This window comes from Hordeum vulgare, chromosome 7H (assembly GCF_904849725.1).
Source record: "Hordeum vulgare subsp. vulgare chromosome 7H, MorexV3_pseudomolecules_assembly, whole genome shotgun sequence".
NCBI lineage: Eukaryota > Viridiplantae > Streptophyta > Magnoliopsida > Poales > Poaceae > Hordeum > Hordeum vulgare.
In genome coordinates, this window is record NC_058524.1 from 276,174,073 (window position 1) to 276,318,251 (window position 144,179).

General features: G+C 46.4%; 1 protein-coding gene across 1 annotated transcript; it reads left to right on the top strand.

The window, feature by feature from the left end:
• The first annotated feature begins 55,544 nt into the window (after positions 1-55,544).
• On the top strand, positions 55,545-117,951 carry LOC123408747 (exocyst complex component SEC8). The gene is made up of 27 exons (XM_045101794.1): positions 55,545-55,758; positions 57,235-57,446; positions 57,542-57,754; positions 57,874-58,047; positions 60,112-60,216; positions 60,520-60,629; positions 60,912-61,085; positions 61,755-61,854; positions 61,943-62,049; positions 63,989-64,290; positions 64,372-64,538; positions 64,850-64,965; positions 66,055-66,122; positions 73,613-73,725; positions 73,905-73,954; positions 82,931-83,031; positions 90,303-90,415; positions 90,500-90,607; positions 92,404-92,592; positions 99,804-99,889; positions 100,201-100,396; positions 100,489-100,566; positions 116,899-117,000; positions 117,095-117,169; positions 117,264-117,359; positions 117,440-117,489; positions 117,573-117,951. Exons 1-27 carry the CDS (start codon positions 55,545-55,547, stop codon positions 117,658-117,660), a joined length of 3,507 nt encoding a protein of 1,168 aa, XP_044957729.1. The 3' UTR covers positions 117,661-117,951.
• Positions 117,952-144,179: the final 26,228 nt, after the last annotated feature.

Genomic DNA, 144,179 nt, shown 5'->3' on the forward strand with positions numbered 1-144,179 from the left:
TTTATTTCGCCATTATCTTTTGGCAAGCGTCATGTGTTGGGGAATGATCTAGATAAATATATCCACTCGGATGTGGGTGATCATGAGTTATTATTGTTGACATTACCCTTGAGGTAAATAGTTGGGAAGCAAAACTATAAGCCCCTATCTTTCTCTCTGTCCGATTGAAGCTTTGACCTCATAGGCACCGCGTGAGTGTTAGCAATTATGAAAGACCATAAGATGATTGAGTATGTGGATTTTCTTTACAAGCTCTTATATTGACTCTTTCCTACGTTGCGATAAATTGGAATTGCTACAATGACTGAAATTGAATTGTTACTCTAGCATAAGATATTCTATGTCAATATGTGTTGTTGTTCTAAAGATAACCATGATGCCTTCATGTCCGTATTTTAATTTTATCGACACCTATATCTCTAAACATATGGGCATATTTATCGATATTCGTTTTCGCTTGAGGACAAGCGAGGTCTAAGCTTGGGGGAGTTGATACGTCCATTTTGCATCATGATTTTATATCGATATTTATCGCATTATGGGTTGTTAATACAAATTATGGTACAATACTTATGTCTTTTCTCTTATTTTATAAGGTTTACATGAAGAGGGAGAACACCGGCAGCTGGAATTCTGGATCGGAAAAGGAGCAAATCTGAGAGACCTATTCTGCACAGCTCCAAAAGTCTTGAAAACTTACAGAGATTTATTTTGGAATATATAAAAAATATTGGGAGAAAGAAATATATCAGGGGACCCACCAGGTGGCCACAAGCCAGGGGCGCGACCTACCCCGTCGGCGCGCCCTGCAGGCTTGTGGGCCCCTGGCACGCCTCCGGTTGCCATCTTGTGCTATATGAAGGGTTTTGACCTGGAAAAAATCATATTAGAACTTTCGGGATGAGGGTCGCCTTCTTGAGGAGGAACTTCACCATTATTTGGGCCTAGGGGAAGGCATTGGGAAGTAATAAGTAGATGATGGGTTGCTAGAGTGAAAAAAGCTTAAACCCTAGTTTATGCATTGCTTCGTAAGGGGCTGATTTGGATCCATATGTTTCATGCTATGGTTAGATTTATCTTAATTCTTCTTTCGTAGTTGTGGATGCTTGCGAGAGAGGTTAATCATAAGTGGGAGGTTTGTCCAAGTAATGGCAGAACCCAAGCACCGGTCCACCCACATATCAAATTATCAAAGTAACGAACGTGAATCATATGAGCATGATGAAAACTAGCTTGACAGGAATTCCCATGTGTCATTGGGAGCTCTTTACTTTATATAAGAGTTTGTCCAGGCTTGTCCTTTGCTACAAAAAGGATTGGGACACTTTGCTGCACCTTTGTTACATTTGTTACTTGCTACCTGTTACGAATTACCTTATCACAAATCTATCTATTACCGATAATTTCAGTTCTTGCAGAGAATACCTTACTGAGAACCGCTTGTCATTTCCTTCTGCTCCTCGTTGGGTTTGACACTCTTACTTATCAAAAGGACTACGATAGATCCCCTACACTTGTGGGTCATCACTAATCTAAAGGAATTTTTCCCAAGGGCACAAGGGTGGAAACCATGTCTAGTGCTCTTAGGTTTGGAAGGAGTATAAACATACCAAATTCCATCTCACGGAGATAAGTGTACAAGGCACTTGTAATTCAAAGCCACATTTGCTGCCATAAGCTAGGTTTAGATGGTTTCCTCGCAATTTCCACATGAGCGTGACATCCTTGGTTTTGGTCTGATGCATTATCTGCAAATGAAGTTGTGGGAGAGTTTGGGGACGTATATTTGCAGAGAATATAAGGATAGGGAAAAGAGGGGCACATCATTGTTGTCCAAACATTAAAATGGAGGAGGTTTACCCACCAAGTATTGCTCCTTGGCCAAGAGAGAGCTACTAGAAGTAGAATACAACAATGTGGAGCCGTGGTAAAAATTTGGAGGCAAGGAGAATCTATTAGGGTCAACTTTCCTTGTCCACGAGCTTATGGTTGAAGGTGTTTGATGTTGTCCTAGGGCATATAGGGGTATCGAGTAACCCTGATACTTACGAGTGGTAAATAGTAATAAAAATTGGTCCTCACCACAAATTTTGAGATTATTTGATGAAGTTGACAATACAAACTTTGTAAACCCTAGAAATGGACAAAATTGGATTTTTTTAGGTTTAGTCATGCAAATCTAATGTCCCTAATGCACCACTTGGTGTGGTGGCATCATTTGAGGAATATAGCATGCTCAAAAAGTTTGGGACTAATTGGAGAAACTTGACAATGCAATATTCCCCAAATTCTAGATATCAGCAGAAATGGGTTTGGGAGGATTTGGACAAGTGGATTTGTTCTCCTTGATGCACCACTTGGTGTCGATGCATTATTAGGGAATTGGAACATGTCCACATAGTTTGAGAATAACGAAGACACTTGGCAATGTAAATTTGCTCAAATTTGGATCCGGACACAAAGGGTTTTGAAATATTTTGGTGAAACGAATCAATTTCGATTGAGATGAAACTTGGCAAGATCATCCCATATATCATGTGTGACTTACTAGAAGTTTCCTATAATTATTTGAGAATATTTCTTATATAAATATTTCAAAAGCTTAAAATAGGCACAAAGGGTTTTGGAGGGTTTTGTCCAATATATTGAACATGACCATGTGTTTAAACTCTTATATATGGAAAATATATGTCCACTGAGTTTTCGTAAATTTTCTCAAATATTTTTTAAGCATAAAAATAATTTTTCCCTATAAAATACAATTTCTCGCGTCAGAAAAATGGATATAAATAAAAAAGGAAAATAACTCTTATAATAGTATTTTTGTGGTTTTGGGAAGTCTTTTTATAATACGATGGAAATAAAATATTTTGGGCCGAACATATTCCCTTATTGGAGGACTTGTAGTACAAACCTCAAGTTACGGGGTTTTGCAAGCTTAAATCAAATAAATGATTTTTTGTCAATGTAATATTTTATAAAAATAGTTTTAAGTCCTATACACATGGTATGGTCATTGGGAAAATATTTTTAGCACGAGGATGAGTCTAGAGAGTAGGAGGTTATTTGTGAATCTAAAACACAATCAAACAACAAAGCAAATAGCAATCGGTTCAACCATCACATCACACAGAAAAATTTTAATTGGTCCTAATTTTTGACATATGTTAACTTAGCAATATAAGGCAAAACACACGGTGTGACAATTTTCCACTCACCTTTGCTCGAGTCTTGTGATGTCTAGGCAAAGCACATCCTCTCCGGTATTCAATGACAACAACGATGCGAACAACTACATCAACAAAAGTCACGTCTCTCGAATACAATGAGCGATGCAAGCTCAATTGGGTAAACAAGTTGAGAAACTCGCCATCGACATACGACACTATGAATCTCACGAAAGAGACTACATCGACAACAAGTTGGACTCTCACATGGATCATCTTCGACAAATGTTGGCCAACTAAAAGTCTTCAACCCCTTCGTCATCTTAAATGCAGAGACGCTCAAGTTGCACATCTTCAGAGCGCCCATCTGATGCAAGAACAAGTCGGCCATGTCCTCATCTTCAAGGCGACCACCATGACATCCATCATGTTCATGACCTATATCATCACTAAGGGCAAGCCACCTCCAAGAAACAAGTGTGCGAAATTAAAGAACGCCATCGACTTCAAGCTCTACATCACACTAGGACCAACCTTCAGGAGCACAAGATTAGATTGCCCAATGAGATACAACAAGGACAAGCTTCGATGCCAACATCAAGGCTATCGACTACATGCATGGGTGACCCTTCCATCCATGGAAGCACCCCAAGGAAGACGACCAAGCATGGGAATTTACCTTTGGTCATGGAGGAGCACGACGAGGTGTCACATGAAATGGCCCTCATACAAGGCGACAACGACAAAATGGTCGAGCATGGGATTTTTCCTTCGACCAAGGCAACGAGAGCGACCCGCTTCAACAACATGAAGATGACGCCCATATGGGATTCATACTTGGAGTCAAAATTAGACACCAAGCTTGGGATGTTCCCTTCAGTCTTGGAAAAGACTGATGATTTGGCACATCCTACGACAATCATCTTCGGAGACGTTATGGATAAGGAGGCTAAGCATGGGACTATCCCTTCAACCAATGCAGTGAAAGGAGTTGAGCATGGAGACATTTGCACCTGCATCTCTTTGGCATCCACATATGATTAGATGCCCCGATTTCCATGTGACGAGAGCCACTACCACATGAGTGAGATGAGTGCCTCCACTAATGTGACATTGACTGCATTCCTATGAGAGGATGAGTGTGACCACAACTAACTGCATACATGAAAATATGCCAAACTTCCTATGTGAGGTTGAGAGCCATCACCACCCTTTGAGTGACTCAACCAACCATATGAGTGAGAGCATCATTGAGGGAGCGACTGAGCCACAACACTTAGTGAGTGAGGTAGTTGAGAGGGAATGAGAGGCCACTATAATTTCTAACAACTAAACATCTACTCCTATGGTGTTTTCTTCTTTGGTGCATGGTCTCATACATGTCAATGTGCCTACCCTCGACGAGTCCATCCCTCCAATGGGAATTTCGATGGCCATGGTCGATGATGGTACACCCCCACATGGTTCCATCATGATGTTGACCATGAGTTGGTTCTTCCCACCCCACCTACATCACATGAGTGGATCTCTAAAGGTAACATAGGTGATGGTTCTTTGCTTGTCGGACTAGTGGATTATCTTGACATTGATTGCTTGCATGATGTTTATCACCTTATGGATACTTTGCATACTATGTCTTCTACATGCCTTGTGTTGGGGAACGTTGCATGGGAAACAAAAAAGTTCCTACGCACACGAAGACCTATCATGGTGATGTCTGATACGTCTCCATCGTATCTACTTTTCCAAACTCTTTTGCCCTTGTTTTGGACTCTAATTTGCATGATTTGAATGGAACTAACCTGGACTGACGTTGTTTTCAGCAGAATTGCCTTGGTGTTATTTTTGTGCAGAAATCAAAGTTCTCCAAACGTCCTAAAAATTTACGGGGAGCAGTTTTGGAAAATAAGAAAAATATCTACGCCAAGTTCCACCTGAGGGGGTGGGCTAGTGGGCCACAAGCCCTGGCTCCGCCACCACCCCCCTGGTGGCGGTGGGCAGGCTTGTGGGGCCCACACGGCTCTGCCGCCCCCAATCTTAGGTCTATAAGATCCCTTTCGTCCCAGAAAAATAAAAAGAGAAGTTTTCGTCGCGTTTTCGATACGGAGGCGCCGCCACCACCTGTTCTTCATCTGGAGGGCAGATCTAGAGTCCGTCTTGGGCTCCGGAGAGGGGAAATCGTCGCCATTGTCATCATCAACCTTCTTCCCTCTCCAATTCCATGAAGCTCTTCGTCGTTCGTGAGTAATCTATTCGTAGGCTCGCTGGGCGGTGATGAGTAGGATGAGATCTATCATGTAATCGAGTTAGTTTTGATGGGGATTGATCCCTAGTATCCACTATCTTCTGAGATTGATGGGAATAGTCTGCCGTCAACAGACCGTTTCTGACACCGTTGTTATCATACTACTTTGCTACTGATACTTTGCTTGCAGATACTAATCTTTCAAGTGTGGTTGAATCTGACATATTCAGCTGCTAATACTTGAGAGTATCCTCTCACCTCCTATAGGCGAATCAACAAATTTGGGTCGAATACTCTACCCCCGAAAACTGCTGCGAACCCACGCGCTGGTGGGCCATCAACAACATTCTTCTAGTTTCGTTGCCGGGGAGTGCTAGCAGCATTCTTCTGGTGCCGTTGCAGGGGAAGGTTTGTTGTCATCAGCATTCGTCTAGCCTTCGCCACAGATTGCAATCAATGTCCATCTACGAGAGGAGATTAGATCTACGTACCCTTGTAGATCGCTAAGCGGGAAGCGTTAAGAAACGCGGTTGATGTAGTGGTACAACTTCGTGATTCAAATCACCGTCGTCCCACGATCCGTTTCGATCTAGCATCGAACGGACGGCACCTCCGCATTCAGCACACGTACAGCTCGATGACGATCTCAGCCTTCTTGATCCAGCAAGAGAGATGGATAAGTAGATGAGTTCTCCGGCAGCGTGACGGCGCTCCGGTGGTGGTGATGATCTACTCCTGCAGGGCTCCGCCCGAGCTTCGCAGAAATCCGATCTAGAGGAAAAACTATGTGGTATAGGTTTGAGTTGCACGTGGCAAAGTTGTGCCTTAAAAGCCCTCAAACCACCAGTATATATAGGAGGAGGGGAGGGGCTAGCCTTGGGGATCAAGGGAGCCCCAAGGGCACCGGCCGAAGGAGGATCTGGACTCCCACACCAATTCGGTTCGGGGGAAGGAGTCCACTCCTTCCTTCCCACCTCCCTCTTTCCTATTTTTTCTTTCCTTTGGTATTTTCCCCTTGTGGCGCCATGGCCCTATTGGACTGGCCTCAACAGCCCACTAAGGGCTGGTGCGCCACCCTAGGGTCACTGGGCTCACGCTCGAGTCTGTGGGTCCCTCCCGGTGAATACCGGGAACCCATTCGTCACTCCCGATACACTGTCGGTAATGCCTGAAACTTTTTCGTAACCAAATGAAACCATCCTATATATCAATATTCGTTTTCGGACCATTCCATAAAACCTCCTGACGTCCGTGATATCATCCGGGACTCCTAACAACATTCGGTAACCACACATATAACTCAATTATACTAAAACATCATCGAACCTTAAGTGTGCACACCCTGCGGGTTCGAGAACTATGTAGACATGACCCGAGACACTCCTCGGTCAATATCCAATAGCGGGACCTGGATGTCCATATTGGATCCGACATATTCTACAAAGATCTTATCGGTTGAACCTCTGTGCCAAGGATTCATATAATCCCGTATGTCATTCCCTTTGTCCTTCGGTATGTTACTTGCCCAAGATTCGATCGTTGATATCCATATACCTATTTCAATCTCGTTACCGGCAAGTCTCTTTACTCGTTTCGTAATACAAGATCATGTGACTTACACTTAGTCACATTGCTTGCAAGGCTTGTTTGTGATGTTTTATTACCGAGTGTGCCCCGAGATACCTCTTCGTCACACGGAGTGACAAATCCCAGTCTTGATCCATACTAACTCAACGCACACCTTCGGAGATACCTCTAGAGCACCTTTATAGTCACCCAGTTACGTTGCGATGTTTGATACACACAAGGTATTCCTCCGGTGTCAGTGAGTTATATGATCTCATGGTCATAGGAATAAATACTTGACATGCAGAAAACAATAGCAATAAAATGACATGATCACATGCTACATTCATAGTTTGGGTCTAGTCCATCACATGATTGTCCTAATGATGTGATCCAATTATCAAGTGACAACACTTGTGTATGGTTGGAAAACCTTAACCATCCTTGATCAACTGGCTAGCCAACTAGAGGATTGCTAGGGACATTGTTTTGTCTATGTATCCACACATGTATCTATGTTTTCATTCAATACAATTATAGCATGGATAATAAACGATTATCTTGAAACAGGAAATATAATAATAACTATTTTATTATTGCCTCTAGGGCATATTTCCAACACCTTGATGTGTCACCAATTTTTGATAAATATTATGATGAGCATGTCGAACTACCTAGTTGTGATGCTTTACTCCATAGGATATCATGTGAAAATTCTATTGGTCATGTCATGTTTGACAATCCTCTAAACTTGTCATTTTCTATGAGTGAGATTCCTCATATTGCATCATTTCAATCTCACCATAGTAACTATGCATATCCCATAAAAATTAGTCCAATTTGCGGATATGGAATAGATGGCAAGCCTTTGGTTCTTCGCATTTGTTTTTCTTGCGATGATATTGCCATGCTTCCTTTGCATCATTCACGCGATTATTCACATATGTCATGCCATGACCACAATGCTTGAGACATGCATTGTTTTGTATGTTGTCCATATTCTCTGAATTATGCTTCCACTATTGCACATTAGGATACCCCCATAGTTTCTGCATACATGTTAGGAGATTGTGTTCCATCCCATCCATTGCATGGTCCCAACATTTGTGTGCACCACCCGCATATCATGAATAACAATGCTCTCGATAATTCACATGATGTACTACATATTTCTAGTCCCCATTATGTTATTCATAATAACAAATCTTTCATAATGGATGACATGTTCTTACATCATGCATCCCATTTACTTTAGCGTTGGATATTTTGTGCTAACGAACACGTGCACATTCACATCCTAATTGATCATGTGTACATATACCATGCGCATACAATTTTTCCTTTGTCTTTGTTGTGTGTAGGTACTCATGAATCCTCGTCAAACTCACAATGCCATGAGTTGACGAAAAGAGGTATTGAGAGCAATGCTGATTTGGGATTGATTGGAATGTTTCTCCAACCATTCCCCTCGCGTAAGAACTACGCGCACTGATGTTTACAACGCAACCTTCTCCTTGTAGACGTTGTTGGGCCTCCAAGTGCAGAGGTTTGTAGGACAGTAGCAATTTTCCCTCAAGTGGGTGACCTAAGGTTTATCAATCCGCGGGAGCGTATGATGAAGATGGTCTCTGATACGTCTCCAACGTATCTATAATTTTTTATGGTTTCATCCTATTATCTTGTCAAACTTTGGATGTTTTGCATGCCTTCTATATATATTTTGGGACTAACTTATTAACTCAGTCCCAAGTGCCAGTTCCTGTTTTTTCCATGTTTTTGACCCCTTTCAGAGGAGGATTTTGAACGGAGTCCAAACGGAATGAAACTGCCAAAAATATTTTTTCCGGGACAGAAAAAGATCGGGGAGCCGGAGTGAAAGGACGTGCATGTCGCCTAGAGGGGGGTGAATAGGCGCTTTAAAATAATTACGGTTTAGGCTTCAACAAATGTGGAATAAAACTAACGTTTAATTTGTCAAGCACAAAACCTACAACAACTAGGCTCACCTATGTGCACCAACAACTTATGCTAAGCAAGATAAACAACTAAGTGATAGCAAGATATATGACAATAAACAATATGGCTATCACAAAGTAAAGTGCATAAGTAAAGGGTTCGGGTAAGATATAACCGAGGCACGCGGAGACGATGATGTATCCCGAAGTTCACACCCTTGCGGATGCTAATCTCCGTTGGAGCGGTGTGAAGGCACAATGATCCCCAAGATGCCACTAAGGCCACCGTAATCTCCTCACGCCCTCGCACAATGCAAGATGTCGTGATTCCACTAAGGGACCCTTGAGGGCGGTCACCGAACCCGTACAAATGGCAACCCTTGGGGGCGGTCACCGAACCCGTACAAATGGCAACCCTTGGGGCGGTCACCGAACCCGTACACGTGGCAACCCTTGGGGGCGGTTACCGGTACCCGTTCAAATTGCTCGGGGCAATCTCCACAACCTAATTGGAGACCCCGACGCTTGCCCGGAGCTTTACACCACAATGATTGAGCTCCAAGACACCACCAAGCTTCTAGGACGCCAAAGCATCCACGAAGAACAAACTCTAGGGTACTAAGTACCAAAAGGTAATAAGCTTCTCAAACTTCACTTCCACATATCACCGTGGAGAACTCAAACCGATGCAACTAATGCAATGGAAAGAACACACGAAGTGGTCAAGTCCCTCACACTCAAATCCCTCCACAACAACAAAAGCTATGGAGAAATATGAGAGGAAGAACAAGGAGCTCACAAAGAACTCCAAGATCTAGATCCAAGGGGTTCCCCTCACATAGAGGAGAAAGTGATTGGTGGAGATGTGGATCTAGATCTCCTCTCTCTTTTCCCTCAAGAACAAGCAAGAATCATTGGAGGGATTGAGAGTTAACAAGCTCTAAGAAGGTCAACAATGGAGGAAGAACACGAGCTCAACGGATGGATTAGGCCAAGGGGGAAGAAGACCCCCTTTATATAGTGGGGGAAGGAATCAGACCATTACCCCCACTTACAGCCCGAGCCCAGCGGTACTATCGCTGACCCTCCAGCGGTACTACCGCTGAGCCCATGGTAGCGCAAAGATACTACCGGGCCAACCACCACCAAGAAAGTCTTCGCAAAAAGTCCGACGTAGTACAGCCGCAAAGATGATGGTACTAAAGTCCTGGAGCGGTACTACCGCTGACCAGGGGCGGTACTACCACTCGGCCAGCGGTACTACCGCCAGCTCTAGCGGTACCACCGCTAGTGCCAGCGGTACTACCGCCAGGTCCAGCGGTACTACCGCTCACAACTGAAACAGCCATAACTTTCGCATACGAGCTCCGAATCAAGCAAACCCAAGCTTGTTGGATTCAGGACGACAAGAGCTATCCAAACAGATGATGCAGATAAGAAAATGCCAATGATATAGAGATGTGAGTCCTCTATGAATGAAGAATCGACAAAAACTCCAACATCGAAAACATCATAGTAGATGCATATGGACTCCGTTTTCGATGAACTCGAGCTTGTCATGAAGATGACCATAAGCTCTAAAACTCACAAAGAGAAACACCAAACAAGAACCAAGAAGTATGATGCAAGGATGCAAATGGTTTGAGCTCTCAACGAACGATACGAGCTACTCACTTGAGAGCCCCCTTGACAGTACAGCAATCTATCCTAAACAGAAAACCTATCAAGGGCAAACCTATACCTTGCACCTTGTCCTCTTAAGCTAGATGATGATGATCTTGGCTTCCTCAAGATGGACCACCTTTCTTGATTGCGTTGGCTTGATGAAGACTAGTTGATTGCTCCCCCATACTCACTATGGGTGAGCCACTCTTCAGCATATCTTCACAAGTCCATTGCCACCACAATGGACAACAAGCTTCAAGCATGATATCTTCGTGCTGATCCACTTGAAGTTGCACACTGCAATCTTGATGACGATCACCACTTGACGTCATCCTTCATGGGTTGTATGAGATCTTCCATCCCATGGGATCACTTGATCCCTCTCAGTACATCTTGTATGCTTTGTGTGTTGATCATCTTGATTTACTCTTGGTCTGAGATCTTGATCAACCTTGTGTCTCTATGACCATTCTTTGGATAATACCTTGAATACCATCTTGGTTATCATATAAACTCCTTGAACCCAACAAATGGACTTCAAGAAGTGCCTATGGACAAATCCTATGAATATAACTTAAGGCAACCATTAGTCCATAGGAATTGTCATCAATTACCAAAACCACATATGGACATATATGCTCTAACACGCAGAATCACGGCAGAGGGCCACCAGGGACCCCACAAGCCCTCATGGCGCGGCCAGGGGGGCCACGGCCCCCTGGCTTGTGGGCTCCCTGAGGCTCCGTTGCCCTAGGTTTTGCACCTATATATTCCCTAAAATTCCATAAAAAATCAAGAGATCATCGAAAGTACTTTTCCGCCGCCGCAAGCTTCTGTCTCTGCAAGATCCCATCTGGGGCATGTTCTGGTGCCCTGCCGGAGGGGGATTCGGATACGAAGGCCTTCTTCATCAACACCATGACCTCTCCAATGATGCGTGAGTAGTTCACCATAGACCTACGGGTCCATAGCTAGTAGCTACATGGCTTATTCTCTCTCTTGGATCTTCAATACAAAGTTCTCCATGATCTTCATGGAGATCTATCCGATGTAATCTTCTTTTGCGGTGTGTTTGTCGATATCCGATGAATTGTGGATTTATGATCAGATTATCTATGAATATTATTTGAGTTTCTTCTGATCTCTCTTATGCATGATTTCATATCCTTGTAATTCTCTTCGAGTTGTGGGTTTTGTTTGGCCAACTAGATCTATGATTCTTGCAATGGGAGAAGTGCTTGGTTTGGGGTTCATACCGTGCGGTGACCTCACCCAGTGACAGATGGGGTAGCAAGGCACGCATCATGTTGTTGCCATCAAGGAAAAAAGATGGGGTTTTCATCATTGGTTTGAGATTATCCCTCTACATCATGTCATCTTGCTTAAGGCGTTACTCTGTTCGTCTTGAACTCAATACACTAGATGCATGCTGGATAGCGGTCGATGTGTGGAGTAATAGTAGTAGATGCAGAAAGTATCGATCTACTTGTCTCGGACGTGATGCCTATATGTATGATCATTGCCTTAGATATTGTCATGACTTTGCGCGGTTCTATGAATTGCTCGACAGTAATTTGTTCACCCACCGTGATATTTGCTATTTTGAGAGAAGCCTCTAGTGAACACTATGGCCCCCGGGTCTACTCCACACCATATTTTCAACCTTACACTTTTTACTTCGTTGCACTTTCCGCCTTGAGATCTCACTTTGCAATCAATCTTGAAGGGATTGACAACCCATTTATAGCATTGGGTGCAAGCTCTTTTGTGTTTGCGCAGGTACTCTGGACTTGACGAGATTCTCCTACTGGATTGATACCTTGGTTCTCAAACTGAGGGAAATACTTACTGCTCCTGTGATGCATCACCCTTTCCTCTTCAAGGGAAAATAGACGCAAACAAGAGAAGTAGCAAGAAGAATTCCTGGCATTGCCAGGGAAGGACTTTTGTTGCCGTAGCAGTCTCTCTCAAGAAACTGTGCAACCAAATAACAAAGAGTCTCTTGTGTCCCCAACACACCCTATACAACGGTAAATTGTATAGGTGCACTAGTTCGGCGGAGAGATGGTGATACAAGTGCAATATGGATGGTAGATATAGGTTTTTGTAATCTGAAATTACAAAAACAGCAAGGTAACTAATAGTAAAAGCGAGCACGAACGGTATTGCAATGCTTGGAAACAAGGCCTAGGGTTCATACTTTCACTAGTGAAGTTCTCTCAACAATTATAACATAATTGGATCATATAACTAGCCCTCAACATGCAACAAAGAGTCACACCAAGGTCACTAATAGCGGAGAACAAACGAAGAGATTATTGTCGGGTATGAAACCGCCACAATGTTATTCTTTCTGATCAATCTATTCAAGAGTCCGTAGTAAAATAACACGAAGCTATTCTTTTCGTTCGATCCATCATAGAGTTCGTACAAGAATAACACCTTAAGACACATATCAACCAAGACCCTAATGTCACCTAGATACTCCATTGTCACCTCAAGTATCCGTGGGCATGATTATACGATATGCATCACACAATCTCAGAATCATCTATTCTACCAACACATAGAACTTCAAAGAGTGCCCCAAAGTTTCTACCGGAGAGTCAAAACGTGTGCCAACCCTTATGCATAGGTTCCCGAGGTCACAAACCCACAAGTTGATCACCAAAACATACATCAAGTACTCACATGAATATCCCATTGTCACCACAGATAGACACATGCAAGACATACATCAAGTGTTTTAAAGACTCAATCCGATAAGATAACTTCAAAGGGGAAACTCAATTCATTACAAGAAGGGAGAGGAGGAAGAACATCATAAGAACCAACTATAGTAGCAAAGCCCGCGGTACATCGAGATCAAGACATCTAGAGAACACGAGAGAGAGAGAGAGAGAGAGAGAGAGAGAGATCAAACACATAGCTACTGGTACATACCCTCAGCCCCGAGGGAGAACTACTCCCTCCTCGTCATGGAGATCATCGGGATGATGAAGATGGCCACCGGAGATGGATTCCTCCTTCGGCAGGGTGCCGAAACGAGCTCCAGATTGATTTTTGGTGGCTACAGAGGTTTGCGACGGCGGAACTCCCGATCTAGGTTTCTTTTTGGGGGGTTCTGTATTTATAGGAATTTATGGCGGTGGAATTACGTCGGTTGGGCCCATGAGGAGGTCACAAGCCTGCTAGGCCCGGCCTAGGGGGGCCAGGCCTCCTGGGCTTGTGACTCCCTCGTGGCTCTTCTGGCCTTCTTCCAAAGCTTCGGGAGTCTCTTTTGGTCCAAAAAAATCATCGCGAAAGTTTTATTCCATTTGGACTCCGTTTGATATTCTTCTCTGAAAAAGGTCAAAAACACGGAAAAAACAGAAACTGGCACTTGGCACTAAGTTAATAGGTTAGTCCCAAAAAATATATAAAATAGCATATTCATGCATATAAAACATCCAAAGTTGACAAGATAATAGCATGGAACCATAAAAAATTATAGATACGTTGGAGACGTTTCACGCACCTCTTCTACTTGGTTCTCACACGACTATGGGCTATATACCACTTGTCATCTCATGCTCATTTTCTCATTTCACTTGGCATGTTATGCCTCATTATGTGCTTTTGTCATGAGATTGTGACCCTTGTTTGCATTTAACATTGAGTCACCATTCTACTAATACTATGTGTATTTGCATGCTTGGTGGAGATCCTAAGTGCTATTGCCATGTTTACCTTGACCATTATGCTATTGTTGCTTCTTGTGTTGGGCGTGTGATGATGTTACATTGTTATTTTCATACGACTTCTTGCCAATACAATGATGATACTTTGCTCATGTTTTATTTTCATCATTGTGATATGTCATGTGCATTTTGTATCACCACTATTTGCACACATGACATGATTGCCATGATTACATCTAATATGTTGCATCTTTGCACTACTAGCTTCCATGCCTTAATTAATGTGATCATTTGCCTTGTTGCATCACCCATGATACATACTTGCTCTTCTCATTGGGTTGATGACATACAAGTCCATGCCTCTCACAGGATTCGTGTTGATCATTGTCTATTGTCTCCTTTACTTGCATATTGTAGTAAGTGCACCCGTGTTATGATTATTGATGATCTTGGATACTTGGACATCTTACTTGTGACGCATAGTATTTGGATTGAGCTTCATATCTTTGGTTGCATTTGCATCATATGCTTACATACCATGTGGAATTCTCTTGTTCCTTCTTACGTCAAGAATGATGACGACACTTGTTGGGTACATCACCACCAGAATGATAGGTTTTGCATGCATGCTAACCTCATATGTTTTCCCGAGTGTTTGTCATGTTGTTGTGTTTTGAAGGATTCACAAGGTGATGTCGTCATGCAACACATTGGTCATGTGAAGATGTACACAATGCGCGACAACAAGATCTTCGGGAACCTTCGTATGGTGAGTTTGTTCCCTTTGGGTAATTTTCCCATTCATTATTTGAATGGGCCACATTTACATTATTTTTTCCTCATTGTCGTTCACATGATACACATCATGGATGGAGAAGCAAGATCTCATGTTGATCCATTTGGACTTGCATACATTCTCATGCATTTGGACATCTGTTCCAAAAATTTCAAACTTCCTGTCCAACATGCTAAATGGAAACTGGTGATGACATGACTACCTTTTATATTATCACAATCATTGCATATGCTTATTTATTTGAGGTGATTTCTAATAAAACTCATGCAATAATTAATTTATGTTATCCGGAACAAAAACACTTCACCTGTTTTTATTTTATGCCTAAATGCAGAATGGTCGAACACTTGTATGAATCACGTGTGATGACAAGGGAATAGGAAATGGTTGGATGCTATTCAAGAGGTCCTCTCGTGTCAAAGTAAATAATTAGTTGTTGTTGAAGAAGTTCTCTCATGTCACTTTTAGCCCAAGAGAAGATAGAGTCCAAGTCTTTCACGTTCTGGACTCAGATTCGGATTGCACAGACATACATGTACCAAAACGCCTTCAACTTTTTCATCCAGACTCCAAATTGCGTGATTCATTTTGGGCTGCAAAGTATATTTTATGTGATTTCAGAACCAATTGAAATCGCCTTCAAATTCGTCCGGAGTGTGGAGATATCGACTAAACAATATGACGTTGCACCAGAATCCGAGTCAAACAACAAGTCCAAAGGTGTTGCACCACCTCCACTTGGGCCCATAGGCCTTGTACGACATAGGGTTAGTTTTAGGCTGCCTTGGGATGTCCTCCTACCTCCTTTCCCACCACTGATGAACCACAAGTATAGGGGATCAATCGTAGTCCTTTCGATAAGTAAGAGTGTCGAACCCAATGAGGAGCACAAGGCTCTGATAAACGGTTTTCAGCAAGGTAATAACTGCAAGCACTGAAAGTAGCGGTAACAAGTGATGGTGTAGTGAGGTGAAACGTAGTAGGTGAAAAGTAACAAGTAACAAGTACTAGCAACGGTGCAACAAAGTGGCCCAATCCCTTTTGTAGCAAGGGAAAAGCCTGAACAAAGTCTTATAGGAGGAAAAACGCTCCCGAGGACACACGGGAATTTCTGTCATGCTAGTTTCATCATGTTCACATTATTCGCGTTCGTTACTTTGATAGTTTGATATGTGGGTAGACCGGCGCTTGGGTACTGCCCTTACTTGGACAAGCATCCCACTTATGATTAACCCCTCTCGCAAGCATCCGCAACTATGAAAGAAGAATTAAGACAACGTCTAACCATAGCGTTAAACTAGTGGATCCAAATCAGCCCCTTACGAAGCAACGCATAGACTTGGGTTTAAGCTTCTGTCACTCTAGCAACCCATCATCTACTTACTAGTCCCCAATGCCTTCCTCTAGGCCCAAATATGGTGAAGTGTTATGTAGTCGACGTTCACATAACACCACTACAGGAAAAGACAACATACAGCATATCAAAATACCGAACGAATACCAAATTCACATGACTATTATTAGCATGACTTATCCCATGTCCTCAGGAACAAAAGTAACTACTCACAAAGCATAATCATAATCATGATCAGAGGTGTAATGAGTAGCATCAAGGATCTGAACATAAACTCTTCCACCAAGTAATACAACTAGCATCAACTACAAAGAGTAATCAACACTACTAGCAACCTTACAAGTACCAATCGGAGTCGCGAGACGGAGATTGGTTACAAGAGATGAACTAGGGTTTGGAGATGAGATTGTGCTGGTGAAGATGTTGATGGATATGACTCCCCTCCGACGAGAGGAGTGTTGGTGATGACGATGGCGATGATTTCCCCCCCCCCCCCGGGAGAGAAGTTTCCCCGGCAGGATCGTCCTATCGGAGCTCTAGATTGGTTCTGCTCAAGTTCCGCCTCGTGGCGGCGGAGAATCCACGAAAAAGCTCCACCCTGATTTTTTTTCTCGACGAAACCCTTCATATAGCAAAAGAGGGGGGCCAGCGGGCCAACAGGGTGCCCACAAGCCGTGTAGGCGGCTACTACCAGGCTTGTGGGCCCCTGGTAGCTCCCCTCTGGCACTTCTTTCGCCCAGTATCTTTTTATATATTCTCAAAAAATTCCACGTTGATTTTCAAGGCATTTGGAGTTACGCAGAATAGAGGACTCAGACTTGTTCCTTTTCCAGTCCAGAATTCCAGCTGCCGGTATTCTCCCTCTTCAAATAAACCTTGAAAAATAAGAGAGAAAAGGCATACGTATGGTACCACAAAGTATAATAATAGTCCATAAAGCAATAATTATCAACATGAAAGCATGATGCAAAATGGACGTATCAACCACCCCTTGCTCCTATATAAGTAGATCAACCTAGTAGCTTTTTGCTTGGGATTTGTTTAGTTAAAAGTTAGCCATTGCAACTTCGTGTACTTTGTTTGTGTCCAACGACCAGACTAAGACCACTTTCGGATCCCCACCCTTATAAATACTTCATCTATATTTGCAATATTCAGATTGCAATATCATATTCTTGCTTGTTCTTCGATTGCTTGTAGGAATAGACTTTCGTGGTCAGGTTGATCGTGCTCTGGCTTGGTCAATAACCTCTTGGAGATTGGTTTAGCGATTGCTAAGGCGCAACATCGTGCATATTTGTAGTCAGATCATCAAAGTCGTCTCCACCAAATCGATAGTCACCATCTCACTGAAAGATCGGGACACCCCCCAAGTGCTCTATCAAGTGGTATCAGTTTTCAGGTTGCTCGGTGAGAATTTTGAGTTATCCCTAGATTAGATTTATTTTTCTTACCTATTACCCCAGAAAAAACCAGAAAAAAGAGTTAGATTTAGTCATCCTTTGTCCAAGCCAGTCTGAGCCTTTGCAATTTTCTTTTTAGTGCTTGCATAGTTGAATTATTGGTTGCATTGCCGTGTCAAGTTGCTGGTCTTAGCGTCTAGTCTTTTAGAGTTTCAAGTTCTGTTCACAAGTTGTCACGCCACCGCCGCACCATCCTCATCACTGCTACCATATACCACCACCACGCCGCCATCATCCCTTTCGTTGTCGCCCACCACCATCCATCAATATTCACCACGTGCTTCAATTGTTCATTGTCATTATCATATTTGAGGTCATTCGCATTTGTCCTTGATCCAATCTGCATCTTAATTGGTTGTTAGAGAGAAGAGAAAAAAAAAGAGAGAGCAAAAAAAAGAGAAAAAAAAGTGAGAGAAAAATAGAGAGAGAAAAAAGTAAAAAAGTGAGAGAAAAAATAAGAGAGAAGAGAAAAAAATACAAATTTCAGATCTATCTAGAGTCAATTTCGTATGTGAATTCGCACTGAAAACTCTTTTGTGCATTGTTAAGTAAAACACGTGTATCTTCCTCGTACGACGTCTGTTGGGCTCCGTGAGTACTCAAATTCGAGCTATCGACGAGCCGCATCGTAATAGTTGATCAAGCTAGTTCATTATTATCACCTCCAAATCGGCTTCTAAATAGGACTTTTTGCCATCCGAACGTCAGGAACACAGTTTGTTAATATTTTTCACGTCCGTTTCCAAATTTTTTGAGTCCTCATACGATCTCGGAATTGAGTGATTTTTTGCGTTTGAAAGCTTGAGTCAGTAGCATTCTTGAGAAAAAATATCAGAAATTTGACATCATATTTTCAAGAGCGAAGTTCTAGAGATAGTTTTGGTTTATCCTGCTTGGGGTCATTTATCATCACTATCTTTACTGTCATTGTGATCTTCACTTATATCTTCCTATCCAGAGCTACTTCATATCATCCTTTGCTGCTATTTGTGCTTTGATGTGACTCCGTTAGTGTTCTAGGCTCGCATCTCTAGTACGGTCTAGCCAAGGACCAGCACAGTACCGTCATTGACCGTTTATTCAACATTGCATCTCTGAATTGATTATTCCTAATCTTTTGCTACCATATATTATAAGCCTTCCCAGCTCCACATACATCTACATCGTGTGTTTGACGCCACCCAGCAATCGCTATATCCAAGCTTTGAGAGTTTTGACTACACCGATTGTCGATCACCACCTGCTGTTGGGTAAGAACTTGTAAGAATTTTGAGATTGGCTTGACGGATTTGTGACACACCACCACCACCACCACCACCACTTCCCACTAGTTCATAGGAAAAATATTTTTGGATTTTATTTTTTTCTACTAGTCATGACAGGATCTAGAGTTGTCAATCTATGGGCTTCTTCGATTGTGGGAGACGTGCCACCAAAACAATCGCTACCAGAGGTCCATAGAGATCCAAATGCGCATGATCAGGTTAATGTTTCTATGCCATCATTTAACGGTCGTTTAAGACCTCCTTTATATATTGAATGGGAATTTGAAATAAATGATATATTTGCTTCCCATAATTTTGCTGAACATAAGAAAGTTACGGTCGCTGTTGGTTCTTTCATCGGCTATGCTTCAGTTTGGTGGAGTGGATATTGTCGCTTACACTCTCATTATATACCTACTACTTGGGATGATTTGAAACTTGCCATGAGACATACATTCGTTCCTTCTTATTATACTCGTGACATGATTAAAAAGTTACAACATTTAAAACAAGGTAGTGACACCATAACAAAATATTACGATGATTTACAAACAACCTTGTTGCATTCCTCATTAGTAGAAAGTGAAGAAGATCTTATGGATAGATTTTGGGGAGGATTAAACCATGATATTCAGGAGATACTAATTCATGAAAAGTGTTATCCTATGGATCGTTTGTTTCGTCTTGCTTGCAAAGTTGAACAGGAAATAAAACGATGTGTTGCCCACAAGGAGAAAGAGTGCAAGGTGCTTATTCCAAGATTTGATATGGTTGTTCCTTCAACTACTAGGCGTACGATGACAACCACATCAATTGTTGTGAGGGCTATATCACCTTCACCATGTGACACATTACCATCGAGAGTGGCTACATCATTTGAGTTGATCATAAGAGGTAATAACAAAGGTACTTATCTTCCACCTCCACATGAGTATGATGATTGTCTTGTCAATTGAAATGTAACATGTGATGAGCTACCCATTACTTTGGTCACACAACCTATTTTGGAGGACTATCTTCATGATTTGACTTTGCCATGTTATCAACTAAGTACAATATCAACAATGTTGAGTGAACCGATTGAATTAACTGTTGATGAAAAAGAACCATGTGAATCAGAGAATAAATCAAATTTGCATCAAATATTTTTCAAAATAATTGTGCCAGTGTTTAATCATTTTGATATGACCTCTAATCTTGGTGATTATTCTATGTCAAATGACTTGTTTCATGTTTGTTTATTTAAGCATGTTGTAGCATGTAAATTTGAAACAATGAAAGTGTATTCACCAATGTTAGGATGGTTTAATGATGAACATTGTCAATCTTTTGATATGAATAAGTACTTCACTCATATGTGCAAGCTGAGTTGCAATATTTTCATGCTTTCTACTTCTTGTCATAATATTTTGGCTTTATATTTCATAACATATGAAAGTTACTCATGTATACATGTGTCATATGTGCAAAAACCAAGGGAAGTAAAAAATGGATGACATATACATATACAACATGTACACCTTGTCTCTTTTCTTAGCCAAATTTCAGATTAAGCTGCGCCGAGGACGGCTTTATTTTCAAAAAAAGGAAGGATGATGAGGACATGACTACCTTTGAGGACATGACTACCTTTTATATTATCACAATCATTGCATATGCGTATTTATTTGAGGTGATTTCTGATAAAACTCATGCAATAATTTATTTATGTTATCCGGAACAAAAAATACTTCACCTATTTTTATTCTATGCCTAAATGCAGAATGGCCGAACACTTGTATGAATCAAGTGTGATGACAAGGGAAGAGAAAATGGTTGGATGCTATTCAAGAGGTCCTCTCATGTCAAAGAGAATAATTAGTTGTTGTTCAAGAAGTTCTATCACGTCACTTTTTGCCCAAGAGAAGATAGAGTCCAAGTCTTTCACGTTGTGGACTCAGATTCGGACTGCACAGACATACATGTACCAAAACGCCTTCAAATTTTTCATACGGACTCCGAATTGCGTGATTCTTTTTGGGATGCATAGTAGATTTATGTGCTTTCAGAACCAATTGAAATCACCTTCAAATTTGTCCGGAGCGTGGAGATATCGACCAAACAATATGACGTTGCACCAGAATCCGAATCAAACAACAAGTCCAAAGGTGTTGCACCACATCCACTTGGGCCCATAGGCCTTCTACGACCTAGGGTTAGTTTTAGGCTGCCTTGGGATATCCTCCCACCTCCTTGGCCGCCACCCCTTGCTCCTATATAAGTAGATCAACCTACTAGCTTTTTGCTTGGGATTTGTTTAGTTAAAAGTAAGCCATTGCAATTTCGTGTACTTCGTTTGTGTCCAACGACCAGACTAAGACCGCTTTTGGATCCCCACCCTTATTAATACTTCATATATATTCACCATATTCCGATTGCAATATCATATTCTTGCTTGTTCTTTGATTGCTTGCAGTAATAGACTTTCGTGGTCAGGTTGATCGTGCTCCGGCATGGTCAATAACCTCTTGGAGATTGGTTTAGCGATTGCTAAGTGATACGTCTCCATCGTATCTACTTTTCCAAACTCTTTTGCCCTTGTTTTGGACTCTAATTTGCATGATTTGAATGAAACTAACCCGGACTAACGTTGTTTCAGCAGAATTGCCATGGTGTTGTTTTTGCACAGAAATAAAAGTTCTCGGAATGACCTGGAAATTTACGGGGATTTTTTGTGGAATATATAAAAAATATTGGCGCAAGAATCAACGAAGGAAGTGGAGCGTGGAGCCAACAAGCCCACCAGGCGCGGGGCCCCCTGGCCGCGCCTAGCCGGCTTCTGGGGCCCACGAAGCTCCATCGCCTCCAATCTCAGGTCTATTTAGTCCCTTTCATCCAGAAAAAAAATCAAGGAGAAGAGTTCATCGCGTTTTACGATACGGAGGCGCCGCCACCTCCTGTTCTTCCTCTAGAGGGCACATCTAAAGTCCGTTCTGGGCTCCGGAGAGGGGAGATCGTCGCCATCGTCATCACCAACCTTCCTTCATCGCCAATTCCATGATGCTCTTCACCGTTCGTGAGTAATCTCATCGTAGGCTTGTTGGACGGTGATGGGTTGGATGAGATCTATCATGTAATCGAGTTAGTTTTGACGGGGATTGATCCCTAGTATCCACTATGTTCTGATATTGATGTTGCTACTACTTTGCCATGCTTAATGCTTGTCACTAGGGCCCGAATGCCATGATTTCAGATCTGAACCTATTATGTTTTCGCCAATATATGTGTTTTCTTGATCCTATCTTGCAAGTTGTAGTCACCTACTATGTGTTATGACCCGGCAACCCCGGAGTGACAATAGCCGGAACCACTCCCGGAGATGACCATAGTATGAGGAGTTCATGTATTCACCAAGTGTTAATGCGTTGGTCCAGTTCTTTATTAAAAGGAGAACCTTAATATCCCGTAGTTTCCATTAGGACCCCGCTGCCACGGGAGGGATGGACAATAGATGCCATGCAAGTTCTTTTCCCTAAGCACGTATGACTACATACGGAATACATTCCTACATTACATTGACAAACTGGAGCTAGTTACTTATCTCTCTGTGTTATAACTGTTGCATGATGAATAACATCTGACATAATCATCCATCACCGATCCAATGCCTACGAGGTATTCCTACTGGTCCTTGCTACGTTACTTTGCTTCTACAGCTGTCACTGCTGCTACTGTTACTTTGTTGCTACTACTGTTGTCACTTTGCTGCTACTGGTTACTGTTGCTACTGTTGCTATCATACTACCTTGCTACTGATACTTTGCTGCAGATACTAAATCTTTCAGGTGTGGTTGAATTGACAACTCAACTGCTAATACTTGAGAATATTCTTTGGCTTCCCCTTGAGTCGAATCAATAAATTTGGGTTGAATACTCTACCCTCGAAAACTGTTGTGATCCCCTATACTTGTGGGTTATCACTAAGGCGCAACGATGTGAACGTTTGTAGTCGGATTGTCAAAGTCGTCTCCACCAAATCGATAGTCACCATCTCACCGAAAGATCGGGACATCCCCCTTGCCTCTATCAGAAACATTCTTTCCACAACAAATTTTCTCACTATGAATGGATTGAGTCACATTTTGAATGGCTTCATGCATCTTGCCTTTCCATCTCATACTTGATATATGAACTTGTGCACTTTCTTAGCAAATTTGTTGTGATCTGCCTTGATGGACTATTCATACTTTATGATCATATTGTCCACCATCAGTTGCATGATAACACAATCATTTTGATCCATATTTGCCATATTCATGCTATTGATAAAACTTCTCTATATGACATCATTTTGCACAATGGTCGCATTAATCTCATATACAACACTGTTGTGCATAAGAAATGAATTTGTTCCCATCAATGCTTTACATACCATTCTCTATCATTTTATTAAGCTTCATGATACTTATCATGAACATTCCTGTCAGACGAAATCATGCTTAATTGATGGACACCTTGTGTGGCTTAACCATCATATTTCTAAGTGTACTTTGTGATTGCTCAGTTTGCATGTACACCATCTCAGAGAAATCTTGGAGTACTTTGATCGCACCATGACTAACTAAAATTCCACCCATGATTGCCCTTACCATGGCAATGAAGATCTCAATTCGAGGACGGATCTTTCCCGGGGGGGAGATGATGCGGAGCATCCAATGATCATCCCCATGGATACTACATCAACCCATCAAGCTCCAAGTGAACCTATGACAAGAGCTCGCGCGTGTGCCATCGAAACTAAGGTGAACTCACTCCTCTTCGAGCCACACATGAATATCAAGGGGACTTGGATACTACCTCACAATGAAACCCTATGCATAATTAGGTATGGGGAAGACATCCACCAAGGGTCTAGGAAGCCTCTCCAAGGCTAAGAGGAAGAGCGAGAAGGAAGCATGGAAGAAGGTGTCAAAGTAGAAGGCCAAACAGCCAAGTCCTAGGCGACCCCGTGTGCATGGCCAGGACCCCATGCGCACGAGGTACCCCAGAACTCTCTGAGTACCCGGTGCGCACGGACCCATAAGACCCCATTCACACGGGGCCTCCGTTGAAGCTATTGAGCACCCCGTGCATATGGCCGTGTACCGTGCCCACGGGACCCCGTGCGCACGGGGTTGACTTAGGCCGTGCACACGGGCCTCACGGGAACCTACGACGGGAAATGTACCTTTTGCCCTCACTTCATCTCCCACCTCCAGCTGCCTATATATTTCGACACTAGGCTATTTGTTAGGGTTAGCAAATGCTTAGGTCATACATTAGTTGAGCATTGCTCCTTTCGCCACCTCTCCCACGGAGATGATGCCTCCATGTGAGAAGACCCCCTAGTGGATGTCAAGGACCCTTCTTAGGGAAGATACCGAATGGATTCAGGACCTCATCTCCCTTCGGGATTTGGGATGAACTTTAACATGTATCCTTGTTTCTCTTTGTTTTTCATGTATCTTTGTGGATCTTGTGTGTGGTGAGTCTAGTGGGTGTGTGATTGGACTTGTTCTTGAGTGTTTCCTCTTGTGATTTCACCCTGTTCTTCCGTGTGTTCTTCATGTTCTTGAGGTTTGCCCCTCCAATTCATGAAAGACCGACACCTAGGGGTTCTACCCTGTATCATACACCCTATCACTGACCTCATAACTCACTCCAATCCTCTTAGCGAGAGCGTAACTCTTCTACTCGGAATGCGCTGTGGGGACCCCGACTCATAAGTAGTGATCACCGAATGCACGTGTATAGTGATCCTAGATATCAATGCTCATTGAACACATAGAAAATGAATAACAAGAGTCTTATATCTAGTAGTCTAGTACATACTATATTATTCAGATATGACCTTTATGGCCAAGTCTTCATACACTCGCAGCGGAAATCTTCAATGATAGTGTGGACCCATACCATCTGCCTTAATCCTATAGGAATTTTGACTAGGAAGCATCCTAGCTAGTGTGTACATCACCAAGATAATCTTCATTATATCCTATTCTTTCATGCCTGGCCAATAAAATAACCAGTGGTAAGCCAATGAGTACTTTGAATGTACTCGCAAGCAACCATGTTTGGAACAAGGTAAACAATGCATGGTAAAGCTCTAAGTAGGTACTTTTGCACAAAGCTGGTTTTGAATGCAATATCATGTCCTGTTATTTTCCCAAGCATGCATCAACAGGTTGTAGATATCCATATGAACAGGTTACAAATATCAATATAAACAGAGTCTGCACAACTCGAGTTTAATCATCTCATCAAGTCATTGGACTTAGATCAAGTATCACTATTGTCATACACACCAAGTATGTTAAAACAATGGACGTAGCCCAAGAGCGGTCATCCAGTTGTCCTTGACCGTGGACATGGCTATTCAAATAATTGTACACTCTCCAGAGGTTGCACACTTTACCCACAGACTAGGGGAACTTCCGTGTCAAGCCACGACTCGCGGTATATTGCATACCCAAGGTAAGCACCCGAACAATGCCTTTTCCTTGACGACACTAAACAAATAGTCCGCTCGTAGATACCCACCCTCACGATGTACATCACAAGTACCATCCACTCTGCAGAGGTTGCACACTTTACCCACAAGACTAGGGGAACTTCCGTGTCAAGCCATGACTCATGGTATATTGCATACCCAAGGTAAGCACCCGAACAATGCCTTTCCCTTGACGACACTAAACAAAGAGTTTGCTCGTTGATACCCAGCCCTCATGATGTACATCACAAGTACCATCCCTGAAGGGACCCACGATGTGCCCGGTGTGTGTGAAAACAGCCCATGGTCGTCCTTTCAGGCACGACCTCGTATCGAGAGTGACTCGGCTCTCTCGCCACTAGTAATGCGGGCTCTCTGCTAGCATCGACCAAAGTAATCAACAAAGCTCATTCCCATATAAGGGTAGAGTGGTTGTACATGTAGGTTGGATTAATGGTCGCAACTTAAACCAATCTCTTTTTGAAAACAACACACACTTGCCTCGGTACACCACTTCTTTTTCAAGTGGTTGCCTAGCTCAACACCATCTCCCTCGGGCATTAGTGGCACCTGATGGGTTTTTCAAAAAGGTCTTTGGTAAACATTTGTTTTCCATCTCATGCATATCCCTGTCCCACTTGCGCATCAACTACTTAGCATCCTAACTACTTCCCACCCGCATAACCCTCATAGGAAGGTAGGGTCATGCACAATGCAAGTGTCAACAAGAAATGCATCTAAGACCAGCCCAACAAGGTTTTCACCACATCATCAACTTTCTCTTTCATGCAACAATCAAGGTACTACAATGCCATGCAATAAATAGTTTCATCAACATGGTCAAATGGATGCTTTCCTAGCTCACCAAATACTTCGAGCTCTTCAAAATCTTTTGCTCCAACTCCAAGCACTCTGTGTACTTCATCAACTACCATCGAAAACATCCATAATAAGCACACAACAAGACAAAGAAAATAAAAGTGTTCTAAAATAGGAAGTTTATTTTTATTGGACACCTCTGGCTACAAGAAAAATAACCAAAGAGGTTCTACTAGAACTAGATAAAAAAGGATTTTTGAGAGGTGGAAATGGAAGGATTAAGGATATTATAAGAATTTCATAGAATACATTTTTATACAATTGAGTGAATGCACACATTAAATAGGGCATGCTTTTAGAAGAATTTAGAAAGTGGTTTCACTCGATTTGGAGTTGAGGTGAATTTTCTACGTGTTTCCTAAGATGAATTAAATGGAAAATAGGGCTATTTATTAGGTCCAACAGGGACAATGCATGGTAAAATGGTCACCATATCTAGATAGATATGTCATGATATCCAGAGCACATGGAAATTGGAATCACTCCATTTGGAGTTATAATGAATGCTCTAGCAATTTCCAAGGCAGGGCTTTAGTATAAGGAAAATTGCACAAATACTGGTGGAGCATAAAGTGCTACATGAAAAAATGTGCAATGCACACTATTAGATAGAAATTGATTTTTAGAGTCCCTAGAAATTTGAATCATCAATTTTGGAGCTATTATGAATTTATTATGAATTTCTGAACTTATCTAGAAAGAAGAAAAAGGAAAAGAGAATTTACCAATTAAAAATGGGCTAAACTGCGCCTTGGGCGCTCGATAGCTACTGGGCCGGCCCAGCAGCACAGCTGCGGGCGTAGGAGGCCACATTGATGGTATACTCATGGGAGTACGTCTTCGCTCGCGGAAAATGCCTTTAGCAGAAGTCGCTTCCACTTAACCGAGGGGGCTTTGCCACTTGCACGCGGTCCTTGGTGGTAGGCCCTCCTCCTAGCTCCCGCTCAAAATAGAGGAGGCGCAGGGGAGGTCAGTCGAGCGCATGTCAGCGCCCGTTCCAGCAGTTCGGGTCGCCTCCGGCATGGTCCGGCCATCGGCGTGTTCGGGAGGAAGGCACGCGTCCGCTTGGTGGTCCCATTTCCGCAGGGGTGCCGGAGTGAAACGAAGCACGACGACGAGGCGGCAGGGGCGAGCAATGGTGGAACAAACTTCGGTTGCGGCAGGGGCCAGCGACGGGCAACCATGGGAGCAGTGTGTCGGTCGCTTGGAGGAGGAAACGAAGCACGGGTAGGAGAGCAACAACGCTGGAGAAGCCCTGATGAAGCTCAGTTGAGAGGAGGGAGTCAGGGCACCACAAATTGGACCGAGGCCGAGGCGGCGCCATGGCAGCCATGTAGGATGGGGTCGAGCTTGGGAGCTTAAATGGTCTTTCCAGGGGGGCTTATGGGGGCTAGGGGTGCAGCATAGCGCGCGAGAGGTAGCTCGGGGAAGGTAGAAATAAGGGAACAGCAAAGGGGAGCACGGGTGCGCCACCGATGCTCTCGGACGCGAAGTGCTGATGTCTACCACACAACTTGTTCTTATGGACTCATATCAGGCCTCCAAGCGCATAGTTTTGTAGGACAGTAGCAAATTTTCCTCAAGTGGATGATCTAAGGTTTATCAATCCGTGGGAGGCATAGGATGAATATGGTCTCTCTCAAACAACCCTACAACCAAATAATAAAAAGTCTCTTGTGTCCCTAACACACCAAATACAATGGTAAATTGTATAGGTGCACTAGTTCGGCGAAGAGATGATAATACAAGTGTAGCAATGATAGTAGATATTGATTTTTGTAATAGGAACAATAAAAAATAGCAAGGTAGCAAGTAACAAAAGTGGGCATAAACGATATGCAATGCTTGAAAATGAGGCCTAGTGTAACGACTAAGATGCGGTCCTTTCCGATTTGGGGAACGAGGCCCCGAATTGGAAGGAAGCGCATCTAAGTGTTTCACAAACATGGTAAAATAGCACATCCATAATATCAACAGAATGACAATAAGGGATTCGATTGCCATCTCATAAGTATATCAGAGTTACATCACGCATTCAAACAAGGTAGTTCCTCTACGGACTACAAAACAAGGGAAATGACTATGCTACCCTGCATGCTTGCCCATGATGACGACCACGCCTCAGTCTTCTGGATAGTTCATGTACAGGCGGTCGGCTGCGTGCCGTCGGGATCACCTGTCTCGGGGGTACCTGAACCTGTTGGTGTTGTGAAGGAATCGGTGAGCCACGGGGACTCAGCAATCTATGACCTCGATGCCAGAACTAGTCAAGTTATTACGTTGGAAAGGTGGAGTATTTAGGTTGCAGCATCCTAAGCTTTATATGGTGGCTAACTTACGTAGAACATGTATGAAGGTGCTCTACACTGGCGGTCGATAATAGATGATCACTAAGTGATCCTGAACACCTACCTACGTCAATCATAACCCCATCGTGTTCCCGATCGAAGAGAGGTCTTCGAAGGGGACAGTCACGGTTACGCACACAGTTGGCAATTTTATTAGCTTATGTTTAAGTTATCTATTACCGGATGTTAACAAATATTCCAAGTTGCCACATAATCGCGGGCACGGCTTTCCGAAAGATTAAACCCTGCAGGGGTGCTCCAACTAGTCCATCACAAATGTACACGGGCCGCAAAGTAATCCTCTATCACGAATCTCGTGATCTCGTCGGATTCCTTAGAGGAAAACCTCAACTCTAGGGAGAACCAAAGCTTCACCGGGATTCCTATACGCAAGATATAACGCTAAGGTAAGACAAGACTAGCAGGACCTCCCGTCATGTCGACGACCCTGATAAGAGCTGCGTATCTCAGTCTCAGGACACGACGGATGAGCTAGACGTCGGGATGGCTAAACCTCTGGGTGACCAGTGGGGCCCCGGACATCGCTCTGGTGGGACCAACACTCATGAGGAGCACTGGCCCGGGTTGTTGATTAAATTCCTCGGGGTAGCTATTACCTATGCAGATTATTATTAAGTGATTAGCAGATTAAAACCAATGGTGGGTCCTGCCGGACAAGTCTTAACACTACGCGATTTATCGAGGGGGTCCTCATAACAACCCCGAACGTGTTAGGAGCGATCGTTATGGAATCAAACACCCGTAGCCGGTAACTATGGCGGCAATAACGGAACAAACACCCGACAAAAGGCTAGGCCTTCCGTTATTAACCAAGTATATAGGTTCATTAATTAAATAACAGATTTAGCGTAATGATATCAAACTCATGTTATCACATGAGACAACTGCACCTGCATCTAGCAATGCTAACATAGTAGCTGAGCAAAGCCTACTTAGCCATTCAAGATTTGCTAGGAAGGGATAAGTGTTCGGGTTTCATGGCAATTCAGGAGGCAATTATTTCAGTGGTAGGCAGCGAGCATATGATGGAAGAAACGTAATCTAGCATCACAAGTCTAGAGATGGAATCAAGGTCATATCATCTTGCCTGTGATATCCTCAACTTGGAACTGCTCTTGTTCGTCATGCACGTACTCTCCCGGATCCACGTACTCGTTCTCTAATCCCGATGCTACCCAACATAAGAATAACATCCAATGAAAAACAACACCTCAAGATGCAACAAGCACATGATGCATGAGATGAATATGAACATGCATCTCTATTCTACTCACTAGCACAAGCATGAGAAGTAAATACATGTTCCTGGACAGAAATGTGCTCTAAGCTATCTTGACATGCATGTGTATGACATGATCAGATGCGTCACGTGAAAACGATGCAAAAGCATATAAAGAACATTACAAACGGAGCTACGGATCAACGGGAAACAACGAAACAAGATATGAAGTGCTACGTGTCAAATTCATCACAACACACCCCAATGGCATAACTCTGGTATTTCCAGGTTGCCAAGACCTAAAACAAACCAACATGGATGGGGTGGTGCAAAGAATATCACCACACCATCAACTATGCACTCACAATCATCAAAATTCCAAAACTACACAATCTGTCATAAACAGCATCATAGCACTTTGTGAGCTACTTGCAAAGCACCTACAGCCAGCCAAATATGCCAAATAAGATATGTGGCAGTAGCTATCCAAGATGACTACAAGCACAAGCAAAAATATCACACAAAGGAGTTTCACACATAAAGTTACACACGTGCAAACTTGCCCAAAAATATCAGATTTCACGAACTTTGTGAAAATTCCAGATTCTCACTATATGTTTATGCTTTGAAGCATTTTGACAGCACCCAAAACAATATCTACAGGACTCCAAATGGAATGAAAATTTACAGAGAGCTAGACAAACATAAAATCTACAACTTCCTAGTTGAAAGCTAAGGCTGAATCACCACACATTGACCTGCACAAGCTCATCAACAGGAGAAGAAAATATAAACAGATTCTCAGACTTAGTGAAAATCTCAGATTTTCACTAATCTGGAATTTCAGTCACATGCCTACTTTGAATGGGCAAAACTTGCACATATGTATTCCTAAACATGAAATGAAACCAACATGTGGTAGAGGGGGTCACCCTTAACTACCACAACCAAGAATCAAACCCTTGGGCACACCACATCTCATGGAACCAAGCTCTAAACATAGAACAAATCTGAAATATGTCATTTCCAGAAATTGTTCCAATGGGAAAACTAATTTCACCAATGTATTCCTGGGATGATTTTATCCCAAAAGCATATATAATACCTATGCACTTGCTTGGAACAAATGGGCACAAACTAGAAAAGAAATTCTACATAGAATCATATGTAGTGAATAGTGCATCATCACACGTGCTATTCACTAGAACTATATCTACACAAGCACTTGCACATGACCACAACATCAATGGTGCACATGAGGGGTAGACCTCATGCCCATGTGCCTTGGCACACCACCACACCAACACACACATCAAGCACTTAGCAAGAGAGCACCTCACAAGATAAAAGAACACCCTCTAGCTTATGCTCACAATGCATCCTATACCCACACATGTAAGCATGATCATGAGCTCAACAAGGCTCTCCATGCTTTGGCATGTATGAGGACACACATACACCAACATCTATATAGGGCACACACACATGGTATGTGGGGGAATCCACACACACACATATAGGACCTACACATGAAACATGCCAATCCACCTACACATGCATAGCTTCCAAGGACATTCCTACACACATGCTCACAAACCAAGTGCTACATGAACTTTTGTTCATGTGTGTGGGATGCACACCACACATGCACCACAATGCACCACTTGTATGTGTGCCATCACACACACACACACCACCTACATCAACAAGCATTCAAAACTAACAAAATATCTATGCACCACATGCTGGTTTGAGAGGAGGAAAAAAATACCACATGTAGTTGAAATACCATAGCATCACATCTAGCAAACAAAAGAAGAAAACAGAAACAAAGCAACAAAAAAATGAAAAGGGTGTTGAGGGGGAATCAAACCCTCGATCCCAGGGTACTGCCTACAGAACCAAACCACTCTGCTAGAGGCCTTGTGCTCGACAGAACAGGGTAACACAGTAGGATATGCTGCCCTGCTACGGCACGCCACTGTACTGAAAAATAAATCAAAAGGGGGGGTGCAACCCCTGGGACTCGAACCCACGACCTCGGTCTAACACGCACACACCACAAACCATTACGCTATGCATCGAAGTCTAAAAGAACAGAGGGGCTAATGCAAGGTGAACTAGCACGAGCACATGGTGCTCTGGTCTGCACGCAAAGTCGCCGGCGACAGGGAAGACGCCGGGGCTGGTCTTGTCGCTGCAGCTACACCGCGTGGTCACCTAACAGATCTGAAACGAGGAAAGCCCCTATGCTACTTCAACTACTCGAGCGCCTGCATCTAGCACGAGCACACCACACAGAACACACACACAACATCATGGTCGATCTACTCCCTGAACAGAGGAACTCCAGCGAACCTAGGCCGATCTACTCGAGGAGAAGGAGGGAGGAAGGAAGGATCCTCACCTAGGGAAGGAAGAGGGGATGCCATACGGTGGAGGAGGCCGACTGGAGAGGAAGAAGACGTGAGGAAGCGCTGCTGTAGACAAAGTAGTGGTACATGGGTAGATCGCCGAGAACACGATGAAGACGACGAGCTGGCCGTCGACGTGGACGTTCCCCGGCCTCACCGAGGTTGGGAATGGGGCGCGTACACCTCTCCCGTGCCCCTGGACATGACGGCGGCGCCGGACGCCGACGGGAGCGGGGTAGACGCCGGCGAGGTGCTGCTCTCTCTCTCTCTCTCTCTCTCTCTCTCTCTCTCTCTCTCTCTGCTGCAGCTACAGAGCCTACCTACGGGGGGAGAAATGGAGATGGGGAAGGAGCGATGGCGGCGGATGGAAGAGGGAAACCCTAGGAAGAGGGGAGGCACAGACGACGATGTTATATGGGGACCCTCGACGTCCGAGCCCTCACGGTGGCACGCGCGCTCTCTCTGCAAGTCTGACGGAAAGGAGACAGAGGGGGAAACGGCGTCTGAAGGAGGGAAGGCGGCCGTGGAAGATGGGCTCTAGCGCGAGGGAGAGAGGGATCTGGGCCGCCAGGAGGGAGGGAGCCCACCAGGTGGCGCAACATAGAAGGAAAACATTCCCTGGGCTGCTCTCTGTTTAAAAATAATCCAGAGAAAAGAAATAAAAGCACAAGCTAAAATATAAAGCTTAAAAATAAAACAAAGGTACCCCTGGGCATGAGAAATTATGCCCTATTTAAGAAAAATAGAAAAGGAGTATTTGGGGCATTTAAATATTTTCAAAACAGCATTAATATTGGCTGTTTTGGAAATATTTGCACCTTGCAAATAAGGATTAAAGCAGCAACTTCACCTGTACAATTTCACCACAAAAATATGCTAAACCCTGGACATTTTAAAAACAGAGAAGAGGCAAAGATTATTTGGCTTAGAATAAAAGAGAGAGAGGGTTTTGAAACCCTGGTTGAAATCCACAAGCCTCTACTAGAGTAGCACCACACCACCAATTCACAACACCACATCTCACCCAAAGTATCACACCTCCTCATATGATCACAATGCAACACCAAAGACATGGGCATGAAATGATATGGCATGCATGCATGCAAAGAAAGAAATAACAAGGGGAGCTCCACATGAAATCTTAAGCATAGAACTCTCTCATATCATTGACAAGGTGGACCCACATGGGAAGGTTCCAAATATGGAAGGTTACACACTTGGGGCATTACACCTAGGCTCCCTACTTTCGCTAGTGCAATCCATCTACAATGCTAATATAATTGGATCACATAACAATCCCTCACCGTGCGACGAAGAATCACTCCAAAGTTCCTATCTAGTGGAGAACATAAGAAGAAATTGTTTGTAGGTTACGAAACCACCTCAAAGTTATTCTTTCCAATCAATCTTTCCAAGAGTCCATACTAAGATAACAAGTTATCCTTTCCGATAGATCTATCAAGAGTTCGTACTAAAAGAACACCATAACAAATTCATATTCATAATAGTCAATCCAACACAAAGAACTTCGAGGAGCACACCAAGATTTCTATCGGAAAACATAGTATCAAAACGTGCAATCAACCCCTATGCCTATATTACCCCAATGTCACCTCGGGAATCCGCGAGTTGATGCCACAACATATACCAAGTGAATCACTTGAATACCCCAATGTCACTACGAGTATCAGCATGCAAGACATATATCATGTGCTCTCAAACCTGAATATTCAATCCAACATAACGAGATCTTAAAGTGAAAGACTCAATTCACCACAACAATAGCATGGGACAAACACCATATGATCCAACTATATTAACAAGGCCCGTGATATATCAAGATCATGACATCTCAAGAACACGAGAGAGAGAGAGAGAGGGAGATTAAACACATAGCTACTGGTACAAACCCTCGGTCCTGAGGGTGGACTACTCCCTCCTCGTCATGGCCTCCGCCGAGATGACGAAGATGGCCACCGGAGATATCTCCCCCTTCGGCAGGGTGCCGGAACGGGCTCCCGATTGGTTTTTCATGGCTACAGAGGCTTGTAGTGGTGGAACTTCTCATATAGGGTTATTTCTGGAGGTTTCTATATTTATGGGATTTCGGGTCATTGGAATCATCCAAGATAGGCCATGAGTGGCCCACTAGATACCACAACGATCAAGGGGGTAGCATCGTGCCTAGTGGGCATCACAGCCCCCCTCTGGTGGTTCTTTGCTCCAACATTTCTCTTTTCTTCCAAAAAATCGTCAAAAAGTTTTGACCAATTCCGAGAACTTTTATTTCTGCACAAAAAAAACACCACGGTAGTTCTGCTGAAAACAGCGTCAGTCCGGGTGAGTTCTAAATAAATCATATAAAGTGCAGCAAAACTATATAAAAGTATTCTAAACATAGGCAAACATGGCATGAATACTTCATAAATTATTAGTACGTTGGAGATGTATCAAACGTCACACGCCTGCACCGCGTTGGAAGCTTCCTGGCATCATGGAGGGGCATGGGAGGTAAAGGAGGATTCCCTGGTGCGCACGAACGCGAGCTACATGACAAGCATTGTCGGCACAACGCCATTGCATGTCAATGGCCTGGTCACCGCGCCACAACGTGTCCAAAGCATCCTTTTGGTCGAAAACATATGTCCAGCGTGCAAGGCATGCATGCTAGAGGGCCCTCGTGAGGTTTGAGAAGATATGAGGTTGGGTAGAAGTGGTTTCTACAAAAGGTAAGTTTGCAGCAACAAACTTTGGGGCTATCTCAGGTGATTTTAGTGAAGGTCATATGTGGTAAAAAGTTGTCTAGTGGTCTTAGGCATGGAAGGAGTTTATGTGCACCAAATATTAGTCCTGGGAGACAAGTGTATTGGGTACTTGTAGTTCAAGGCTACATTTGCTGCCAAAATCTTTGTTTAGATGAACTGCTCATATTTTCCACATGAGCCTGCCATATTTGGGTTTGGATTGATGCATTAGCATGCAAATGGAGTTGTGGTAGAGGTTGGGGCATTTGTATATACAGAATAGAAAGAGAGGGGGAGAGTCATGCAAATGTTGCCTAAAGAGAAAAATGGGAGGGTTTTACCCATGAATGATTGTTTTGTGGCAAGATAGAGTTACTGGAGGTAGAAGAGGGCTAGCACATGGTGCGGTAAAAAGTTGAAGGCAAGAGGAATCTTTTTGTGTCAACCTTGCTTGTCCACGAGCTTATGGAACAAGGCGTTTGTCTTGTCCTAGGGCATCTACCGGTATCCAATGGCCCTAGGATTTACCAGGATAAATGGTAAGACCAATTGGTCCTTCTCAAAAAAATTCAGCTCATTTGAAGAAAGATACTAGTGTAACTTTTGAAAACCCTAGAAATCAACAGAATCAGGTTTGCTTAGATCCGGTCAAGCTAATCTATTCTCCCTTATGCACCACTTGGTGTGGTCACATCATTTGAATATTAGCGCATGCCCACAAAGTTTGGAACCAAATGTAGAAACATGACAATGCAAAGTTGTTCAAATTTGGTTATGGACATAGAGGGTTTTGAGGTATTTTGGTGAACCAAAACAATTGATATGGAGATGAAACTTGGCAAGATCATCACATAAGGCATATGTGACATGCTAGAATTTTCCTGGATTTATTTGGCAATACTTTTTATAGAAATATCTCAAATACTTGAAATATACAAAAAGGGTTTTGGAGGGTTTTTTCCAATATTATGAAGATGACCATGTGTTGAAACTCTTATATATCGAAAATATTTGTCCACTGAGTTTACCTAAATTTTCTCAAATATTTTGGAAACATTAAAATAATTTTCCCTTATAGAAGACCATTTCTGACCTCAAAAAAGGGATTTAAACAAAATACAAAATAACTTTTAAAACAATATTTTTGTGGTTCCTGAAAGTCTTATATATAATAGGATCCAAACAAAATATTTGAGGTAAAAGACTTTCCCTAGTTTGAGGACTTGTAGTACAAAACTCAATTCAGGGACTTTTGAAATCCTAAATCAAATAAATGCTTTTTGGGTAAAATAATATTTTGTAAAAGTAGTTTTAGGTCCTATACACATGGCATGGTCATTGGGCAAAGATTTGGGTCAAGAAGATCGGTATAGAGAGTAGGAGGAGTTTTTATTAATTAGAGCACATAGAGGCAAACAAGCAAATATCAATCAAGTCAAGCATCACAAGCACACAAAAAGTTTTCGTTGGTCCAATTTTTTTATCTCTATTATCTTAGTCATATAAGGCAAACTCAGGGTGTGGAATGCACTTTGTTAAGACGGTCCTTAAACAATCATACTTTCTCTTCAATGTCGTGGATGATGCTTCGCCCAAACAAACTTCAATCTCCCACTCCATTTTAGAATCATGGGGTGATCCTACAATCTCTAGCGTTAGCTAGATGAATGCTTATGACAACAAACCTTCTCCTACAACGGCACCAGAAGAATGCTGCTAGCACTCCCCGGCAATGGAACTGGAAGAATGTTGTTGGTGGCCCACCAGCGCGTGGGTTCGCAGCAGTTTTCGAGGGTAGAGTATTCGACCCAAATGTGTTGGTATGTCACGCAGGAGGTGAGAGAATACTCTCGAGTATTAGCAGCTGAATTTTTCAGATTCAACCAAACCTGAAAGATTAGTATCTACAAGCACAATAGTAACAGCAAAGTAATATGATAACAACAGTGTCAGAAATGATCTATTGACGGCAGACTATTCCCAACGATTGTATCAATGGCGCCTCCATTGCCGCATTGACGGAAGTTGTCAGTTCCCGTCAACGGTCAGCGAATCAACAGTGTAGCAGGTAGCAGCAGTGTAACGAGCAATAGCAGTGGCAAGGAACAGCAGTAGTGACAACAGTAGCAAGTAGCAACAGTAGCAAGCAACAGTAGTAGCAACAGTAGCAGCACAGCAAGACAAGTAACAGCAGTAGCAACAGTAGTAGCAGCAGCAGAGCAAGACAAGTAACAACAGTAGCAGGACAAACTCGTAGGCAATGGGTCGGTGATTTGTTTGGATGATATTCATCATGCAACAGCTATAACACGGAGAGATAAGTGGCTAGCTCCCGTTCGTTAATGTGATGTAGGCATGCATTCCGTGTGTCGTCATATATGCTTAGGGAAAATAACTTGCATGACATCTATTGTCCATCCCTCCTGTGGCAGCGGGGTCCAAAAGGAAACTACGGGATATTAAGGTTCTACTTTTAATAAAGAACCGGACCAACGCATTAGCACTTGGTGAACACGTGAACTCCTCAAACTATGGTCATCACCGGGAGTGGTTCCGGTTATTGTCACTCCGAGGTTGCCGGATCATAACACATAGTAGGTAACTACAACTTGCAAGATCGGATCTAAAACACACATATATTGGTGACAACATAATAATTTCAGATCTTAAATCATGGCACTCGGGCCCTAGTGACAAGCATTAAGCATGGCAAAGTAGTAACAACATCAATCTCAGAACATAGAGGATACTAGGGATCAATCCCCATCAAAACTAACTCGATTACATGATAGATCTCATCCTACTCATCACCGCCCAGCGAGCCTACGAATAGATTACTCACGAACGACGAAGAGCTTCATGGAGTTGGAGAGGCGAGAAGGTTGATGATGACGATGGCGATGATTTCCCCTCTCCGGAGCCCAAGACGGACTCCAGATCTGCCCTCCAGATGAAGAATGGGTGGTGGCGGCGCCTCCGTGTCGAAAACACGACAAAAACTTCTCTTTGTTTTCTGGGACGAAAGGCAACTTATAGAGCTGGAGTTGGGGGAGGCAGGTGCCTCTGGGCCCCACAAGCCTGCCCACCGCCACCAGGGGGTGGTGGCGGAGCACGGGCTTGTGGCCCACTGGCCCACCCCCTGAGGTGGAACTTGACGCAGATATTTTTGATATTTTCCAAAACTGCTCCCCGTAAATTTTCAGGACGTTTGGAGAACTTTCATTTCTGCACAAAAATAACACCAAGGCAATTCTGCTGAAAAAAACGTCAGTCCAGGTTAGTTACATTCAAATCATGCAAATTAGAGTCCAAAACAAGGGCAAAAGAGTTTGGAAAAGTATATACGATGGAGACGTATCAACTCCCCCAAGCTTAAAACCTTGCTTGTCCTCAAGCAACTCAGTTGACAAACTGAGAGAGAAAGAAAAACTTTGACAAACTCTGTTTGATCTTGTTGTTGCAACTATGTCTAACTCATAACTAGAATTTCACCAAGATCACAAGTTAACCACATAAGCAAATGACACAAAGGTCTCACGGTAAACTAATATCAATGGCATAATCAGCTAACGAGCAAATAATAATGAGTTTCAAATACCAACACTTCAATCAAAACAAGCATGAAGAAATATGAATAGGTGGTATCTCGCTAGCTCTTTCTGAGAACGCAAAACATAAATGCAAAGCACTTTCAAAGATCAAGGGCTGACTAAACATTGTAATTCATAGCAACGAAGATCCAGTCATAGTCATACTCAATATCAATCAAAAGCAAAGCATAAAAATGACAGAGGCACTCTCTAATTGGTGCTTATATAAGAGAAGGATGACTCGACGGGAAAATAAATAGACAGGCCCTTCGCAGAGGGAAGCATTGATTTGTAGAGGTGCCACAGCTCAAGCTTTGAAAACAGAGATAATAATTTTGGGTGGCATGCTTTCATTGTCAACGCAATGACCAAGAGTTCTCAATACCGTCCATACTAACATCAATCCGGGGGGAGTCTTGTTTTACAGTTATGTTTTCAATTTAAGCGTGGAACTGGGCATCCCAAATACCGGCCCCTTTCTCGTGAATGACAGTGCATAAACACATGTCGAGGATAACACTCCTAGCATGGAAGATACCAATAGCCCTCTGTCACCACATGAGCGGTATTCCCGCTTAGTACAAGTGAAGGCTAGCAAAAGACTGGGAAGCGACCAACTAGAGGGCGACAATAGTCATCAAGATGCAATGAGTTTGACTAACATTGAATGCAAGCATGAACAGGATATAAATCACCATGAACACGAACATCACAGAGGCTATGTTGATTTTGTTTCAACTACATGCATGAACATGCGCCAAGTCAAGCCACTTGAAACATTCAAAGGAGAATACCATCCTATCATACTACATCATAGTCATCTCAAAATCTATGTTGGCATTCAAGACAAACCATTATAAGCTCTCAGCTAAATAAGCATGGCATCAGAAACTATGATCTCTAAGTTGTCATTACAAACATGGTTCTCTCACAACAAAGCTAAATCTGGGTCGACAAGCTAGTCATATTTACAAAAACAAAATAGATAGAGTTCATACCAGCTTTTCAGTCTCAGTCACTTCATCATATATCATCATTGTTGCCTTTCATTTGCACGATCGAATGATGAACACGATAATAAGCGCATTGGACTAAGCTGAATCTGCAGGCAAACACAAAGGAGAAGACAAAATAATATGGCTCTTTGAAAGCTAAACAGGTAAGCATGTAAGAACCACTAAGCATTGTAACCAATATCTTCTACCTTGACACAAAGGAAAAGAAATCTATTTACACGGGAAAGCTCCCAACAAGCAAAAGAAGAAAGAAAAATCTTTTTGGGTTTTCTCAAAAGGACACAAAACAAGAAAACAAAAAGAAACTAGCATGGATAATACAATGGCAAAGTGTAAACACCGGCTAACAAAGTGAAAGCATAAGCATGAATGTAAAGTCGGTGAGAACACGTACTCCCCAAGCTTAGGCTTTTGGCCTAGCTTGGTCTACTCCCATGGATGATCGTGGCGAAACCCAAAGTCATAATGGGTGTTATACGGGAGTGCTGCAGCCACTGCCTGAATAGTTGCCTCACGAAGTCGAGGAGCCTTCGCCTCCCTCTCATACTCCTCAGCCTATCCTATGGTTATGTAGTATCTTCGTTTAACCTGAAAGTCAAAGAAAGCAGGAGCAGGAAGGGTAATATGGAAAACATGCTGTCGGTTAAATATCAAGCGGTATAGGAGGGATCCATGATCTCTCTCAAGGAACTGGTAGCGTGTTAGCGCGACACGATCAAGGTAGGCTGTACGGAGAGGAGGGTCTTCTGGACGGATGGATACCCCAAGAAAATTTGCTAAGCGTGTAGCATAAACTCCACCAAAGAAATCCCCCTCACTAGCATTTTTATTCAGCCTCCTTGCTATAATGGCTCCCATATTGAAGCTCATGTCACCTGTTACTGCGCTCTTAAGGATACTAAGGTCGGAAGTGCATAGGTGACAATGTGCACCCTTGTCGTTAATGCACCTACCTATGAAGAGGGCAAGGTACTGCAAGGCAGGGAAATGGATGCTTCCTATGGTGGCTTGCGTGATATCTCTGGTTTCTCCAACAGTTATACTGGAGACAAAGTCTCTTACCGAAGACTTAGGAGGATCGTTAACACTACCCCCATCGGGTATCTTGCAAATCCTATTGAAATCCCCCAGATCCACGGTATAGGATTTATCATACAGATCAAACAGTATGAATGATTCACGGCCAGCTAAAAACTTAAATCTACCACGAAAGAGGCAGTGAGCATAGCATACTGTTCACATTTATCTAAGAGGAATTCTTCTAACCCGGCATTGCGGACAAGTGCATCAAACTCATCCTTGAAGCCTGCTTCGATCATGAACTCATCGGAAGGCCATTCACATGGTTGCACCGGCACGTCCCTTAGTTGAAAAGGTTCGGGCTCCCGAAAAGAGAGACGGGGACCCTTCTTACTTGAGGAACCACCATGAAACTTCCTCCTGAACATAATTTCCTTTTGTTGAAATTTTTGAAGTTCAAGAGAAAAGTGAATAAAGACCCACCACACCTTGTAGCAACCATTCCTACTAGTGCCTAGAGGCCGTATCACGCGCTAAAACTACTTGGGACGAGCTAAAATCAACTTTTCTAGCTCAAGAACAGGGTCACCAAGGTAGCAAGAATACGCAAAGGATAAAGCACTAGAGCAAAAACTAATTGGACCAATGGAGGAGTCACTTACCAAGGAGTAATTTCCCCAAAACGGTTCGGAGAATGCTGCTTTGAGCAAGGAGATCGAAAATCACAGCCAAATGAGCAAGAACACGGGTTTGAGCTGCGAAACAAATTTTTTCTGGATGTGGAAAAAGAGGCTAGGAGCTGGAATGAGTGGAGGAGGTTCCTGTGGGCCACTAGTCAGGCCCCCTGACCAGCTCTCACGCTCGGAAATTTTCAAAAATTCCAGAAAAAATCATACTAAATTTTCAGGACCATCGGAGAACTTTTATTTTCGAGGTATTTTTTTGCGGGATGCTAAAACAGAAAAAAGGAAAAACTAAACTAATTCTATCATTTTTATTCTAAGCAACAGAAAAGGAAAACTCAAAATAGAGGTATGTGACTCTTTGATTCATCCGTCTCATGGTCATCGAAAGAAATCCATCAATGGGATTGATCAAGTCCTTATGACAAAACCTTCTCGAATCGCAAGAGAGAACGGAGAATTTTCGAATAGCCACTAAGTCACCTCAACGGGGATATGTATCTCCCCAACAAGCAAATCATACTTCATCTTGACACGAGGAATAGGGCATTCAAGCTCCCAATGAGAATCGATGAAGTCTTTTCGATAGCATTGATGCAATGTACTGGATATCGTTTCTTCGGAAAGTGCACTGTGTGCTCATTACCGTTGACATGGAAAGTGACATTGCCTTTGTTGCAATCTATAACAGCCCCTGCGGTGTTTAAAAAGGGTCTTCCGAGGATGATAGCCATGGCATCGTCCTCAGGAATATCCAACATAACAAAGTCTGTTAAGATAGTGGTGTTAGCAACCACAACAGGCACATCATCGCAAACGCCGATAGGGAAAACAGTTGATTTGTCGGCCATTTGCAGAGAAATTTTAGTGGGCGTCAACTTATCCAATTCAAGTCTACGATAAAGAGAGAGTGGCATAACACTAACACCGGCTCCAAGCTCACATAAGGCAGTTCTTACGTAGTTTCCTTTAATGGAGCAAGGTATAGTGGGCACTCCGGGATCACCAAGTTTCTTAGGAGTTCCACCTTTGAAAGTATAGTTGGCAAGCATGGTGGAGGTCTCAAGATCTGGTATCTTCCGTTTATTAGTCATGATATCTTTCATGTACTTGGCATACGGAGACATCTTGAGCATATCAGTTAACCGCATCTGCAGAAAGACGGGTCTTATCATCTCAACCAAGTGCTCAAAATCCTCATCATCTTTTTTCTTGGATGGCTTAGGAGGAAAGGGCATAGGTCTTTGAACCCATGGCTCTCTTTCTTTACCATGCTTCCTAGCATTGAAGTCATTCTTGTCGTACTTCTTAGGTTGTGGATTATCAGGATTAACCGTAGGTTCAATCTCCACATCCTCGTCACGGCTAGGTTGAGCATTATTATGAACATCACTGTCCATATTGTCACTGGGTTCATGTTCATCACCAGATTGTGTTTCCGCATCAGACGCAGATATATCATTAGGTTCTTCAGGTGTGATGGTGTTTGGTGAACTGGTGTGCATGTTCCTATCATCCTTCTTCTTCTCCTTAGGATGACTAGGTGTATCAGCATTGATTCCTTGAGAATCTTGATCAATTCTCTTAGGATGACCTTCAGGATACAAAGGTTCCTGAGTCATTTTGCCTCCTCTAGTAATGACTCTGACAGAGTTGTCATTTAATTCATTGAGCAGGTCATTCTGAGCTTTAAGTACTTGTTCTACCTGAGTAGTAATCATAGAGGCATGTTTACTCAGAAGCTTCAGAGCATTAACATTTCTGTCTATGCGAGCACTTAAATGGCTAAGCATACGAGTACTTTGTTCCAAATGTCTGCTAACATAATCATTGAAACTCTGTTGTTTGGCAACAAAGTTGTCAAATTCATCAAAGCATAGGCTAGCAGGTTTATCAAAAGGAATATCACTCTCATCAAACCTACGCAGAGAATTCACTTCTACTACCTGTATCGGGTTATCGAGACCATGGATCTCTTCGATAGGTGGTAGATTTTTGACATCTTCAGATCTAATGCCTTTATCTTGCATAGATTTCTTGGCTTCTTGCATATCTTCGGGACTGAGGAATAGAATACCTCTTTTCTTAGGAGTTGGCTTAGGAGGTGGTTCGGGAATAGTCCAAGCATTATCGTTGATCAAGAGATTATTCAGTAGGGTCTCAGCTTGTTCTACAGTTCGTTCCCTAAAAACACAACCGGCACAACTATCTTGGTAGTCTCTAGAGGCATCGGTAAGTCCGTTATAGAGTATATCAAGTATCTCGTTCTTCTTAAGAGGGTGATCAGGCAAAGCATTCTGTAGCTGGACGAGCCTCCCCCAAGCTTGTGGAAGACTCTCTTCTTGGAGTTGAGCAAAGTTGTATATTTCCTGCAAGGCAGTTTGCTTCTTATGGGCAAGGAAATATTTCTCACAGAAGTAATAGACCATCTCCTGGGGACTACGCACACATCCAGGAGCAAGAGAGGTGAACCAGACTTTACCGTCATCCTTTAGAGAGAAAGGAAACAGCGTAAGGATATAGTAGTGGCGGATCTTCTCCTCATTAGTGAAGAGGTTGGCTATTTCGGATAGTTTGGCAAGATGGGCTATGACCGTCTCAGACTCATAACCGTGAAAAGGATCAGATTCGACTAGAGAGATTATCTCAGGGTCGACAGAGAATTCATAATCCTTATCGGTGACAAAGATAGGCGAAGTGGCAAACTTCGGGTCATTTTCCATCCTAACTTCCCGAGATTTTTTCCTTCCACTATAGAAGTAATTTCTCAGCGTCATAGGCATCCTTACACGCAAGAAAATCCTCAGCTATCTCTCCCTCCATAACGTAACCCCCAGGTATATCACGCAATTCGTATCTAGGAGAGCTAGATCTAGCAGGAGCAAAAGCAGGTTCTATCTCAATAGTATCGGTAGTTTTAGAAGCATCACGAGCATTGGCAGTAACTCTAGCAATATGAGCATCAAGGAACACTCCTAGTGGAACATCAGGCAAAGGAGTATCTCTAGCAGTATCAAGCATAGCATCATCAGGCAAAATAGCATCTCTAGCATCATCAGGCAAAGCAGTATCAAGCATAGCATCTCTAGCAGTATCAAGCATAGCATCATTAGGTATAGTATCAAGCATAGCATCTCTAGCAGTAGTATCACAAGCATCATCAAGCACATGCGACATATCAAGACTTTTAGCAGGAGGTGATGTCGCAAACTTACTCATAACTGAAGGTGAATCAAGTGCAGAGCTAGATGGTAATTCCTTACCTCCCCTCGTAGTTGAGGGCAAGACTTTGGTCTTCGGATCCTTCAGATTCTTCATAGTGATGAGAAGATATAAATCCCAAGTGACTCAGAGAATATAGCAATACCTCCCCGGCAACGGCGCCAGAAAAGTGTTGATCCTGCAATCTCTGGCGTTAGCTAGACGAATGCTTATGACAACAAACCTTCTCCTGCAACGGCACCAGAAGAATGCTGCTAGCACTCCCCAGCAATGAAACTAGAAGAATGTTGTTGGTGCCCACTAGCGCGTGGGTTCGCAGCAGTTTTCGAGGGTAGAGTATTCGACCCAAATTTGTTGGTACACCACGCAGGAGGTGAGAGAATACTCTCGAGTATTAGCAGCTAAATTTGTGAGATTCAACCACACCTAAAAGATTAGTATCTGCAAGCACAGTAGTAACAACAAAGTAATATGATAACAACGGTGTCAGAAACGATCTGTTGACGACAGACTATTCCTAACGATTGTATTAATGGCGCCTCCGTTGTCGCGTTGACGGAAGTTGTCAGTTCCCGTCAACGGTCAGCGAATCAACAGTGTAGCAGGTAGCAGCAGTGTAACAATCAATAGCAGTGGCAAGGAACATCAGTAGTGACAACAGTAGCAAGTAGCAACAGTAGCAAGCGACAGTAGTAGCAACAGTAGCAGTAGAGCAAGACAAGTAACAGCAGTAGCAACAGTAGTAGCAGCAGCAGAGCAAGACAAGTAACAGCAATAGCAGGACAAACTCGTGGGCAATGGGTTGATGATTTGTTTGGATGATATTCATCATGCAACACCTATAACACGGAGAGATAAGTGGCTAGCTCCCATTCGTCAATGTGATGTAGGCATGCATTCCGTGTGTCGTCATACGTGCTTAGGGAAAAGAACTTGCATGACATCTATTGTCCATCCCTCCCGTGGCAGTGGGGTCCAAAAGGAAACTACAGGAAATTAAGGTTCTCCTTTTAATAAAGAACCGGACCAACGCATTAACACTTGGTGAACACATGAACTCCTCAAACTATGGTCATCACCGGGAGTGGTTCCGGTTATTGTCACTCCGGGGTTGCCGGATCATAACACATAGTAGGTAACTACAACTTGCAAGATCATATCTAAAACACACATATATTGGTGACAACATAATAAGTTCAGATCTGGAATCATGGCACTTGGGCCCTAGTGACAAGCATTAAGCATGGCAAAGTAGTGGCAACATCAATCTCAAAACATAGTGGATACTAGGGATCAATCCCCATCAAAACTAACTCGATTACATGATAGATCTCATCCTACTCATCACCGCCCAGCGAGCCTACGAATAGATTACTCACGAGCGACAAAGAGCTTCATGGAATTGGAGAGGGAAGAAGGTTGATGATGACGATGGCGACGATTTCCCCTCTCCGGAGCCCAAGACGGACTCCAGATCTGCCCTCCAGATGAAGAACAGGTGGTGGCGGCGCCTCTGTACCGAAAACGCGATGAAAACTTCTTTTTTTCTGGGACGAAAGGCAACTTATAGAGATGGAGTTGGGGGCGGCAGGTGTCTGTGGGCCCCACAAGCCTGCCCACAGCCACCAGGGGGGTGGCGGAGCAGGGGCTTGTGGCCCACTGGCCCACCCCTGAGGTGGAACTTGGCGCACATACTTTTGATATTTTCCAAAACTGCTCCCTGTAAATTTTCAGGACGTTTGGAGAACTTTGATTTCTGCACAAAAATAACACCAACGCAATTCTGCTGAAAACAACGTTAGTCCTCGTTAGTTCCATTCAAATCATGCAAATTAGAGTCCAAAACAAGGTCAAAAGAGTTCGGAAAAGTAGATACTGTTAGAGCATATATCTCCATATGTGGTTTTGGTAATTGATGACAATTCCTATGGACTAATGGTTGCCTTAAGTTATATTTATAGGATTTTTCCATAGGCACTTCTTGAAGTCCATCTGTTGGGTTCAAGGAGTTTATATGATGACCAAGATGGTATCAAGGTATTATCCAAAGAATGGTCATAGAGACACTAGGTTGATCAAGATCTCAGACAAAGAGTAAATCAAGATGATCAACACACAAAGCGTATAAAATGTACCGAGAGGGATCAAGTGATCCCATGGTATGGTAAGCATTGTCCATTACGTGTTTGTGTACTAACCCATGTTGTTTGTGAGAGTCCTATGTGGGGGTTAGGTGTGCTTCCATGGGCTTGCGTCAAAAGGAAGATCTCATACAACCCATGAAGGATAACGTCAAGTGGTGATCGTCATCAAGATTGTGGTGTGCAAGTTCAAGTGGATCAACACGAATATATCATTGAAACTATTGTTAATGATCATGTGTTGATAAGGACAAGCTCGTGTGCTAACAAGGACAAGATCAAGATAAGCATTCCTGAGCGCTACATGCTTGATTCTTGTGGATGTTCACATGGTGCACAAATGAAGATGAATACAAAAGCTAGGCTTTACACGTTGTGTATGGGAGAGCTACTTGAAGACTTCATCATGTCTTGCTTTCAACTTGAGCCAAGAAGGAACAACAACATCAAGCTCAAGTGAAAGGGCTAACTCAAAGGTATCAGTTCCTTTGACGTTAGTGGTGCGGAGTGATGATCAGCGAATAAAAGTATACACTCAAGTATGGATCATCAGTATCCTTTTATGATTCTTGAGTCTTTAGGGATCCCGCACTATTAAGAGGGGATCACATGTTTTGCGATGAACTTGCTCAAAACTACATCTCTACTTTTCTGCTCATACCACATCTCCATTGCTCTGCTGTTATCTGAAAATAGAACCAATGCCTCGGACATCCGGCTTCCTCTGGACGTCCGAGGGACGGACGCCCGACCACTTCAGAAATACGGAACCTTATACCAGAGAAATCCAGAGTCAAATAACTCAGACTTCCGGCTCGCTTCGGACGTCTGAGGGCCGGACGTCCGACACCCTTCGGAAAACCGGAACCCTACACCAGAGAAATTTGAGTCAAATAACTCGGACTTCCGGCCTCCTCCTGTCGTCCGAGGGCCGGACGTCCGACCTTCCTCCGGACGTCCGGTCCCTATTCGACTACACAGTGGTTCCTGATATATTTACATCCCTCGGACGACCGACCCCTGTCGGACGTCCAACCCCTTGTGGGAGTCCGGACATCCGAGAACTGCCGGATGTCCGGCCACTGTCATACTTAAGTGACCCCCAACGGTCACTTTCCCTTCTCGACTATAAATACCCCCTCCCACTTCGTGAGAGGGTGCCCAACACAACCATATCCTCATAAGAACACATTTCTACCTCACACACATTTTCTCACACCAAATCTTAGATCCCAAGAGCATTTGTGAGCCCCTTTGAGAGTTCTTCCAATCAAAAGATAGATCGTCTCCCTCTCCTCCTCTCAACCCAAGCTATTTGAGATTTGAGCAAGTTTTGAGCATTTCCCGTGATCTTCTTACTCTTGGAGGTTGGAGACTCCTAGGCGGTAGGAGTTATTCGGAGAGGAATCAATCCGTGTGATTTCCCCCGGAAAAGTTTGTGAGGGTTTGGAAGCCACCTCAAAGGCTTACCACTAGTGGTTGAGAAACGCCTTCGTGGTGTTATCTCAAAGGGAGAATAGGGTGAGCCTTCGTGGCGTTGGTGTGCCTTCGTGGTAACATCCACCTCTCTAACGGTGACTAGCTTCCCTCCAAGGAAGTGAACATCGGGATACATCTTTGTCTCAGTGACCTTGGTTATCCTTAACCCTAACTCCTTACTTGTGGTTTACTTGTGTTACTTGAGCAGACATACATTGCATATTGTTTGTGCTCATTATATTGTGTTGGCTATTTCTTTGTACAAGATTAATCGTTCAAGCATACCCTCTATATCCACACGTTCACACTTGCAGCTTTTGACATATCGTGTGCTATTGTGTGATCTAGTATCTTGTGTCGTTCACCTACTTGTCGTGTGATATAGCTCAAGTAAGTTTGTGTAACTTACTTGTGCTTGTTAGTAACCGTGTTGTGTCCATCTTGGTAGATCGTGTTGTTGGTGCATGTTGTGGTGCCTATTGCATTTAGGATTTGTGCTTGAAAAGTATCCTCTTAGTTTATCTCCGCATTAGGTTTAAGCCAAATCCGAAGAAGTTTTTAAATAGCCTATTCACCCTCCCTCTAGGCGTCATCGTGGTCCTTTCAATTGGTATCAGAGCAAGGTCTCTCTTTAATTAGGTTTCACGACCTAGAGAGTATCGATGTCGACTATTGGATTAGTGCACAATGACACCTTTGACTTTGATGGCACAAATTATACCCTATGGAGAATTCGTATGCTTCATCACTTTTGGGCCATGGGCCCAAATACTTTATGAATTGTTCTTGTAGGGATTACCGACAAAAAGGATGATGCATCTTCATCTACTAATGGAATGTATCTTGATTGTGAGGCTATTCTTGCCATTCATCGAACCATAAGTCCTGATGTGCTTAAGTCTATCTCGACTTGCAAGTCAGCTCATGAAGTTTGGACTAAACTTGAAGATATATATGGTGGGTCCAATCTTGATGAAGACGATATTATGATGAAGGAGTTGGTGCATGAGCTCTTCACTCTTTTCGATCATAAAGAGCCCACCACTACTTCCATATCCGATTGCTTGCACACCTCAGCATCTTCAATGTCACAAGGTAATGACATGGTGAGTGAAGAAATATATGTTGATGAAAATGTCATAGCCTCTATGGACACGAGCATATATAGCACCACACATGGTGTAAATTAGCGTCAGGAGCATCTTCTTGGTTTTTATCAGCGATGGGGATCGTTTCTTCACCAATTTCCTCAGTGGGAACAATGTCTTCAGTAGGCTTAAGCTTCATTGCTTCCGCAGGAGACAGCTTATCTCGATCAGAAGGCAATTGCTCTCTTTGCGAGCCATTAGTTTCATCGAACCGCACATCTACAGTCTCAACAACTTTGTTGTGATAGTTGTTGAAGACTCTGTAAGTGTGCGAGTCCTTTCCATAACTGAGCATAAAACCTTCATGTGCCTTAGGTGCAAATTTTGAGCTATGGTGAGGATCTCTAATCCAGCATTTTGCACCAAAGACTTTGAAATAACTTACATTGGGTTTCTTGTCAGTGAGGAGTTCATATGAGGTTTTCTTGAGGAATTTGTGAAGATATACCATGTTGATGATATGGCATGCAGTGTTGATTGCTTCAGGCCAAAAACGACGAGGAGTCTGATATTCTTCAAGCATAGTTCTAGCCATTTCAACCAGAGTCCTGTTCTTCCTTTCGACGACACCATTCTGCTGAGGAGTATAAGGAGCAGACAATTCGTGAGTAATACCAAGTTCATCAAGATAATCATCAAGACCAGTGTTTTTGAACTCGGTTCCATTATCACTCCTGATATGTTTGATCTTGATGCCAAAGTTTGTCGAGGCCCTTGAAGAAAATCGTTTGAAGATTTCCTGCACTTCAGTTTTATACACTATGATATGCACCCAAGTATATCTGGAATAATCATCAACTATGACGAAGCCATATAAAGATGCTGCATTGGTTAGTGTGGCATAGTGAGTAGGTCCAAATAAATCCATATGAAGCAATTCGAATGGACGTGTAGTGGTCATGATGGTTTTAGAGGGATGCTTGGATCTGGTCATTTTCCCAGATTCACAAGCACCGCAGAGATGATCCTTGAGGAATTTTACTGATTCGATGCCGATGACATGCTTCTTCTTCACGAGCGTGTGCAAATTCCTCATGCCTGCATGACCTAGTCTTCGGTGCCACAGCCATCCTTCGGAGGTTTTTGCTAGTAAGCAAGTGGCTGGTTGAGGTCCTGTAGAAAAATCAACAATGTACAAATCCCCTCTTCTTACACCTTCGAAGACTTTGGGTCTGTCAGATTCCATGATGAGTACACATCTATATCTACCAAAGATGACAATCATATCAAGATCACAAAGCATCGAGACTGACATTAGGTTAAAACCAAGGGATTCAACAAGCATCACTTTGTCCATGTGCCTATCCTTGGAAATAGCCACTTTGCCAAGTCCCAATACCTTGCTTTTACCTTTGTCAGCATATGTGATTTGCTTCAGAGGTGATGGAGTTAGTGGCATATTCATCAGTAAGCTTTTATCACCAGTCATGTGATGTGTGCAGCCACTATCAAGAACCCACTCAGTATTCTTGGGTTTGTCATCCTGCAGATGAATTAGTACAGCTTACAATCTCATATGCTTCATATTTGAAGAATATGATACTAATTTCATCAGATCAGTAATTTCATCATAATAGAAATGTAAGGACATGTGAAATATTTCTATTTCATCAATCATTAGCTTGCGTCCTATCAAGCATTTCTTCAGGTCTCCAGCAAATTCTTCAGATGATGATTTATATCTGGAGACCTGACGCGCAGAAGTGATTAGTTTGATTTCTTCACCACCCACATCTGAAGGGGTGGCAAAGCGTTCATCATCCTGCGAGCACCATATGAGAAATGTGGCATTGAAGCTAATGCACTTCTCTTAACATTAGGGGGATTAAAGTACTCATATGAATATGCAGAGAACTGGTTTGAGGATTTATGAACATAATGATTTGAGGAGTAACGCTCATATTCATATTCCTTGTAGTTTCCCTGCATGTTAGACGCATAAGCACGGGTACGAGCATAGTTTTGATCAGTTGAGGATTTTGATCCTCTTGAAGACTTTGGTCCTCCTGAGGAATTTGATCTGGGGTACACATTCTTTAGTGGTGGTGTCATGAGGACATTCACCTGAAGATTTTCAAGACAGCTTTTTGGAACCCAGATTTTCCTCAAAGGAGGGCCATTCCTGCAGTTAGTTCCAACATATCGAGCAAATACTTCACCAGATTGATTTTTGAACAGTTTATAGTTGGAATCAAATGACTCATCTGAGGAATAGGATAATTCACATGAAAATCCAGTTAGATTAGATGGATCAAAAGGAGGCCCAGTAGCAGCAACCCATGAGGTTTTGGGATACTACTCAGGTTTCCAATAAGATCCATCAACATTTAATTTCCTCTCAAAGGCAATTCCTTCTTTCCTCGGGTTCCTGTTCAAGATCTGCTTTTTGAGCACATCACAAAGGGTTTGATGTCTTTGAGGGTTTTGTACATGCCTGTCACGTACAATTCCTTCAACCCTGCATTTTCATCAGTAACATTTGTGTTTTCCTCAAGTGAGGAAATAGACACAACAGGTGCAGTTGAAGAATTTATAGAAATGGTAGCATTTGATGATTCTGGTGAGGAATTAGCAGTTTCGCGTTCAATGCATTTAAGACATGGAGGAATAAATTCAACTTGACTAGCGCTGATCTGTTGAGCTAGTAATGAATCATTTTCCATACGAAGATCATCATGAGACATCCTCAGCTTCTCAAGATCAAGCTTCCTTTGAAGAAATTCATAGGAAAGCTTCTCATGATCAATGAGGAGTGTATCATAATGATCCTGAAGATTATCAAATCTAGACTGAAGACTTTTCATGTCATCAGTGAGGATTTGGGTAAGGTTCATTTCGTCATTCAACATATCATCACTTTTGTCTAGCAGTTTCTGAAGCTTTTCCAGAGCAGTTTGTTGTTTAGTGGCAATGATAACAAGTTTATTGTAACTGGGTTTCTTATAATCATTAGATTCACAGTCACTTGAATCAGAGGAGGAGGCATTATTTGGTACCTTCGAACCCTTTGCCATGAAGCAATAGGTTGGAGAGAAGTCATCAGCATAGTCATCAGTATGGATGGTGCAATCATTTTCTTCAAGACTGAAGATTGACTTGCTGACGAAAGTGGTTGCTAGTGCAAGACTAGACTGTCCAGATTCTGAGTCTTCTTCAGAACTTTCTTCTTCATCACCTTCCTCTCATTCTGCCTTGGAGTCCATTTCCTTGCCAATAAGTGTTCGAGCCTTTCTGAAACTAGTCTTCTTGTGTGATGAGGGCTTTGAAGATGAGGATTTTGAAGATTTCTTCTTCTTCTTCGAGTCATCAGAACTGTCATCCTTGTATTTCTTCTTCTTTGATTCCTTTCCCCAACGGGGACAATCAGCAATGTAATGACCTGATTTCTTGCACTTGTGACAAGTTCGTTTCTTGTAGTCCTCAGATGAAGATTCTGATTTCCTCATGTCTCTTCTTGAAGATTTACCGAACTGGCCACGTCGTGTAAATCTCTGGAATTTTCTCACGAGCATTGCAAGCTCCTGTCCAAATTCTTCAGGGTCACAAATGCTGTCATCTGTGTCTTCTTCTTCAGATGAGGAAATTGCTCTAGCCTTCAGTGCACGTGGTCTGGAATAGCTTTGTCCATATAGATCTCTCTTTTCTTCTAGCTGGAATTCATGAGTATTTAGCCTTTCAAGTATATCAACTGGATCCAACATCTTGTAGTCTGGTCTTTCTTGAATCATCAGAACTAAAGTGTCAAATGAATAATCCAAAGATCTCAGCAGTTTCTTCACAACTTTGTGATCATTGATATCTCGAGCTCCCAGTGCTTGCAGTTCATTTGATATGTCAGTGAGGCGATCAAAGGTGTCTTGGCAGCTTTCACTGTCATGTCTCTTGAAGCGATTGAAGAGATTGCGAAGAATATCAACACGAGAGTCACGCTGGGTTGATACTCCTTCATTTACCTTGCACAGTCTCTCCCAGATCAGTGTTGCAGAGCCCAAAGCACTTACTCTTCCAAACTGGCCTGGGCTCAGATGGCCACAGATGATGTTCTTCGCTTGGGAATCGAGTTGCTTGAATTTCTTCACATCAGCTGCAGTGACACTGGCAGAGATGATGGGGACGCCATTTTCCACAATATACCAGAGATCATTATCAATAGCTTGTAGATGCATTTGCATTTTGTTCTTCCAGAAGGGAAAGTTCTTTCCTTCGTAGGTAGGACATGCTGTAGTCACCTTAAACATGTCTGCAGTCGACATAACTAAAACTCCAGGTGGTTAAACCAAAATCACACAGAACAAGGGAGTACCTTGCTCTGATACCAATTGAAAGTGCGTTATATCGACTAAAGGGGGGTGAATAGGAGATTTTTAGAATTTCATCACTGAGGAAATTCCTTTTGAGGAAATTCCTCACTGATGACTAACTTACAGAGGAAACAGTAAAGGATCAGACGTGCAAACATTCACAACAACAGTATTTCAGAGTGAAGAATGTGAAAACAGTCTGCACAGTAAGCAGACACGCAGAATACAGATGATGATTAACTATCGTGAAGAATTTGGGGTTGAGGAAATTCAGAGAAAGTCTTCAGCAAATTCTTCAAACAGTCACAGTGAAAGTCATCAACACACAATACAAGAAAGTAAAGAGTTGAGGAATTAGAACCCGTTTCTCAGTGAAGACAGTTGTTGATGACCCAGTTCCAACTGCTGTGACAGTTGTACATCTGGTTTGGAGCGGCTTGGTATTGAAACCAAAGGACACCCAGTCCCGGGACACACAGTCCCTACCGTATTCTCCTTGAGCTAAGGACACACAGTCCTCGCCCAACACTCATGGTAAGTCTTCAGGGCAGACTTCCAAACCCTCACAAACTTGGTCACCCGGCGACCCACAATTGACTACTGGATTGCTCTAGACCATGATGCCTAACCGTCTGGAGGATGCACAGTCCTCAAAGGTAAAAGGCTTCAGTCCCACACAGGAACAACTTTCTTCAGTGACGCTCAATCACTAGGTTTGGTTTGTGGTTTCAGTGGGTGGTGTATTTCCTCATTGATGAATTACTCTCGAAGGCTCTGAGGAATTTGGGTTGCTCTTATGACAAGTGTCAGTTTCTAACGGAGCAGCCAACCAGCTAGTGGTTGTGGGGGGTGGCTATTTATAGCCTGAGAGCATCCCGACATGATTTGACACTAATGCCCTTAAATAATATGACCGTTGGAGTGGATAAGACCAATGACTTGGCGTGGTTATCAAAACGGTCGGAACCCTCAACTGTGAGAGTCCTCATGTCACTCATATTCCTCACTTGAGGCTTTTGGTAGTATTAGGCTTGGGTTGAGCATCATGAGGAAATTCATTCCATAGTGTAACTTCGACCCCCTTTAACAGTACGGTGTTCCTATTACTCAAATGCGAAGAAAGTAAAACAGAAAGTGTAAATCTTCATGCTTCAAATTCTTCAGAATGATTTTCTTCAGGAACCACCGGACATCTCAATATCAGTATCTTCATGAGGAATATCAATTTCATCGCAGATTCCTCGCGATTCATTTCTTCAGCGTCAGACCAATTTCTTCAACTGAAGACATATATTTTTAGGGGTCGATATTCTTCAAATATCTCAAACTCCTCAATGACTTATAGATCCTGTGCATACTCACAAACACATTAGATACTTAACCTATAAGTCTTCAAACCACCAAAATCACTAAGGGGCACTAGATGCACTTACAATCTCCCCCTTTTTGGTGGTTGATGACAATTAGGTTAAGTCTTCAACAGGGATAAAAAATATGAAGTGTAAATACTCATTTGAGGAATTTGAAAACAAGATTCAGATAGACTCCCCCTGAAGATGTGCATACCTTGAGGATTTTGCTTTTATAGCAAATGCACATTGATGATTTATATCATGGGATTATGTAATAGATGATAAAGCGGCACTTCAGGCTTCATGTCGCCCGCCACCATCCGCCTCGCTGGAGCGTCGCCACGCTGGTGGCAGCGAGCATCGCCAGCACCTGCAACCCTGAGCATGATCGACCGCGTCGGCCTCTCGTGTTGCTTCGTCGTTGCATCTCGAGCAGCACCGAGGAAGGCGACCTGCTTCCTCTGCATCGACGTGAAGCTGCTAGGCCCGCTTGCGTTGACCACATCTTCGTTGGAACGTTACCTCAAATAAAAACAGGTCTGCGGCTTGATTAATTGAAAACAGGAGGGTTGTTTTGTAAAAATGACGTGACAGGTTTTCCGACGAAAGCAATAGCCGCTTTATTATTAACTAGCAAAAGGGCCCGTGCGTTGCAACGGAAGAAAAAAATACCACACGCTTTTAATCTTTTTATAATCATTTTGATTTATTAAAATAATAAACTAACTAACTAATGTAGTCAGTCCTATCCTATTTTGTTGAGAAATCAACCCGTCCATTGTTAATTCCACCATGATGAGAAATTGAGCGGGACAAGCTAAGCAAAACAAAGAGGCTACGTGAATTGATCAATGGACTGTTATCTTATTTCACTCATGGGGTAGAGTGGATCAGATGACAAACTGAAGGTGGTGTTCCATTCTCTGTCTCTACAACAATACAATCTTACATTCAATACATTCATTCATCAGCAAACAAATACCCACAAAACAAAATTTCTTGCCGGTGCTTGGCACACGGTTGGATGCATAGGGAGGGGATCTCACCAGATGATGAGTTCCTGCCAGAGGAGGTGATACGATGAGGAGAGCAAGGGTTAGGCGCCTCTATCTGGCCATAAGGAGTCGTCGTTGCCGCGCCATAACCTCGGAGTTCCCCGTGTGAGCCATGAAGGCCCGCCTCCACTTGCAAGTACTTCGCTCCGTCGCGCCTTATCCGCGCGCCGCCGCCGTTCTGCATCGAGCAGACGCATCATCCCCAGTCACTGTAGCTGTCGCGTTGATTTGATCCAGAAGCTGTGCTCGGGCGCCGAAACGGGGGCAGCAAGCGGGCAGAGGTACGGCCGCGGAGGCGGGTGGGTTGAGATCGACAACGATGGTCGTTGAGGTCGGCCGCGGCGGCGAGTGGTATGGCAACGGCGGCACAGGCCAGGGTGGACCAGGGTCGACGCGATGCGCTCGAGCGCCGCAACGGGGGCAGTGAGCGGGGAGAGGTACGGTCGCGGAGACGGGTGGGTTGAGATCGGCAACGGTGGCGGTTGAGGTCGGTCGCAGCGACGAGTGGTGTGGCGGCGGCCTGGGCACAGGCCAGGGTGACCCAGGGTCGACGGGAGGAGGCGATGCGTACGGATATAATTTTTGCAACGAATCGTTTTTTCCTTTTGCGTTGCAGATAAATGATGGAGCGCGGGTTGAATAACAAAAATTACAAGAGCTTTTTTATAAAAAAGACGCGGTGGGTTTTCCGACGGAAGCAATAGCCGCTTTATTATTATTATATATATACATATGACAAATTTTATCTACCATCGATGGTAGTTATCACCACTTACGTTTTGTATGTTGTATGTAGTATCTATCAAATCGGAGAGTAACTACCCTGGGTGGTAGGATGAGGTAGGTATATATAGATTAGGTATAGAAATCGGAACTGACTTAACACAAAAAGAAATTAGGACATTTATAATATTTTTATTTATGTAGCCTTTTTTGAGCGGATTTTATTTATTTGGCTTATACGTGTGGAAGCACAGAGGTCATCTCATCGGCCTGCCCGTCTTACCGGTTCCGACGTCCTACCCCCTCTCGTATAGCCCAGTCTCTCCAGATCTCGCGCCTCTCCCCGGGTCCCGCCTCGCCGTCGGTAACGATGAACCGCCACCGGCGTGGCATCTTCGACGGCCTCCCAATTCCGCCAGACAAATCTGTAAGCCCCGTTCCCTTCCTAATACATCCCTCGATCCCGCCTGGAATTTATACGGAATTTGAATTTGGTTTCTGGTCGGGTGTTCGTGCGTGCAGTACCTGAAGGAAGGGCTGTCGCGGATCGACGAGGGATGGGCAGCGGCGCGGTTCGACTCGCTGCCGCACGTCGTGCACATCCTCACCTCCAAGGACCGCGATGGCGAGATCCAGTTCCTCAAGGAGCAGAGCGACCTCATCGAGGACGTCGTTGACGAGGTCGTCCACGCGTACCACCATGGCTTCAACAAGGCCATACAGAACTACTCCCATGTCCGTCCGCCACACCACCTGCGCATTCCTTCTCCCTGGCTGATTATTCATCCCCGTCCATTTGGGGAGTGTAGTCGCCGTTGCGTTTTATATTTTACCATTGTGCGGTGTGGTGCCAGATCCTGCGGCTGTTCAGCGAGTCCGCCGAGAGCATCACCGGCCTCAAGGGGGAGATGGCAGAGGCCAAAAAGCTGCTTGGGAGGAAGAATCAGCACCTTGGGCAGCTATGGTACAGGTCCCTCACGCTGCGCCACGTGATCTCCCTGCTGGATCAGGTTGAAGATGTGGCCAAGGTCAGTGGGCACACTTCGCCCGTTACAGTTATGTACTACTTGTCGGCACCGTTACATTAAACGGAAGCTGGTAATTAGGCTCTGTCTGTCTTGTGCAACCAGACGTTGATGATCAACACAGATACAAAAAAGGGACATTTGTGGGATGGAACAATAATATCATTTTTAGTATGTGTTGCCATTTTCTTTGCGTTGTTAAAAATCCATATGCACTAGATGAGCCCAGTTGTTGCATACTCATGTTTGGTACATGTAATAATCATGCCAGGGCAATTTGTCTGACCTAGAAAGGAAAAATCTTATAAACTGCTAGATTTGTGGGTTATGATATCCTGACAATTTTTTTTGACCAATTACAAAAGGAAAAATGATTATAATTTAGTAAGATGCTTATCTATACTTACTAGCTAATTGCATGTGCGTTGCAACATGGGAAACATATTTTACTGATTTAGTAAAAACTACGAGTGCCTCAATAGAGACGCCGTGAGTGATTTTTCCCCCTATGGCCCGTCCCACATCGACGTCGTAAGGGTAGGATCGTGTAGCAGAAAGTGAAGATAATGGAAAGGGAATGAGAGGTTTTAGGAGGAGCCCACATAAATGATATTTTCCCTAAATTAAGGCGATCCTGGCTTGAGGTATTTAAACTCACTAAGCATTCTATAGCCAAATCCGGAAAAGAATGATACTCTCCATAATTAACGTGATCCTTCCGTCGAACGCTAGATGATACTTTCCACAAATTAATAGTTGTTGTTTTTTTTGTTTCAAGGGAATGAGTAGGACAAGGAAAGGAAAATGTCAATTTGGTTCAGATTATTTCAAGTTAAACTATATACTTCGGTTTTTGTTTTGTGCGGCATCGGTTGAGATTACAAAAACAAATCTACAGAAAACCAACCGAGGATAGGGAAAACCGAGTGGGGAGGCGAGGTGAACCTAGCAACTCCCCTTTAAACCAATAAAAAGTATGAGTGTGTAGGGATACTAGTCACCTTAACCATCCATAAAATCTGGTCAATACTGAAAAAAGGTGGAACTACTTGCTGTTGCTAGTTATTTTTAATTGTCTTTATTACAAGTAGTGCTAATGAAGCCATGCAATTAGCACCACAAAATGATAAAATTAATACAATGTTTTGTATTTCATTTGATTTTGTCTGGCAAAATTAAAATCCCTCAAAATAGTTGCCTCCTCTATCTCTTTCCACCGTCGGATGCTCTTCCCTTTCTCTGTCTGATCAATGGCACACCTACTGTCAATTTGGGAAAATTAATATTCATCAGCGTGGCTGATTCCGGAGGAGCTATTTTTTTGTCAATCCTGTATCATTCTTCCAATCATCTGTTGGGTGGTTAATTTATCGGTGGCTAATTCAACATGTGTAGGACAGCGTTGCAAAAAGCATGCATTGCATGTGTAGGATAGCGCCGTGTCGAGAATGCTCAATCTTCTTGCCTACCATTATCTTAAGACATCCCACGAAACTAATCTTGAAGTCACATGCCCTGTGACATATTCGGATCTGTTTGAAGTTTAGTCAGAATTGTATGATTGAAGTCTCAGTGAGAATAATCGAAGCTTTTATTTCATATACCCTTCATATGTTTGTTTACTATTTTATTTAACATCTGGAACATAAATCCAGGCGATTTTTCTTGTATGTAAAAAAATTGTTTCTTCATTGTGGTTTGCTTCTCCTTCATCCTTGCCTCGAATAACTATTTGTGACTGGATGAGACTGGTCTGTAATTCTTTGTTGGCAGTTTCTTTTGAATTGTTAAGCTTGCTGAAGTATAGAAAGGAGATTGAAGTGATCCTGTATAATTCCTTTTTGTTTTTGCCTTTGAAATGAAATGTTTGCTTAATGCGTCAATCAGGTCCAGTCAAAATTTCATAGTGGAGAGATTTTAAGCAACATTTCCTTATAGGATACTGGAGTATGTATCTAATTTCAAGCTTTTACAGTCTACATTCTAAGTGCTCATTTCAACCTTAGCATGTTTTACGTCCCAACTACCAAGAGTTAATTTCTGTAATAACTTACTGAATTTCTGCAGGTTCCAGCTCGGATTGAAAACTTGATGGCAGAGAAGCAGCTATATGCCGCAGTGCAGTTGCATGTCCAGTCAATGCTGATGCTAGAGCGGGAAGGCCTTCAAGCGGTTAGTCCTAACATGCAAGTACTCTTGTAACAGGCCAGTGTACTTATTTGCAATATGCCTGCTGCAATTTACAATGTCTGCACCATGTGCTAGGTTTATCAGAATATGCACTTCCGGTCGGTAACACATAAAAGTGCAGTTCCATTTAGTGACGTATGAGAGATCAATAAGTCTTATCTTTTGTATGCCTGTCGGTCTGGTCGCCCTCTTAATACATTCTGTACTTCAAAATAGCTCTTTATCCTATGACGACACATTCTTTCTTTCATCTTAGCATTTTCACATATTAACAAAATTTTAAAGGTAGGTGCTCTTCAAGATGTTCGATCTGATCTAACAAAGCTGCGAGGTGCACTGTTCTACAAAATTTTAGAAGAGCTGCATTGCCACCTATACAACAATGGTGAATATAGGTACATTTCATGCCCTCGATTCCTTTTGGCTTGTTTTAATTATTCCCTATTTTTTCCGTAGCCATCTTATGCCTTACAATTATTTTACAATCACATCTTTTTTACACGCACTTTACTATGACAGTGTGAACACCAGTGAGTAAGTTGTGTTTGAGAATATTTATTTTGATTTAGACTTCTTGGTAACTCTTTTGGCAATGATCACCATACGTGTCAACTGATTTTTGATTCAAATTCTGTCAATGACCTTCAGCTATTCATCTCTATTTTTTAATGTTCCAGCTTGGTCACTTTAAGCATGGTTGACAGTGAGGACATACCAACTTCTGGAGCCACTGGTCGCTTAATAAGCAGCATGCAACCTCTGTCCAGGAGAACCATGTCTATTAAAGGTGAAAATCACTTTAGTGGACCAGCTACTGCAGACGGGATAACAAAAACTAGTTCTGTTGGATGGTATGTTCCATTCCCTATGCTTATTCCAAGTTGTGATGGAGCTAATGATATCCTTGCATCTCATAACGTAAAAAACCTAGGTTTTGGTAATTCCATCCTTGCGCTCAGAAGTTTTGAATTTTGATGCATTATATATCATATAGCTATCATAAATGATAAGTTCCGAATGCCTGCAGGACGTGAACAATTATATGCTTTAGAGTAATGTCTGTCAAATTCATTAATTATTTCCTCGAATCAGTTCAATTTATGTTTAGCGAATCTATCAGAACTGCACATGTAAACAGTAAAATAGGTATATGGAGTTGCTAAGCTACTGTGTTATCCTTGTTGAGTTGTTTCAGTGAAATATATTACTATGTTAGCCATTTCTTGTCATTTGCATCTGTATCAAATAGTCAGAAGCTCATTGTTAAATGTATGGAATAAACTGACAACTAGTACTCCCTCCGTCCCAAAATAAGTGTCTCAACTTTCTACTAGCTCTAGTATAAATTTGTACTCCCTCCGTAAACTAATATAAGAGCATTTAGAACACTATTTTAGTAATCTAAATGCTCTTATATCAGTTTACAGAGGAAGTACTAAGCTTGAGACACTTATATTGGGACGGAGGGAGTATTTGTTATCTATTTTTTGATTTCCTAATTTTTCTCTCCACATCTTCAGTTCTTCATTTGATGGCCTAGACGACGATCGGAAGGATTCCAAAAGTTTCTCTTGTGAAATTCCAATTTTTCTTTCTTGCGCTACACCAGACGAGTTCCTTGTATGGCTTATATTCTGTACTTTGTCGGTTAACATTATTTTGGGGTCAAATTATCTGAGCTATCTATTTATTTTTAATGCTGCTTTAGGAATCAGTGAGAAAGGCAGATGCTCCCCTCCATGTGAAATACTTAAGAACATTGGTGCAATGCTTATCCATGCTTCGAAAGGTTGCAGCTGCTGGAGCCGTGATATGGTATTTATACCCTATTTTGTTTTATATATTTGTCACACTGAGTAAGCTTGTCATATATTAGACATTAGTTTTTGTTTGAGTAGACTGGATAGATATCCTTCTTCCTAAGAAGAAGGAATCCTTATTTGTGCTAAATTCAGGGAAACATCATAAGATTGAAGTTCATAGCTGTGCTGTGTTTTGCCCAATTTTTGAGAATATCTGTTTATATTCTTATGAAAAATGGAGATATTTGGAAACAATAAGCTGATACCCCCCCCCCCCCTCTAGTAGTGCGTAGGCAATAATACCAAAGGAAGTGTTGTTTGCTAATGTTATAACTACAGGTTAATTTCCTAAATGCCGTTGACAACTCTTCAAAATTGAAGAGTGCCACTGCAAAAACCGACTTCAGAAAAACGCCACTCCAACTTTCTATCATGTGGGGCATCCCCATAGGTGGCGGAAGACATACGAGCCAGGCAGCAGATCCGGTTAAGGTTTTGGTCCTAGTTAATTAAGGAAGTAATAATCACTTATGGAGAGTCATAGTTGTGCAGTACTGGAATCATTCAGGATTAGGAAAGCACAAGTCGTTCTCTATTTTGAGTTTGCAAGGCAAACCTCTACATGAGGCAGCCACATGAAGTCTAGGTAGGGAGAATTAATAATGGTCCACTCCCTTCTTTCCTCTGTCTAGTGCACATCTTGCTCTAATACTAACGCATGCGTTGGAGGTTAACTTTGGATGAGAATAGCCCCACCTAGTCGCTTTGTCCCATGCCCTCGTAGACGCGAACACATGCCATGGATGTGGGGATGCAAATGATGGACGCAACACCGCGGCCATCATTGGCGAACACAGACGCGATGACGCCTACGTTGGACGCGGGGAAGCCGGACGCGTATGTGGTGATGCTAGGCCACAGCGATGCAAAGAACGTGGCCATGTATGCAGTGACGCTGCCCGCCGTCGGTGGACACGGAGAATCCGACCATGGACGTGGAGAAGCATGGCACAACCCCTTAACTCCTCTATCCACCATGCTCCTGTTCGTTCCGGTGGCGCTGCCTCCACCACCTCTCTCCCTGCATCTATCTCATTGAAGCTAACACAAACGGATCGAGCACAAACACAAACGGAATTTAAGCTAAGCTAAACGGATGAAATTTAACAAAGTTTGATATATTTTTAGGACCAAATGGATGAAATTTAATAAGTTCAAACTAAACTTGAACTGAAAACTAACTGAACTAGGCCAGGTACCTGAGGGGGTGACCTCATAGGAATGGCCTCCGAGGGCCACCGTCACCTCTGCCGTTTTCCGACCCGATGTCCTTGTCCCCGTTGTCGTTGCAGCACCCCTGCCTAGCCACCGCCGCACGCTCACAACGCAGATGCTTGGCAGTATCCTGCACCGCTTGTCTAAGGCCGTGTCAGCAGCTTAGATGAACATGGCGCGCCCGAACTTCGTCAACCCCACTTGGAGGAGCTGGGTGTTGAGTCGTCGCTGGTTGCAGGCGTCCGACTAGATGATAGTCTTGGACTGGGCAATTGCCCAAGCCTCCACAAGTACCTGGGACTTGGCTAATGCTGCCTTTTGCTGCGTGTTGCGCCAGCCCCGCCAGCGCGCATGCGCCTCAGCTTTGCACTTGGACTACGTTGAGGTAGTAGTGCGGGGGGGGGGGGGGGGGCTTGGACGGCGGAGGGGAAGACCAGGCACCACCACTGGCTGCTCGTCCGACGACGGCAACACCTCGTTCACATCGCGACGCCTGAAGTGGATTTTTTCTGTGGCATTTTTTGATTTCTTGAATTCGCACTAGCTTTATCACATTAACCCTATATAAATATAGCTTTATTAATTCTAAATTGGTGGTTTGGAGAAAAGAATTTGAGTCCTGTTTTGATTATTAGGTTACATGTTGGTGTTTGTAACTATTTGTATTTTTGTTACAGCCAAAGGGTTCGCCCGACAATTCATGATGTTATCACTTCAAAGATAAAATCATATGCTAGAGAGCCTTCGAAGTCCAATATAGATAAAGTTGCAAAAAGAACGGCATCTGTTGTGTCACATTCACATGGAGCTGTCACCCGTTACCAACTACCCAAACAGAAAAAGAAGAATGAGGCATCGACATTGGCAACACAACTTGTTGCTAGTCCCATCTCTCCAGCTATGGCACCCACAGGAGATGCTCAGCATGCAGCTAGTCAGCTTCTTGGTTCAATATTTGAGTGTCTAGTAGGCATACTTGGTAAGTGCTCAGCTCAGTTTGTTGCACTTTCAAAGGTAAATCCTGTGATTATGTATGTATGAAAAAGTTTTCACATGCCAGAGAACCATATTACCGTTGGAGAGCTTCTTGAACAGAAATCATCAACTGAAGTTGACAGTGTAAACACACCTCACATGGCAAATGGGGACACAAGCTGGAATCCAGATTCTGAATACTCCCAACCCACTGGTGGTTTTAGTGTCGCATTCTCTCTGTCAGTTGTTCAGGTAGCCATAAATTTTCTGTTATATCAAATTGTGATTTTTTGCTTATATCATCCATTTATATTATTTTCCATTTTTTTCTCTATTTCAATGTAACACCACGTGTTCCTTTCCTGCTGTGGAATACAATTAAATAGTAATATGCTTTATCCTTTGACATGGTATTAGGAAATTGTTAACATGTGAATTTGTTAGCGACGGTGGGCTATCACCGTGGTTCTCCCTTGTTAAGTGAAATGGGCAGTTCTACTACTGCAATATTCTTTCATGTTCGGTGTCTTCTTTTCTCCTACCGTCTTCCCTTTTTTTGTTAGAGCGAGTGCCAGCAACTTCTGTGTGAAATTTTGCGGGCAACTCCAGAAGCTGCTACTGCTGATGCAGCTGTTCAGACAGCTAGGCTTGCAAATAAGGACCCAGTGAAGGAAAAGAGGCAAGTATTTACCAATCTATGGCCTATATAATGTTTTTCTATTTGTTCATTACATATTCAGTTAAGCATTGTAATTAAGCCAGTAATTTGACAATCCCTTGAACAATGACCAACAATCCTATATTAGCTCAATTTCTGGTGCAACTAGAGTTACTCTCTATTTTCATATACACGTAAATCCTTTATTTCTTGTTTGGCACTAGTGTTTTTTCAGCCCCAAGGATATTAGGGATGGGAAGGGATTTGGTGAACCGCTTATCCCCACCCAATCCTCTGAAATCCCCATAATCCCAAATCCCCTAGTACTTGTTTGTCTGGATGAACCGATGAAGTCAAGCTTTAAAAATCATTTTTTTATGGCTGCTGCCTGGAAGCTACTACAGCAAACATGCCAACTACTACTTTAAGCACAAGCTAGCACAATAAAATATAATCTTTACAGGGCATATGGATAAATGTTCTAATGCAAATAGCATAAGATGGAGTTGTCATTGGAGTCCGTAAATAGCACAAGATAAATTGGATATCCAAAACAGTGCCCAAGCACACCCGAGCCCTGTATATTAAGCCATTCATGTGTGTGGAGATGTGCACTAGGCAGTGTATAAGAGGTTCAATTGGTGATGTATATTTCTTTTCTGTTCTTTGAAAGTTACCATGCTGTGCACGAGGGTGGAAGCTCCTGGACTGCCTGACACAAATTTACACATGTGCAGCCTCTCCCCCATGAACTTTATGGTGCATTTAGTCTCTCCCATGAACAAAATCGTATTTGAGAGAATCTAGCATGTGTTTCCAGCCAGCATGTTGCTTGCTGGTTTTAAAACTGTCACCAATGCAGACTACTAAACAAGCTTTTATTTTTGATTGAATTTGTCAGTCAGTGTTCAGTTTGAGATATATGGTTACTATATAACTTCAGTATTGTAGATGTTGATATTTTTTAATATAATTTTGGTCAAACTTTGCATAGTTTGACTTCAAACAAATCTTATATGTGGAGTGAAAAGAAATGAAGGGAGTATTTCTTTGACCTCTTAGGTTTGCTTCTCTTTTTAGGTCTCTAACTACTAAACTTTCTTACTTCAGGGATGGATCAGAGGGCCTTTCTTTTGCTTTTCGTGTTACAGATGCAGCAATCTCTGTGCAAAAGGAAGGTATGTTCTAACCATATTAATTTGTATCATTCGGACTCGATCATGTTTCCATCATGCTACATGTCTCTTCTATTATTTATAGATGTTACTTTGCTTGCTTTTGCATTTTAGAAATTGTTCATGCACGTTAGGTCGTCAGCTAATTACTGCTTTTGCATGGTTTTGCATTCTCTGTTCTATTGCATATGTGTTGTTGAATTAGGGGCGAGAGGGGTGGCGTCTGGGATAGAGAGCTGGCCTGGTGTTGTATTCTATTTGGGGTTAGAGCATCTCCAGCCGTTCGCCCCCCCTCGGGGGCTTGAAATAGCGCCGCCTGGGGGCACACCGGTGGAAAAATCGGCGTGAGGGGGCTCGGGTTGCTAGCCGCCCCCCAAGGTCGCCCCAGACGGCTTTCTTTCTGAAATCAAACTCGGCCAAAAAATGGCCGAACACGACACAAATTCGTCCAAATTCAACATTTTCATTGATATTTGCAAAAACTAAACTAAAACATATTTAAAAACGGAAACTAAAAACTACTACGCTGCCGCCGCCTCCTTGAACCTTCTACATGCCGAGAAGCTTGTAGAAGTTGGTGTAGTCGTCACTGCCGTCGTCATCTTGGACTCCGCCGCCGTCCTTACTGCACCCCTGCCCTAGGTCGTCGTGGTGGACGGTGTTGGATGGCTCGGGTGCCTCCTTGTCGCTGTCGTCGAGGATGACAACGCCACCCTCCTCGTGGCCGCGGCGTCGAGCGATGATCTCCTCGAGGGCGCGACACTGGCGCTCCGTCTCCTCCCGGGCGTATTCGTCCCGCACCCATTTGAGCACGGTCTCGTCATCGTCGGCCATGTCGAGGTGCTCCTGCTTGTCGGGGAGGAACGCTGGCTCAGTCTTTGGCTTGACGAGGCGGGAGGAGGAGGCCGGAGGAGAAGGGACGCCATCCTCGTTGATGACGAGGGCGCCGCTGTGCGTGGGTCGCCCTAGCGGCGTCTCCAGTGGCTTCGGCTTGACGGGGAGGAGCACCGGCGACGCGGAGGAGTGGGAGTGGGAGCCGGACGAGGAGCAAGACGCCGTCTCCATGTGCCTCGGCGTCCAAGAACTACCGCGGCGGTGGGAGGAGGGGGGCGCCGGGTATTCCAACCGCGGCGAGTTGCCGCCCTCGATGTGCTCGAGGACGGCCTCCAACGTGAGGTCGGGGACGCCCCACCATTGGTGCCGCCCCTTGGAGTTGAAGCGGCCGCGGGGGTCGGCATTGTTGGTGGCGGCAAGCTGGTCGGCGTGGCGGCTTTCGAAGTACGCCGTCCACAACGCCGTCCACAACGTGTTGCTGTTGGGGCGTACCTCGGCTGGTTCCGCGAGCTCTCCGGTAGCGACGACCGGATGCACGTGATCTCCGCGCGCCGGTCAGCTCCAGAGGGCGGCGGTGGCACCGGGACTCCGGCGGCGCTCAACCTCCATGAGCCCGGCACCCGCATGTTCGGTGGCGCCGGGTAGTCCGCCTCGTAGAGGAGGTGGTCCTCGGACTCGTGCAGGTGGCGGCGGCCGAAGCCATTGGTTGCCGCTCCTTTGGCGGGGTAGTGCTCGGCCATTGGCGGAGAGAGAGAGGGGGCGCCGGTGTCGAAAGGGGCGAAAAGGGGAGAGGGGCATCGGCGGTGAGAGAACGAGAGAAGCCTGGCGAGAGGTGTGCGACCACCAGTGAGGGGAGGGACGGCTTATATAGTCGCGGGCGGCGAGCGGGCGGCAGCCGTGCGAACGCGTGGCGGGAGTGGACGAGACACGCGTCGACGCGTCTTCATTGCATCGCCCGCGAGGAATCAATGGAAGGCTGACCGCCGGCGCAGCCTTCGCATTGATTCCCGCGGGAAACGAGGCGATGAGGACGACGAACGCGCCTAGTCGCTGACTCTGCGGGTCCACACGCATTTCGTGCCAAAACCGCTTCCCCTGGCGACCCCGGGCGCCCCCCAGTGCGCCGGGTTCGGCCTGGGACCGCCGGGGCAATTCGGCCCTAACCGGCGAAAAACAGGCTCCTGGGGGCGTGACTGGGCCGTTTTTTTCACGCCGCCGACAAAGAAGGGCCTTGGGGGGCTTTTGGGGGGCGTGGCTGGAGAGGCTCTTAGGGTTTTCTGTACAAGGGGGCAGTACATATATAGGCTGCTAGGTTACATGGGTCATAGCGCGTGCGCACACACACACACTGAAGCATAGTGAAGGCACAAGCCCAAAAGGCACAGCCCAACACTCCCCCTCAAGAGGGATGATAGATATTTATCATGCCCATCTTGTCACAAGCAAGACTGCTCTCCCTGGTTCCGAAACCTTTTGTTAGACAATCGGCGACTTGTTGTCCAGAGCTCACATGAGTTACCTTGATGATTTCTGCATCCAGTTTCTCTTTGATAAAAGAATCTGTCTATCTCCACATGTTTTGTTCTGTCATGCTGCACTGGATTATTAGCAATGCTGATGGCAGATTTGTTGTCACACCACACATTCAGAGGATCTTGTCTGAGCACCTTCAGCTCAAGCAAAAGGCCCCTTACCCACAACATCCCACTCAGGCCTTGAGAAATTGCCCTATACTCAGCTTCTGCAGTTAATTTTGACACCATCGGTTGTTTTTTGCTTCTCCATGATACCAAATTTCGACCACCAAACACACAATAGCCAGAGGTTGATCGTCTATCATCAAGACAGCTAGCCCAATCAGCATCACTATAACCGTCAACATTCAAATAGCCATTACTCTTGAACCAGAGCCCCATACCAAGGCTGCCCTTAAGATACCTCAGGATTCTATAGACTGCATCAAGGTGTCCACTTCTACGATCATGCATATATCTACTTACTACACTTATTGCATATGTAATATCTGGTCTAGTGTGACATAAATACAGAAGTTTGCCAACCAATTGTTGATATTTTCCTTTGTTATCTTGTTCACCCATCTCTGCTGTCAATTTGTGATTTTGTTCAATGGGAGTTGGGGCTGCTCTTCATTGTCTCCCGTTATTATGATGTCATCCACATATACCGCAAGAATAGCAATCTGTTCCCAAGCAATTTTCTCTTCCCAAGCATCAATGCTACTGGTCGCACGACCCTTGTCAAGTCGGTCATCTCTTCCCAAGCAATTTTCTCGATCACGCCTCTCATGGTGCCGGCTGGCACGCTTAACAACCTCAACAAGTTGGAAAGGGCCTTCCTGTGGTCCGGTGCGAACATGACAACGGGTGCTAGCTGCAAAGTAAATTGGAATTCTGTCTGTAGACCAAAGGAGTATGGGGGTCTAGGGGTTCTCAACACCGACAAGATTGCGCGGGCATTACGTCTTCGGTGGCTCTGGTACGAATGGAAAGCGCCTACCAAGCCTTGGGTGGATCTTGGCAACCCATGCACGCCGGCTGGTCGCGACTTCTTCTATGCTTCCACTACAATAATTCTGGGTGACAGGCGCAAGGACGCCGTTCTGGGACTCTCCGTGACTGCTGGGGCGGAAACCCAAGGATATTGCACCATTATTTTTTGAGGCCTCCAGGAGGAAGCATTGGAAGGTCCGTGATGCTCTTAAGAATCGTGCGTGGATTCTCCAAATAAAACCAATCACAACTTTCACTGTGGACCACATCCGCCAATTCTTCACCCTATGGATGCTACTGCATGACCTTCAACTGGACGAGCAGGCCCATGACGATATCATTTGGAAGCATGCGAATGACAGGATTTACTCGTCTGCTTCCGCGTACAAGGCTCAGTTCCTGGGCTTGACTCTTTCTCCCATAGACCAAATGGTATGGAAGGCGTGGGCACCACCTAAGGTGAAATTCTTCGCCTGGCTAGCCATACAAGATCGTATTTGGACGGCCGATCGCTTGGAGAAGCGCGGGTGGGAAAATTGTGGTCTATGCCAGCTCTGCAAACGAGAGCAAGAATCGGGGCCACATCTGCTCTTTCAGTGCCTGTACACGTTGTGGAGATCCATCATCGACAAGCTGGGACTTCCCAACGTCAATACCGACCAATGGCACCTCCATGACTCTGTCATGGACTGGTGGGACAAGAGAACTGACACGCGAAGCCAGAGTTCGAGTGTGATGACCTCCCTCACCATGCTCATCTCCTGGACCATCTGGAATGAGAGGAACGCCAGAGTGTTTTGACACAAATTTGCTCCGCCATCGGTCCTCCTCACGGCCATTTTGGAAGAGGCAAAATTATGGGTAGTTGTTGGTGCCAAGAAGCTAGGGTCTGTAATATTGTACGAGTAATTGTCATGCCGCGGCGGTGTACTGTAAAACTCTAAACTCTATTCCCTCCTTTTTACTGGATGAGGCAAATCTTGTGCCTCTGTTTCTAAAAAAAAGAATAGCAATCTGTTGCTTGAAATGTTTATAGAAAACAGTATGATCTCCATTGTATTGTTTATACTTTGTACTGCTAACTGCTAGCCTGAACCTGTCAAACCAAGCCCTCGGTGATTGCTTCAAACAGTAGTGAGACCTTCTCAATCTACAAACCTTCCCAACAGTCCCAGGTGTAGAAAGTCCAGGAGGAATTTCCATGTAGACTTCCTCTTGTAGATCTCCATGTAAGAAGGCATTTTTGACATCAAGTTGGTGTAGTGGCCATCCAAAGTTAGCTGCACAGGAGATTAGAATCCTCACTGTATTCATACTCGCAACTGGGGCGAATGTTTCGTCATAATCAATACCGTAGGTTTGGCTGTACCCTCTAGCTCCTAGTCTTGCCTTGTATCGCTCAACCTTACCCTCAGGATTCTGCTTCACTGTGAAGATCCACTTACAACTGACTGCCTTCTTCCCTTCTGGAAGATTCGCTAGCTCCCATGTTTTGTTCTTTCTCAGGGCCTCCAACTCTTCCCTCATGGCTTCACACCACTTTGGATCTTCTCTTGCTTCTTTCCAGTCTTTAGGAATAACCACAGCTTGAAGTGATGCGACAAATGCTCTAAATGAAGGTGATAGGCTTCATAGGTGACATAATTACTGATGTAATGCTCAAGATTGCCCTTGCTCAAAGTTTTCCTTGCTACTTCCTTCTTGAGAGTAATTGGCAGGTTAGGTGATGCTTCTTCAGTACTTGAATTCTCATGTGATTCCACTTCAGATGAGCTTCCTGTAGCTTGAATTTCTTCTAATTGCTCCCCCTGTTTCATAGTTTCTTTTGACTGCCCCCCCTGCACTTGTCCCTCCAAAACTCTCTTCCTTGTATACACCTGAGGATTCCTTTCCTCATTTGGTCTTTGCCACCTCTGCTGTTCAGTCCCATCAGCTACAACTGGAAGGAAACTATTTTCCGGGGTGGTATTGGCTGCTCCTTGCCACCATTGGCGCTGCACTCACCACCCGAGTTGCACTGCCCCTCTTGACCACCCTGCATATGTTGTGGGTGGTCAAGTTCTTCGAATGAAGTGCTGAGACCTGTCTTATCACCATAGAAAGGCTCAGATTCTCGAAAAGTGACATCCATACTTACAAACGTACGCCTTTCAGCAGGATTCCAACATTTATAGCCTCGCTGCCCCGCAGGATATCCAAGAAATATGCATTTTACAGCTTGTGGATCCAGCTTTCCCACTGCTGGTCTGTGACCTCGGACGAAGCAAGTGCACCCAAGTAACTTCGGAGGAACTGAGAATTTGTTCTCCCCAAATAGCATCTCACACAGGGACTTCATACCAAGCATTCTTGAAGGCATCCAAAATTGATCAGGAAAGTTGCAGTCATGACAACTTCACTGCACAAGAATTTTGGCACATTCATGGTGAACATAAGTGATCGAGCCACTTCTAGAATGTGTCAGTTCTTTCTTTCTGCAACACCATTCTGAGCAGGGGTATCTGGACATGATGTTTGGTGCATTATGCCTTGTGCTGACAGAAAACCTCCAAATTGCTTGTTTACATATTCAGTTCCATTGTCAGATCTGACCACTTGCACCTGCACATTAAATTAGTTCTGCACATAGGCATAAAACTCCTGAAAACATTGGAATACCTCATCTTTATTTCGCATGAGGTACACCCAAGTCATGCGAGTGTGGCAGTCTATAAATGTCACAAAATATTTCATTCCACTGACAGAAACGACAGGACATGTCCACACATCAGAGTGAATCAACATAAACGGGGATATACTTCTTAGCCTCTTGTGTGTTTTGCATATTCACATGCATCACACCAAAGCTTACTCTTGTCTACTCCACACATTACATCAGGAAACATCTTACTCATCTTATCAAAAGCCATATGCCCCATGCGGCAGTGATGGATCATTGCCATTGTCTCACTTCCTCCAACTAGCATAGCCAAAACATGACTAGCACCAGACCTAGACACTTCACGATCCATATACCACAATCCACTATGCCTGTTTCCTGTCCCAAGTTTCCTTCCAGTCATCCTCTCCTGAATCAAACATATTTTCCTTCCAGTCATCCTCTCCTGGCAATCTATCTGATCAATCAAAGCACTTAGAGAAAGCAAGTTCACAGGAAAAGCTGGAACATGTAATACATCAGATAATTTAATAGTGGATGTACATTGAACTGATCCAACTCCATTAATCGGTTGTGAAGTGCCATCAGCAGTTTGTATTGTTTCACAATGTGTAACTGGGTATTGAGTATATGATTCAAACTCAGTTGAGGTACCCACAACATGCTTTGTTGCTCCAGAATCTAATATCCAATCTGGAAGGAAATCATGTGTGGATATAGATGCATTTGCAAAATTACCTTCCCCTGTGTAGACAACGTGGGCAAAGTTCCCAAAGGTGTTGTCCTCCTGGCTTCTACTCTTCGGCTCCCCTTGAGAGGCTGTTGACGCCCCTTCTTGTGTTGCCAAGTTTGCCTTGAAGCCACCAGAATAATTCAACCCCCTGGAGTTACCTCTGCCTCTAACTCCCCGGTATCCTCCCCGGCTGCAACCTCTTCCCCTACCACGTATTTCTCTGCGTTGTGCTGTGCAATTGAGGCTTATGTGACCTTTCACTCCACAGTTGAAGCACTCTCTTGTCTCCTTCCATTCAGACACAGTAAATGCTGAGCGAGATGCATTCACTTCTCCTGACCTCCTCCTGTACCATTTCTGCAATCGCCTCCTCAAGTGAGGGAAGCTTTGGCTGATGAAACAACCCAGCATGCCTCCCTTCAAATTCCGAGTTAGGTCCCTTCAAGAATTTCATCACTCTCCTACGCTCTGCCCACTTTATAGTAGCAACTATACATTCCGAGTGAGGTAACTCCAGTGGATCATAGTGGTCTAAGTCAGCCCACAAATGCTGCAATTCTGCCACATATTCCATCACCGACTTATCCCCTTGTTTTAGCTTATTTACTCTATCCTCAATCTGCTGGGCATGTGACCACATGGGCCATAGCACACACACACAAACACACACACTGAAGCAGAAGGCACAAGCCCAACAGGCACAGCCCAACATGTGCCATATGTGTTCAATTCTGATCTATTTCGATCAATGTCATAGGTCAAGGATGGCGAAGAAACCCAGCTGTACCACAAGAAGGGTATGGAACAGCAAGCATCATACCTGATCAAGGGATTTTCCTAGCTGCATCAGTTTACCGTCCTGTCTTTGAGGTAACCTGTCACATACTCCCTCCGTCCTAAAATAAGTGTCTCAAGCACAATTTTGTACTAGAGCTAGTACAAAGTTGAGGCACTTATTTTGGGACAGAGGGAGTACTTCCCTTGTAACTCCTACGATCCTATGTCTGTTTGATTACTTGGTTCATGATGATATTTATTCCATTTTGCAGTTTATGAATAAAGTAGGATTGATGCTTCCTCGAAAGTACTCACAACTTGGGTAATGTGCTAACTATTTAATTTGATTCTGATTCATGTGTGAAATTGTGCACCTGTACTCCTGCAGTTACTATTACTATTCAGTGTGTATCTTAATTCTGTTTAATAACCTGAGTTATATAGGTTCATTGATGATATGTGGTGTAATGTTTGTGTCTACCGCTCCATGTTTTTGACGCCAGCCTTCTGTTTTCCCAGACAGTAGAGTTAGTAGTATGTATAAGTAGAGACGAACTCTACATTATTATTTCTGGATGTTCCTTAGCTTGGATTTAAAGATGTCACAAGCTTAGGCCTTGCCCAACGACTGAGTTGTTTTGAAGTTCTTTCCAAGATAAGCTTGACAGATCCATTTGCTCATCATGCTTGGTCATGTGAAGAAACTCCCCTAAAAGGAACCCTTATATGATTTGCTGGCCAATTTTCTCTCTCTATAAAGACTAGATCCTCCTGGCTTACTCGGCTTTCTCATCGGACAACACCATCTAAAACAAGGCTCTTTATTGGATTTTGACCAGTTTATTTTCTTTTGTGATGATGCCTATCTCTGGATAGGAGTGCAGACAACATAGAGAAGTAAAAGATGGCAAAGAAGGCCGCAAAGCGAGCTGTGAGTGAAGCAAGGGGTTGGGCGTACGAGGACCTCTACCAACGGTTAGACACGAAGGAAGGCGAAAGGGACATCTATAAGATGGTCAAGATCCGAGAGAGGAAGACGAGGGATATTGACCAAATCAAGTGCATCAAGGACAGAGCAGACCAACTCCTGGTGAAGAACGAGGAGATTAAGCATAAATGGCGGGAGTACTTTGACGAGATGTTCAATGGGGAGAGTGAGAGCTCTACCATTGATCTGGACGACTCCTTTGATAATACTAGCAGGCGTTTTGTGCGGCGAATCCAGGAGTCGGAGGTCAAGGAGGCCTTAAAGAGGATGAAAGGAGGCAAGGCGATGGGCCCTGATTGTATCCCCATTGAGGTGTGGAGAGGCCTCGAGGACGTAGCGATAGTATGGCTAACCAAGCTTTTCAACCTCATTTTTCGGGCAAACAAGATGCTAGAAGAATGGAGACGGAGTATATTAGTACCAATCTTCAAGAACAAGGGGGATGTTCAGAGTTGTACTAATTACCGTGGAATTAAACTGATGAGCCATACGATGAAGCTATGGGAGAGAGTCATTCAGCACCGCTTAAGAAGAATGACAAGCGTGACCAAAAGTCAGTTTGGTTTCATGCCTGGGAGGTCGACCATGGAAGCCATTTTCTTGGTCTGACAACATATGGAGAGATATAGGGAGCAAAAGAAGGACATGCATATGGTGTTCATTGACTTGGAGAAGGCCTATGACAAGATACCGTGGAATGTTATGTGGTGGGCCTTGGAGAAACACAAAGTCCCAGCCAAGTACATTACCCTCATCAAGGACATGTACGATAATGTTGTGACAAGTGTTCGAACAAGTGATGGCGACACTGATGACTTCTTGATTAAGATAGGACTGCATCAGGGGTCAGCTTTGAGCCCTTATTGCCTTGGTGATGGATCAGGTCACAAGGGATATACAAGGAGATATCCCATGGTGTATACTCTTTGCGGACGATGTGGTGCTAGTCGATGATAGTCGGACGGGGGTCAACATGAAGTTGGAGTTATGGAGGCAAACTTGGAATCGAAAGGTTTTAGACTTAGTAGGACTAAAACCGAGGAGATGAGGTGCGCTTTCAGTACTACAATGCACGAGGAGGAGGAGGATGTTAGCCTTGATGGTCAGGTGGTGCCTCAGAAGGACACCTTCCGATATTTGGGGTCAATGTTGCAGAAGGATGGGGATATTGATGAAGATGTGAACCGTCAAATTAAAGCTGGATGGATGAAGTGGCGCCAAGCTTCTGGAATTCTCTGTGACAAGAGGGTGCCACAAAAGCTAAAAGGCAAGTTCTGTAGGATGGCGGTTCGACCCGCAATGTTGTATGGCGTAGAGTGTTGGCCGACTAAAAGGCGACATGTGCAACAGTTAGGTGTGGCGGAGATGCGCATGTTGAGATGGATGTGTGGCCTCACAAGGAAGGACCTAATCCGAAATGATGATATATGAGATAGAGTTGGGGTATAGCGCCAATTGAAGAGAAGCTTGTCCAACATCGTTTGAGATGGTTTGGGCATATTCAGCGGAGGCCTCTAGAAGCCCCAGTGCATAGCAGACGGCTAAAGCATGCGGATAATGTCAAAAGAGGCCGGGGTAGACCGAACTTGACATGGGAAGAGTCCGTAAAGAGAGATCTGAAGGATTGGAGCATCACCAAAGAACTAGCTATGGACAGGGGTGCGTGGAAGCTTGCTATCCATGTGTCGGAACCATGAGTTGGTCGCGAGATCTTATGGGTTTCACCTCTAGCTTACCCTAACTTGTTTGGGACTAATGGCTTTGTTGTTGTTGTATTTTCTTTTGTGATATAAAGAAGAGTTTGTACAAGTCCTAGATAGGGCCACACCCAAAGTTACAATGCAACACAACTAAGCGGTAGGTGCCACCATGTCTGGAAGCAAGGCCGCCAAATCTCCTGCGCACGCCATCGCCCATTGCGTAGTTTTGCCTTGATTGTGTCTAGCAAGTGAGATAGGCTGAGCTGAGCGTTGTTGAAGATTATCACTTTTTGATGCTTCCAAATGCAACATGCCACCAATAGGATGGTCGAGGATGTGCCTTTTTGTATTTGTGCACTCCATTTAGACATTCCAGTAGTAGGGGGTGTGCTATCGATCGGATCCACATCCATGAGAGCACCTCGTGCCATACCATGCGCGGGAAGGGACAACCGGTAAGGAGGTGGGCCGTCGTCTCCTCCAATTGGTCGTAGATCACGCATGAAGGTGCGTCGCTCCGCCTGGCAGTCCCGAGAAGCCAGTGAATGAAGAACTTGACTCATGGGGGAGACCAAGTCTTTCAGTTTAGCTTCCAATAATTTGACTCATGGGGGTGTATCATCGTCCAATGCCAAAGGGGGTTATCGGAAACGGCAGTAAGTTGCACCTAGCGCACTAACTGCCAAACCTGGAACTATTGCCATAAGGCCAAGGGACTCAATGCTCCCGTGATGTTCGTAATCCAATTGCGGTTTGTTAAAGTTTCCCGGATGTTCCATCTCTTCCTAGTGTTGGGAAACCTGAAATAGGAGCTCAGGTTCAACCTTCGAAGTGACGCGACCGTCAAGCCAATGTTCATCAGAAAAAGAGTAGAGGCTCTTTCTTTAACCACCATCTTGGTGGAGGCGGCAAACATCGCCTGCTCATCCTGGTACAATTAGATGTCCAAACCTCTCCCAAGGATGGAAAGGGTCGGTGCGCATCCTCCACAACTATCGGAGACTTTGGGACTAGTGAACACATTCCCCATGTCCTGGACACACAACCCACCCAGACAGAGGGCCCTACACACCCTTATGCAGTTAATGTGGCAGTGGCCGCCGTTTGCTGACGGCCTGCCGACTTAGAGGAAGCCTCTCTAAGATCTTGTCAACATGGATCCGGGTCTTGTTCATGTCCAGCAGAACCAACCGGTGCAATGGTTTGGCAGCTAGGACCGACTTGACCAAAGTGAGGCGCCCCTCTTTCCTCATCATGGACACTCTCCAAGTGGGGAGGCGATCAACGATCCCATCAACCGAGGGCTGCAGTGCCTCGCTTTAGGGCTTCTTGAGTAATGGGGAATCCAGAGGTACTTGATCGGGGGGGGGGGGGGGGCTAACAAACACTCTATAACCGATGCAGCCTCTAGGGCCTCCTCCTCCGATCACCAATAGGCAGTGGTGGAGCGTGACGAGCAAACCAAGGGGGTGGGGGTAGTTTCAAAATATGGACGTAATGAAGGATCTCGCTCCAAGAATTCAATGCCTCGAAACATGACATGTTCTTCTTTGTCTTGGCTTGGTTCTGGTTCTTTTTCATATTGGCTCCAATCTTCATCTTCCTGTTCATCTTCATCTTGTTATCTTTGATCCACAAATCCCACCAATGTTAGAGAATTGGGAGTGGTGTGAGCTGATGGTTGTTCTTGTTCAACACCCTACCGACGTCTCTTTCTTTTAAAAAAAGATATCATTGTTTGTTGTTTCACCATTGCTATGTGAGATGAAAGTTTCAAAAGCATTGTTACCTCTTCTCTGAATCAGAACATGTCCAATACTACTCGGCGCGACAGACAGGACAAGCGCTCCAGTAGCAACAACCATCAACAGGAGGGAGCGAACGCTCGGCGTGGCGGCCCGGTGGGGGCGGACTAGCGGAGGGCGACGATGGTTGGCAACAGCACGGCGGGCCGGTTGAAGGCGGAAGGTGGCGGCCAAGACCTAGAGGCAGTTCACCCAGGAGGCTAGGACCTAGCCATGGTGATTTGGGGAAAAGATGTTCTGTCAATTTGGAGGAAAAGGAAAAGAAACGAGCTTGCGTTGATGTGTGGTGTTGTTGCTGTCGGTTCAATGTGTTGGGCCGAATGCAATGCTTAGTATGCATTTTTCGTCTAGTTTTGTAGGGGGGTGGGGGGGTCATGGCCCCCTTTGGCCCTAAAGAGGCTCCGCCAATGCCAATAGGGGACACCGAGCGCATTGCAAAGTTGGTGTAACCCCGATGTCCGCCCAAACATCGCAAGCAAGCTGCGCAACAACTCCTCCTTATCCTGGTGACAGAAGATGACAACACCGTCTGCATAAAGCGAGTCGGTAGTCATCAAGCCGTAGGGCGCGAGGCGATGAAACAGTCCAAACTCTAGGGCCCTAGCGAACAACCTTTGTGAGTATCGATCACCAACGGAAACAACATAGGGGAGATCGGGACACCCTGTTGTGCTAGATTTGGGGGCCCGTGTTGCCATTGAGCAACACTCATGTGTCGCTAGAGGATAGGAGAATGGCAATTCACTCACAAAAGAGAGGGCCAAATAGGGTGTTGCCCCAATGACGGTCGTAGTCGAGCTAGTTGTGTGGGCCTTGGGATTGAGTGGAGCTCTGTTGGGGGGTCTTTGATCTCAATAGGTGGTGCTGTGAGGATTGGCCAACGGATGGTTCATAGACCAAGGCGTTCGTCCGCTCAGCGACCAATGTTGAAGTCGCCACACAATGGACTGTTGCAGACATTCAAACATCTTGTGGGAAGTGGGCTAGCTGCGACATTCTCCAGATGCATTGATTAGTCAAGGGGAAGCGGAACAAGGAGATTGGGTCGAAAAGGGTCTCCAAAGTAAATGGGGTGGCCGCCATTGCACCATCCTCATCCTAAGCCGCGTGATCAGACCCCTCTGCCATGCGATTGGACCCCCTCCCACCAATACCGATGCTCTGCCTTGGACACGACCAATGGCATCCACTGACAGCTACCCCGTCACCTATGAGCTTACTTTTTTGAGTGAGACCAAGCCCACTGGTGAGGGTGGCGAAGTTAGCCATGTCGCTACTTGTCTTAGGTGGGACTCATTTGGCCTTGTGTTGGAGGCCCCGAGAGCAGAGGCGGTGCCGCATGCCGACGCCAACGTGTTCGGCTTGCTCGACGCATATTTGAACATGTGTGTCATGGGCCATTCTGGCACACTTCCATTGGCGTCGATAGAATCTGTGGCTGCACGTGTCGTGCGATGATAGTCCATGCGTAACGTGGATGGTGATGTGGTAGAGGTGGGTCTTGACTTGAGGCGGAATGATGAGCTCGAGCCTCGATGGTTTGTCTCGTTCCACCATGTGTCTTTCTCCCTAGGGATTCTTGGCGCATCTAGGCACCAAAATGTGAGCCGAATGATTGGCATGTCGGTGCGGCTATAGGTAGACAGGTCCAACATTTCAATCCGGCATGACAATGCAAGGATAATCCCCGCCATCGCTAGGCTCCATGAGTTGACTGAAATCCCTTCTATTACGCTAGGGCACCGACTCCGACTGGCGAGTGGCGGACGAGTGCGCGCTGCAGGACCAAGGTGTCAACTGCAAATAGAAGATGGCGGTTTGGATGAAGCTGTCGAGGACCACCGGATCTCTACCGCACGCGGTGGAAGTATAGGAGGAAATCAGCGGCATCAGAGATATCAACGACCGTGATCGACTTGCGAGAGCCAACTATTGTTGTGAGGAGTGATCGATTGAGGTCGACCTTTTCCTTGTCTAGCTCAGGCGTGCGCGCGAAGACGTATACGTCCTGCGGTCGGTGCAACGCCAGTTGGCTTGGTCGCCGCAGCCATGGGCATGACCATGGTGTTAGTGCTGCGACAAGATGGTGCATGCGTCGCGGGAATAGGCGTCGAGATTGCTTGTTAGTTTAGAAGTTTAGATCGAATACTTTTTTCTCTTCTATCCAAAATATTAGATAGAATCTTGCTAATTTATTTATTGCTATATGCAATTGATGGAATTGATACACCATTTAATTGATTTCATTTAGCAAAGTGAAACACATCATATGCATCCATCTTTTGGCTCGAGAATTTCACGGGATAGAGATATGGTATAAGAAATAGGCTATTAAGGCCCCGTTCGGTTTCGCTCCACTCCACGGCTCCACTCTGGGAGTGGACCGAGCTGTGGTGTAAAATATTGGAGCGAGCAAACAGCAGCTCCGCAGATCCTAGGAGCGGTGGATTACCGAACGGGTCCTAAGTACTCCCTCCGTCTCATAACGTAAGACGTAGTGTCAAAATACGTCCTATATTATGATAGGGAGGGAGTAACTCTAAACTAATTGTGGATACATCTGTATCCTTAACATAATGAAATGATTGCCATTATTCATATCAAACCAATAGCGATTCATTCAAGCTAATTTTCTAAACAATGGTGGGTCAATAATGAATGTTGGAGCGCTGGGCCAAGGTCAGTATAAGAAATAGGGAGGGAGTAACTCTAAATGAATTGCGGATACATCTGTATCCTTAACATAATGAAATGATTGCCATTATTCAGATCAAACCAATAGCGATTCAATCAAGCTAATTTTCTAAACAATGGTGGGTCAATAATGAATGTTGGAGTGCTGGGCCAAGGTCAGTATAAGAAAAAGGTTGCAGCAACAGCGTTTCGAAGGTGCGGACGGGAGGGAGGCCTCACGACGTTGCCGTCTCTTCCATTGTGACATGCAGTCACCACGATCCTATGTGGCCAACAACGAACGAACCACTTCTGCTGTCGTGCAGGTGCACCCCCATCCCTAATGCTAGAGCGCGACGACAACAAATGGCGCACATATGACTAGCCCGAGGAGTTACTAGAGGGTTCACATGCTGACTCATCATCATAGGAGACGATGGTGGGGGATGAGGAAGGTGGCACTCCCTCAACATGTGCTCGGCCCCCCCCCCCCCCCCCCCCCCATGCTATGCGGGCCAATTGGCCGGGTTGTGGCTTGGGTCTATGCAGAACAGGCATTGCCCATCGAATGCGGGGTCGTGTCCTTCATGCTTCGTCGTCGACCTCCGATTGGTGTCGCGAAGGCCATGGTTGCACCTGGACTGCTCCCAGACCACGTCGTCCTCAGCCTCAGTTGGGTCCTCCAGCTTGTTGAACCCATCGTCGGAGTCGACCACATGGACCTTGGAGCAGAGGACCTGATCTGCGCGTGTAGACTCACTAACCTACGGCTCAGCGATGACCTTCCCTTTGACGACGTCGCGGTGGGCGTGTGGCGTCCCATCATTGAAGGAGACCAGGGAGCCGCACCAGCGATCCTGTGGTGGACTCTTGTCGGACGGAGCCAAGGGCGGGGGGTACAAGCAACAAGCACCCTTAAAGAACGGACTTGTACAGTGAATGGCTTGTTAGTTCTGTGCGTACCATTACCTAGAACTTGACCAAAGGCTTACTGTGTTTTTCTTATTGGCATCACTCCGAAAGTGCACCGGGGTTGCTGGTACCAGAAAGTATAACTTCTTTCAAAAATCAAACAAAAGTCAGAAGGAGCTTATTCAACTATAGAAGTGAATTTGTTTAATTAATATTTTTTCTTCACTTATAGTGTGGTTTGATGGAATGACATTTGACTTAGTTTACTTATCAAACTCCGACATCTCATCTGCTTGCCATAATATCACCATTCTTTGTATGTTCATGGTTTCACAGTTTATGTACTGCCCCTACTTAAAAATCAGTTACCAGCCTGCTATAAATGATTTATTGATATTGAGCCCATAAAATAAATTCCCCTACGCAAAAAATCATTTCCAGAGATAAGATACATAACTGTAATCGTTTAAATGGCTACTTGAGGCGCCTGTGCAAGTGTTAATGTCAACTTGAGCTGCTAAGCTGGCACAATGGTATATAGTACATGACGCCAAACCTCAGGAATGATCATACCCTTAACACTCTGAAGTGATCCAAGAAGACCGTGTGACTCCTTTCCTTTCCCCTCCTCCACAAACTAATGCTATTTCTCCTCTGTCGTCCAGGAGTCCCTTTTCTCGCCATGCTCATTGAGTCCTTCATATCTTTCTCCTTTATTATTTTGTGGCTGGTAGGCTGAAGGAAACATACCTTGAGAATTTAGACAGGTTCACGACTGTGATGTATCTATTTTATTTGTTTGGAGTTGTGGTTTCCCAAGGGGTTTCCGCTCCCCCATTTTGTGCTTTTAAATCTTAATCAAAAGTTTGCCAGGTTCACACCGTCGCAGAGGTGCTGGAGCAGTACTGATTATTTACATGCAGCATAAAGAATAAGTAAAGTCGATGTAAGGATTGACTGTTTCAAAGTAGTCCTTGGGCAAACGATAGGACCTAATTGGCGGTATATCCTACAGCCTATAGCTTTTCTAAAATTTCTGGGATTATTGTCCTTGCTCCCCGGTACTCCCGGTATTCTCAACGAGACACCATTTCAGAACACATGGAAAGATATTAGCGGACCAAAAGCATTCCCAATCATCTATGCTGTAGAGTACTTCTGAAATAGTAGAATCTTAGGTAGTAGACATTGATATATTTTTACTCTTAAATTTTGTGCAGGAATGATGGCTTATTGGCTTTTGTGAACAACTTCTTGAAGGAGCACTTCTTGCCAGCAATATTTGTAGACTACAGAAAATGTGTTCAGCAGGCTATATCTAGTAAGTCAACTACTTCCCACCAGTAGATAGTAAGTGTGATCAACTCTTTATCTATTGCTATGTTGCATGAAAAGACTAAAGCATAAGTCAGTGAATCACCAATTTGAATATGAAAACTGATGTATTCCGTTGTGACCATGATGGAGATTCTGGTCAGACATTGAGCAACTACTAGCAGCCAAAGAGTAAGACATCCTCTGTTATTTTGACCTTAAAATTTTATATGCGGAGAGTTATTAGAATACATTTATTAGTTTGGGCATTCCACAACGAAAATTCATCTAAACTTGTCCAATAGTTCACTTTAGTCACTGAACTTGGAGTGGTCTTTTACTGATTGGCATACGTATTTTGCTGATATGGCAAATTTGGCCATATTTGGTCCAGATGAGTTGGGATGTTTCTCAAAGGTATTTTTTCAAAATTCCAAAAAGCTGAAGGGGAACGAGTTGACCAGTCAGGCTGCTGTACGCTGCACCTGTGAGAGATAGGAAAAGGCAGGTGCTTTGTCAACGCCCCTAGGTGGGCTCAACTGCGTGCCTTCTTCTCCCCAAAGTGGCGTACAAGCAGCAGCAGCTCAGGATTGGAGCCTCCACTCGTCGCCTCTTTGCTAGTCCGCTCTCCCATTGACACGCCGCTGTACCCTGACGGCATCTGCAAGCTTGGTAGCCACGTGGCGCATAACTTCCTGGTAGTGTTCCATCCTCTACGGGACCAGATTCCTGGAGGGCGACCCAGGGGGAGAACAACAGTTTCTAGAGTAGCGACTCGTCCGTGCCCTCCTACAAGGTTGGTTCACCAGCGCGTGCCTCCATGGGCATCAATACATCCGGTTCCAGGCACTGGCATCGGCGATGGAGCATGCTTCGGCTGGTTAGCTGCCAGACATGTGTGTTGCTGCTGCCGTGCAGTCACCTGTGCTTGTGCCGCGTGTGCACAACCGCCGGGGACATGTACCTGTTGTAGGAGGCCACTAAGAACATGTGGCCCCATGTTCTTAGTGGCCTCCTACAACAGGTACATGTTTTTCTTGTTCTCTTGATTGAAGCAACTGTTTACCATTTGCGGTAGGAAAATCAATCTTTTGGCGTCGGCAAGCTTGATCTTGTTGCATCATGCCGAAACATATCTGCTTGCGCAAGTTATGGTTTGTTCAGTTAGGCGGATTAAAAGCTAAGTTTTGTCGCCCTCGTCCCTGCATCGATGTCGACATCGGCGAGCTGCTCGAGATTACACATCCTTCATCTCATCCTGATCTCCGCTCCCCGCACACCTCTTGGTATTGGTGATGTGTGGAACATGTTGGCTATGAGTGTTCTGTTATGTTCCATGTATATATTTTTTTTGTTGTATGAGGGGTTTCCTGCATATTCACCACCTGCATGTGTGTAGTATATATACTACTTTATCATTCTAAATATGTTCATATACTATATCTAGTATATTTCAAAGAAACCTATACGATAAAAGTTTATAGTGTAGTCTCCCACATAAGACACTGCAGGGCACGTACCCCATATAACTGGTAGGACTAGGGTTCCTACCGGGCCTTCGGCGTAGATTGTATGGGCAAGGAGGAGGGGAGCGAGGGCTGGAGCGGGCGCGCCGGCGAGATGGCGCCGTCGCGGCTAGGGTTGGGCGCGGCGGTGGCTAGGGTTCCGGCTCCTTGGGGAGCCGGGCAACAGAAGATAATATCTTTATTGCTTGATCTCAATTGATGTCTTACAACTAGTATTTATAACTCGAGCCTAAGATAACTTTCCTAAAATAATTTGCCTAAGATAACTTGCGGGCCAAGCCCCTAATATTAACGCCCGGTGGGCCTCTGCCGGCTATAGACCAAGCCGGTCATAACATCTCTCCCCGCCTGCGCAAACAGCCCGTCCTCGAGCTGAAAGTTTGGATAGTGTTGGCGGAATTCCTCACGCTGCTCCCACGTAGCCTCCTCCTCCGGAAGACCCGCCCACTGAACGAGGACGAACCACACTCCACGTCGAAGCTGTGCCTGCAACACCTTGGCTGGTTCCGGAAGAATGCGACCATCGGCGGTTGGAGGAAGCGCCGGAGGGGCCGCCGGTGGCTCGCCACGGAAAGGCTTGAGCAGCCCCACATGGAAGACGTCGTGGATACGAGCGCGGTCTGGCAGCTGAAGACGATAGGCCACCTTCCCAATGCGCTCCACGATAGGGAAGGGCCCAGCGTAGCGAGGGCCGAGCTTTCGCTTCGCGCGCGGGTCGAGTGACTGCGTAGAGCGGTGGAGAAGACGCAGCCACACCCAATCACCCACGTCGAATTCCGCCTCGCGATGGTGATCGTCGTAGTAGCGCTTGGCCAGCTGCTGGGCCTGAAGGAGACGCTGACGGACCTCAGCAAGCATATCGTCACGGGTGCGGATAAGGTCACCCGCAACCTCCGTCCGAGCCGTCTCCGGGTCCACCGGAAGTATAGGCGGGGGTGGACGACCATATACCACCTCAAACGACGTAGCACGAAGGGCGGAGTGATAGGAGGTGTTGTAGCAGTACTCCGCCCAAGAGAGCCAGTCCACCCAAGCTCGAGGCCGATCACCTGTCACACAACGCAAATACATGGCAATGACCTTGTTAACCACCTCAGACTGACCGTCCGTCTGAGGATGAAATGCCGTACTCAGGCGGAGCTGGACGCCCGCCATCCTGAAGAGGTCGCGCCAGACATGCCGGGTCCCGATCACTGACGATCGAAGCTGGGAACCCGTGTAGGCGAACGATGCCGTCGAAGAAGGCCCGGGCCACGGACGCCGCCGTGTATGGATGACCGAGCGCGATGAAGTGGGCGTACTTAGAAAAGCGGTCGACCACCGTGAGGATGACCGACTTGCCGCCCACCTTGGGGAGGCCCTCGATGAAGTCCATGGAAATATTCGCCCAGACATGAGACGGCACCGCCAAGGGCTGAAGTAACCCAGCCGGTCTCAGGGTCTCCGTCTTGTTGCGCTGGCATGTCTGACAAGACCGAACCCAGTCGCGGACCAGGGCGCGATCGCAGGGGATGTAGAAGTCAGCGCGAAGACGATGTAGGGTTTTCTGCACACCCTCATGACCCGCCGAGTGGGCGAGCTGTAACACCTGGTGACGGAGATCATCATGCGCCGGAACAAAGATCCGGCGCCCATGGAGAAGCAGTCCGTCAGCGAAGCGCCAGGGCTCCTCCAGGTCTCCGGCCGTGAGTTGCTGCTGGAGAAGAACGGCGTCGTCGGCTGTTGCAGTTGCGCGGCGAATGTCAGCGAAGAGGCCGAACGTCGGCCCGGAGCGGACGCACAGGGACGCCCCAGCGGACTCGTCGGTGGAAGGAGCGAGATCGGAGTCGCGACGGGACAGCGCGTCGGCCACGGTGTTAAGGCGGCCCGGACGATACTCGGCGGAGAAGTCGAAGCCGAAGAGCTTGCTGATCCACTGGTGCTGCGGCGCAGTCGACAACCTTTGGTCCAGTAAGAACTTCAGGCTGTAATGGTCCGTGCGGATGTGGAAGACCCGTCCCCACAAGTACGGCCGCCAATGGCGCACGGCCTGCACCAGGCCAATGAGCTCCCGCTCGTACACCGCCAGCTTAAGATGGCGCGGAGCAAAAGGCCGGCTGAAGAAAGCAAGGGGCCCCTCGCCCTGATGAAGCATGGCGCCGAAGCCCGCGCCCGAAGCGTCACAGTCCACCACGAACGGGTGGTCGAAGTCGGGCATCTGGAGGACGGGACCCGTCGTGAGGGCCCCTTTGAGGGCCTCGAATGCCGCTGTCGCCTCGTCGTCCCAGGCGAAAGCATCGCGGCGGAGCAGCCGCGTGAGAGGTGCCGCGATGAGCCCGAACTCCCGGATAAATTTTCGGTAGTATCCTGCGAGGTTGAGGAACCCGCGGAGAGCCCGCGGCGAGTGAGGCGTCGGCCAGGCGGAGACAGCTGCCACCTTGTCGGCGTCCATAGCCACCCCGTCGGCCGAGATGACATGGCCGAGGTAGGCAACGGTAGGTGTCCCGAACGAGCACTTCGAGCGCTTAAGGTGGAGGTCGTGCGCCCGAAGCTCATTAAAGACGATGGCGACGTGCTGGAGGTGCTCGGCCCAGGTGGCGCTGAAGATAAGAATATCATCAAAGAAAACAAGCACAAACCGCCGTAAGTAGGGTCGCAGAACGTCGTTCATCAGGGCCTGGAAGGTCGCCGGGGCATTGGCGAGGCCGAAAGGCATCACCAAGAACTCGAAGTGGCCATGGTGGGTGCGAAACGCCGTCTTGGCGATGTCGTCCGGATGCATACGCACCTGGTGATAGCCTGACCGGAGATCGAGTTTGGTGAAGAAGCGCGCCCCATGAAGCTCATCCAAGAGCTCGTCGACCACCGGTATCGGGAACTTGTCCTTGAGCGTGAGCACGTTCAGGCCGCGGTAGTCGATGCAGAAACGCCACGTACCGTCTGTCTTGCGGACGAGAAGCACCGGCGCGGAGAAGGGTGACGTCGAGATCCAGATGATGCCCGCTGCGAGCATAAGGGCACACTGTCTCTCCAACTCATCCTTCAGTAGCTGAGGGTAGCGGTAAGGCCGCACCGCCACGGGAGTGGAGCCCGGCACAAGGTGAATGCGATGGTCGTACACCCGAGCAGGTGGAAGTCCCCGTGGCTCGTCGAAGAGGGCGCTATGCTGCTGCAGAAGGGGATCCAGCAGAGGGTGCTCGGCGTCAGAGGATGCGGCGGCCAGCTGGAGATGTGGCACGGCTGACGTAGCGCCCCCAATGCCGTCCCACCGGATTTTGCGGCCCAGCCGCCAGAATGTCATCGTGAGCGCGTCGAAGTCCCACACGATGGGCCCGAGGGTCCGGAGAAAGTCCACACCGAGGATGAAGTCGAAGCAGCCGAGGTCGATGCCTGCACAGGTAATGGAAAAGTGTTCGCCCCCGATGGTGATGGGAACGTTGCGGGCGAGTCCATGACACTGGAGGCGGTCACCGTTGGCCACCGTGATCCGAAGGCGCTCCCCGCCCGTTGTCGGAATAGCTAGACGACGCATGGTTGCCTCGGGCAGGAAGTTATGAGTGGAGCCCGTATCCAGCAGGGCCACCAGCTGCTCGCCATGGAGCGTCACCGGCAGCAACATGGTCCGCTCAGCACGGATGCCGGCTAGGGCGTGGAGAGAGACGACGCATGCCGTCGCCGTAGAATCTGCGGCCGTGTCCCCAGTTGCCGCCGGTGGCGGTGGTGCGTCGGTCGTCTCGTCCGCCTCGGTATAGTCGACCGTCTCCAAGTAGAAGAGGCGGGGGCAGACATGTGTCGGCGTGTAGGGCTCATCGCAATTAAAGCAGAGACCCTGACGTCGACGCTCCTGCTGCTCGGCCGGGGACAACCGGCGGAAGGTCCGTGTGGCGGCCGGGGGTGCGGCCGCCGCGGCTGGCGGAGGCCGGCCCGGTGCTGGTAGGGTCGGCGCGGGTCGACTGAGCTGGCGGCCGCCCCGTCCGGGCGGTTGCTGCAGTGCCTGGGCCCGCTGCTCGAAGGCCCGGGCGTAGTACATGGCGGACTGAAGGTCGGGGGGTTCCCGGAGCTCGACATCCACGCGAATATGGTCCGGTAGACCACCCACAAAGAGCTCAGCGCGCTGAGTCGCGGATACGCCTGGCGTGTGGCATGCCAGGGCTTGGAATCGGTCGGCGTAGTCCTGGACTGTGGATGTAAACGGTAAGCGGCCGAGGGCTGCCAGTCAGCTGCCACGGATGGGGGGGCCAAACCGGAGAAGGCAGAGCTCGCGAAATCGATCCCATGGTGGCATGCCGCCCTCGTCCTGCTCGAGGGCGTAGTACCAAGTCTGTGCAGCGCCACGGAGATGATAGGATGCGAGCCAGGTGCAATCCGACGCGAGCGTCCGCTGCCCCCGAAAGAACTGCTCGCACTGGTTGAGCCAGTTGAGGGGGTCTTCCGTGCCCTCGTAAGTGGTGAAGTTCAGCTTAGCGAACCGAGGGGGTGTCGGACCGCCGTGTCCGGTAGCTGCGGCTGTCGATGGCATCGCGGACGCCGGGTCGGGAAGCGCCGGAGCGTAGGGCGCCGAGCTGGAGGACCGCTTGAACGGCAGAGAGGGCGCCGGGTGTTCCGGTGCCGTGGTATAGACCGGGCCCGAAGATGAGCCGGCTGCCCACGCGGGAAGCGGCGATGGCGATGGCGGAAACTGGACCTGGTGCAGGGGCCGACCGGTGGGTCGGGGCGCTGGTGGTGCTGCTGTGGATGGCGGCGGCGGCTGGTGGTGCTGGGCCGTAGCCGGCGCCGTGGTGGCCGGTAGAAACTGGTGGGGAGGCCCCCCAGCGGCGCGGTGGTGGCCGGCCACACCGGCCATGGGGTGCCCGCGGCGGGGTAGTGCTGCAGCTGCTGCGGCGGCGGCGGCGCCCCTCCGTAGGGCGGCTGGAAGGCCGAGGTGGTCCACGGCAGCGGCGGCGGCCCGTAGGCAGTGGGGGCGACGCTCGGCGGCGGGGGTTGGGTCCCAGCGAGGTAGAGGCTGATGCCTCGAACCGCTTGGACGAGCTCCCGCAGGGTGCCCGACATCGCCTCGGGCGAGAGGATGGGGAGCGGCTCCGCTGTGGTGATGATCGGCGCTGGCGAGGGAGCGGTCCCGGACGTGATCGGCAGCGGCGGCGGGGCGGTGGTGGTGGTTTGCGGCGGCGGGGCGGTGGTGGTGGTTTGCGGCGGCGGTGGTGGAGGGAGCGACATGATCAACCTGGAATCTCTGGATACCAAATTGGTAGGACTAGGGTTCCTACCGGGCCTCCGGCGTAGATTGTATGGGCAAGGAGGAGGGGAGCGAGGGCTGGAGCGGGCGCGCCGGCGAGAGGGCGCCGTCGCGGCTAGGGTTGGGCCCGGCGGTGGCTAGGGTTCCGGCTCCTTGGGGAGCCGGGCAACAGAAGATAATATCTTTATTGCTTGATCTCAATTGATGTCTTACAACTAGTATTTATAACTCGAGCCTAAGATAACTTTCCTAAAATAATTTGCCTAAGATAACTTGCGGGCCAAGCCCGTAATATTAACGCCCGGTGGGCCTCTGCCGGCTATAGACCAAGCCGGTCATAAGAATAACATAGTCCAAAAATCATCCTTCACACAATATCGTGACCCTATTGTGCGTCAGAAGTGCGCTTAAATATCGTGTGGAATTTGGTGTCCAAAACTATATTTGCATGTAATGGTGGCTGCCTGCCTGGCTGCAGCAACCTATTCCTGAAATTTCCATCCTTGCACATTCAAACAACTTTATTTTGTCGTTTGGCAGGTCCAGCAGCATTTAGACCACGTGTAAATGCAACCTCCGTATATAGCTCACTAGTGGAGAATGGGCGCCCTGTACTACAAGGGCTTCTGGCTGTTGATATAATTGCCAAAGAGGTAATGCCTTAGTAATTGAAACATGAATTTTCTTTCAACCCTTAATTGTACTTAATAATATTTATTCTCTCATTGTCTCCTTAGGTTCTTGGTTGGGTTCAGTTGATGCCGAGCTATGCCACTGAGCTTGTTGAGTATGTTCGCACCTTTCTGGAACGTACACACGAAAGATGCCGGGCATCATATATGGAGGTATAATTATGCACTTGTCTGTGGTTTGAGGAAGATGCAATTCTTATACGTGAATTAAATCTACTACTTTTATGTTATAACTATATAGCAGGCTGTATCCCTTTTTTCTAACTCTGCTGACATGAAATGCAAATTAATAATCATGCACTTCTGAAACTCGGCTGCCGAGCTGTATATCCCACATTTGTTTGGTTTAGACGAGACCCATAGATTTGGACGGTCAACTTTAAATCTGGAACATTGATGTCATCATGAGATCATTGTGGCTAGCAGCTAGCCTTGCACGGATAGGAGATCATTGAGGGACATTGATGTCATTGTGGAATGAAACCCTGACAACACAAAGTATGCATGCCAAATCCATAGATCCTGGGAAGCAACAACTTCAAGAATGGTTCATAGTTACCGAATTTGCTCAAACCATTGTCGAACTCTGATCTAGATCAGTTGTAGATTGGGGTTTGAATTCATTCGATCCGTTACCTGATTTGCTGTCCGATTTGTGATTGGAGGACGAACAAACAGGAACCTGGGTGTCTCTCGTGTCCTCATCGTTGCTGCCTGACGTGGTACCTCTGTTGCTGCTGCAAGCCTGCAACTACTATCATCGTCATTAATTGCAGACGAGATGGGAGTAGCAGTCGACCAGGAGCACTGGTCGTCAAGGAGCAGCCTGGACGTGCTGTTGGGACTTGGGAGGGAGATGGGAGAGGGCTGCAGCAGCACAGAGCAGCATCAACATGGCACTGGGAAAAGATGAGAGCAGGCAGCAGCAGTAAAGCAGAAGGAGCAGCAGGTCGTGTGGCTTGGCTGGAGGAAAGTAGTGAGGAGTGGTGGCTGGTGGTTTTGGTTTCAGCTTCTACGAGAGTTAGGGTAGAAATGAAGAGGGGATTAATTTGAATGGAGGTCACTATCTGAGCGTCCAATGGTTCTTAATAATGGGAGAGGGAGTGAGACACTAGCTGAGCCAGCCGAACTGCCTGATGGGTCGTTTCTTTCTAAACCTTTTGTTAGCCTGAACTACAGAAATCCGAGAGTAGCAGCTGTGTACTACTACGACTACTACTTGCGTTGAGCAAACTAGCAAAGCACAACGTAACTAGTACTCCCTCTGTAAAGAAATGTAAGTGCGTTTGGATCACTAATTTCTAGTCTAGTACACTGTATACGTATGAGATGAGGTGGGCAGATAGTAGATTTATCTCAGCGTCCCCTATAAAAGGACCATGAGTCCGTCACTTGTAAGCATCAAATTCAGCGTCCAATACAAGGAAGCATTCAGCTTCATGTTATCTAGCAGTACTAGCTGAGCTACTCCGTTGCATGTGTGTGTGTGTGTGCTTTGCTTTGCTTAACGCACGTAGTAGTAATACACAGCCGCTACTCTCTGATCTCTGTAGTTCAGGCTAACATCTTTTATTTCTAGAAATGTATTTCATCTTTGATTCACAAATCGAACCAAATCTCGAATCCTATGCAACCGATCCTGGGTCTGTATAGCATTTTCATTGTGCAAGAACAGCTCCATATTGGGTGAGTTTTGCTACTCCCTCCAATCCATATTAATTGACGCTATTTTAATACGACTTTAGTACAAGTCACGAGTTATATTCTTGTAGCAATTTTAGAACAACTGGAGTAGCAATTTAATAAGCAATCACAGTCTACTTTGATGCAGTGATGCTCTTGTAGCTCAACTTCGCTGGTGCTAAGTTATAAGTCCCTTCTTTTGCAGTCCAAGTGTATTACTACTGTCTGTTTTCATAATGATCCTTATATATTCTGGCAAAATGCAGGCTGTTCTTGAGAAACAAAGTTATATTCTCCTCTCACGGAGTGATGTTGAAAGTTTAATGCGTTTGGACCCTGCAAATGCTTCTTTGCGAAATTCTTTTGGCCAACTTGATAACAACATTCCAGATGCAGGAATTGAAGTGGAGATTGAACTAAGTGATCTCCTATTGGATATGTGCCCAATAAAACAGGTATATTTTATCACGTTCAAACTTTTAAGTACTTACACACTTTCCTTTTTTTTTGTGTGTGTGTGTGTGTGGGTGTGTGTGTGTGGGGGGGGGGGGGGTGAATTTGCATGCACATGCATTTTTATTCGTAAGTTTTGTGCTATTATTCTGCTAGTCAATATATGTTTATGGGTTTCTCCTGCCGAGGCATGGAATAACAGGTTACAGTTGTTGATGTTAGAGAAGATGTTCATCACAATTCTAGTTTGATCATGTCTTCAAAGCTGATAATGTTATAGAGGTAAGATAACTGCAAATGAAAGATGGTCCAGCTCCGCTCCCCTAGCGCCCTGGCCTAGTCGAGCTGCCTCGCCGTTGCCGAGACACCGCTCATAGCCCCCCCCTGCACGGGCGCCATGGCCTCCGACGATGAAGACAGAGGCGCGCGCCACCGCCTCGCTCGGAGGTCCACCGCGTTGAGAGCGCGACACATGAGGCCGAGGACGAGGGCGGCGCATGGCAGCAACCGAGGAGCAGAGATAGCCGTCGCCGCCTCGAGGCTCCCGCGCCCCATCGTCGCCGCATCCCCACGCCAGTGGAGGAGGCCGGCCTGTGCTTCCGCTGCCTCGACCCGGGCCACCACGTACGCGACTTCACGAACAAGGTCAGGTGCTGACGCTGCCTCCTCTCCGGCCACGTCTACAGGGAGTGCACGCCCAAGCGTCAGGCCCACGATCGTGCGCTACTCCAGGCCTCACTCCCAGCGCGCCGCTGTGCCACTCCGTCGCCGCCCCCTCCTACGCCCACGCGCGTTGCGGTGACGCCGGTGCCAGCTGCCGACCCTTAAGGCCCAGTCCGTGTCATCATGTCTCGCTGTATCGAGAGGGAGGATGCCGAGGAGGTGCTGCGACGCGGGATGGTCGCCTCCATCACCGGCACAAGACTTGCATTCACTGCAGAAGAGGTTGCGGACATGCTGTACGCCTCGCTCGAGCTATACCCCTGCGACTTCATGGTCCACATCCACCACCCCGAGGACTTTCTCGTTATCTGCAGCACTCAAGCGATCAAGAATAGGATCTGTGGCGACCACTTCATTGACGGCCCGCTCTCTCTACGCCCTTGGAGCAAGCTTGACCATGCCGACTGCGACAGGTTCGAGCAGCGCGTCGAGCTTGAGCTCCGCGGCATCTCTCCACGGCTGAGCACCTTCTTGGCTCGAGTTGCTGGGTGGAGCGCCTTCACCCAGGGACACGGTAGCTGGCGGATCTCGCTACGTTCAGGCTCTCTGCGCATACTGCGATCCGTCCTCCATCCGTCGCCAGGCCATCCTGGAGATCGTTGAGATCGTCCCGGCGCGCATCTCGTCTGAGGCCCCCTCCATCTGAACGCTGGCCTACCCCGTCTCCATCAGGCTGGTCAGTGCGCTGGCGGATCGGTTGCCGTTTCTCATCGCATCAATGCCCACGGCCATGGGGGTGCCGAGGACGGCCACGACCCCTCCGGCCACAACGAGCGACGCGGCCCGACCCGTCGCCGTGCCCATAAGCGCCACCGGCCCGACGCCACATCGTCGTCCGTCGGTTGCGTCGATGATAGGGCCATTGATGCCCTTACCTGGTCCACCTCCGGCGGCTCACGCCGAGCTGATGGGGTCGCGGTCGGTTTCGGCTGGGCTTGGCGGACCATCGCCAGTGTATGGCGCCATCGTGTCAAGACCTGACTGTCTGCGCCCTGATGATGTCGCCGGTGTACGATGCCGCCCTCATCGTCGTCCCAAAAGAGGAAAGCAAGTCTGGCAAAAGAGGACTCGACAGCCTGATCCTGCTGCGGATGACCCCACCGCTAACCCCACCACAACTGGTGCACTTCAACTGCTCGCTCGCCCCACAATGGTTGCCGAAGGGCCCACAACGCTTTCCAACTCCCTGTCGCCTTCTGCGCACGTGGCTGACCACGCCTCGCCCGAGCCCGCCCCGCCCCGCCAAGCCCTTCGATTCGCCCTGACGCGCAACCACCGGCGCGAACGGCAACCGAGGTGGACCCCTTGTCGGGGCCAGCTTTACCACTGCCTGCTGCAGAGGTCGCCCTGGTCTCGCCCTGACGTCCTGCCATCACTAAGTGACAGTGATCACGCGGATGATGCATGCGATGTGGCTCTGCCCCGTCTCGATTCCCAGCCGGATTCAAATGCGGCGCCAACAGCTATGGTGTTACAAAGGGACACCAACGCTGCAACCGTGCCGGTCCATGCTGACGGCCCAGCTCCAACACGGGGGGCCATTCCTGGCGCCGTCAAGCCATGCTTCAGATCTACTGCTAGCCCGCAGCGCACAGTGAAGCCCAAATCGCCGCCAGGAGCCACGCGACTCCGGGTCGTTTTGCCACGCCGCCCATCACGCTGCGTATATTGCATCCGAGCGATGGCACCCGCTCGACGACTTGGACGCTTGGCGATTTTCTCGCCGTGGCCACCAGACAACTTCAAGTAGCCTTGCCCATGCCAGGGAAGCGCCCACGTCGCCATGCCCTCAATTTCTCGCCTCGGCGCGGTCGGTCAGCGACAGTGAAGAAGGCGGCGTCGGTACCTCCCACCGCGGAGCGCCAAGCCCAAGTCCAAGTCCTACGTACCCTAGGGATTATTGGCACCAATCAGAAGATCACGCCGGAGGAAATGAAGGCTTACGACGGGATTTTTGTAGCGCCCATACCTGTAAGCATCCTGGCGGCCATTGCCGCACTCGTGGATCGCGAGCTGCCGGCCAGCCTTGACCCACCCCCATGCAGGTCTGTGCCCGTCGGTTGTCTCGTCGAGGTCTAGCCTGGAATTAGTGTCCCAATTGTCGAACATGTGTTCCATGACATACAACCTAAAAATCATGATTTGGAATGTGCGAGGGCTAAATGCATGGCTGTTCGCTCGCTCATTGCTACTACCGACGCATCGATCGTGTGCCTACAGGAGATTAAGATGGCGCTGGTCTGCTCCCGGACCGTGCTAAAGACCATGGGCGTTGAATTCGACGAGTACGTGTACCTGCATGCGGACGGAACTCGGGGTAGCATCCTCCTCGCGTGGAAGAGCAGGGTTGTGGCCATTTCGACCCATTGTTCACCACGAATATCATGACGACCAAGGTGTCCGCTCCCCAAAGCGCCCCTGGTGGATCTTCGTCGTCTACGAGCCTCAAGACGATGATTCCAAGGTCGCGTTTCTCCAAGAGATCAGGGACGTATGTGCGGACTGCACGGGCCCATGGATGCTCCGCGGCGATTTCAACCTCATCCTTCGCTACGAGGACAGGAACAACGATCTTATTAACCGGAGAATGATAGGACGCTTTCGACACCGCGTCAATGAACTGGCGCTCAAAGAGGTCTACCTCAACAGCTGTCGACACACATGGTCAAACGTGCAGTCCCCGCCCACGCTGGTCCACCTCGACTGCGTCCTCTGCACGTCAGACTGGGAGGACGTCGTTGGTGAATGCCACCTGCACTGCCTTGCATCCGTTGTCTCCGACCACTGCCCCTTGCTGCTGGACTGCTCCCCGATGACCCTGGCGCGTCGCCGCTTGCGCTTCCAGGAGTTTTGGTTGCGCCTAGATGGCTTCCAGGAGGTGGTAGCCGATGCCTGGAGCTCTGTCGGCCTCGCCGACCCCTTCCGTCGCCTAGTTCTACGTCTCCAAGCTACCGCATGGAAGTTGACAAGTTGAAGCGCAAGATCTGTTGGAAGCGTCCAACAAAAGATAGCTCTCTGCAGGGAGCGAGCTCATCCTCTAGTTTGACAAGGCGCAAGAGTATGGGCTGCTAACGCCTCATGAAGTCTGGCTCCACAAGACCCTCAAGCTCTCCTACCTCGACTTCGCGTCCCTGGAGTGCACCATAGCCAGGCAACGCGCACGCATTTCTTACCTGAAAGATGGCGATGCCAATACCACATTCTTCCATCGGTAGTCCTCCTATCGCCGACAGAAGAACATGATCTTCAGCCTCACGGTGGCCGGTCGGGTTCTCACCGAGCAGGATGAGGTGGCGGAGGCCGCGTTCTCCCACTTCGACGACCTCGTTGGTACGACCCCCGCCCGCGAGTGCACGCTCAACTTTGGGCATCTGATCGAACCAGACAACAACTTGCTTGACCTCGATGCACCCTTCACGAATGAGGACATATGGAACGCGGTCAAATGCATGCCTGCGCGCAAGGCGCCGGGCCCCGATGGCTTCATCGTCGAGTTCCTCCGTGCTTGTTGGTGCATCGTCAAACCCGAAATCATCGCCGTCTTCCACCAGCTGTTTGAGCTGCGTGGCCGTGGGTTCAACAGCCTGAATCAAGCCCTGTTATCGTTGCTTCCTAAGCGACCGGGCGCCAAGGACATTGGAGACTTCCGCCCCATCAGCTTAATACACCTGGTGGCCAAAATATTCGCCAAGACGCTCTCTTCGAGCCTTGCGCCGAAGCTCGACGGGCTGGTTAGCGAGAACCAAAATGCCTTCATTGCCGGCTACAGCCTCCACGACAACTTCGTCCTTGTGAGGCAAACGATGCGCGTGTTGCTCAAACTGGACCTGCTGTGGGCTCCCTATGTCCTGCTCAAATTGGACCTTGAGCGCGCCTTTGACACCATATCCTGGTCATTCCTGTTTGAGGCGCTGCGCTAGTATGGTTTTGGGCCACGGTTTCTTGACTGGCTAGCCATCCTTCTCTCAATCGCCAGCACTCGCGTGCTGCTCAACGGTGAGCCCCCCCCCCCCTCCCCATCTGGCATCGACGTGGATTCCGACAGGGCGAACCCATGTCACCTCAGCTTTTCGTCCTAGTTGTGGACACACTCGAACGCCTCATCAAACGTGCCACATGACATTGGGAGTGCTCGAGCAGCTGCATCCCTAACACCCAATCCCGGAGATGTCGCTATATCCGGACGATGTGGTACTCTTTTGCCACCCGTCGCCAAGCGACGCAAGTGCAGTCAAGTCTATTCTCCCTTACTGTTCCGTTTTTGTTTCCCTTTTCGCATAAAATATTCCATTTCCATTTCCGTTTTCATATTTCCTCTCCATTTTCGTTTTTTCTCTGGAAAAGCGGAAAGTTTCCACTCCTGTCTTCTCTTCTCGAGAGGATGAAATCAATCTGACTAGAGTGTTGCCCACTACTGTAAGTCACTAGATGTGATTCTCTCTTCTTAAAGAGGGTGTTAGCTACGATCATGTCGTAGGCTAGCGCAAAGCTTAAGACATCTTCTCCTTCTTGATTCCTTAGGCCATAGCCAAATCCCCCATGCACTCCTATGACGAGCCTCTCGCCAATCGGTACACTCCTAATCATGTCCTCTAGGCCTTCCCAGAACTCTCTCTTGGTGTTCTCATTGTGGCCTACTTGCGGGGGGCATATGCGCTGATAACGTTGAGAACTAAGTCCCCAACTACCAGCTTGACCAAGATAATCCGGTCCCCACTTCTCCTGACGTCTACCACTCCATACTTGAGGCTCTTGCCGATCAAGATGCCTACTCCATTTCTGTTTGCAACCGCCCCCGTGTACCACAGCTTGAAGCCGGTACCCTCCACCTCCTTTGCCTTCTGTCCCCTCCATTTGGTCTCTCGGATGCAAAGGATATCAACGCCTCTCCTCACCGCTGTATCAACTACCTCCTGAAGCTTACCTGTTAGAGACCCTACGTTCCAACTACCTAAGTGAATCCTCCTAGGCTCGGCTAGCTTCCTTACCCTTCACACTTGTCGAGTCAAATGCGAAGACCCTTGCTCATTTTCCACTACACCCGGGCGCCGATGTAGCGCGCCACTAAGGATGCGACGACTTGATCCTCGCTCACTTGCCACCGTATCCAGATCATGATACGGCACGCCACCTGGGGGTGACGGCCCGACCCTTGCCCATTTTCCACCACACCCGGGTTTCGATGTGGCGCGTCGCTGAGAAGGTTACGCCCCAACGATTTTTTTTTGGGTTTGACGATGTGGCGCGTCGCTGAGAGGGTTACGCCCCAACGAAAATCTTTTGGCTTTCATCTCCATAAGAGTGGCTGAGTGTTGACGTTGGCTCGCCAGGCCTATCACAACCCTCCTCCTTTACACGGGCTTGGGACCGGCTATGTTGAGACAACATAGGCGAAGTTATCTTTTCAATACAAAGAAACACAAGAATCTCTTTATAGGTGGAGTTATCTTTTCAACATAGGCGGAGTTTTCTCAAAAAAAAAAAAACTATACATCTCTGGTTCGCGAATCTGATAACCGATCCATGAATCAGATTACTCTGATTCACTAGCTACCCATTTGGTAGGCCGATTCGTTACATTTTACAAGTTGTAAAAGTGACGAGACATTTTCTCTTAAATAGAAAACCAAAATTGCTGCTAATCTAGAAAGCCCACTTTGGCCCAATAGCCACTTCACATGGCCTGCCTTTCTAGGCAATTGCCTCTTGTAGAATGTGGAGAAGGAGCATACCAGCAGCGAACATGTCCTGGAGTGAGGGTCAAACAAATGAGAGAGGAATTCTGGATTTGAATGAATGGTAGATGGAATAGAATAGAACAGGAGAAAAGAGAGGAATATGCATGCAGTGTTTTGTTTTTAACTGGTTATACAGACCCACGTGTCTTGTCTGATATTATATAATCAAGATGTACTCTTCTCTGCCAATTACATGTGGGGTCAAGATTCTATGAACCTACACGTCATTGCCTTCTCATCATTCGTGCTGATGTACACTAGTTCTATGCATTGTAGTGACTGAAAGATAGTCGGAGATGACCAACTTCACACGTTGATTTGATTTGATGTTTACCTTCTCTACTCGGTTCCAAAGATCTCTGCATATAACCTAAGCACTCCTGTGGCTGAGGAGCTCAAGCACATGCATTAAATACAGTATCATATAAGAAATAAGTTACATACTTATACATAATATTTACTCCCTCCGTTCCTAAATATAAGTCTTTTTAGAGGTTCCACTAACGGACTACATACTGATGTATATATACATATTTTAGAGTGTAGATTCACCCATTTTACATCGTATCTAGTCCTTATTGAAATATCTTAAAAGACTTATATTTAGGAACGGAGGGAGTACTATGGAAAGATTAATCTGAACTTTTTTTATTTCAAGAGGCATCATTATAGTCTTGAAATGTGAGAGACATTGGGTAGTATATGATGACAATATCTTCATGCTAATTGTTAACTGTTATCTTGGTATGCAGGAAAATTTGATCCATGATGACCAGAAATTGATATTGCTGGCATCTCTTAGCGACTCCTTGGAATATTTAGCAGATTCAGTTGAAAGGTAAACCTATTATTTCACTCGTTTAGCTAGCCATCTTGTTGAACTACAGTACTGTTCCACTGATATCCACCAGAAGGGCAAATAAGGTAGATTCAGTTAGTGCACTAGAACATTGTGTGAATATGAAAGTATCAACACATTCCAGCTAAAGTATACATCTGATTCTTGTCACAACCTATTAAAGGATAGTTAGCAATCATATACTTGATCCTTTTTTCTGTGCTGATCTTCTTGGTTGTATCATCGCTTATGATCTGTCATTGCGAGAATTCTTGTGCATGCTTATGGTTTTGCCTCCTTTGAATTTTCAGGCTTGGCGAGTCATTTATAAGTCCATCTACCATCTCAGAAAACAAAACTGACATACACCAAAGTCACCATACTCGCACAACTAGCGCAATTCCGAAAAGCCTTGCATCTCTTGCTAATGAGTACAGAAGGCTAGCAGTCGATTGTGTTAGAGTCTTGAGATTGGAAATGCAGTTGGAGACAATATATCACATGCAGGTAATAGTAATCAAGTTTCTGATGGTATTACTCTGTTGTTATTGATGGATTTATGTCATGTCAATAGTTTTCATGCAAACATATGAGAACAGGAAATGACAAAAAGAGAATATGTAGAAGATCAAGATGCTGAAGATCCTGATGACTTCATCATCTCACTTACAACTCAGGTAGGCCAGCCCATGTTAGTATGAGTACAACTTTACAGTTCTTTAGGGCCAACCTATGATTGTTATTACTGACGTACTGTAGAATCTTATTACATAGGGGAGTATGTACCAATTTAAGTAAATCAATGTTCAACTAACTGTTATATCCAAATGGAAATAAGTAAGCACCTGTGAAAAGTTACCACAATGCCAAATTGTATATAAGAGAGTAAATTGCACTAGGAACCTGTGGACTTAGCTGGTGGGATCAGTTTAGCCCTGCAACTTGCAAAAAGCTAAATTCAACAGCGTAGACATGACGAAGGGGCAAGTCCAAATTTGCCAACAAGCAAGCCATAGGAATGCATATTGTTTATTTGTTCTTTGCCTCTAGTTAGATCAGCTGATAAGACGTTCTTCATAAATAGAACCGTGGTATTGACAGGAATTTGCGCTCAAATAGTCATAACAATGTTCAGCATACCGGTGACTGGTACCGTACCGGTCGGATGCTAGGGATTAATTGGCGAAACGACCATTTAACTGAATTTATCGATAACCCATTTATCGAGAGGTTAACTAGGGCCATATGTGTATATCCTAGGCTATATAGCAAACATGCAATGCCCTAATGCTCCCTTTGTTTGGGCTACAGATTCCTGAGAATCCTCTGGCTTTGGATTCTTGAGAATCAGCAGTGGCTCTGGATTCCTGAGAATCAGAATCTGGCTGTTTGTTTACCCTGTTGTTGCTCAGCTGTAGGAGTTATGGGCGTTATGAAATGTCAGTAACGTCCCGGAGTGCTTACTATGATGTTTATATGCAGATTAAAGCACATGTTACCTGTTTTGACTCAATAAAGTAAAAATTAGCCAAAAAAATGAATATAGCACATAGCATCCAAAATAAGCAACAGCCGTTAGTCTTTACATACGAAATATATCATCCAAAATATGCACCAAGCATCGGTCTTATTTAGTACACATATCATCCAAAATACATACTTATCATCGTAATCTCATGAAGTAATATGTGAAACTATACTTGATCCGCCAACAATACATTAGCAATCGCCTCACGTGTTGCTTGCATGGTTGCATCATCGCCAACCACAATGTTGGAAACATGGCCTATGGGTTGGAGATGTAAATTGCTTGGCGTGTACTTCTCGTCACGACCACATTTATCAAACTCTGAGTCTCTCAAATGGATTTCTCTAATGCAATTATGAAGTGCCATACATGCAATAATGATCCAAACTTGCTTCTCACATAGGTAACTTGGCATTTTCAGTTAAATATGCCATTTCATCTTGAACACACCAAATGCACGCTCAATAACGTTGTGTAGAGATGAATGTGCAAAGTTAAATCATTCTTTTTTCCCATTGATGGTGACCTTAGCGAAATTCCGATGCATGGTACTTTTGCCCTTTGTATGTAGCTAAATATCCATCACAATTGGGATAATCGAAGTCAACAGGATAGTACCTCCGTGCATAAAGCAATAGTTGTACACATGGGATCAACAAGATAACTAAAATAATATTGTCATGCACCTGTTAGGAATATGCAACTTGTATTTCCTGAGGGCCAATGGCCAATATATATATACATGTATAGGTGGTAAATATGCAGGAAACCTCTCATGTATAGGCAATGAAGACGACATACCATACCATCAGGAACAAAGTACCCGGGTGTGGGCTGCATGTAAACCTCCTCATGCAGCTCACCATTAGGAAAGACATTCTTAACGTCAAGCTGAGACACAGACCAGTGGTGAACGGAGGCCACGACAAGAAGTGTGCGAACAGTTGTCATAATCACGACCATGCTCCTGCTGAAAGCCACGAGCCAGAAGACGAGCTTTGTAACGCTCAATAGAACCATCAGCGTGGGCCTTAACCTTTTAGACCCACAAGTGATGGGACGAACACCGGGAGGAAGAGAAACAAGATACTACGTGACGGGCGCTCAAGAGCTGCAAGTTTCTCGGCCATCGTAAACTGCCATTCGGGATGAAAAACAACTTGATGATAAGACGTTGGCTCAAGAACAACAGAACCAATGACGATTCCGGAAAACCAAGGCGATCAACGGGCGGAAGTGGAAGAGGACGCAAGCCATAACTAGGCTGAGACGAGGAAGATGGCACATCAGTAGAGAAATCCACAACACGTGGACGATGAGTATAATACCGAGGAAAAGAGGGAAGAATACGAGGAGGGATCTCTGGAATAGACGAAGGTGACGAAGAAGACACCGGGGATGAAGGTGCAGAATCCTGTGACAAGTGAGGTGAGGAAACCATGGGAGATGATGGCGTTGAATCTGCAACAAGTGGAGAAGCAGGGGCAGTAGGACGGACGTGCAAGGGCTCAACGGGAGGGAGCAGTGTGTCAGGAAAAGTGAGGAAAGATATATCCTACACTGCAAAGATCGAGGAAGATGGACGTGGGTAGAAGGGACGAGACTCATCAAAAGTCACATCCCAAGAAATACGCATCTGACGACCGACAGGATCCTAACATCGATAGCCCTTATGCTCATCTCTATAACCTAAGAAGACACACTCAACTGACCGAGCGGATAGTTTGGTGCGTTCATGGGGGGAGGGGGGCAAGAAGAACATAGCAAACACAACCAAACAAACGAAGCGCCGAATAATCGGGAGAACGATCAAAGAGACGCTCGAAAGGAACGCCACCCTGTAAAGCAGTGGACGGTTGAAGGTTGATGCGACATGTGGAAGTAGAGACAACCTCAGCCCAAAAGTGAGGCGGAGATCATCATCGCACGAACCGTCTCAAAAAGGTGACAATGCTTGCGCTTAGCCACCCCATTCCGAGCATGAGCACCAAGACAAGAGAACTGAGTAAGAGTACCCTGCTCACCGAGAAATTCACGCAACATCTTGGAGATATACTCTCCAGCAGAGTCAACACGGAACACGCGAATAGGCGTAGAGAACCGAGTGTGAACCATAGCAGCAAAACGCTTATAGATAGATAATACCTCACTACGAGAAGACATAAAATATATCCATGTGTGTCGAGAGAAATCATCTATAAAGATAATATAGTAGCGATGACCTCCCTTCGAGGCAAAGGGAGCTGACCCCAAACATCAGAGTGAACAATGTCAAAAGGACGCTTAGACCCAGGTAACCGGATCTGTTTAACGACCCGACAACCCCGACAGCCTAATGACACACCGCCACAGACAGATCCAAGAAGGCCACGTCGAACTAAAGATGAGACAAGAGCCACACAAATGACCAAGGCGATGATGCCACTGCTGAAAAGAGCTAGTAGACAAGGCAACAGAGGCAGAGAGACTGGCTGTGGTAGCAGCGGAGGGAAAGTGAAGCCAGTCAAGCTCCCAAAGACCCTGCAAGTCACGGCGCCGGGGGCCAGCACCAATGTGACGGTCTAGAACAGAACAAGAGTCAAAGTCTAAAATGACCCGACAACCAGAGTCGACAATCTGACCACCAGAAAGGAGTTGCATGGTAAGTTGGGGAACATGAAAAGACGAGGTGCTAAGAATGCCTCGACCACTAACTGGGAGGGAGGTAGCATTGGCAGTAAGAACATGAACACGAGAATCAAGAGCACGAATAGAAGACAAGGTTGATGAATCATGAGTCATATGAAAAGATGCTCCAGTATCAAAAATCCATGGAGATGTACCTGACTGTGTAGAAGGTGGTCTCACAATGCCAGAAGAGTCGGTAACAAAACCTGTCGATGAAGAAACAGAAGATGCAGCTAGCAGGCACCGAAGTCGCACAATCTCCTGCTCAGTTAGGGGCTCAACGGAAGAGGTCGACGTTGATGCACCCGACAATAATGAGTCGGAGGCAATCATCAGGGCGCGAAGTCGTGCAATCTCCTCCTCACTGAAGTACATGGCTGAAATAGTCGACGGAGTAGCACCGAGAGAGGAGCGGCCACCACCACCTGTAGAAGCCGATGGATGTGGCGGTGTAGCATGATGAGTAGCGTCCGTAAAGGCTAGTGAAGGAGACGGGCCGCATGTAGACAAGCACCAGGCGCCAAGGGAAGACGCGTGTGCGAGACACGGTCGATGGAGTTATATGCACCAGCACAACCGGTGAAAGTCGCGAGAGGTGTCGTGGAAGAGTGACATTCATCGATGAAAGTCGCGAGAGGAGTCGGTATAGAACGACAATCACCATGTGCGGAGGTCGCAGTAGGAGTGGCGGAAGAGCAACCATGAAGACCGTCCGTAGATAATGGCGTAGAACGACCATCACCATCTGAAGAAGTCACCTTAGATGATGACTGAACATACGGACGAGCACCAAGCATCAAGGAGAGGCACATGTGCGAGACGGGGTCAGTGTAGGGAACACCGAATACACCGTCAAAAATCACAGGAGAGTGGGCAGGAGATCAGCTGAGCCAACCTTCCTGGACGAAGATAGCGCCAACAGAGAAGATCCAGCGAGTGGCGGCGTGAAAGGGAGTGCGCAGGACAGGGAACCTCGTGGCAGCTTGGAACAACAGTGGCCAGCTTGTACGGGAGTCCATGGCGAATTTCTTTCGAGGCAGATTGGAAAGGAGCAAGGGCTGACCTCCTGGCAACAACAGCCGTCGTCCTGTAGATCACGACCGACGAAGGATCCGGGAGGTTGCGGCCGATAGGGACCCGACGTGCGACTCGATCATGAGCAGGCGATAGGGAGCCTCGATCTTGGACACAAACCAGAGGAAACACACCAGTCTGGAGTTGGATCGATCAACAACTACGTTGGGCTGGATGCGTTGACCAGTGGAGAACTTGGTAGGCAACAACAGTAGGCGAGGTGTCAGGGAGAGTGACCCCGGAGCAGGGTTGGCCTGTAGATGAGCAGCGCCGTGCAGACGAGAAGGGCAACGTCTACGTGAACGGGAGATTGGATCGAGATCACGAGTTTCGCGTGCGGAAAAGAACCCTAAGGCTCTAATACCATGTTAAGAATATGCAACTTGTATTCCCCGAGGGCCAATGGCCAATATATATAATATACATGCTAGAATATAACTCTAACACAACCCACAGAGGGTAACGGCCGCGAGAGTCCACGGAGGGCTCCACACACGAAGGGTCCACGGAGAAGCGACCTTGTCTATACAATCATGGCTTACGTTCACGAAGGACTAGCCTTACTCGGGGTAGATCTTCACGAAGTAGGCGTTCTCCTTGCCCTTACAAACTTCTTGGTTCAACTCCACACGAAGTCGGAGGCTCCCAAGCGACACCTAACCAATCTAGGAGACGCCACTCTTCAAAAGGTAATAGATGTGGTATGGATGATGAGCTCCTTGCTCTTGTGTTTCAAAAGATAGTCTCCTCAACACTCGGTCACTCTCTCACAGATTTGGCTTGGCAGAAGAGATTGATTGGGTGGGAAGCAACTTGGGGAGGTTAGAAATCAAGATTCATATGGTAGGAGTGGAATATCTTGATCTCAACACATGAGTAGGTGGTTCTCTCTCAGACAATAGATGGAGCACCTATTGGCTTGTTGTGAGTGCTCTCCCTGCGAATAAGAGGGAGGTGGAGGGGTATATATAGACATCTCCAAAAATCCAAGTGTTACGACATTACTGCCCAACTCGGTGAAACCAAAGTAAAACCTCGGTTACACCGACTAGTGTAAAATGTGGCAACTTTTGGCGTTTTGGTGAGACCAATATATAATTCTCGGTGAGTCCGGTTTGGCTGGCCTAGGCAGTTACCCAAACTTGGTGGCACTGATTCGCAAAAATCGGAAATTCCAATTTTTAGCAAATGGACACCAGGGAGTTGGTACTTCTGCTGCAAAAAGCTACAAGCTGAACCAAACGTATTTCTTTCGCAGCAGATTCGGCTGAAGCGTCGGTTTCTCGTACGTGCAAATGTCGAAGCCGGCCGACCCTAACTTCCTCATCTTCTGAGCTAACCCTTTTTTATGTATCCTAGAAGTTGCACGTTATTTACCCACCACTGCCAATCATTAGTCAAAAACGATTCGATCTATCAAACAGAACGAGCAAAGCAGCCAACCCCTCCCATTCAGAACCAAGCAGAACAACCGGCCCTTCCCGACCCCGTGACGCTAGGGTTCCTAGCCGCCGCCGCTGCCGCCACCGTCGCAGCAACCGGCCTCCGACGCCCCTCCAAGCCCACGCCGCCGACTGGAGTACCGGTCCCAAGCCAGCCCAGCCCAGGTACTCCTTCCTCCCTCCTCCATCCCTCTTCCATCCCCTTCTTCCCTGTTCCAGCCGTGGCCATGGTCAGGGATGCCCTCGAACTTGTCCTCGTCTCAGAAATCGAGCGAGGGGGTGGGATTCGGGGGCGTGGTGGCGGGGTTGGGGTTAAGGCTAGGGTTTGCGGCAGTGGTGGTAGTCACGGGAGGGGAAGGAGCGGAGACGGAGATGTGCGGAGGGGGTGGGAGGTTGAGGTCGAGCCCCTTGTTGTCTTCATCGTCGGAGGACGTGAGGTCGGTGGCGGCGGAGGGGAGCTCGTCGGAGTCGAACCCCTCGAACTAGGCGGCGAAGGAGAGGGAGAGGTGGAGGGCGAGCATGAGCAGGGTTATGGTGGCGCGTGGCAGCCGGATCCAGCTCGGCGCCGCCATGGACGGGGAGGGAGGGAGCAGAGATCCCTCTGCTGGTAGGTGTGATGGAGAAGATGATGGGGAGACCCCGGATGTGTTGGTGTGTTACTGGCGCTGCTGCCGGCGTGTGAAAAGATGGAGAGATAAAGGTCGGAGATCAGAGTATGTAGGTCGATTTCTCACCTCGTACGCAAAAGCATATCATCATTGCTTGCATGGCATTACACAACTTCATTCGTGATAGCAAGTTGAGTGACAATTTTTTTGATAAATGTGATGCCGATGATGAGTATGTACCTCCAATGCTACGACAGGAAGTAACACCAACACAAGCGGATCCCATTGAAGAGGAGAATGAAGATACCATGGATACTATTCGTAGTAGGATAGCGGATGTTTGCCTTGCCTTGTCATAATTTTTACTTGCAAAACGGTCATTCTATTGCCTACCAATATAAATATCACCATTTTACTGTCAAGTTGCACATAAAAAAATGATTCATTGCCCAGGATCATTGCAGACAATTCACAGTCAAATCTACAATTTCACAGTTGTTTCAGCCAAACAGCTTCCAGCTTTTCCACAGCTGAAAGTTCACAGCAGCTTTTTCACAGCATCTTTTACAGAATCTGAAGCTCAACCAAACACAGCCTAACTCTAAGCACTTGAGCAACCACATCATCATAGATACCTCATTCCCTTTTAATTTTTAATAGTATTGATTTTCCTATGGACTCAATTGTGATTTCTCACATAAAGCAAAATTTAGAGTCTTGAAGCTTGTTGTCAATTGATGTTCCTTGCATCTAGGGGGATCTCCTCACAATCCTTTTCCAATCCATTCATTGAACTTTTCCTGAAATATACTTGGTAGAATCATTAGTCCGATGAACTATATGTTGTTATTAATTACCAAAACCACGTATGGAGAAGTTGTGCTTTCAGTTGGTTGAATGATGCAGCGATGTCATTCAAGCATTTCGATAATTTATTGAATTTGTGATGTATAACTTCAATTGATCTCTTGAAACGATTCTCCACTTGGCTTATGGATTGAAGCCCCCCGACCATCCATAGAAACATGCCCAATGCTTCTTCTGAACTCATGTTCCTTGTTCCTTTCAAGCCGTATGTGTGTACAAGTGTATGATGCAATCTATCAAGTTCTCAGTAGCCAACTGTTGTCCGGTCATTATAGGAACTTTTCTCTTCTTCATGAGATACTTCTTACTGTACATAATACCAACAAGTGCAGCCATCATGTACCTTTTCTGCCTTTGCCTCCTTGAGGTTGCCATAGCATGAGAATAAGTTTCGGACTCTTCACTATGGCTGCCAGTTGTGCTCATCTATATAGACACAAAAGATAACAAACTAACGTATGCATGTCATGATCAACATGAGCGATAACAAAATAACATTGTTCAACAAGTACTAAGTGACATATCATAAAGGGGGATATAGTTCAAACAAGTCTCAAGTGGCATAACATATGGGGAAATATAGTTCAACAACTCTCAAGCGAAATAAGATAAAGGAAGGAAATAACACTTTCATCGTCACACGTCTAAATTGTGATCCTAACACCTATTTCGCTCTTCGTACGTCCTCCTAAGCCAATTTTCCTCCCCTTTTCTGGACTTCATATTGTTAAAGAAGCAACAATTTTTAAACTTAGCAAACAACTTGGTTGCTATGAAGTATTCATCACTTCCTTCATCTGGCGGGCCGGGCTCGCCGTTGACTAGGAAGTGATGAGTACTTGAACACCTTGTCACGTGACATCCAAGGGACCCTTGGGATACACGAGATCGGTCGGTACCTGATGCTTTGGCAGGCCATCCAACACTTCGCCCTCTTGGCTGAACCTGACCGGCTGCTCTGGAGATGGACAGCCAAAGGCATATATACGGCGCAGTCTTGCTACGCCGCCACATTCCAACGATCCACTTGCTGTCCATACCGGAAGCTCATCTGGAAGGGTTGAAATTTAAAACTCCTTGAGTCCTCCCTCCTCCCTCCTCCCTCCCTCTTCCATCCCCTTCTTCCCTGTTCCAGCCGTGGCCATGGTCAGGAATGCCCTCGAACTTGTCCTCGTCTCAGAAATCGAGCGAGGGGGTGGGATTCGGGGGCGTGGTGGCGGGGTTGGGGTTAAGGCTAGGGTTTGCGGCAGTGGTGGTGGTCACGGGAGGGGAAGGAGCGGAGACAGAGATGTGCGGAGGGGGTGGGAGGTTGAGGTCGAGCCCCTTGTCGTCTTCATCGTCGGAGGAGGCGAGGTCGGTGGCGGCGGAGGGGAGCTCGTCGGAGTCGAACCCCTCGAACTAGGCGGCGAAGGAGAGGGAGAGGTGGAGGGCAAGCATGAGCAGGGTTATGGTGGCGCGTGGCAGCCGGATCCAGCTCGGCGCCGCCATGGACGGGGAGGGAGGGAGCAGAGATCCCTCTGCTGGTAGGTGTGATGGAGAAGATGATGGGGAGACCCCGGATGTGTTGGTGTGTTACTGGCGCTGCTGCCGGCGTGTGAAAAGATGGAGAGATAAAGGTCGGAGATCAGAGTATGTAGGTCGATTTCTCACCTCGTACGCAAAAGCATATCATCATTGCTTGCATGGCATTGCACAACTTCATTCGTGATAGCAAGTTGAGTGACAATTTTTTTGATAAATGTGATGCCGATGATGAGTATGTACCTCCAATGCTACGACAGGAAGTAACACCAACACAAGCGGATCCCATTGAAGAGGAGAATGAAGATACCATGGATACTATTCGTAGTAGGATAGCGGATGTTTGCCTTGCCTTGTCATAATTTTTACTTGCAAAACGGTCATTCTATTGCCTACCAATATAAATATCACCATTTTACTGTCAAGTTGCACATAAAAAAATGATTCATGGCCCAAGGTCATTGCAGACAATTCACAGTCAAATCTACAATTTCACAGTTGTTTCAGCCAAACAGCTTCCAGCTTTTCCACAGCTGAAAGTTCACAGCAGCTTTTTCACAGCAACTTTTACAGAATCTGCAGCTCAACCAAACACAGCCTAACTCTAAGCACTTGAGCAACCACATCATCATAGATACCTCATTCCCTCTTAATTTTTAATAGTATTGACTTTCCTATGGACTCAATTGTGATTTCTCACATAAAGCAAAATTTAGAGTCTTGAAACTTGTTATCAATTGATGTTCCTTGCATCTAGGGGGATCTCCTCACAATCCTTTGCCAATCCATTCATTGAACTTTTCCTGAAATATACTTGGTAGAATCATTAGTCCAATGAACTATATGTTGTTATTAATTACCAAAACCACGTAGGGAGAAGTTGTGCTTTCAGTTGGTTGAATGACGCAGCGATGTCATTCAAGCATTTCGATAATTTATTGAATTTGTGATGTATAACTTCAATTGATCTCTTGAAACGATTCTCCACTTGGCTTATGGATTGAAGCCCCCCGACCATCCATAGAAACATGCCCAATGCTTCTTCTGAACTCATGTTCCTTGTTCCTTTCAAGCCGTATGTGTGTACAAGTGTATGATGCAATCTATCAAGTTCTCAGTAGCCAACTGTTGTCCGGTCATTATAGGAACTTTTCTCTTCTTCATGAGATACTTCTTACTGTACATAATACCAACAAGTGCAGCCATCATGTACCTTTTCTGCCTTTGCCTCCTTGAGGTTGCCATAGCATCAGAATATGTTTCGGACTCTTCTCTATGGCTGCCAGTTGTGCTCATCTATATAGACACAAAAGATAACAAACTAACGTATGCATGTCATGATCAACATGAGCGATAACAAAATAACATTGTTCAACAAGTATCAAGTGACATATCATAAAGGGGGATATAGTTCAAACAAGTCTCAAGTGGCATAACATATGGGGAAATATAGTTCAACAACTCTCAAGCGAAATAAGATAAAGGAAGGAAATAACACTTTCATCATCACACGTCTAAATTGTCATCCTAACACCTATTTCGCTCTTCTTACGTCCTCCTAAGCCAATTTTCCTCCCCTTTGCTGGACTTCATATTGTTAAAGAAGCAACAATTTTTAGACTTAGCAAACAACTTGGTTGCTATGAAGTACTCATCACTTCCTTCATCTGGTGGGCCGGGCTCGCCATTGAGTAGGAAGTGATGAGTACTTGAACACCTGGCCCGTGACATCCAAGGGACCCTTGGGATACACGAGATCGGTCGGTACCTGATGCTCTGGCAGGCCATCCAACACTTCGCCCTCTTGGCTGAACCTGACCGGCTGCTCTGGAGATGGACAGCCAATGGCATATATACGGCGCAGTCTTGCTACGCCGCCACATTCCAACGATCCACTTGCTGTCCATATTGGAAGCTCAACTGGAAGGGTTGGGCGCCCGCTTCCACTGGCTCGCCAACCAAGACCGATACTGGACGGCAGCGCAACTTGCCCGACGCGGCCTGCAGCACCACCCCAAATGCCTCCTTTGCGACAAAGACCCAGAGACCATCCAGCACCTGCTCCTGGCGTGCCCATTCGCTAAGCAAACATGGCGCATTATCTTCGACTGGACACACATACCTGCGCAACGACCAGTTAACGGACCTACCATGCTGGACGGGTGGCAGCGAGCGAAGGCACAAACCCCGCCCACACTCCACAAGGCTCTACAATCCATCACAATGCTTGTCTCTCGAAAGGCCGAAGCCGATCTTTATTAAGATTAGAAAGAACAGTTACAGAGCGGCGATGGCCGCCAGGTGTACAAACAGGGCAAGTGCCACAGCGAAGCCTCGAGGCCAAGTGCCTGAAACCCAGGACGCCATAAAACAGAGAGCCCCTACCGGCAAGGCAAGCAAGCCATGACCCAGACCTGCTGCTGCAGCACAAGCACAACGCGAGCACGTCATCTAAAAGGCTATGGTGGTGGCGAAGCAGCCTGCCTCACGCCAGGATCGCAGATCCTCAATGATCGCTTCGACCACCCTGTCCGGAGACGATGCGACGCCATCACTCCAGAGACGCCAGTGCGCCAGAATCACCACCGCATCGAAGTCCCTCTTAAACCGTTCCGGGGCTGCATTCCTCGTGCGAAGTCACCAGTCCTCCGTACCCTTGTCGTCGGCAGCAGGGGTCGGAAAGGGTACACCCACCCAGGTCCGGAAGCGCTGCCAAACCTCCGCTGTAAATGAGCAGTGCACGAAGAGGTGGCTGCATGATTCCGGAGCAAGACTGCACAAGGCGCAGGTGCCTTGATTAGGCCATCCCCGGCGTTCGAGGTTGTCTGCGGTCAGACAACGATCGTGAACCACCAGCCACATGAAAAACCTGAGCCTAGGAGGAGCCTTGGCCTTCCAAATCGCAGAAGCACAGCCGAAATCAATGTTAGCCGCAAAGAAGAGCCGGTAGGCAGAGCTGGTGGAGAATTTGCCCCCCCTCCTCGAGGCACCAGATGACAGCGTCTTGCTGCCCCGGGGCCAGCGATGTGGTGGCGACCATGTCCCAAAGCCGGAGATATTGCGCCAACGCCGGCGTGGAGAGGCCACCTCTGATGTCACGGACCCAGCGGTTGTTCGCCAGGGCCTGCCCGACTGTGATGCCGGACAGACGGGCAAAGGAGGCGAGAGCTGGGGCAGCTTCAGGTACGGAGAGTCCGCCTGGCAGCCAACGATCATGCCAGAAGAGTGCCCTATCACCCCGACCCAGGATGATCTGCGCGTCGGCCCGGAAGAGAGCCATAGCCTCGGTGTCCTCCTGGTCTGGGATAAGGGACCAAGGCCGCGGCGAGTCCGACCATCTCAGCCATGGCCAGCGGCATTGAAGCGCGACGCCGAATAGGTGCAGATTCAGAATCCCCAGCCCCCCCTTGTCAGTAGGCATACAGACCCGAGACCAAGGCAGGAGACAGTGTCCACCGTTGATCTCCTCCTCGCCTTTCCATAGGAAGCCCCGGCATTTCCTGTTGATGATTTTGAGCACCCAAGCTGGGAGGGGCAGCACTGAAAGGAGGTGAATCGGGAGGCCCATCAACACTGAGCAAGTCAGCGTTAGGCGGCCACTAGGGGCCAGAAAACGAGGCTGCCAGCCCCCCAATTTCTTGGCGAATTTGTCGATGATCGGTAAAAAATCCGCCCGACGCAGCCTTCCGGTGGAGAGGGGGAACCCAAGATAGACGATAGGGAAAGGCTTCAGGCTGCAGCCCAGAATGGTGGCGGCCGTGAGCTCCTGCTCATCAGTGCAGCGGATCCCAGAGATGGTGCTCTTTGCCAGGTTGATCTTCAGACCAGAGGCATCCCCGAGCAGGCGCAGGAGGGGGGAGATCACTTGGCAGTCCGTCACCGTAGGCTTGAGGAGGATAACCGTGTCGTCAGCAAAGATCGAGGCCTGCGGAACCTGAACATGTAGAGCCAACTCTCCAAGGAGGCCGTGATCCGTGGCCTACTGGATGGCACCATGGAGTGCGTCCATGGCCAGGATGAAGAGGGCCGGCGACAGCGGGTCGCCTTGCCTACCCCGCAGCCAAGACGGAAAGAGTCGCTCCTGGCTCCATTGATCACGACCGACGACGATGCCGAACACAACAGATTGCAGATCCAAGCTCTCCACCGAGAACCAAAAAACCTCTGCAAGCAAGCATGTCCAGAAGGAATTCCCAGGACAGTGTGTCGAATGCTTTGGAGATGTCGATCTTCAAGAGGACGGCTGGCTGTTTTTTGCGATGCAGGTGCCTGATGGAGTCCCGGACCAGCTTGAAATTCTCGTGGATGGTCCGAGACTTGGTGAACGCACTCTGAGCGGGCGAGATGAGCTTGGGCATCATGGGAGCAAGCCGGCCAGCAAGCAATTTTGCCCAGATTTTGGCGAAGGCATGGATGAGTCATATGGGGCGGAAGTCCTTGATGTCAATAGCCACCTGGACCTTGGGCAGCAGTGTGATGATTGACGAGTTGAGGCATCCCATGTTCTGATTAAACCCCTGATGCAAGCAGTGCACCGCCTTGACGACGTCCTCTGCAATCACCTCCCAGCAGATTTGGAAGAACAACCCCGAGAAGCCGTCCGGCCCGGGAGCACGATCAGATGGCATATCCATGATCGCCGCCTGGATCTCCTCCGCCGAGAATGGCTGTTCGAGCGCTTCTGCCTCCAGTCGGGAAAGCCGGGGAAGTGGCAGCTGCTCAATCGCCAGTCGCCTGGGATGCGTTCCATGCGTCCCCATGGTGCTGGAGAAGTGTTGGAGAGCAAGCTCTAGTTTCTCCTGTACCGAAGAGGCCACACGATCGCCGTTCCGGAGCAAGGGGATGAGCTGTTTGCGCCTCCTGCTGTTGGCCTTCATGTGGAAGTATTTGGAATTGGCGTCACCTTCCTTGAGGTCGCGCACCCGAGCACGTTGGCGCAGCCGGACGCGTTCCAGGGAAGCCAAAGCCAGGTAGCGGCCTTTTAGGAACGCCCGCAAGCGTCGCTCGTCCGGGGCGAGCATCCGCGTCTCTTGGGCACCATCCAGCCTGAGGATGATCTCGTGGGCCACCTGCAGAAGAAGCGAGAGGGCGCTCTGCTTCGGCTGCCCCCAGCTTCGAAGCGCCTTCGCCGTGTTCCGTAACTTCAGGTCCAGCGCGAGAATGGGATCCGCCGCAGTCCCCGCGCTATGCCACGCCCTGGCAACCTCCTCGAACCCGGGTAGATGGGTCCAAAAATGCTCGAACCGAAAGCGATTCGAGCGGGGCGCCGAGCAGGAGCACGTGAGTAGGAGAGGGCAGTTGTCCGAGACGGATGAGCTCAACGACACGAGGTCACTGATGGGGTACAGATCCTCCCAGGCGGGAGAGAAGAACAGCCTGTCCAGCTTGACGAGCGTGGAGTCTTCCTGCTCATTGGTCCACGTAAATTTCCTCCCCTGCAGTGGCATGTCCTTAAGAGCCATGGAGCATAGCGTGTGCCTGAACTTGTTCATCAGCCGGCGATTCACCCGGCCGCGGTTGTTGTCCTCCGCCCCGGTGACCAGGTTGAAATCCCCGCAAACGATCCACGGCAATTGGATCGAGGACCCCAGTTGGGCCAGCTCCAGCAGGAACCTTGGATGTCCATTGATGGGTCATCCACGGCAATTGGATCACAATGCTTGTCCCTTGGATGATCTGGAAACAGAGGAACGAATGTGTCTTTGACAATGCAAGACCCTCAATAGATACATTAGCTGATAGGATCAAAGTAGAGGCCAAATGTTGGGCACAAGCTGGGGCACAGGGGCTGAGGGTTGTGCTGCCCGCCTCCTGGGATGTCCATTGATGGGTCATTGGCCTTGTAACCACTACCTCCTAGGAGGTTTGTACTCTCCCACCTTTTCAATGAAATGAAACGCAAAGAGCTCTTTGCGTTTTCTCGAAAAAACTTCATTCATCTGCTCCACATGCCTCAACTTCTTCCATTATTGGAGCTTCCATCTATCTTCCCATGCCATTTCTTTGCCTTTTTGGCTTGGGTAGTCTGCACTTCTTCCTCCTCGGTGTCGTCATCTTCAACATCGTGTACTTTAGCATGCTCAGAACCTAACATCATAGAACTTTCTGCAGTAACATTGATATTCTAAAATTTTTCAGCACCACATTTACGAAACTGCAAGAAGTCCTTATTTTCCTGAATAAATAAATCGTTTGGCGCTTGTCAAAAATATATATTCTAGTGCAATATTAGTTACAAGTTACAACACTATTTGATCTTATGAACATGACTTACTTCACCGGCTTTTTTTTCCACCAGTCATTATTAGTGTTAGATTTAGTTTTGATTAGTATTTGTACAGAAACAACTAAAGAATTACGTATAGGAAATGTGAGCACTAACTTCTCATATTGGACTCCTCGTGTCTCTCGGTGCCAATGTCACATTTAGGATCACCCAACTTATCAATATCTTCATGATCAGACATGTTGACAGGAGATGCTCCACTAGCAAAGGAGGCATGCCAGACTTATCTCTTTTAGTGCCTTCCCCTGAGTAAACAAATGAGGACAAAAATAAAATCGCGATGGATTACATTGATAGTTCTTGGCCAAATTATCACATAGAAAGGCAGATGCAAACCTTGGGTGGGGAGAAAAAGGAGCAGACATGGAGTAACGCATCTCCACTCTGAGTAAGAGTAACTGCAATGGAAGCCGGATAGTCGAGCTACCTTGCCATTATTCTGCTGCCACCTGACTCAGGAGGCATTGCATACCATGGAGTCAGAACCGTTGCAGCTGGTAGAGAAGGTGCTGGAGACCCATGAAACACTCGCCAGTCAGGGCAGGCTCTGACTGAAAGGCTCAGAAAAGGTCTCCGAGGAGCTGCGTTGCGCGTAGAGTTTAGAAGGTGCCCAACTCAGTCTCTGGAGCAGCAGTCCAATAAAGTTGGGCTGGCCGGGACACCAGGACCACGTGGGGCGTGGTGGGAGCATCGGGTGATTGGATGATCTGGAGCGTTAATCGAGCGGATCGAATGGTTCAAAGCCTCAAAACACTGCGAGAGGATGTTGTTGGCTTAGTTTTACTGTTTCTTAATTCAATCCTTACTGAAATCTTATAAGAGTTTGTTTAGGCTAAAATTTTGTACCGGTACATTATTAAAAGTGAACGCAGGAGAGTATTGATTTTGGTGCATATGCATCTAGATAAAATTTCAAGTTCATATTTTGTACTGGCACTTCACATAGTGCACATTAAGTAATGCTACATTATTCAATTTACTGCCCTTTAACATGTCTGGGCTTTACAATGTGACAGATTGCACGTAGGGATGAAGAAATGGCTCCTTATATCGCAGAATCGAAAAGGAACTACGTATTTGGTGGGATTTCTAGTGTTGCTGCTAATGCATCAATAAAGGTTTGTTCGAATCACTGCTAATTTTTCTTGTTATAAGCCTTTACTGTCGAAGCAGATTCCAGATGTCCTACTTACGGTTGTTCAATTATGAAAGGCACTTGCATTAATGAAGTCCATCAACCTGTTGGGAGTTCAGCAAATATGCAGAAACTCGATAGCACTAGAACAGGTAGGACTTCCATATGCAGCAACAATAGTTTTTGATAGGTCGACTAGATGGCAGATTCCATAGTCACATGTGTAAATTATTTCTCTCTATGCAGGCACTTGCAGCCATACCTTCCATTGATAGTGAGGCAGTCCAACAGAGATTAGATCGCGTTCGGACATTCTATGAGCTATTAAACCTGCCTTTTGAGGTACACTACTAATAATATCATGTATCCATAGTCGTGTTCTTCTTTAAAGCTTTAATTAATCACCCTTCCTCCATGTGCAGACTTTGCTTGGGTTCATTGCTGAACAGGAATATTTATTTTCTGCAAAAGAGTAAGTGTGTCGAATATTCTCATTTACATTGTCATCTTTTCTTGGTGAACCATATTTAATTTGATGTTGCTTTGTTCGTGTAGATACTTAAGCATACTAAAGGTCAATGTACCTGGTAGAGAGATACCAATGGATGCTGAACGACGTATCTCACAGATTTTGGGCCATTAAATTGAATTGGGCAGGATGATTTTAGCTATAACTGGTGGCAGATGTCTCACAGTATCTTCCTCGGCTTTCTTTGTAGCTGTAGTTAATTTTGTTATTTCTGTTTGGTTTTTTCTTTTGATGTCTACATATAGGTAGGTAATGTACTATTTGTTGTCTCATTGACAGTAAATTTGTGGTATTTTGAATGGAACGCTTATTCTTGATCCTTGTAAATGTGTGATATTTTGGGTGTAATTTTAACAAAATCAGACTCGTGTGTTTTGTTATTCAAATTGTTGCAGCCACATGTTATTCAAATTGTTGCAGCCACATAACGCATGTAAATTGTCACAACAGATGTGCCAACTTTGGCAACGAATTTAATACCGAATGTGAGCCATGGGGCTAGCAAATTGTACCTCCTTCATAAGACGTTTTAAATATTTTAACATGGACTATATATAGAGTGAAATGACGGAACAAACATACTATGTGTATATATAGTTGACTCTATTTTTTTGTATAATATTGTACATTTGTGAATTAAGGGAGTATCTAACTATGGAGGAAAAGAGTAGTTGATACAATGGAAAGACAAGAAGTCATTAAACAACCAGTTAGAATTAATTTACATAAAAATTTATATTGATCGTCTTTTTTGTTGAACATGGAGCAAGGGAAGATATGCTTGCAAATGTTGTACCAATCTTTGAGTAAACATGATCTAGTAAATGCTGAAGTAATGTTAGGTTGCGGTATCGCCCCATGTAGCGCAGGCTTTGAAATAAGACACTGTTTTCGAATAAATCGAAAGAGGGGACAACCATTGTTGCTTTCGGATTAGACATGTTGAGGTAAATAAAGGTTGGAGAGACCTTATTCTAATGCATCATTGTTTGCCACCATCTCATTGATGTTGTGAGGAAACCAAAACCTAAGGAAGAAATTATCTTTACCTAAGGAAAACGGAAGCGGTGAGCCCCACTTGACTAGCAGCCAACGAGGACGCCCGTGGAAGAAATGAGGTACATCAAGGCAGCAGGGACGAGAAAACCATGCTTGCGGCTAGGGCTTGGCCAGGGGACAATGTGCGAGTCATAGATTTTTAATAGTAAACCAAACATATGATTAAGGAATATCTTAAATTTCAGTGTGTCCCTAGATATGCATATCGCTGTAAATGCATATTTTATGATTAAGGATATGTTTATCACATATTATGTTGGTAATTTGTCATGTGTAACTAATGTTGGTGACCTCTAAAAGTTTGACACATTGATGCGAGAAAGTTAGTTACTTTTGGATTAATTTGGATTTAGATTTACCATTGAACGAAGAATTATATTAGGTTAGAAGTACTAAATTAATTAGTGTGTTGTAGAATCTTGTCACGTGGGAGCAAAGTTATAAGCATCGCGTGTTTCTAATAGATCATGGTTAATTAATAATAAATGAATTTTCTTTATGTTGATTTGCTTGAGTATAGTAGCAACAGAAATTGAACAAACATAAACCCACCCAAAAACATCACGCTGAGCATGTCTTGTGAGCGCATGTCATGCAACATGTTTATAACATCACAATAAAGAACAATGTAATTTTGTACTAACAAGCTTCTTATTTGTGCCTTAATGCATTTAGGAAGCACTTTTTTGTCTAAGTTAACATGGGATTAATAAATATGTATAACCTAATAAGTCTAAATACTTTTGTGGCATTATCTCCACATAAACTAATTGAATATGAATATTCGTCCAAACCACAAAGGAAGGGTACAAAGTATAAAAATCAACATAATAATATGTCATTCAAATTCATCACTAAGTTCTATAATTTAGCTCTCGAAGGTTGCGGGTTTGGCAAAATGTTTGTCCCCTAGGGTGATGGTTCCATAAGTGTCGTAAGGTGGTCACAAGGCGACCAGATCTGGGTGAGGTCTCCTATAGCCGATGTTGTTTCCAGTGCAAGTTTCCTCCGTCTTAGTTCTCCAAAATAACCACTACCACCCGCTTCCTGCTAGTTTGTCCTCTATGGTTTGGAGTTGGTTCTACACGGGAGATGGAAGATATAGTCGCCTAGTATTTCCTTTTCTACCCATTAAAAGCCTTCTGGGAGTTGTTAGGGATCATGGTCGTACACCAGTCTCTATGCATCATTGGTGTTTAAGGTTGTAGTAGGGATCTCCATGGAGTATGTGGAGGGGATAATGAAGGGGTCGAGGTTGTTGGCCGTGGAGAGGAAGTGCATGAAGATCCAAGTGGATGAATCGACAAAGGTTGTGGTATGGGGGACGCCAAACCGTAAGTAGTAAACATGTTGTTCGTAGAATGCCTAGCACATGCAATGGTGGTGGGGAACACACTTGGCAGGATCTGGTGTCGAATAATGGGACTAAGGTGCAAAGATCTACTACCTTCGTCCCACAATATAGGATCATTTTTTAATATAAGAGTGTTTCTAGTGTCAAAACCACTCATATTATGGGATAGAGGGAGTAAGTGAGAACGTCTGTCTGTTTATGTTCCAATAGTTAACGGGGAAGAGAAGAGATCTAGAAGATGGGCCATGGTGGTTTGGAAAAGAGTTGTTAGTTGAGGAATACGAGCTCAACATCATCTTGATGTGGCTATGCGTTGGTGGTGTTATGAGCGGGGGTACTGATGAATGTACATGAGAGAATTTCCATGAGTTTTTGGATGTGGATCTTGTCCAAATGGGATAACAGTGGGGAATTTCTTGAGTATGGAAGTTAAACTAGACATTAATGAACAACTTCTGCAAGGCGTCATGCTGGATAGAAAGAAGGAGAAGGAGGATGGACGAAATATGCTTGAGGAGGAAGAGAAACAAAGTAGAAGCAAGTACTTTGGTGTAGGTTTGAAAATGAACATCTACTTGATTTCCGTTACTCATGTGGCATAATAGGACATGAAGACAATGATTGTTTGGTTAAGCTTAAGGAGGCTCAATAGTATGGTGCATGGATGAGAGTGGATAAAGAAGGCGAAAAAGGGGGAGGAGTGGTAGCAATGTCAATAAGGTGTATCTCTGGTAGGAGTGGCCCCTTTAACTTTGGCAGAGACAATCGTTGGCATTACTCATGGGTAGTAGAGGGAGTAGGGAGATAGTGACTCTAAATCTTGGTGGAAGGATGTCATGGAATCAAAGACCAAGGATAAAAGCAATGAGGGAGACAATGAGGCGACAAGCCTGCTAAAAATAGGGACTGGAATGGAGAAGCGGGGTCAAATGAAAAAGGGGAACAACAAAGAGGTTAATGTTTGCAAACATGCAACAAATGATAGAAAAGGGAGGGGGGGGGGGGAGAGAAGGAAAATCAGGAAAACACTAATGGCATGCAAGTTGAGTAGAGTAGCATGATGGAGAAGAATAAAGGTGCGTTAAGGGTGGACGAGGTGAAGAAACTAGAACAATATGTCGATGAACCACACAAATAAGGACAAAGAGAAGAATAAGAAGGGAGGAAAATAATAATTGGAGTAAATTTAAGAGGCATGTGTGAGAGAATAAAGGTGACAATTAGGAGAATATTAGTAGTCTAGGGGAGAGGAAGGGAGATGATATGAAAATTGATGAACACAGAGATGTAATGAAGGGGTGGACCTTGAAGGAGTGGGAGAGAACACTAGGAGAGGAAGGAAGACCACCAACTAAAGCAGGGTTGCCGTAGTAGTCGTGCGAGGCCCAATGAAGTGCTTGGAATTACCATGATTTGGGGAATAGTTTGTCAATTGAGGGACCTCTAGATGCCCAGAATAAGGAGGAACCACACATACTGCTTTTTTGGAAGGAAAATATGGTACATGGGAAAATTGATAGATTACGATTTAAGTTATGTATGGCGCACATGCTGGTCAAGGATTTTGATGGGAAAGGAGGGGGTCTTGTGCTATTTTGAAAGAGGGAGGTGCGAGTCAAAAATATGTTTTTATCAAAGTTATGAGCTTGATACAAAGATAAAAAAGGATGGCTCTGTTAGGCATTCTAAGGCATCTATGGTGAGCCAAAGTCGGATAAAACATGGAAACTCTTCCGGACCCTAAAACACCAAATCAAAAAACCATGGCTATGTGACAGTGAGTTTAATGGGATCTTATTCTCATGGAAGAAGTAAGGTGGAGTACCATGGCCGCAAGCATGCATGGACAAATCCAAAATTACCCTTGAGGACGGCGTGTTGGATGATCTTGGTTTTATGGGAGATGATACGGGGTTGCCCAATCTTCACGTGGCATCTGCTCAATGATGTGAATCAACGCCACCTGAAGGGTACGAAGGAAACCCTCGATCCCATCCAACAATGTTGTCGAGTAAAGGATAACTAGTGCAACCCGATGATACAGAAGCAAGCTACTGTTAGAGCATATTTCTCCCTAAGTGGTTTTGGTGATTGATGACAATGCGCTTTGCAGACTAACCGTGTGCATTTAATTTTCGGAGATTATCTGATGACACGAGATGGTTTATTTCCCCTCGGTGTTTAAAAGAGAAGATGGTTATTTTTCGACGATTTCATTTTGGTAGTTTTTGAGTCATAGAAAATCCATACTATCAAGAGGGGTTCCGCATTTGGAAAGGTTAGGGTGGAATTAACACGTACACATTTGCACCCTCTTTCCTCTCGGCACTTTGGAGCTCACATGTCCTGTGTTTAGGATTTCTCAAAATCACTTAAGCGGAAGTACTGCGCAAGGGAGTGGTAGTAACGGTCGAGTGGTACTACCGCCGTCTAGTGCTATGGGCACTACCGCTTAGGTTTTGGGTTATGTTGTTTGGAATTCGTTGAATGGTAGTAGAGAGCGGCATTACCACTCGTGCGATACTGTGGCTCTGTCTACTACTCCACTTTTGTAGAATCACTGAACTACAATGCGTTAAGCGGAAGTACCGCTATTGTGGAGCGGTAGTACCACTTGGGCAGTACAACTGTCCTCCACATCTGCGCCTACTACTTCTTATATTTTGCTTTTGGAATCCTTTGCCACTCGAGCGGAAGTAGAGCGGTAGTACCGCTCAGAACAGTACTGTCGCACTACATACTTGTACTACTGTTGGTTCTCCTCTTCGTGCAACACTAAGCGGAAGTACCGCTAGTAGGAACGGTAGTACTACTTTGGCGGCACTACCGCGTCCGTGACTTAGTCAGTTGCACGTCGAGGAAGGAACTGTCGTGCTGGGCGGTAATACCACTCCCTAGAATTGTACTGCCGGTTATGCATGACTTGTGGGTAGGCGAAGGCCACTTTTCCCCTCCACTATATAAGGGGTTCTTCTTCCCCAACTCGAGTCATCTCTTTCCCCCCAAGCTCAGTTGTTACCCCTAAGCTCATTTTCGCCCGATATCCCTCCCTATCCATCAAAACTTGTTGATTATCTAGGGTTTGGAGGAGAAGGCCGTGATCTACACTTCCACCAAGAGAAATTTGATTCCCCCCACTAATCCCATGCAGATCTTGTTACTCTTGGGTGTTTGAGCACCCTAGATGTAAGAGTTCACCTCAAAGCCATAATCCATTATGGTGAAGCTTCGTGATGGTGTTGGGAGCCTCGAATTAAGTTGTGGAGATTTCCCCAATCTTGTTTGTAAAGGTTCGGTCGCCACCTTCAAGGTCACCACTAGTGGAATCACGAGACATCACATTGTGTGAGTGCGTGAGGAGAATACGATGGCCTTAGTGTCTTCTTGGGGAGCATTATGCCTCCACGCCGCTCTAACGGAGACGTATTTACCCTCAAAGAGAAGGAACTTCGGTAACACATCCTCACCTCCATCGGTTCCACTTATGGTCACTTCTCACCTTTACTTTGTGAAAGTATTCATTGTGTTATATCCTTTGCTTGCTTGCTAGTGTTGTTGTTAGCATCATATAGGTTGTTCACCTAGTTGCATATCTAGGCAACCTTTTTGTTGCTAACCCTAATTTGTTTAAAAGAGCTAAAAATTACTAGTTGCCTATTCACCCCCCTCTAGTGAACCATATCGATCCTTTTAATTGGTATGAGAGCTATGTCTCTTTTAAAGACTTAATCAACCTAAAGAGTATGGCTGATGACGAGGTTCGGGATTAAGATAAATCCGCGACCGCGTCCGAGACCGTAGTCATCCGTGGTGGACGAGGTCAAGGACACGCTAAATAAATTCCTTGAGAGTTTTAAACCCCTCACCGATCCAAAGGAAATGGTTAACCCCTTTTCTTCAGAAGCGGATACCGATTCCACCAAGGAATTGGTTAGTTCCACTATCTCTAACTCCTCTCAAGGAAAGAATGGATCGGGCATCCATGCCGCGGTTTCCCCTCCCCTGTCCTGTGGTGGACCGGTCCCTTCGCCTCATATTAACTCTCATGGGTCTCCATCCAAACTTGAATTGACTAACTTCCCTAATTGGGTTCTTCGTATGAAGTCTCATTTGAATTACAACTCAACACAATTATGGAGGGTGATCGAGCAAGGCTTTCATCCTCATGATCCCAACAACATGACTCCAAGAGAATAAGTGGACAATCAACTTAATGCATAAGCATCGTTCATTCTTCAAGCCGCCATGCCACCTGAAGAGCTTGTCCATTTGCGCCCCTTCACCATTGCCAAAGGTGCATGTGATCACATCAACTCCTTGTATAAAGGAAGTTCAAGCATTCGATGATGCAACTTTGAGGTGGTTCTTGAGGAAGCCGATGAGTTTGTGATGAATGAAGATGAAGACCCACGGGAGCTCTACCGTAGATTGACCACCCTTGTCGTCTCTCTTCGAGACCATGGGAGCAAGGACACGGATGACAATTGGATCAAGTGATAGTTCCTCAAATCCATCATGCCATTCAACAAAGGCATGTCCTGTGTGATCTCACAAAGTCTAGACTTCCACGTTTTGACCTCAAGTGAAGTGTTGGATGGGTTCATTGTTATGAACATATGAAACTAGATCGCCGACAATGCACTAGCTTGTGTCCAACAGTAAAACAAGCCCAACCTCCCTTTGAAGGCCAAGGCTTTCTCGGAAGAGGAAGATGTAGAAGAAGAGTGTTGTCCCGAAGGAACAAAATATGCTTACCACGAGCACATGGCTCTTGCACCAAGGAAATTTTGGGGAAACAAGAGGAACACCAAGCCCAACTTCTCCAAGAACAACTCAAGTGGATCCAAGGGTAACAAACGAGTGAGAACATGCTATAGTTCTGGCAATATAAGTCACTTCATTGTAGATTGCCCTTATGAGAAGCATGAAGACAATGGAGGCAAGCTCATTTGCAAGGACAATACCAAGTCCTTCCCCAAAAGGAACAACTTCACGAATAAGGTGCCACAAAAGGGGTTGATAGTGCAAGAAGAGTACAACTCCGATGATGATGATGCTAGTGGTGAAGGGATGGCAATAGCCTCCATGGCCATTGCCACCTCTTCCCCAACCACTGTGTAATTCTTCGACTCCCCCAACGAGGACCACATTCCCATCGCCAAGTGCCTAATGTCCAAATCCACCAACAAGGTAACCTCCACCATCAAAACTAACATCTCCACTATTCCATCTGTAGTGGATAGTGTGGATGAACAAGAGGAGGTAAAAGTAGACGAGAATGCCTTTGATAATTTCATGTGTAATCTCAAAGGTGAGACCAAAAAGCACTTCATTGCTCTCTTGGAACAATTGGGTGAGGCCAATGATGTCATTGAGTCTCACGAAGATACCCTCACTAAGATGGACGAGCATAGCCGTGAGTATGCCGATGAGATCGTGGGTCTTTCTCATGCTCTTCAGGAAGAGAAAGGTCTTCGTTTGGCTCTTGAGGAGTCACACAATGTTGATTTTGCTAGGTTAAAGAAAGGTCATGATCATTCTCAAGTTCTTGCTCGTGTGCTTAAGACTGAGAATGTTGAACTTGGGGTTGTCAATAAGAAACTGAAAGGGGAGTTTGAGTTACTTGTAAAGGCTCATAAAACCTTGAAAAGTGGCCAACCTCCTTCAAGGTTTCTCATGATCAACTCCAAGTGAAAATCACTAAGGAAATAGCCACTTGCCATCCTTTTGTGTTAATTGATAATGTTCATACCTCTAACCGTTGTTGTGAGCATGTGCATCTTGTGTAGGAAAAATGTAAAGTCGAAAGAGCAACTTGAGAAGGGCCTTGTGACTTGTATACAAGGCGAGAAGAACCTCAATGAACTTTTGAGCAATCAAAAGGAAGTTGTGTGTAAGGAGGACTTGGGTTTGTACCTGTGACATCCTCAGCTTTTATTACAGTAATGTATGTAATTAAGCTACATTGATCCCACACTAATGATGCCACGTCACCGTGATTTCTATCGTTGATCTCGTGTTAGTCAAAACCGAGTCAAAATTTGAAATTTAAAAAATAAAGTCAAACGAGGAAAGTTTTTGAATGCGAAAATAAGGATGTCGGAGGAGTTATAAAAATTCCCTAATAAATTATAAAAGTGAATCGAGCATTTTTGAAATTATTTAGAACCCCTATATAATTAAAACATAAACTATGAAAAAAATAAACAACTAAAAAAGAAAAAGAAAAAGAAAAAAGAAAAAAAAACCCCAAAAGGGCCACGACCAACTGGGCCAAATGGCCCAACACCCAGAGCCCCTCCGCCTCGAGGTATAAGACCCCCAGGGGAAACCCTAGCCCGAGACGCCCGCTCCCCTTTCCCCACTCGCGCCGCGAGGGTCCCCCTGGCCCGTCGCCTCGCTGCCCACCCCTCGCGAGCGCACTCCCTCTCGATCCCCACCTCGCCTCCCCACGACACCTCACCCATCGCCTGTTCCCCAGATCCCGTCGCTATCCCCATCCCTCGATCCTCCCTGGATAGAGGCCCCCTCCCCACGTCGCCCCAGTGCCCCGCTCCTCTCATCCCCAGCTCTCGCGAGCACCACTGCCTCTCCCCCGTCGCTCCCTCACTGTATCCCGCTCGGGCTCTCCCCTCGAGCGCGAGCCGTCCCCCCACCAAAGACCCCATCTTCCCGCGCCTCACTCAGCCACCGCGCCAGGGCCCTCCTCCCCTCACTGCCCCGCCGTCACCCTTCTCCAGCACCGGCCGCTACCGGGGCCTCTCCAACACGCCGGATCGGCCCCGCCCCGGGGCACCTCGACGTCGACACCGCCCCGCGCCACCGGAATCGGCCCCTCATCGCCCCTCCACCTGATCCTACCTCACCGCGCCGCCTCCACCGAACTGCCGGCCGCTTCTCCTCATCTCGTCCCCGTCCTCCTCCTCAACAGCTCCATCGAGCCTCGCCGACCCCGCCCTCCTACAACGTGGGTGAGAACGCCCCCTCTCCCTCTCCTCCACCCTCCGGTTCCGTTCCGGCGTTCATCGCCTCATCCTCGCGCCGTTGATCTCCTGTAAGAGGAGGAGGTGGAGGTTGCCTCCGGTCTGTGTGTTGAGAGAGATGATAGTGAGTTGAACTCAGAGAAAGGAAATAGATGATAGAAAAGAAAATAAAATAAATAGTTGCATGTATATATGTATGTATGCAAATATATGTATGGATATGTATGAAATATGTGTGTATGTATATGAAATATGTGTATATGTGGTATGTATGAATTAGTGGTATGGATGTGTGTGCGTGTAGCGTATGTGTGGGCTCGCTGTCCCAATAACAGTAGGGCCCCACCACTCCCACCAAATGACCGGTGGGGTCCCCCCTAAAAACATAAAAATAATAAATAAATAAATAAAAATATATCTTTATTAATAAAATAAATAAATAAATAAATAAATATATTATTTAACTAATTAGTAAATTAATTAAATAGATAAATTAGTAATCCGTTAATATAGATAAATATATTATCCTATCAGAGTATGACACGTGGGTCCCCCACTAAATTAATAAGATTAATTAATATTTAACCCTAATTAATAACTGTGTCTATGACACATGGGATCCACTGATCAGTTTGACAAGTCAACCGTTGATATTAGCATGACATCATGCTGATGTCATAATATCATTTAATAATTAATTAAATCTGTTTTTAATTCCTAAATATAAATAAAACTTTGAAAATTAATATAAAATAAACCGTAAGTCAGATCAAAATAGTTTCAACATGAAAGTTGATCATAAGGACGAGACAAACCCGGATACACGGTCCATTCGTATGTCATGCGTCCCTAGCATAGCAAACATGAAACTTTTTCATCGTTTTCAGTCTGACCGTTAGTAGCCAGAGACCCGGAAAATATCATCAGCTATTCTTCCGACCCGTCTGCGACATGTGTTGCTGCGTTAGCTCATGCCTAGCCTGCATATTGCCATGTCATGCTTAGTGTTGCACCTGTTGCTATTATTTATTGTTTCTCCCCCCTCTTCTTATCGGTAGACCCCGAGACTAACGCTGCTGCCGGGTACATATACGCCCCTGACAACCAACCTTTTGCCGCAGAGCAACAAGGCAAGCAAACCCCCTTGATCATCCCTATATCGCATATGTCTTTCTTCCTCCTACTTGCATTAGAATTTTGCTACTGTTGTAGTTATCTCCTATATCTGATGCATAGCCTAATTTTTAATGAACTGCTACTTTCAGTACCGTACTTTTAATCTGCTTAGTATAGGTGGAGCAGTCATCCCCTCTGACCGCTTAGTCCAGTTGCCCCGCTTAATTGTCGAGTCTCGATCCCTGATCGACGAGCCAAGTACCGACACATCACTCACACCCCCCTTAGTTGTGCAACGCTATTGAGCTACTATCGGGTACCGAGGGTGACACCTCGCGAAGTACTCCTGATGATATCTCTGTAGTACAGCTAGTCGGTCGTGGTTATCGAGGGTGATTCCTCCTTCACCACTCCCGACGATGTCTCTGTCGTGCAACCCCTCAAGTGTGGGACCCTCGAGGGTGATTCCTCTAGGTCCACCTTGACGGTTACATCGTTCGGCATCCAACGAGGGTGATACCTCGGATCCCCCTGATGTTACAACCACACAGTTACCCGACCATGTTAATGGGGTCTTTGATGAATAGATGTTAGGTGTGTGGGTTCCCGCGTGGATGTGTCGATGACTTAATTAAAATGATAATGGATTTGGGTATTTGATCTCGGTTGGTCGGAAGGCCTTATTACGCACTAACCGTGTGCGTGGGAAGAATTATGGGTACTCGACGTCGCAGTATTAGCCGAAGCTCTTCAGACGTCAGCGATGGAGCAGCGCGCGCCCGAGTAGTCCCGAGATGCATCACTCTTATATTAAGGGGTGCTAGGACTGACATTGGCCACCCACGCATCGTGCAGGAGCGCGGAGGGCAAGTGGGCCCACGACCACTTTGTGCTTAGGAGTTAGACCGGCGGGCTGGCCTCTCTGTTGAGCTTAGGTGGAGCTGCGACGTGTAGATATTTCGAGGCCGGGCATGACCCAGAAAAGTGTGTCCGGCCAGAGTGTTATCGAGCGTGACAGGGAATATGTTGTGCACCCTTGTAGGGCAGAACTTATCTATTCGAATAGCCATGTCCACGGTTACAGGACGACTTGGAGTTGTGCCCTGATCTTATACAACTACAACTGTTACTTAAGTGAAATTGGTGCCCTGGATTGCTTCCTCGCACGGAGTCGAGGGACGATCTCTGGGCGTGACCTCATATTAATATTGCTGCAACAATATGACTATTATTTGTGTTACCTTGCTCTACTCTCGTCTATTGCTGCAAGACCCTTGAAGATGCTAGTCTTCGATAGGACTAGGCCTTCTCTCCCCTTTCTCGCATTGCTGCAGTGAGTCCACATATAAACCCCTTCTTCTATACTGTTGCATACTCAACATAGTTCTGATGTAAGACTTGCGAGTACTTTGGATGATTACTCACCGTTGCTTTGCTCCCCCTTTGTCCCCTTGATCCGTTGCTGCGACCAGAGGATGGAGCCCAGGAGATGGAGTATCCCACCGCCGACGACTGCTACCCCAATGGTGCCTACTACTACATGGATGCCGCTGAAGATCAGGAGTAGTTAGGAGGTTCCCAGGCAGGAGGCCTCGCCTCGTTCGATCGTTGTATCTTTTGTGCTAGCCTTCTCTAAGGAACCCCATGTTTAATGTCTGTACTCAGGTATTGTTGCTTCCGCTGACTCGTGTGTTTATCGAGCTTCTGTATTCTAGCTCTCGAGGCCCCTGGCTTGTAATATGAAGCTTGTATTGTTTTATTTGTGTCTAGAGTTGTGTTGTGATATCTTCCGTGAGTCCTTGAGTTTGATCATACGCATTTGCGAGTATGATTAGCATACGATTAAATCGAGGGCGTCACAAGTTGGTATCAGAGCCGACTGCCTGTAGGTATCCCCCTTTCCAACTCCTTGGCCGAAGTTGAGTCTACTGTTCGAAAAACTTTACTAACACTGATGTTGTGGCTTACGGGCCCATATCTCAATTGGGTGGTATTAGTATCTTTTACACCTTTCCTATACTCTCGGCTCTACTCTCTCTTCTCTTTCGGGTTAAAGATTTTGCTAACTCTAGCATTAGGTACTCGTAATCACATCAATCTGGAGCGCTGGACTATCTACTCTTGTTCTTCTGATAATATATTGCACACACTGTCATTTGACCTCCGTGAATCTTCCTTTTTCAGATGCGTCCCGCAAGACAGCACGTGCGTCTGACCCTGGCCACTGAGACGACTGGGTTCCTGACCATTTTGGTCGATATCTTGACCAGGCTGGCATATCGCTGGTACCCCGAGTACACTGTCTACGAGGACTTCCGCGAGTTCAACCAGTACCAGTACCAGGCTGTGGTTCGGATCTTCGACCAGATGGGAAACTCCACTCTCGAGCGCCACGTCTTCTGCGGTACTGGATTGTCGATCGAGATGGCCGTCCATTATGCGGCCTACATCGCTATCACCCGTCTTCGTGGAGCATACCCTCACCTGCAGGAGAGTGCTTTTAGGTACATCCCGCATGTTCCTGCTTGGGATGAGACCCGGTCTGATCTCACTGCCTACACTGCTAGCGTTTGGGGGCGCAAGGACTGGTCCTACGTCACTTTCTGTGCCCCGTACGCGACGTGTCGCTACGCCGCGCGAGTTCTGGTGCAGTACACTGAGGCACTGGATCATGCTTTTCGAGCTTTGACTGTGGAGCTTTACGCTACTGATACGTCTCCATCGTATCTACTTTTCCAAAATCTTTTGCCCTTGTTTTGGACTCTAATTTGCATGATTTGAATGGAACTAACCTGGAGTGACGCTGTTTTCAGCAGAATTGCCTTGGTGTTATTTTGTGTAGAAATCAAAGTTCTCCAAATGCCCTGAAAATTTACGGGGAGCAGTTTTGGAAAATATCAAAAATATCCGCGCCAAGTTCCACCTCAGGGGGTGGGCCAGTGGGCCACAAGCCCTTGCAGGATGAGTAGGATGAGATCTATCATGTAATCGAGTTAGTTTTGATGGGGATTGATCCCTAGTATCCACTAGGTTCTGAGATTGATGTTGCTACTACTTTGCCATGCTTAATGCTTGTCACTAGGGCCCGAGTGCCATGATTTCAGATCTGAAATTATTATGTTGTCACCAATATATGTGTGTTTTAGATCTGATCTTGCAAGTTGTAGTTACCTACTATGTGTTATGATCCGGCAACCCCGGAGTGACAATAACCGGAACCACTCCCGGTGATGACCATAGTTTGAGGAGTTCATGTGTTCACCAAGTGCTAATGCATTGGTCCGGTTCTTTATTAAAAGGAGAACCTTAATATCCCGTAGTTTCCTTTTGGACCCCGCTGCCACGGGAGGGATGGACAATAGATGTCATGCAAGTTCTTTTCCCTAAGCACGTATGACGACACACGGAATGCATGCCTACATCACATTGGCAAATGGGAGCTAGCCACATATCTCTCCGTGTTATAGCTGTTGCATGATGAATATCATCCAAACAAATCACCGACCCATTGCCTACGAGTTTGTCCTACTACTGCTGTTACTTGTCTTGCTCTGCTGCTGCTGCTACTACTGTTGCTACTGCTGTTACTTGTTTTGCTCTGCTGCTATTGTTGCTATTACTGTCGCTTGCAACTGTTGCTACTTGCTACTGCTGTTCCTTGCCACTGCCGTTACTCGCTACTTTGCTGTTACTACTGTGCTTGCAGATACTAATCTTTCAGGTGTGGTTGAATCTGACAAATTCAGCTGCTAATACTTGAGAGTATACTCTCACCTCCTGACTGGCTTATCAACAAATTGGGTCGAATACTCTACCCTCGAAAACTGATGCGAACCCACGCGCTGGTGGGCCATCAACAACATTCTTCTAGTTTCATTGCCGGAGAGTGCTAGCAGCATTCTTTTGGTGCCGTTGCAGGAGAAGGTTTGTTGTCATCAGCATTCGTCTAGCTAATGCCAGAGATTGCAAATCAGCTACGCGCGCTCGTCTTTACGACGCGTTGACAGAGCTGCAGCCAGCACACCACCCGAGGGTTCCCCGTGCGCACATCCGTGAGCCGAGCAGGACAGAGCTACCATCAGGTCTTAAGTGGACTAATGTTGGGGGTAGTACCCGTGCACTTGGACCTCTGCTCCCCGACTGGATGTGGTACCCTCACCGGAGTCACCACAGAACGCTGGGTTGTGTTCCTACTTTCTATTACTGCCAGCTACCAGGATTAGTTCATCTTCTCCGACGTTGATGTAGCCTTATAGCTATGTTTCGTTGTGGTACTCTTCCACCACATGCATGCGTGCCGCCTAGTGAGTCCAGGGTATCGTCTAATGCGTCCAGATTATCGCCAAATTTCGAATTTGTAATCGATGGTCTGTAATCAAACTTATGTATGGGTCTGTATGTCGAACTCAACTACTATGAAGTATCTATCGCATTTCCCTTTCGTCATGCTTGATTACTTCATGAATACGTACGATGCCTTTGCAATTACTTAAGCTAAACTACCCGTGTTAAATATTTAGCAGGATGGTTAGACCAGCTGGCCGCTCGCATGGCCCCGCCAACGATGCACCATCCCCGCCTCCTGAGTATATGGCGTGGATGGTCCAACAGTTTGAACTGAACCGCTAGTTTATGCAAGGGCTCATGGGTCAGTTCCAAAGGCCGAACATGAACCAGCAGCAAGGCGTGACACTACAAGACTTCTGCCGCCTCAGCCCTGCGATCTACCGCAGCTCAACTCAGCCTCTTGATGCTGATGTCTGGCTCCGTGACATTGCTTATGAGCTGGAGTCTGCCAACGTGCCCTTGGCGAGCTATGTCAACTTTGCTGCCTACTCCCTGAAGGGTCCCGCTGCTCAATGGTGGGACAGTCAGAGGCGCTCTCAGCCCGTTGGAAGTGTCATCACCTGGACGGAGTTCAAGGCTGCTTTCCATGGAATCATGGACCAGAAGAAGCGTGAGTTCCGCAACCTTGTGCAGGACAACAAGACTGTGGATGCTTATCAGCGGGAATTTCTGGACTTATCTCGCTATGCTGAATATGACATTGCAACTGATGCACGCAGACAGGAGAAGTTCCGTGAGGGCCTTCACCCTGATATCAAGCTGGCGCTCCTTGTTCAGGACTATGCTGATTTCGCCACCCTGGTGAACAAGACTATTCAGGTTGAGACTGGTCTGCAGGAATACAAGGATAGCAGCAAGCGCAACCGTGACATGGCTCATCTTCGGGCTCATCTGCGCAGAAGCAGAAGATCTAGATTCCCACCAACATGTACCATGCACCTGCTCCTGCTCTGAGGCCGTCCTATGCTGCACCTCGCCTGCCTCCTCCACCACCTAGGCAGCCGAGGCTTCCAGCTCCACCGCCTCGAGTACCTCCTTCCCGTCCTGAGGACGGGCTGTGCTTCAAGTGTGGCCGTGCAGGTCACCGTGCTAGAGAGTGCATGCAAAATCCGAATCAACTGGCACTTCCCTCAACTGGCAGTGGCAACAACCAGAACCGCAACTACAATTCCAAGCCTTCTTATGTTCGTGGTCAGGCCAACAACATTGAGATGGGTCAAGCTCAAGACTAGCCTGCTACCGTGATGGGTACACTTCTCGTTAACTCAGTACCTGCTTCTGTATTGTTTGATATAGGAGAATCACATTCCTTTATGTCGGAAATTTTTGCATACATGCCTGACATTAGGAGCGAAGAGATGAACATCCCGATAGTGGTAAACACCCCCGAGGGCGAATGTCGAACCTCTGTGGTTTGCCCCCATGTTTCGATTGAAATTGAAGGATTAGAATTCCTCGCCAACCCCATCTTACTAAAGTCATCCAACATTGATCTCATACTGGGAATGGACTGGTTGAAAGCTCATACGACATGATCATTTGTGCCACCAAGAACGTCCACCTCCTACACCCTTGAGATGAATTAATAAGCTACCATGCTCATCTTGTCCGAGATGCTGAGGCACGACTATATGTCTTGAATGCATTAAATGTGTTGCCTCTTGAAGGGATTGAAAACATTCCAGTGGTTCGAGAATTCCAAGATGTCTTTCCAGAAGAACTTTCGGGGATTCCCCTTGCTCGAGCTGTCGAGTTTGTCATTGACTTGGTACCCAGTACCACTCCTATCGCCAAGCGTCCTTATAAAATGCCACCACATGAACTTCTTGAACTTAAGCAAGAAATTGACAACTCACCTCGTCTGGGTTTCATTCCTCCGAGTTCCTCTGCTTGGGGAGCACCTTCTCTCTTTGTTAAGAAGAAGGATGGGACAAATCGATTGGTTCAAGACTATTGTCCTATCAACCAGGCCACTATTCAAAACAAATATGCTCTCCCTCGGATAAATGGTCTGTATGATCAACTCGCTGGTTCCACCGTCTTCTCTAAGCTCGACTTGAGGTTGGGATACCACCACATCCGTGTTCGCAATGAGGATATTCCAAAGACCGCCTTTGTTACTCGTTATGGATCATACGAGTACACCATCATGTCCTTCGGCTTAACCAATGCACTGGCAACCTTATCTCGATTGATGAATTATATATTCATGGACTACCTCGACAAATTCGTCGTGGTATATCTGGATGATATTCTGGTATTTTCGAAGAATAAATAAGAGCACGCTGAACATCTTCGTCTTGTACTGGATAAGCTTCGGGAGCATAAACTCTATGCGAAGTATTCCAAATGTGAATTCTGGCGGGACGAAGTGACATACCTTGGTCATGTGATTTCCAAGGATGGTATTGCATTCAACCCCGAATGAATTCAAGCTATTCTTGACGAGACTCCCCCGAAGAATGTCAAGCAAGTCAGAAGTTTTCTCGGACTCGCCAGCTATTGCCGTCGATTCGTCGAGAACTTCTCCAAGCTTGCAAAGCCCTTAACCAATTTGCTTCACAAAGGTGTTAAGTATGAGTGGACTGATAAATGTCAGGAAAGTTTCCAGGCACTCAAGGACAAACGGACATCCGCTCCGGTACTTGCTCCTCCGGATACGAAAAGGGATTTCGTCATATTGTGACGCTTCTCGTCAAGGAATAGGCTGTATCCTGATGCAGGATCGCAAGGTGATTGCTTATGCCTCACGTCAGCTGCGTGCTCATGAAGAGAACTACCCAGTTCATGATCTCGAACTTGCCGCAGTTATACATGCACTAAAGGAATGGTGACAATACCTTGTCGGTAATCGCTCTGAAATCTACACTGACCATCAAAGTCTGAAGTATCTGTTCACTCATCTGGAGCTGAATCTACATCAACAAAGATGGATGGAGCGTATAATAGATTTTGACTGTAGTATATCATATACACCCGGCAAGGCTAACGTAATGGTTGATGCCTTGAGTTGCAAGTCATACTGCAACCACCTCCAGGTTCATAAGGTTCACGATTTCCTGCAAGAGGAATTCCGTAAGCTGAACCTCCATATTGTTCCTCAGGGTTACCTTGTTCCCCCTCCTGAAGAGTATCGAAAGATGAGCCTTCGTGTTGTTAATCAGGGTTCCCTGAGTAATTTGGTTGTTGAACCAGATCTTCGGGGCACCATCAATAATCTGTAAGCCTTGGACGATGATGTCGACAGGATTAAAAGCTATCTTGCCAATGGTAAACCCTCCTTTTTCACCATTGCTGAAGATGGCGCCTTGTACTTCATCTTTCGATAGATAGCAACAGTGAAAAAGATGTCGGAGGAGTTATAAAAATTCCCTAATAAATTATAAAAGTGAATCGGGCAGTTTTGAAATTATTTAGAACCCCTATATAATTAAAAGAAAACTATAAAAAAAATAACTAAAAAAGGAAAAAAAACCCCTAAAGGGCCATGGCCAACTAGGCCAAATGGCCCAACACCCACATCCCCTCCGCCTGGGGGTATAAGACCCTCATGGGAAACCCAAGCCCCAAACCCCCGCCCCCCTTTCCCACTTGCGCCGCTAGTGTCCCCCTGGCCCGTCGCCTCGCTGCCCACCCCTCGCGAGCGCACTCCCTCTCGATCCCCACCTCACCTCCCCAGGTCGCCTCACCCAACGCCCGTTCCCCAGATCCCGTCGCTATCCCCATCCCTCGATCCTCCCTGGATCGAGGCCCCCTCCCCATGTCGCCCCAGCGCCCCGCTCCTCTCATCCCCACCTCTCGCGAGCACCACCGCCTCTCCTCCCGCCGCTCCCTCATTGGATCCCGCTCGGGCTCTCCCCTCGAGCGCCAGCCGTCCCCCCACCGAAGACCCCATCTTCGTACGCCTCACTCAGCCACCGTGCGAGGGCCCACCTCCCCTCACTGCCCTGTCTTCACCTTTCTCCAGCACCGGCCGCTACCGGGCCCCCTCCACCACGCCGGATCCGCCCCGTCCCGGGGCACCTCGACACCGACACCGCCCCGCGCCACCGGAACCGGCCCCTCATCGCCCCCGCCACTGAATCCTCCCTCACCGTGCCGCCTCCACCGAACCGTCGGCCGCTCCTCCTCATCTCACCCCCCTCCTCCTCCTCAACGGCTCCATCGAGCCTCATCGACCCCTCTACAACGTGGGTGAGAAGGCCCCCTCTCGCTCTCCTCCACCATCCGGTTCCGTTCCAGCGTTCATCGCCTCGTCCCGGCGCCGTTGATCTCGTGTAAGAGGAGGAGGTGGAGGTTGCCTCCTGTCTCTCTGTTGAGAGAGATGACAGTGAGTTGAACTCAGAGAAAGGAAATAGATGATAGAAAAGAAAATAAAATAAATAGATGCATGTATATGTGCATGTATGCAAATATATGTATGGATATGTATGAAATATGTGTGTGTATATGGAATATGTGTACATGTGGTATGTATGAATTAGTGATATGGATGTGTGTGCGTGTAGCGTATGTGTGGGCTCGCTGTCCCAATGACAGTAGGGCCCCACCACTCCCACCAAATGACACGTGGGGTCCCCCCTAAAAACATAAAAATAAATATAAATATAAAAAATATAAATATTTTTATTAATAAAATAAATAAATAAATAATTAGATATATTATTTAATTAATTAGTTAATTATTTCAATAGATAAATTAGTAGTCTGTTAATATAGATAAATAGATTATCCTATTAGAGTATGACACGCGGGTTCCCCACTAAATTAATCTGATTAATGAATATTTAACCCTAATTAATAACTGTGTCTATGACACATGGGACCCACTGGTCATTTTGACCAGTCAATTGTTGATGTCATCATGACATCATGCTGATGTCATAATATCATTTAATAATTAATTAAATCTGTTTTTAATTCCTAAATATAAATAAAACTTTGAAAATTAATATAAAATAAATCGTAAGTCAGATCAAAATATTTTCAACATGAAAGTTGATCAGAAAAACAAGAAGAACCTGGATACACTGTCCATTTGTGTGTCACGCGTCCCTAGCGTAGCAAACAAGGAACTTTTCGATTGTTTTGAGTGTGACCGGTAGTAGCCACAGACCCGGAAAATATCGTTAGATATTCTTCCGACCCATCTGCGACATGTGTTGTTGCGTTAGCTCATGCCTAGCCTGCATATTGCCATGTCATGCTTAGTGTTGCACCTGTTGCTGTTATTTATTGTTTCTTCCCCCTCTTCTTATCGGTAGACCCCGAGACTGACGCTGCTGCCGGGTACATCTACGCCCCTGACGACCAGCCTTTTGCCGCAGAGCAACAAGGCAAGCAAACCCCCTTGATCATCCTATATCGCCTATGTCTTTCTTCCTCCTGCTTGCATTAGAATTTTGCTAGTGTTGTAGTTAGCTCCTATATTTGATGCATAGCCTAATTTTTAATGAACCACTACTTTCAGTACCGTACTTTTAATCTGCTTAGTATAGGTTGAGCAATCATCCCCTCTGACCCCTTAGTCCAATTGCCCCGCTTAATTGTCGAGTCTCATTCATGATCGACGAGCCAAGTACCGACACATCACTCACACCCCCTTAGTTGTGCGGCGCTACAGAGCTACTATCGGGTACCAAGGGTGACACCTCGCAAAGTACTCCTGATGATATCTCCGTAGTACAACTAGTCGATCGTGGTTATCGAGGGTGATTCCTCCTTCACCACTCCCGACGATATCTCTATCGTGCAACCCGTCAAGTGTGGGACCCTCGAGGGTGGTTCCTCTAGGTCCACATTGACGGTTACATCGTTCGGCATCCAACGAGGGTGATACCTCGGATCCCCGTGATGTTACAACCTCACAGTTACCCGACCATGTTACTGGGGTGTTTGATGATTAGATGTTAGGCGGGTGGATTCCCGCGTGGATGTGTCGATGACTTAATTAAAATGATAATGGATTTGGGTATTTGATCTGGGTTGGTCGCAAGGTCTTATTACGCACTAACCGTCTGCGTGGGAAGAGATATGGGTACTCGATGTCGCGGTGTCAGTCGAAGCTCTTCAGACGTCAGCGATGGAGCGGTGCGCGCCCGAGTGGTCCCGAGATGCATCGCTCTAGTATTAAGGGGTGCTAGGACTGACATCGTCCGCCCACGCATCATGCAGGAGCGCGGAGGGCAAGTGGGCCCACGACCCCTTTGTCCTTAGGAGTTAGACCGGCGGGCTGGCCTCTGTGTTGAGCTTAGGTGGGGTTGCGACGTGTCGATATTCCGAGGCCGGGCATGACCCAGAAAAGTGTGTCTGGCTAGAGTGTTATCGAGCGTGACGGGGAATATGTTGTGCACCCTTGTAGGGAAGAACTTATCTATTCGAATAGCCGTGTCCACGATTACAGGACGACTTGGAGTTGTGCCCTGATCTTATACAACTACAACTATTACTTAACTGGAATTGTTGCCCTGGGATTGCTTCCTCGCACGGAGTCGAGGGAGGATCTTTGGACGTGACCTCGTATTAATATTGCTGCAACAATATGACTATTATTTGTGTTACCTTGCTCTAGTCTCGTTTATTGCTGCAAGACCCTTGAAGATGCTAGTCTTCGATAGGACTAGGCCTTCTCTCCCCTTTCTCGCATTGCTGCAGTCAGTCCACATATAAACCCCCTGTTTGATACTGTTTCATACTTAGCATAGTTGTAATGTAAGACTTGCGAGTACTTTGGATGAGTACTCACCGTTGCTTTGCTCCCCCTTTGTCCCCTTGATCCGTTGCTGCGACCAGAGGATGGAGCTCAGGAGATGGAGTTTCCCACCGCCGACGAGTGCTACCCCGACGGTGCCTACTACTACGTGGAGGCCGCTGAAGACCAAGAGTATTTAGGAGGTTCCCAGGCAGGAGGCCTCGCCTCGTTCGATCGTTGTATCTTTTGTGCTAGCCTTCTCTAAGGCACTCCATGTTTAATGTCTGTACTCAGATATTGTTGCGTCCGCTGACTCGTGTGTTTATCGAGCTTCTGTATTCTAGCTCTCGAGGCCCCTGGCTTGTAATATGAAGCTTGTTGTTTTATTTGTGTCTAGATTTGTGTTGTGATATCTTCCCATTAGTCCTTGAGTTTGATGTATGCATGTGCGTGTATGATTAGCGTACGATTAAATCGAGGGCGTCACAGTACCCAAGTCAAAAAGAAGAAATCGAAGAAGAAATACAAGACCAAACAAGCTCTCCCTCTCAGAGAAATATTTGTGAATGAGGGCAAGGGTGCTCCTATGGATAAGAAGAACAAGGTGATGGGTGGTAAGGCCACGAGGGGTAATGCCACTATCCCAACAAAGTTGGCGACTTTAACCCTTGTTATGTGTTATTTCGTGCTAGTGATTGGCATGTTTATGCAAAATGTGTTGGATCTCCTTATGAGTACATTGAACATTCTATTTGGGTTCCTAAGACCCTTGTTACTAACATCAAAGGACCCATTCAAGAATGCATACCTAAAACCAAGCATTGATCTTATGTAGGAGTTTGCTGCGGGAGGAGGTTCATGGTTGCTTGATAGTGGAGCAACAAATCATATGACCGGAAGCAAGGACTTGGTGGTGTACATTCAAGCTAGTTCATCTATGGCCTCTCATGTCCAATTTGGTGATGATACAACATCAAAGGTATTTGTCTTGGCAAGGTGGTGATCTCTCGGTCTTAACCATTGAGAAAATCATGCTTGTTGTGACTCTTGTACACAATTTACTTTGCGTTTGTCAACTTGCACTCATGGGCTTTTCAACCTTCTTTGATATCAATACTGTGGCCCTCTTGTGGAGCAAGACTCTTAATTAGCCTATGTTGGATATGTCGAGAACGATCTCTATGTGGTCAACTTTTGAGAGAAGCCCATTAAGACCGTAACATGTCTAATGGCTAAAGTTGATGTGGGATGGCTTTGGCATCGCTGTTTATCCCATGTCAATATGAGATCTTTGCAAATTCTCCTCAATGGGGACCATGTTCGTGGATTAAGAAATGTTAGTTTTGCCAGAGATCATGCTTGCAATGTTTGTATTGAAGGAAAACTACATTAGAAGCCTCACCCTCCACGACTACTATTTATTCGAGGAGGCCCTTAGATCTCCTCCACATGGATCTCTTTGGTAGTCCATATTTTGATAGTCTTGGAGGAAGAAAATATTGCTTGGTGATTATGGATGATTATTCAAGATACACATGGGTATACTTCTTCAAAAGGAAGAGTGAAACCTAACAAACCGACATCAACTTTGCAAATGAAGTTCAATATCAACATGATGCAAAGATATTGATGATTAGAAGTGACAACGGTTCCGAGTTCAATACTACACCTTGGATGAGTTTCTTAGTGATGAGGGGACCAAGAACCAATACTCCGCACCATATACCCCTCAACAAAACTATGTAGGGGAGAGGAAGAACTAGACATTGATGGACGCGACAAGGACCATGATGACAGAATTCAAATCTCCATACAACTTTTGGGCCAAAGCCATCAACACCGCATGCCATGCATCCAATCGGATCTACCTCTACGAAGGATTGAACAAGGCTCCATATGTGATACTTACCGGTAATAGGCCCAACCTCAAGTACTTTCGAATGTTTGGTTGTAAGTGTTTCATTCTCAAAAAGGAAGCTTGTTTAGGCAAATTTGATTCTAGAGCTCTTTGTTGGTTATTCTACAAATTCTCATGTTTATCTTGTCCTCAACAAGTCCATTGGACTCATGGAGGAGATATGTAACATAGGGTTTGATGAAAATAATGGCTCCCAAGTGGAGCAAAGTTGTCTTTGTGATGTAGGTGATGAATTTCCTTGAGGGTTGTGGGCGCGCTCATCTTGTTTATGGCATTTACCTTTACTGGGTTAGCCCCAATCCCCCAGTGCAACACTAGGAAACCAAGTAGCTTGCCTGACGGTACTCCGAAGACGCACTTCTCGGGATTGAGCTTCAAGTTCACCTCCCGCAAGCTGGCGAAGGTCTCTTCGAGATCCTCCACCAGGGTTTTGGCTTGCCTTGACTAGACCACAATGTCGTCGACGTAGGCTTCCGCATTCCTCCCGAGCCACGGCCCCAAGGCAATGTGCATCAACCGCTGGAAGGTCGCCCCGGTGTTCCGCAGCCCGAAAGGCATACACTCGTAGGAGTACACCCCCCACGGAGAGAGGAAGGCCATCTTCTCAACGTCCCACAAGGTCGGAGGTACTCCAGGTGAGCGCACTCTTGTTCGCCCTGAGGAAATCCACCAGTGCTTTCTCTTGGTCTTGGGGGAGATTCGTGCCGATGGTGAAGGAGGGGGTCGGGCTCCCTTCGTCCACCGCCACCCGCTTCGTCTTTGCCCAGTCCTCAGAAAACTACTACTTCTTCTTCACGGGCGCGATGTCGAGGGCGTCTCCTGGGTCCCCCGTGAAGCACGCCTTGCCCCTGGAGTCGGCACGCGTCGCGGCCGCGGCCTTACGGGATAACCCAAACACCCGCGAGGCGTCCTTGATGTCTCCCACGACAGTAAGCACGCCGCCGCTCCCTAGCATCTTTACGAAGTTGTAGGTCAGGTGCGTCGCTGCCATGAACTACGTGAGGGCGGGGTAGCCGAGTATAGCATTGTACGGAAGGTGGATGTGAGCGACATCGAAGTTGATCCGCTCGGTGCGGAAGTTGGAGCGGGTGCCGAACATAACAGGGAGACGGATCCGTCCGACGGGGACGACGGATCCTGCCACGACCCGAGAAAAGGGCTTCGAGGGCGCGAGCTGCTCTCGGGGCAACCGCAGCGCGTCGAAGGCCTCCACTGAGATGACGTTGAGGCCCGCGCCGCCATCAATGAGGGTCTTGGAGACAACCACGCCGGAGATGGTCGGCGTGCACAACATGGGCAGCGCCCCGGTGGTCGTCGGGGCTTTAGGGTGGTCGTCGGGGCCGAAGGTGATGTTGACCTCTAGCCACACACGACACTCCAGGGGCTCGGGCCTTAGGCACGCCATTCCCCCGCGATGCAGGAAACGCTTGACGTGGCGGCTGGAGAGTGGTGCCTGCGATCCACCGATGATGTAGGCAACCGCAGGGGCGGCCATGCCTGCTCGGACGCTGTCCACCGCCGCTGGCCTGCGGTTGTCGATGTTTGCACTTGCCATGGTGCTGCCGAGCCGAGATCTGGTTCCTTCTGTTGGCGTGGAGGCTCCGACACGCACCCCTACCCGGCGCGCCAAATGTTGGATTTTGGGCTCCGCAAAACCCTAGGGATTCGAACCCAGGGGCGCGTACAGAGGCCACCCAACAGATTCGGTTTCCGGACTCACTACACGCTGGGCAAGGCTAGAACTCACGCGACGGTGAGGAGAAGCGTAAAACCCTACTCCTGCTTTTGGTGGATTGCCTCTCACGGAGGTTGATAAACGAGATAGTACAGTGCTCTTGAGCCTCCAGAGGCCAAGTTGCTTGGTGTGTTGCTCTAGGGTTTTGATGATCCGATCCCTCTCTCAGGTATCCTACCCTCTCTCTTTATAGTGGAGGCCCGGGTCCTCTTCCCTTATCGTTGGCGGGAAGGAAACCCACAACGGCCAGTTTCGGTGGGAGACAAGGGAACATGTTTCCCCTGTCAAAAGTGGTATTTGTCTGCAAAGTAACTATCCGCGTTGCCGGGAAAGGTCCGTGGTGACGTCTGCCCTACTGACGGGCGGCAGCAGCTTGGTTGCAGTAGAAGGGAAACCTTTGGGAGATGCCTTTGGGGCCCATGTACGCTCCTTCTCTCTTTGCACCCAAGGGGGAACTGCACTGCTCTACCATCTGCGGGTCGCCTGTCCACCTTCTGCTTCATCCTTGACTCCTAAGGCCGGGCCTTGCCTCGGAATGTCCGCCGCTGCGGAAGGGTCCTGAGGAGGCCCCTGCGGGTCTTGATTCCATTCCTCCTCGTGAGGCTTGGCCCCTCATGAGGACCTTGCGGAGCCTACTGGTGCTTTGATGGATGGAGTGGGCCAGCCCTGGGCCGCAGACAGATAGGACTGGGTACACCCGTTCCCAGGACACGGAAAGCTTGTACGGCGGTCTCTCTTGACTTGACCTGAGCTAGCCTGCTACTCGATGGAAATGGGGAAGAACTCACTCGAAGGCGAGGCGAACACAGAACACAGTAGTTTACCCAGGTTCGGGCCGCTGCGAAGCGTAAAACCCTACTCCTGCTTTTGGTGGATTGCCTCTCATGGAGGTTGATGAACAAACTAGTACAATGCTCTCGAGCCTCCGGATGCCAAGTGGCCAGGTGGGTTGCTCTAGGGTTTCGATCATTCGATCCTTTGCCAAGTATCCTACACTCTCTATTTATAGTGGAGGCCAGGGTCCTCTTTCCTTATCGTAGGCGGGAAGGGATCCCACAATGGCCAGTTTTGGTGGGAGACAAGGGAACATGCTTCCCCTGTCAAAAGTGGTCTTCGCCTCCAAAGCCGTTGACAGCTCCGTAGAGGTGAGTACATGGATGACGTCCGTCCTTCCGGCGGGCGACCATGGTCTTGTTGCACTAGAAGGGAAACCTTTTGGAGATGCCTTGGGAGTCCTGATTCGCTCCCACCTTCTTTGCACTAAAGGGGAACTGTCCTGTCCTGCCATCTTCTGATTGCCTGCCCTTCCATGGCGTCATCCTTGACTCGTGAGGCCCGATCTTGCCTTGAAATATCTGCCGCTCTGGAGGGGTCCTGATGAGGGCCCCTATGGGTCTTGATGTCGCTCTTCCTCGCGAGGCTTGGCCCCT

Coding starts and splice junctions, on each gene's coding strand:
- LOC123408747 (XM_045101794.1), top strand. CDS start 55,545: ATGTCGCCCGCCACCATCCGCCTCGCTGGAGCGTCGCCACGCTGGTGG. Junction 61,086..61,754: donor AAAACTAGTTCTGTTGGATG/GTATGTTCCATT, acceptor CCACATCTTCAG/TTCTTCATTTGATGGCCTAG. Junction 117,001..117,094: donor CTGCTAATGCATCAATAAAG/GTTTGTTCGAAT, acceptor CAATTATGAAAG/GCACTTGCATTAATGAAGTC.